The sequence below is a fragment of the Nipponia nippon genome, unplaced genomic scaffold, assembly GCF_047370975.1.
Source record: "Nipponia nippon isolate SJK-2023a ecotype South Korea unplaced genomic scaffold, ASM4737097v1 scaffold_4, whole genome shotgun sequence".
Classification (NCBI taxonomy): Eukaryota; Metazoa; Chordata; class Aves; order Pelecaniformes; family Threskiornithidae; genus Nipponia; species Nipponia nippon.
Window position 1 is genome coordinate 27,628,166 of NW_028262358.1, and position 144,179 is coordinate 27,772,344.

Below are 144,179 nucleotides of genomic sequence, written 5' to 3' on the forward strand. Positions count from 1 at the left end.
TGATAATCAAGTCATGGAAAATTGATTTTATTTTCTTTTCTGGTAACCAAGGCAGAATTTACACTATGGGAAGCCAGCTTCTGATCTTAGTATTTGAGTGTCAGACTGGAGTGATCCCATGACTTCAAAGCCTTGCTTCTCTTTTTTCTGCCAGTGCTCCATCTGTTCACCTCTGCTCTCACTTTATTATTCTGTCTTCTGCTTCATACCTCAGTGCCTCTTTTGATATATGTCCTGTGCTTGGACCAGCCTTTCATTTTGTATGTCAAGCACGTAAACTACATTATTGAAAATGCTTCTCAAAACCTATTTCTTATACCTTGGTTTTCATCTCATACTTCTATTTCATAAATTAAATTCTGACTTCATTGAAGATAATTGAAAAACTCCTATTGGCTTCCTAAGAGGCAGGTTTAATTTTCTGCATCTGGATTTGTCAAATAAAGATTGAAAAGTATTTGGGGCAGAGACAATTGGATAGTTTTCCAGTTCCTATGGTGGTACACTGGCCAGATTTTTAATTTTGTAGAGTGCTTAGCTCATCTAGAAAGGTTTTTCCACTCCCATTAAATGAAAGCTGAGTCCCTCTGAGATTGGAACTTCAGAGGTAATAACATTTACACTCTTATTCACCCTACCTACTACCAGCAATTTAGCTAAGGTTTCTGTATCAAGAATTGAGTCATGCTAGATTTCCTCTGTAATCAGTAGATGGAGAGAAGCAGTCTAAGGAGACTTCTCTACGATATGTATCACCCTCTGGATGTGCTGCTCCCTCTCTCTGGTGACTACAGTGGTGTTTGTGCTGACTAGACTCCAAGTCTGGGCAACTCAGATTTCATCTGAAACCTTAACATCCCAGAAAATCAAACAAAGCATTAGCTGAATACATACAAAATGAAGTGAAGCCAATTGAAAACTCTGAGGCCACTTGACTTGCCCAAAATTTTGCCTGCTGGAAAAAGACTATAAATGTTAACCAAGGATTCCTTCATGCTCCTCTTTCTTGAAATGCTGGGCCATGATGCCTTGTTGTATCCAAATCACACATGTATCCATGATGCCGTATTGTATCCAAAACCCGAAAGCACCCTTTTAATTTAGTAAAGAAAAATTAGGAGTAACAGAAGGATGCAAACACAATTCTGAAGTAGTTCTACTGTCATAAAATTAATGCTTTGAGAGGCTGCAGTCTTTGTTCTACATTTCTTGCTGAACTCTCATTTTCATCTGTTACAGGACTCTCTCTAAACAGGTGTAGCTTTTTTTTCTTTTTTGCATCTGTTTATGAACCCTGGATTTTAAAAGCAATACATACCTTTTCAGGAACATTGTTTAGGTATGTAAAGGCAACTGAAGCATGGAGTAAGGTGACTGCAATACCAACAGTTTTTGTAATGCTTGCCACAGTGCTAATCAGACCAAACAGAGGAGCAGGAAAGAAGCAGGTGATAGATATAACAGTGAGCAAAGAACAATGCCTGCTGGCACTTTATAGATCTTTGGAATGTGTTCCTTTTAGCCAGCTGCTTCGGTCTGAAAATAATGCAGAAAATACTGAAGAAAATGCCTAAAAAGCAGAAAAGAAATCAAGAACGAATTGAAGTTTTATGCCATACAACTGCTCTTTGTATCTTACTGGTCAGGTATGTAATTTTGACAAGATTTGTCATGGTGAAAAGCTTTCATGACAATGACATGGACGTTCAGCAGCACAGCAGTAATCCAGACTGTAACTGCAACTGCTATTTTTATAGCACAAAGTATTGATATTTTATTCAACTGGTGGTACAGATGAACCACTTTAAATAACCAATCTAATGTGATGACAGCGAGAAATACAATACTCCCTGTCCTGTTCAGTGGCAACATGAATAGATTAAAACTGCAGAGTAGTTCTTTGGAAATCCAATATTCTCTTTTCAGGTTGTACTGCATATGAAATGACAGACTAATGATCAGTAAGAAATCAGCAACAATTATGCTGAATAGATATATGGTGCTTGGTCTCCAGCTATTCTTATAAAAGCTCAAAAGATGCTCAAAGCGATTCCACTGCCAAGCACAGGGTCAAGAATTATCAAAACTGTGTAATGTCCACTTGTCATTTTAATCATTGCTGCTGCAGTTCTGGAACTTTTCCTGGCTTCATCATCATCATCGTTGTTGTTGCTTAAAGCCTACAGCCCACAGTCAGTTGGTAAATTGAGCTGTTTTCTAGCCAAGAGTCTGTGAAGTGTGCTGCAGAGGAAGTACAGTGAAGTTTCAAGGTATATTTATATGCAAATTATGAGTCATAGTGAGTATGATGGACTTTCAAACTGTTGAGAGAGGTGACCAGTGAAATATTTGCTCAGATAAAGCATTGCCATAGCATGCAAAACCTGGCTGTACTGTTTTTAGGTCTCCAGCAAAACCACATGTAGACTAAAACCATTAATTTTGTTCTTGCTTTCGTTCAGTCTCATTCAGTGAGAACTGGTCCAACACCAACAAGTGGTTTCCTTTATTCAGGATACTAAATCTGTAGATCAGTGTTCATTAGTCAACAGGTACAGTGTAATCATCGGAGTCACATTTGTCAAAGTGTTTAGGCATCAAGCTTACTTTTCAAGTACATTAATGTCCATTAGTCTTTGTATGTGACTGTTCAGTATTTTCTTTCCAAATGTGCCATGATCAGCTGTATCACAAGGAAGGAACTCTGTAGCAAAGCCAGGCAAGAGAGAGAGACTCCTTGTACTCTCTCTCATCAGATGTACCAGACTGTTCCCTGAAACAAAATGTCTGAAGTTGTAATATCTTTTTAAATTTTAAATTGTCACTAATTAAACTTTTTTTTTCTTCTGTCCATTAAAATATTAGACTCCCAGGGAATCTTTTTAAGCTGTTCACTTTATTCTGTTTGTTCTGTTGGGTAGCAGACACCGTTTGCCTGGATGTGGTCTTATGTCTAAATGGTTCAGTTTAAGTATGAACTAGGGCATGGACTTAAGGTTTATAGGAAATCTAGATATAGCTGAAGGTATCTAGCAGAAATGTGTTTTATGGGCATGTCTGTACCTTGTAAAATAATGTACTTTTACGCACTCATTTCAGGTATGTTGTCTTCTGGAATACCTCCTTGTTCTTGAGTTGTCAGAGGAAATAAATAAGAAAAGGATTCTTTATTTTCAAAGTATTTATCACAGTACTACTTATTCATTTCATCTGTAATGTGAAGAATTACATTTTTATAATTATATCACAGCTGTCAGAAAACCAGAAGAAATTCTTAAATAAAAACAAATAATTTTGAAATAGAAAAGAAAACTGACATGTTGATTTGCGTCATATAATGTGAATTAAGACCTTTGTTTTGAAGAAGAGAATAAGAAAATTATTATTTGACCTTTTCAAAACCTTTTTACAGTTCTCTAGGGTATCTGGAACCCCCAAAGCCTGTTAGTTTGGTGGCTTAACAGCTGTGAAAAGCCAGGGACAGAGGTTCCTGGGCTTCTCCATCATGGGGAGTACCCCATGCTTTACCCTCCCTACTGCCCATTCTGGGAGCCCTGAGGGCCTGTATTGACAAAGACCCATGAAGCTGCACATTAGATGAGCAAGCAACATTCAGGCTATTGGTCAGATGTAAACAGCACTACATCCATGTCACTTGGATCTTGACCTCCAGATCAACCTTCATGTGGGAAAGCAGCATTTGGAGGACAACAATTTGCCTGCCCTTTCTTCCTAGAGGAGCGTTCTTATTTGTGCTCTGGTCCATTTCATTTTGCATCTTTCACTCTAGTCAACTAATTAAAAATCATGACACGGTTTTGTGAGGATCTTTCATTGGAACCTTTATAAATTACAGTCTTTTTCCAGTGTCTTGCCTATGATGCTTTGAAGGTGGGAATTTGCTCTCTGTTATCTTTGTTATGCAATGTTATGTGTGCAATCAGGGTCCATGCTGTGTCCCTAAGGCAGGTGGAGCTCAGTGCTTCTGTAGGGATTTAATTCTCGAGATGTTTTTGAGATTCATCAAAAGGAAATTGCTCTGTAAATTTGAGTTAACAGTAGTATATTTGACATAACAGCAACAGAAAGATTAGACTGAATGGTTTCTTAGCATAACCCATGCCTAGAATGTACAGCAGCATTTGTCTTTCATGACACATTTCAGAACTGTTACAGAAGTTGTTTGCTAGTAGAAAAGTTTGCAGCATCCGGCAAAGGTTTATCAAGTTTAACAGGGCGGTTTCACGTACAGCGGTTCTGACCTTCTTTGAATTATTGTTATCTCATTATATTTTAGACATAAAATACTACGGTAATTCTTGATACAGCTTCCACACATGCAAGAAAGTTACAGCTTACACAAGATTTCTCAAACATGTCAAATAAAAATACTTCCACTTACTCACAGCTATCTTTGCATAACATCAGGCCAAATGAAGAACAATTACAATTCAACTGAAATGTGTGATTGGCAAGCCATGATCCTGGATGTAGAAATGCAACCATAACTTCAGAACTCGGTTCAGCATACATTTATTTTTACTGCTCAACCATTTAAAATTAATCTTGGGAAAAGTATAAAAGCAAAATGAAATTCTTATGGGTTTTTCGCAGTCATTGCAGAATCCTGCACGTGTCTGTTTATAGAATATATAAAAAAAAAATCTATGGGATGGCACCCAGAACATTTTGCAACATTGGTGCCCTACTATATTCTTAATATTCTTCTTTCTTTCCAATATTGCTGACTTAGAAGTAGTTGTGAAGAAATATATTACTCTGGGGCGTTAGGAAGAGCAAGTGTTAAGATGTGTAAAAAACAGCTAATATTTCTATTCCCCTTCTTCCAGCATTGACAATAAAAGTGTGACCCTAATTAACACAGGAAGTTACAGAAGGGCCTGCATGGCACCAATCAATAAGATTAATTTTGTGCACATAAATCCCAATGAAAGTTTTTGAATGTCAAATTGTCCTCCTAATTGAAATGTGTTTGGTTATGAGAGAGAGATGGGGTGACAGTGACCCAAGTGACTTCTGTTGGATTAAGTTTCATCACATGCGCTGCATAGTTGCAATGCATAAGGAAATTAAATTATAAAAATATAAATAACGTAGAAAGCACATGATAATCCACTGGGTTTGGGCTCTTTCTTAGGCTTTTTTTTCTTCTTCTTAGTAAGTGCCTGGATACGGAGGAGGACAGAGAGACAATCGTTTCTTTCCTGCCCTGGGAACCCTCTGAAGCAGTAAGCACCATTTTTGCGCTACACTAAGGCTGCCTCCCACGGGCCCTACCTAATCTGTTGTGGCTTCCTGGGCTCTGGAAAGGGCGCCAATGCTGAGCAGTATGAAATTCACCCTGATGTTCTGGAGACTTTACCTGCAGAACTGCTAGTAGAGATGCTGGGGAGACTTTGCCTCATGAGCCTGTTTGGCCTCTAAATTAGCAAAATGAGTTTAAGCTCCAATTTGATTGATGTAGTTATGAATCCTATGAGAGATACTGTAACTCTGTTTTTTGAGTTAAAGGAGCTAGTGAATAGGGGCAGAAGCCATAGTGAGAAGTAAAAATAATATTCATGTCTTGCACTTTTATGGCATGGCTGATTTCTTGCTGTGTTTTCTATTGAATTCTTTATTTTGGGCAACACAGAAATTGAGCAATGCTGTTCCCAGTCATGTGAGCTTTATGATTTGATACCCTTTTAATGACAAGATTGCTTTTTATCCTTCAACCATACTAACATAAGCCCATGTAAACTTAACTCCAAACCACATTGAGGGCTGTGAACACAAAGAACATTGTCTCCGTTTTGTTTTATTTTTGCGTTTTAATTGCTTCTCTGCCTTGAATTAATTTGTTTAGATGATGAATTTGAAAGATAAAGGCATCTTTTTTTTAGACAATTATGCTTTGCAACCAACAGCTAATACTTATATTTAAAAAAAAAATAATTATGGATAGCTTGAAATCTTCACAGATTTTACTTCTAGAAACCTCTCGCACTGTTCTGGACACCTTCTACTGCTGGACCATGCAGTGTGAGAGATGTCTGACATGTTAGCTGGGTTGTGTCTGGTACATTCCTCTTCCTGTGCTAATGCCCAGACTAAAGCTGGGTTAGGTTTCAATTGATTTGTTGCATGTACTTTGTGAAGAGAGACCAAAGAGGAGCTTATGTTTTCCTTGGAGCTTTAGGGAGTGAGGTTTTTTTTTATCCTGAGTTCTTTAGTCTTGTGACATAGTTTCCTCTGGGATGTTTATGTCTCCCCTGATGTCCTATTTCAGAGCTCTATCTGCAAGAGACCACAAAAGAAGAGGTCGTTGCAGGAAGATCTGTCTCAGCTGAATGTCTCTAGAGAAGGAGAGAAATTCAGCAATGTGAATGAATGTACAGAGGCAATGCCTGCTGCTCCTGTTCAGGGCCTGCCAGAAAAGGCTGGGCCCTTGCTGCAGTCTAAGACATTTGTACCTACCTGCTGCCAAAACGCACTGAATACTTGTGGCAGCTAGGTATTGTGAGAGTATAAGGACACAACTGTGTTCAGCTGCATTTCAACTGCAATTGCCTCAGAGTGAAAGGTGGCTTTTTGTTCATATGTGTGTCTTTGGACTGCGGGTTTGGAGCCCGTGCTCTCCAAATGCAGTGACCGAGCACTCGAACGTCCTGTCTCGCCTTGCTGCACATTGAGCCCTTCCTGTCCAGGCAGATGCTCTGAGTACTTTGTTGTTTTTATTAGGTTTTTGCTTGAGAAAGGAAACAGGGTTATTGGACTGTGGCTTGGCTGTATGTAACCACTGTTTAGTTTTTGTTCCATTATTACAACTGTTTACATTAATTGGATTTTTAATAAAAGCCCAAGCAATTCACACAGCAGGTGTTCTCTGAGGCTAGTCACAGTCTGAGGTCATCATGGCTTTCACAGGCAATTTTGCATCTTTTTTATTTGTTCCCTGCTGTTCTGGTTTGCTTTGTTTTCTATAGGTGCCCAAGAGAGAAATAATTGTGTGTTTTCTTCCTCATTTACTTTGCGGAGCGATTGTACACCCTTCTGATCATTTCAGTACCCCCTCGGGGAGTCCCTCCTCAGATCATTGTGGTGAAAGTAGTATAATGTGCTATTCTAACTGCTGGCTCGCTGATTCCTTGTTGTAGTCTATTTTCTGTTTTCTGCTATTCATTCCACCCATAATTCCATTGATTTTTCTAGCTCCCCTTTCCAAATTAGACTTTGGCTAATGCAGACTTCTCAAGCCTCTTTTCTTCTGCCCTGTGAGACTGAGCACTAATCAGTGTAAAAGACTTGACAGGTTCTTACTTGAGTGCTGCTTCCTACCGGAGCAACATACAAAAGCCATTAGACAAAATGCCATATTCCTTTTTTTTCCCCATTTTGGGGGGAGAAACAAGAGTAAGGCACGGTGAGTATCTGAAATTTCCAGAATGCAAAGTGGTCCCTAGGGCACAGGACCCTAGCCAGCATTTGGCTCTGTGAGTTTGCACCCTGCTGAGCAATGAGCACTGTGCACATCTCAGGGCTGCGGCTCATACACTCTAACGTCCGTTTCTCTGCACAGAAACTCCCAGAGGATCTCTGGAAGTTCACCTCGATTCTTCCAAGGCCTTCAGCTGGTCTGGATCTGTCTGTGAGCTTCCTGGCCTTGTATATCACAGCAAACTGTAGGGTGCCCCTGAGTTTGCTTTCCCATTATTTATTAGATGGTTAGTTTTTAGTTACCTGTATGTCAGTTTCAGAAAGCTCAGTGTTACTACTTCAGTTTCCCTAAATATTTATATATTTAGCTGTGCTATGTTGTCTCTCTAGATACCAGCAGACTCCAAATCACCTGCTTCAGCATTTAAGCTGCCAAATACTGATAGATGGTATGCAGGAAAATATTAAAGCACAATCTTGTAACGGTCCTTCTGATATTGACGGTATATAACCACTTAGTGAAAATAATTTTCTTCCTGTAATAGTATCTTCACATATCAGTGAAGATGGCTTTCTCAAAGATGAGCGTGACTTTTAGGTCCAAGATCTTCATGCAGATGCGTTTACTTCGATTTATTTTTCTAAAAAAAAAAAAAAAAAAAAAAGTTAAATAGCAACTGATGAGACTTCATAAGTACCATAGACTGAAGGTTTGGTCTGCACACAGTTTTTTTCCTGGCACAAAAGTTTTTCCCAGGTATGACTTTTTTTTAATCTTCTCTTCCAAGTCAGTTATTCCTGGTGAAGCATTATTTGAATGAAATTGCACTGGTATAATTTAATTTACTTCTCATATTGTAATTAGTCTACAATAGTGCTGTGATTGCATCAATACTAATGGATGTGAATAAAGCAATTTTTCTATGCACAGGCAAGCCCTAAAATATATATTTCCCCTAACATTTAATATCATTGAAGATCCTGCTAGTGTTTTGAGAGCATTAAAGGAAGCTATATTAACTATTTTATCTTAAAAATAGTGCTACTGTCTTTCCTTGTGTGCTATGAAAAAGGCCAGCTGATGTTAATAAAATCCTTCTATCTCAGCTTTTGAAATTACTTTTTTTTTCACTTTAAGTCCTGGCTGTGTGAAAAACTTTTAGCCAAAACCAAATTCCAATTAATTCCACTCTAAAGGAGTTGAGCTTCTTCAGTACTATAAAATAAAAAAGAATATTATAGAGGTAGAACTGAGTGAAATAATCTGAATTTTACAACTCCCTATTTTCTGGTAATTTTTTTTTTTTTAGTCATGTCTTTATTTAGTGGGCTGTATGCAGACAGAAGGGCTCATTAGAAATACATTTTCTGCACATCAAGGTTATGCCTGAACTACCTTTTCTGCATTCAGGGAGAATTTAAAAGCTGAGATTGCCTGAATTGTAACCTAACCTTGGTGTAATACTTTGACAACAGCAGTTTTTTAACATAGAATCATAGACTTATAGAATCGTTTAGGTTGGAATAGACCTTTAAGATCATCGAGTCCAACCGTTAACCTATCACTGCCAAGTCCACCACTAAACCATGTCCCTAAGCACCACATCTACCCGTCTTTTAAATACCTCCAGGGATGGGGACTCAACCACTTCCCTGGGCAGCCTGTTCCAATGCTTGACAACCCTTTCAGTGAAGAAATTTTTCCTAATATCCAATCTAAACCTCTAAACAGAACTGACCATGGACTTCATTTATTCTTTTTTAAAGAATAATTCAGACCTTTGGCTCTTGACTCTTTTTGAACCAGCTAATTTGCATTCCTATCTCTTCTCCCAGGATTTATGCCTCACAGGGCTCTTGCTTAATGGATACCCAATATTGTCTTCACAGTGTGAAGTGTGAGAGTGGGTACTCTTTAGTAGCTGACAAGACTGGGTAATGTTTAGCAGGTCACAAGATGTCTGTACTGAAGATAGGAGCAGTGGGCTCTTCTAATCTCTCTGAACATCATATTCTTGCTCATAAGAACCTTCTGTCCAAGGCACACTGGCATCTGCGATATGGTTTAGCATGTTTGGATGTTCAATACAATACTAGACATTTGAATATTAGTATTTTGTATAACCATCCTGATAGCAAATCTGTGCAGAGTTTTGAAATAAATATATTCTAATATACCACAGAGTAAGCAAGTAGATAAGTTTGGTGGAAGGTCCTCATAGTTTCATGCAGATTCTTCCAAATGTTTTCTTACATTGATTTATAATGATATGGAGCCTGTATTTTCTTTGTTTCTAATGTATGATTGATAGTGGTATGGTTTCAGCTGCTGCTTGAGGCAGCATATAAATCTGTAGGTCTTACAAGCCTAAATGCAGCTTTGCTTTCCATTTCTGTTGAATCAAGCACTCTAATGGACCCGTGGTTGAGAAAAACAGCGCGTAGCCAAAAAAGAACTGTAGTGTAGGCTGGTCTTTTTTTGTTTCATTACTTTGTTCTTTCTTTTTCAAATGCGGCTTTGGGTCATGTGCCTAATCTCTGTCCTGATGTTGCACCTTGTGAGCTGAAAACTCACCCCTGCAACCTTTCCCCTCCCACATAGCTTTGCACTCCGGTTCCTCCATTGCTCCATCTGGCAATATTCCCTGTAATAAAAATTGGTCACTATCTAACACAAATGAGAAGGGAAAGATATCTTGCAGTGAAGATGGGCTATTGAATGTATAATGGTGTCATGAACTTTAAGTCTTTGATGTTGGATTTTTGTGCCATATGGGAAAAGCAGCATAGCAACATAACTGCTACTCCTAATTATATAACATAAATGCCAAGCTTGTTCAAAATTCAAGGATGACACACTGCCAGAAGACACACACACTGTAGACTGAAGCTTTTTGGCAACAGGGTCTGAAGGAAGAAGCACTTATTGTCTGTGATCTCATCAACCTATTTCTTAAACAGCAAGGAGATGGAAAGAAAAAGGCATTTGTACAATGTCTCTGCCAAGGGACAAGGTAATTTCTTGCTTTCAGCTCTGAAAAACTTCCAAGATACATAAAATTTCAAGTATACACAAATCTTCATATTAAGATTAGAAAAGTTAACAAATATTGACTGGATGTTTAAGCATTAACAATGTTATTAAGCACATTCATGGAAAACTCACAGATGGGTAGAACCAGCTGACGTTTTGGTTGCAGCAATGTAAAAAAAGACTTACAGATTATTAGCTGAGCATTTAGCAAATGATTATAAATTATTGCTGAGAAGATCTAATAGGTATTATTTTTATAATTTTACTATAGTTCCTACTGGAAGTAATAAGAAATACTATACAATGCCTATAATAAAAAGCTATCGGTATCCAAGGATCTTATGAGCTTAAAAGCACGCAAAAGAGTGTGTTAGAAAGGAAATAGTCTTATCTCTATCGCACAGCAGAGAACTGAAAGTGAGGTTTATGCCAATGTTATAAGGAAAATCTTTGGCAAAGCTGATCACTTGTTAAGTGGGGTCTTGGAGAACTTCAGAACTGCTTCTTGTAGAATAGATCATACATGGAAAGCCAGGTGGGTGTTTGCCTTGATTCATATTGATTCTGAACAGCTTTTAAGTTATTCATAACCAACTTAATAACTTCCAGAATGATTGTTTCATAAATAGTGACAAATCATCTGGATGTGTTAAGAAATCTTTTTTTTTTTAAATGAAACTGCAGATGAAAGCAGTACAAGATAAGTTATTTTAAAAGGCTATTTCATACAGTTATGCATAATAAAATCACCTGCAAATACGCTTTACAGAAAAAGTGACTTAAATGACATTTTTTCTTTATATATAAATGGTTAAGGAAATTCCTACAAGACCTTTTTATTTATTACTTAATAGGGCTTGATTTAAAGCCAGAAAAGCATATAAGTCAAATTTCTGATTTAACCGAGTGGCAGGGAACACACATATGATGTATTTAGAATTGGCAAAGGCTCATCTTGGTGAAGAGTGCTGTAAATTACTTTTGAATAAAAAAATCAGCAGAGGAAGTGAAAAATCATTACTACCAGAACAAGAACAATAAAACATTAATGCTGTGTGTAAAGATTGATGGGCAGTTGAGAAGTTGATTTTTAAAAGTCACCAGTACCACAGGGCATGAGCTTATTAAGAGTATGAAAGAAGCAGAGTAAAAAATGAGCTCATACTTTAATCAACAGAAATGGAAAATAAACAGCTCAATATCTGTAGGCTTCTTTCAATGGAATTTTAGTTTGAGAGTAACTGCCTCCACAAAAACCTCCAAAGACTTTGACCACTTGAAAACCAATCTCCCCCCACCCCGATTTGTCCAGGGAGCTGAAGACAGATAATAATGGGCAGAGAGGCAGATGGGGAAGATTGACACTTCCTCTTCTTTCTGATAATTAAAATATATAAGGAAATGCATGGAGAAATCTGTGCTTTTTCTGATTCCCTTTCTTTTTCTATATGTGAGTTGTCATTGTCATATCCTTATGTGTGTTGTATGTAGTACCTTACGCAAATAAATAAATCACCGACTCCAGAGTGGGATGAGCTATGACTCATGCAAACACAGAGAGGAGAATTGGGGCCCTAGATTTGGAAGCTGTTGGTGGCTGGGATCATGCCCTCACGTCTATTTCTACACAGGCACCTTGCTACCTTACTGAGGGTCCTGACCACTCCTGTGTTAGGCAAACTGATAACAGCCTTCTCTGCTCAGGAAAGAAGTAACAACAGGCCTGACAACTAAAGTGAAAAGGATTGGCTAAAAGTTAGCCATCAGTTGATCAGATCTTCATGGTCTCAGAAACAGCCATCATACGTTTGACACTAATTGTATTTGGCATCCTAGCTGAAAATTCAGAGGAGAAAGTCCGAAGATCTCACAGGCGTAAAATATCTTCTGTTTTGGAGATGAGTCACACAGATAAGAAAGTACAGAGATGCTGGTGACTACATGTATTTCTGTGTACCACTTCCACTGTTGATCTAGAATAGGAAACTTTCTTGATAAAAGTCCATGTACAAAATTATACTCTTGGAAGCTGCCAAACCGACAGTCTTCCTACCACTGGCAGAGGTAACGTGTTTCTTATTCTATCTAGCCAGTATGCCTATATTTAACTCTGATCTAAAAGTACTGAAATACAGTATAAGGAAGATATTTTATCCTCTTGCTCATTTATGGTTTACTGCAAGATGCCGAGCTTTTCTGGGAGCTGGTGGGAGTCTTTAACTCCCACTAGTTTTGCTGAAAATTTGGCGTAAATATTTCACAAGAATGCCTGCCATTTTGTGGAGACAAACTGAGTCCTTCACCTCTGCTCTGAGGTTTTATGAAACACTTCACTACAAGCTGATCAAATACTTTGATATAATTATCAAACAGAGGCTGTCAGGTATCTAATTGTTTGGTTACCTTCCCTCACAGTAAGCTTATTTCTCTGCCTTTGTCTTTGTGTGATTGGATTTCGTCTAGGAGTAGGGCTAAATCTAAAAAAGACTTTCAGTGCCTGATAGGGAAAAAAAAAATCACTTTTAGTCTTGGAAAATCCTCAGATTCAGAAGCCAGTTCCCTCTTTGGCCTGAGAACAAGTAGAAATGATCACTCTTTTCTAAGAATCCCTGACATGACTCTCTCTGCCTGTCATATCTACGATAATTATATATGACTACTTCAGTCCATACTTCAATACCATTTACAGTTCTTATTAGTGGGGTTTTATGTGTTTATGTTGAGGAGTATTCATTATTGTAATTTACCTTCCAAGAGCCTTTATATTCAGTATACATTAGGCTTTTACAGCTTGTGGATTATATGCCTCTCTTTCTAAAAAGTTAAGTATTTTAAAAATGTAAATGTGTGGTAAATGTCTCAACTTGAAGAATAATGTAATAATCATGTTTATTACACAGCAAAGCAAATAAAATGACACTTGGGGAAGAAGAGGTACAGCATTTTCCTAAAGAAGGTTGCTCTTATGGGCTCTAGACTGTAGAAAGATTAGGAACAAATTAGTGGTAGCAAAGAACAAATTAGTGGTGTTATCTCTCCAGAAATTAGCTTTCTCTGTGTTTAGTAATTGAAACTTTGGTACCATGGAGAAAACAACTACCACATGAGTATAAAGTTTTAAAACCCTTTAAACAGTAGTGGAGATCTATAAGGAGTTAATCTGGTTCAATACAGTGTTCTTGTGTAATCTCAATATTAATGCACAACCCTTTTTTGTTGCTTATAACAGTAGCTGTAAGATAGAGATAGTTACATTGCTGTTGTAAACATGACTGAAGATCCAGGAGAAACAAAGCTTGCAGGGAAGGTGGTATCTCTTCTTGGACCTGTACAACAGGTGGACAGGCAACAAAAATATGTAAGGACCAAGACTGTTCTAGTTATACACTGGTATATTGCCGAATTAAATAAACCAATGTGAATTGCATATGGGATTAATAATTTGTTCTTGACAGCTTTGCTCACCAGACTTGCAGTTGCAACACAATGGGGATTCCTGTAACTTGCTTGATGGTTCCTCATTCTTCAGCTCCCACCATGCTTGGTTCCAGCCACAATTTTTACTGGGATTTTGCTTCCAATTTACAATATTAATAACACTCAATTGACAGTTTTTAAATGTTCTTCTCATGGAAGGACCTAAGTCAAACTGGTTTCTGTCTACTTTTAACTTTTTTTTTCCCCAAAAAATCCCGCATCTGTAATGCCTTACTCCTCCTTTGCTGTGGTATCACTTGTGCCTTTGTATCCCATCCATAGCAATCAGAGATCTGACTAAATATTTATGCCTTTTTTATTGATGTAGCAGGGGTAGGTAAGAAAGAGAGAGAGAGAATGTCGTACATCATCTGTTCTTTTAAACAAATGGCGTTACTTCGGTGTTACCAACAGCTGTAAGTTGCTATTTCCTTACAGGACCAGTGCATATCACTGCAAAAAGAGATGATGATGGGTATATCTACACTGTCGTATAACACAGCTTCCTGACCTGGTTCCTGGTTCCCTGATTATACAAACTTGTGGATATGTTAGTTCACTCCCCAGCTCTCTTCTGAAAGGAACTAATTAGTTCCCTTGGGCTCTCTCTACATTTGTAATTCAGCACACAGGAGTGGAAGAGTAGATCAAAATGGATGGTGCTGAGGATCCTCATCTCTCTCTTATTTGTGTGCTACCAGCGTTGTGAAGGATGTCACGGGCTGCCGCCCTCCTGTGATCAGCTACCTGGGATTCCTGCTGACATGCAGGTTTGCCTATCTTTCATCTTGCGCGGGGTTATGTTATGGTGTGCTCTGCCTCTGGTGTCCCATTAGAAGCAATGACATGCCAGCATGGCCTCCACTGCTGCCCCCAATAAAATGATGTTCTAAGGTCACAGGCATATGACATGGGCCGCAGGCAAGAGGTGTGCCTGGCACACCTGGTAGTTTATGAGCACGACTAGCCAGATATAGAGGGAGAGGAATGTGGACAGAAGGAACTGAGAGAAGGACCCTACATTTAGTCTGAGGACGGGAAATCACTACCTTGAGTGGGAGACTTTGAAGAGCAAGCAGAGTTTATATGTGTTGCTCTAATAAAAGATATGCTCTCTTCCTATAAACTTTACTGCTCATTGAAAGGAAGGACATCTTTTATGGAATACTGTAAAAATCTCATGTATTGTAGGTAAGTCTGAAGATTTATTTTTGAAGTCCTATTCTCAAGGCCCCTGGGTTTTTCCGAAATCTGGCTGTTTAAGCAGTCAGTCTTTTGCAAGTTTGGGAATCTTATCTGTGGTGTACTCTTATCTCCTCTCAGCTGGTTTTACTCACTAAGGAGGGAACTCTTTCTGCCCACTCAGGAAGTACAGAGTGCCTTTACAGGACAGTATAGGAAATCCACTGCAGCAAGTTGTATGCAAGTTAAAGTCCATTGGCAGTAATTCTTGCTGAAGGAACAGCTACTGTTTGCTTGGAATCCAGAACAGTAACTTCCAACACTTACAAAATATGCTCCACACGCTGAGATAACTTACAGTCTGTGACACTGAGGGGAAAAGGAGTGTGATGGTAAAATTATTAATATTTAAGATTGAGAGGTCTGGCTAAGAAGTTACCTTTACTGAAAGAACATTCGTTTTGACTAAAAGCTAACAGTCTGTGATTGTTTCCAACTCCCCACTTCTAAGTTAACATAATAGGGCGTGTGCTGCTCCTATAGGCTCCACCAAGAGCCATCTCTCCATATTGTCATGTTATTTACTGTTTGATTCCTTATGAGTGTGACAGCTATCAAGCCACTTAAGGAGTTCATCCCTCCCAGGGATGGATACCTGACTTTGTTAATATTGAAACAATTGTTTTTCCTCACCTTCTTCATTTTTTTCTGAAACATTATATAGATTGGGTCTCTGCAAACACTTGGCAGTGAAACAGGGAGCAGAGCGAGAGATGCCATCCCAGCGTTCATAGTTAATAAAGCATCTGTCTGACCTGTCCTTAAATTGTACCTCCATTATTATGCACTTGGAGTCCCCAGATTCTCTGACAGGAGGTAACTGTCACCTTCTGAGACGGCAAAATTTGAGTCAGATAGGTTGACTAAGATATAAGGTAGGGACTATACACATACACTTTTATGCAGGCACATTCTAATGAGTGCTGCAAACATACAGTGTTTTCAGGAAGAAGCATTTTCAGAAATGATGTGGCCTAATATCCAGAACATTAATTTCTTTTTGACATTAGCAGAAAGAAAAAGGCTGGAAGGATCTCAGGAAAGGAACTCAGAGCAGAGAGAGATTCTTTCAGGAGCATGCTTTTTTCCAAGCAGACACTTTGACATTACAGATGTCCTGGTATACCCACTATTCCCTGGACATTAGCAATAATGAATGTCTTGCTATGAAAGCCATGTCAGGTAGGACAATAGTACAAAATGTGAGCCTATCTTGTCTGTGTGATTAATGGAACAAGTCCCTTCCAGAAAACAAATGGAGTTAAGGAGACCTTTGCAGAGCTTTGGAATGTGTCCGGTTTAGTGTTACACAGAGATGCACAAAGGGTAAGAATTCATGTAGCTCTTGATGTTACCTGGGAAATATCAATAGAAAGTGCTGGGTGATTCAACAGGAGATCTGATTCATGCACCTTTTTCATGAACAGAGCTAAAAGCCACAGAATACACTAAGTCTAGCTTTGTCGAATTCTTTGTAGAGCAATGAGAGGGAAAAAAATAAGTGGTAAACTATGTGATAAAGTTTTCCCTATAAAGTGTGAATCACTCAGTTTGCCATTAGCTGATTTAATTACACAGAGTAAAAAAAAAAAAAAAAAGAACAAACTTGCCTGGTCATCCATGAGGAAGCAGATAAGTAATTTTGTACACATCATTGTCTCAAATATTTAGAAATTAATTGTACTCTGAAGAGTACAAGACGCTGCTCCACAAACCCCATTTTCTGCCATGACAGTCCAACAACAGCTTACCCTAAAAACTGTTCCCACTTACAAATATGGGAAAATTCTTGATCTGTTTTAATCTGATCTTTGTTCAATGATACTGAGATTCTTTCCCCAAAGACCTCCATGGGAATGAAGTACCTAGCTTTTTTTGGCCCTTTTCAAAAACTGTTGTTGGTTTGTTATGATGATAGAGACCACCACCAAGATGAAATCAGTGAGTTGTGTCCAATGACAATATTGATAGACCTCGTATCTGAAGCTCTCTTTTAGACTGTAGCCCACATACTCTGGAGGCAAAGCATGCCCATCCCATCCTCCTCCAGGCTGAACCACAAGTTCTCTTGCTTTACCATTCTTTGCTGAACACAAAACACGTTATCAAAACCAAAAAGTCTTTCATCACCCAAATCTGTGATCCTGAGCCACAGGTGAAATGCTGAATTTATTAGCATGTTTCTCTGGCACATGATGTTGAACAACTGTTTCTATGGCTTTAAGGAGACTCTTTAGTCTTAGACTATTTTAAAATAGCAGATACATTTGGCTGCATTTTGGTATCATGTTGTCATCTCAGTTTCTGAAGCTTCCCTAGAACACTGTAGAGGAAGTGTGTTCTCTATGACGCTGTTAATTTGGTGACATGCTGAATGTGGCTTCCAAAATAGCACTGTCACTTACCTGCTAGGATGCCACTAGGGCATCCCACGCTAGTATCTATGGCTTGGAAACTTACGTTTCTCTTAAACATTTAGCTGCACTTTTCAAGTTACTGGAAAGGGAACATCTATTCATAGTTATGGCAGTACAATATTCTTCCATATTTACCAGCAATAATTGCTCTCTTCAGCGTTACACCTTTCAACTCTGTAGGAACCAGTAGAAAAGCCTCTTCTGATAGCCACTGTTACGGAGATTTCATTATTTTCAGTGGGTTTTCTTTGTCCCTCCTTCTTCATCACTGTTACCTTTTTTTATTCCCTTCTTCACACATTATCTTCAGTCTGTGCTGCTTCTTTTTCTTCTATTCAACCTTGAGTATCATGAACTATTCCCACTGAAAATGTTTCTGGTTACCTTTCACAAATGAGTGACAAGCATGAACACAGGACTGTTGGGTGTACCTCAGTGTCTTCCGCAGTCCTGTGAAAGGCAAGACTTGTGTCATGGGTGAGTGGTTAGGTTGCTTAAAGAATTACAGCCAAAGATATTTGCAAAAAGTTATTTTAATAGAAATTTATAAAAGTGTGATTTTAAAAAGTTCAATGGCAAGGTTCACTCTATTACTTGTTAAGCACATGGAATATGTATATAAGGGGGAAAAAAATCAAGGTAGAAGCGAATTAGAATGATTTATAGAGAGACTGAAAATACAAGGGGGGTAAAGAAGGCCCTCCCGTTGAGTCACAAGGTTCAGAATGGACCACCTTGCTTTCTAAACTCCTTCTCAGAGAGGAGCCTAGGTGCGGCTGGATCCAGACTTCACCTTAGACTTTATCAACGGTTCATGTCTAAGGATTATATATGTCTAGCAGCAGTTTAAGGTTTATTCACAGTTAAAGAGAGAATCACAGGAATTTAGCAGCAATTAATCACTGGTTAATTTAGCATTTACAAAGCAATTAAATAGGATTTACTACAATATTGGAATCGATTCACACACACACACAATATGCATATAAACGTACCTGCTAAAAATTCCCCTTGAGCTAAGTGACATACTCACTTCAAATGGTTGTCTCAATGGGCAAAGGTCAAGCCTCAAGGAGTGAGGGGAGGCCCCGGAGTTCAGCCCAGGTCCTGTCGTCAGGCCTCTGAACTTTGCAAACTTAAGAGTTCACAAACTCTGAGAGGCGTCCCACTCAGAGGGAGATACTGGGCACAGCCCACTGCGGTCCAGGAGAGCTCAAAGGGTCTCACTTGGTACCACTGTTTACAGGGTTGGGAGATGATTGACTTTAGGCATCAGTAAATGTCCATCCTGGCCATAATCCAGGTGGGTAATTACTGGAGTTCTCAAAAATTCCAGGAATGCTGGTACTGATCCGCCCGAGTTACAATCCACAGTGATATGTTCCAAGGCTGTCGGGGGATGACTGATCATTCCCGCTCTTGTTCCCCACCTTGGCCAGGCAACCAGAGTTCCTGGTAGGATCAGTGCTCCTCCCACCTTAGCCATGCAAGAGTTCCTGGTACGGTCAAGGGACGCTTAACTGCCAAACTCATTACACAAAGGCCAGGTCTTGATGGGAATTCCTGAGATCGTAAAGCGGTCCAGGAGACGGGGGTGGGAAATGTACCACCACAACCTGTCTCACACTGATCTCTTCTGCTCTTCTGCCTGAGACTGAAGAGTGTTTGTGTAACTTGAAGAAACAGGTCTGTTGAGAGAAGGCACTTATTGTATTTAATTGGGGGAGGGGAAGAGTTTTGCCTTTAACATAAACTTAGAGTTGTTTTCAGTTTCTTGCCTGGTTACAAATTTCCTATGTATGTTCTTCCTTCAGAGAGTCATGGATGAGTGGTTAGGGTGCTTAAAGAATCACCGTCAAAGATATTTGCAAAGAGTGATTTCAATAGAAATCTATAAAAGTGTGATTTAACAAAGTTTGATGGCAAGGTTCCCCATATTACTTATTAAATTAATGGAATATATATATGTATATGAAAAGGGAAGGAAAGAGAAGATTAAAGTAGAAGAAAACACAAGGGGGGTAAAGGAGGGCCTCCTGTTGAGTCATGAGGTTCAGAATGGACCCCCTTACTTTCTGAACTTGTTCTCAGAGAGAAGCTGAGGTGTGGCTGGATCCGATCCTAGTCTCAGACTTGGTCAACAGTTTATGTCTAAGAATTATACATGTCTAGCAGCAGTTTAAGGTTTGTTCACAGTTAAGAGAGAATCACAAGAATTTAGCAATAACTAATCATTGGTTAATTTAGCATCTACAAGGTGATTAAATAGGGTTTACTACAATATTTTTATCGATACACACAATAGGCCTAGTAATTTGTCACAAATTTAGTGAAATACTCACAATATGCATATATAAAGGTACCTAGTAAAAATTCTCTTTGAGTTCAGCGAAATACTCACATCAAATGATTATCTCAGCCGGTGAAGGTGGAGTCTCAAGGAGCAAAAGGCGCCGGAGATCAGCCCAGGTCCTGTCATCAGGCCTCTGTATGCAAACTTAGAAGTTCACAGCGCTGAGAACCGTCCCACTCAGAGGGAGACGCTGGCGCAGCCTGCTGTGGTCCATGAGAGCTCAAAGGGTCTCACTTGGTACCGCTGTTTATAGGGTTGTGAGATGACTGACTTTAATCATCAGTAAATTTTCATCCTATTGTCACAATCAGGGTTGGTGATTACTAAAGTTCTCAAATATTCCAGTGACAGATCCTCCTGAGTTACAACCCAGATAAGAAACGCTCCAAGGCTGTCGGGCCCGACTGATTATTCTGGGTACAGACGTAAAATATGTTCCAAGGTTGTCAGGGGGCGACTGGTTCCCTGGTACAGTCAGCGCTACTCCCACCTTAGCCATGTAAGAGTTTCTAATATGGTTCAGGGATGCTTAACTGCCAAACTTGTTACACAAAGGCCAAGTCTTGATGGGAGTTACTGAGATTGTAAAACGGTCCAGGAAGGGGGGGGTGGGAATGCACCCCCAGACAGACACTGCAGTCTTTTCCTGCCTGAAAAGAAAAGCTAATTTGTGAAAGACAGGAGTAAAGTTGGAAAGCCTAACTCATCAGTGACATAAAAAATGCTTTAAGATCTGGACAGCAGGGCTGGATATCTGTTGTTTCTGTGACAGTTCATCATGACAGTACAAGAATTTTGGTCCAGCCTTGAAGGATGCCTAGTCACTATTATGCTGTCTTTTATCAATAGAGACTGTAGTAACAAAAATATTATATGGTTACAAATTTTTTTTTGAATGAGAGAGGAAAAAATTCTCCCTCTAGAAATCCTGCAGAAGGCCTATGTCATTTTGATGTCTTTTAAGCTTTGGTTTGAAAACTTCTGGCCCTCTACACACTAATTACTTCCATTGAGAAAGTGCACACATTCTGCTACTCAGGCTAATTACTGATAAGGAAAAGGCAGGAGAGCTCAATGATGAAACATGTTTCATGCACTTGTCTGTCTGTTACTAAGCCCAGTTCTGCAAAGCTGGCAGCAGTTACAAAGAGTGCCTTCTGTAATCATCCCCCCCCACTGCAATTAAAAATTCCATCAAAAATAACAATGTAGTCACTCATGTCTTGTCAAAATGAGCTTCACATGCTATGTGTACTGAGTGGCAGACAGGTAGTTAGGCAAGAGGCCATGCAGATGAGTAAAAAAAGGGGAAATTGCCTCATTTCTTCAACTTTGCTACTCACTATAAAGATTGAGGGAACACATGCTGTTGTAAACATGAGGAAAGGGAAGAAGCAACAGCTTGGCTGGATTACGGTCTTGGACCCTAGACACCCAATTTGTCATCTTAATTCTGATAACCAGGATTGCCCCCTCTTCTTCAGTGATATAATACTTGGCAGTGAGACAGTGAGCGAGTGAGGGAGGGATAAATCCCAGCATATTTCCTGCTTCCTAGATGTCTCTAGCTCTTGAGGTAATGCTGTAAAGTTTGTAAATGAGATGAGTTAAACCTTAAAGTAGATGGGTAAAAATTAAAATCTTAAATACTTTTTTATTTCTACAAAATATGATTTTTAAATCAGTTTTGTGATTAGGATTTTTTTAATATCTGAAAGTAGCAATATTGATTGTTAAGGGGTAAACTCTTACATTTTTGCCAAAAGCAACTGGTTCCATCTGAGATAATAGACATTGTACTAGATACAACAAAACATTTGTAAATGTGTTCTTTGTTTCTGTATTGTGATACAACTTCCTGCTATTGAAATCAGCACCAATTCCCCTTACTTTACTTGGTATTAGTTTAGATTTACTTTAATAAAAAGTTGGGCCAAATAGTGAGGCCAAAATTAGACAATTACATCTTGCGGTATGTCAAAACAGCAGGCCTAAAAATATTTTAAAATCTAGGCATCGTTAATATTTACAGAGCAGTAGCCAAATGTGAATAATCTTGTTTGGAGTTCACAGGATTTTAGAATTCCTTTAAAAAGAAGGCTAAATTGCCCTCTGAGGAATGAAACAGTAATTTATGTCCTCTTGAGCTGCAATGCCAGAAGTAGAAAACTTTTACTGAGATGTGATTATAATCCAGCATTGACATTGGCTGTCCTTTGGCCACTTTGAGCTCATTTTCATTTAAGATTCTTGAGTTTTGCTTGGTAATATTGGGTAGAAAGAGCTCTCTTCTTGTCTGTTATGACTTCCTTGGTATCTGTATCGTGGGATGAATAGGTTAAGTCTTTCTAATTTGAAGTCTCCATTTGAAGAATGACAAAAAGAATAAGCACCTCATACAGAGACACTGCTTTATTGATCTCAGCCTTTCAGATTTTATCAGCCATACTTAAAATCAACATTCATGTGCAGAATTAGCCTGTGTCTAATTAATTATTTTTTTCCCCTCCAAAACTGATACAGACAAGTTTTTAAAACCTGAAAATACAATTTTAGGTTTTTAAAAAAGCATAAGATATTTTGGGAATCTTTGAAAGGTGCTTTGCTTTGAGAAGTCTAACACATAAACTTTATATGAAGACTCATGAACAAGTCTCTCTTCCATCTCAGTGGAGAAAGTATTCAGATGTTGCATGTTAATCAGAAAACTTAGACTTCGACTTCTTTGCAGGGTGGTTGTTGGGGGGGGGAGTGTAACTATGTATTGCCTACCTCACTCCTTAAATGTGGTACTCACAACTGGAAGCAAGACTTTACCTGCAGCCTTGTGAGTCACCTATAGACCGGAAGGACTTCCTTCAGGAGTTTGTGCATCTCAGTGCAGTCTGTTCTTTCATTTCCAGGGCCCTGCTGCTGATTCATTTTCATCTTCTGATCCACAGTAACCTCAAAATGTTTTCCAGGAGAACATTCACAAGTTCACAAGAACATTCAAGTTGTTGCCCATGGTTTTATGCAGTTGATTTGTTTGCGCTTATGTGCGTTACAGTTGTCCCCCCTGAATTTCACTCTATTGTTTTTAGAACTTTCTACAAATATATCAAGAAAGTTTTGAATTCTAAGCCTGCCCTCTAGGATACTGCAATTCGACCTGGTTTGGGATTGTACGTGTTTTAAATTCATATGCTGTCTATTGCATCATCCAGATTGCTGTGACTATGCAGCATTGAATGCAAGACCACTTAGCTAGTCAACTGCTAGCAATTCTCTGCAGTATTTTATTCAGCTAGTTTTAAGTACCACTTGAAGTTCAACTGAAGGTATTTTCACCTAGACAATACTTTCTTGATTTGCTTCTCTTCTATGTCAGCCACTGTCTAGGGCCTTAGTGGTATCAAAATGTGAAAGGTACTGTTTCTCCTTTATTTGCCTTGTTTCTAGAAGGAAATTAGATTGGCTCAACCCAATGTTAGTTGTTGTTAACACATTCAAGCAACTGTAGACTTATACACAATATGTGTTTTTGTAGAAAAATTACTGTTTTGGTACACTCTTCTATGCTGAGTATTGAGAAGACTAATAAGATATAAAAAGATTCTTTAAGAAAAACAGAGATTTCCATATACCGTACATAGCATCAGTAAAACCCAAAGATCAAACAAGGTGGACTGTTCTTGGTCAAACTAGAGGGAAGTCAAAGATATTTATAAAAATTATAAGCTACCTGGATCGTTTTCTTTGCTTCTATTGAAATATTCTTTAGAATAGTTAATGAGCTCTAACAAGAATTGGAAAGAAGATATGTTCAGGAAGCTCAATGGAGGTTTTTCAAAATCACATAATATCTGGAAGTTGCAAATTTAAATTGTGGTAAAACAATTCCTTATTTATTTAAGTGGATTCAGTAGCCAAGATTGGACTATAGAAGTGTTTTGATATAGTGTGATGTGAGAGGGGGAGCGCTCTAGACGCATATGTTCTGATTCTAATACGTTTTATTAATTCTAGGAAAAAATAATAAAGTACAGCTGAACAGATGCACAGAAAAAAAGTGGGACAGCCAGTTATCCCTGGAGAAGACAGTAAGGTAAAATGATGTGATAGTGCAACTGCAGTACTTTACCCTAAAAAAACCTTCAGTATCAACAGGTTTTCAAAAAGACTTTATAGTATAGCCATTTCTGTCAGATCTCAAAACAGCTAGTGTTTTTCTGAATTCCAGCAGAAAAAAACTGCTTAAAGAAATCAAAACTTTTATTAAGGGGGGTGGGGGTGGGGGGAGGGAGAGTACTCTAGTCCTTGTCATTGTTGAGAAAAATGAAATGTAACCTTACTTCAGAGTAAGGCCTGAGAACTCAGGATAATAAAATGAAACTAAGAAACTGGCGTAAAAATCAAGATGGTGCTTGACTTATTAGTCTTTGAGTGTATATGGAGTTACAATACTGAAATGTATTGCTAAACCTAAACATATCATGTTAGGTTGGCAGTGCAAAGAAAAGACCAGACCACAGAGAGCCATATAGCAAACAGATGATATGTACAGAACGATTAAAGAGAAGGTAATGTGGTATTGATCACTAGAAAGGTTGTCCAATAAATGTAACTCAATCTCTCTTAAAGGTATAAATATTAAGGGGAATAAAAATCTAGTGTATACGGGTAACAGATCAAGAAGCAATAAGCAGCATGAACTGATGATGGAGGAAAGATCATGTCAGATAAACTTGATTAATATCTTGGAGATTGAATTACAGATGGCTGCAATGGAACAGATGTAATTTGTATGGCTGTCAGATCCTGCTCCTATTTATACAGATGAAAATCCTGACTGACTCTGTTGATATCAACTGAGTTTTTGCTGATTGAACTCAGAGAACAGGGAACACATCCCTAACGTTCACTGAAACAACATTTTCATTGTAAATATTCATTCAAATGTGGCTATGTGTATTAGCATAGTCAGGTAAATTTATACGTCATAGAAAGAGGATAAATGTATAGATTTGAGGTTCTGGGGGGAAGTAGGAAATGAGCTGTGGATAATAATAATGCAAGGAAAACAAGACGGTCTAAATGAGAAGTTCCTAAAAGATAGTGTGTTTACTGAGAGGACATGGTGCACTTAAGGAGCTTGTGCCACATGTCTTATGGTCTGGGATGTGGTATGAGAGTATGCCAGGAGTGATGGAGAATGCAAACCATGGTGAGGTAATGCCAGAGGATTGCAAAGGCTGGAGGGAGACAAGCCTGTAACCTCATTGATCCTGCAAGGAGTGGTCCTTAGGAGTGCTCTTCCCTCAAAGTACTCCCCAATTTTGAAGGGGACTAGCTGGAATGCCCCAGAACAGAGCTGCAGGATGAGACTGGGAACAGCTCTCAGTCTTGCTTCCAGCACTTGCCTGTTCAGCAACAGAGATGTATCCTGAATCACAGGGTAATCCAAGACAACTTACTGAATGAACTCGTGCCATGCTCACAGTTCCAAAATGTGAGTAGTTTCCTTTTTGCAATGGGAATTAAGATCCCCTAGACAATGTCTAAACTGCTGATAAAGTATGTACTCAGATTATGAAGGATATTAAGGTGTGAGGTAGTGAAATGAAACTGATCTGATTAAAGCAAAAATATCGGTAAAAAAATTACATAAAAGTTATTTTTTAATGCTAAGAAATATTAGCCTTATTTTGAAACTGGTTTGGATAATGCTGGATTTCAAATTCCCTATAGCGGATTCCAGTGGAATGTGTGAGAGAGCCATCAGTGTATAAACACAGGTCTTGAAGTAACATTTTGGCTCACTGACTCCCATGTTACTGCCACCAGCCATGGCATACAGTTCTCTCTATAAAATGGAACCACAAGTGCTGATAAGCTTCAAAGTTATGAAGTTAGTACAAAGGGATAGAATAATTGGAATTTAATAGTCTCTACAGCACAGGGATATTTTTAAGTATACTCAATGCGCAGTGTGCCAAATACTGAGGAAAAGACAGTAGGACAGGAGAGCACATAGTTGTTGCTATATAGCTGGAAGGAATTATTTGATTGCAATATTACGGCTCACACTAAGAATATTGCTAATTTGATGTTTACACATCAAGAGGTAATATCTTGGTACAAAAGCAATTAAAGTGGCAGAAATCTTTTTCTTAGTCATCTCTGTTCTACTCTAGATGTCTTTTTCTCAGTCGGGGACACCTGAATTTTCACAACATGGAGTGATTAGAGAGGCAAAGTTTTAACACAATAACTCTTTAACTCAGAGGACTATGCAGTCTTTGTTTCACACTGCTGGATACTTAGGATAAGTACTGAGCATACGACCTTTGGAAACGCCGCCTCCGAGAAGAAACAAACATATGCTGTGGGTGAAGGAAATGGAGGGCTAATGAGGCTTTTGTCAGATGCCTTTCTCTGCTTGTTGTGTAGCTCCCTTTCTCTAGCTTACTGTTTAGCCTATAAGCCTCAGGGAAACAGATTGTCTCAATCTAAGTTTTTACAGTGCCTTGCTGAGCATGGGAGCCTTACATTATAGAATATTTAGTTGCTTTATTGATCACTCAAATATAGCGGGATTTGTCTTCTGTGCATCTTTTCTTTTCCTTCCTGGTCTGTTGCAATAGCACAGGCCTAAGCAGAGAGAGGGTTAGCTTTCTCCCAGGGACAGGGAGTCCTAAAGAAAAACTTCTCTGAGCATGCAGCAATAGCGATGTCTATCCAAGCCACATGGGACCACGCTGTGTCTTATCCACGTGGTTGGTAGCTGTATGTGGTAGTGAATGCAGTAAAAAATCTACACATAGCATGTTCAGGAACTCAAAATCTTCATCCCTGGTGAAGAAAAGCACTTAATCAACTCAGTGGGAACAAATAAAGACAAGGAGGATATGCCATTCTCCAGTGCTCAGGTTGAGAGGCAGTGACATTAGCTGCAGGAGGCAGCAAGAATAAATATCCCCTCCCCACTCAGCTCTGTCAATGGAGTTCTTTCTGTGCCCAGTCCCTGCTTTCAGGACACTAGCTGATGAGCAGGTATCGGAATTTGCGCATTAACTCTGCCTTTGTTCTTCTCTAGCTCAGCTCATCCTTTCCTTCATCCTGCTTGAAGGGCACCCACAGCAAAGGCTCTGCTGCCTGTCACTGCAGTCCCAGGAAAAGTCCCTTTAAACCTTGCCATCTTACTTCTTCCCAGGAGAGTAAAAGTTAAAGTATTTTTCAGTGCTAAAAATAGGCAGAGTAGAATTGTTCAGGGAGTTCATGTGCAGCCTGGATATATGTGGCTTCCTCCAGCTGACGTGGCTGCCGACAGTCTGACTCATTGCTCTTCCTTGATACATTTCTCCACCACTATTATGTCTTTCATGAATGAGTCCTTAAATGTCCTTTAAAATGAACAATACAGTTTTGTCATTGTTTGACCAGTCAGAGGATAAGAAGATGAGATGATATATCACAGAGAACAGTTATTTCCAGGCACTTTTACTGCAAGAAACTGCCTCTGTGAGCATAGCTCTGAATAATATCCCTTATAGGAAAAAAAGGACATCTGTTAAGGCCTTCCATGAAGTGACAGTAATATCAACTTAATAGAGAAAACTTCCAACAGGAGACTATTAAGCTTTCCTGAATAAATTAATGTTATGCAGTTTTAATGGAGGTCTGAAATAGATGCGACAATTAAAGAGAATATAAAAACTACGTACTCTGTGGAGCTTTACTTGAGTTGATATAAAATTCTTTCAGATGATTGCATAAAAGTAAACTATATTTTTCAAGCTGGCTTTAATGATCTATATCAACTGCACTATATTGCAGAAGGAGAGCTTTTAAAGTATGACTTCAGCTGATGAGTAAAGGTATCAGTCATCAGCTCTGTGAGATGAATACATTCAGCTGGATCAAGCAATCACCATGAAGACCAGGGCTGAGAAGAGTTATTTGGGGCCAGGTGGTTTTAGGACTTGCTCCCTATCAGCCCCATCGCGTTATAAATTAACCTTGGATTGTGCCTATGCTGGCTGGTTGTGATCTCTAAAGAGTCTGTAGGTTGGGATTGGCAGAGTGTGCTTAATTCCTGTCCCTAACTCATACCTGGTAAAATCAAGACTGCACCTGGAGGGAAAGGAAACAGGTATAGAGGATCTGGCTGCTCCAGTTTTGTGTTTGCTAAGGCAGGTATTAGACTGGTTTTTTTCTTCACTCTGGAGCAATGCTTTTTTATTTAAGTTCCCCTTTTGACTGCTATATCATGCCAGTACTTCGATTTGTTGTAGAAGCTTCAATATACTGGTGAGTACTTATTTTTTAAGTATTTTAATGACCATTGAGCAGTTGTCATCTCTTTGGAATCTCTTTGCAAGTGAATCTCAATAGACTTGGAAATGTTCCACAAAAATCTGTTTTTGTGCCTCTTTGAGTTGACCCTGACACAATCTTCTTCATGTAGATTTTCTATAGGCTACCTGATGTACTGTATACTAGGTAATTTAAGGAACTCATTACTTTAGCTGTATGTGTGTATGTAAATGCATTGTTGTTTCTTGTAAAAGATTTGATAGAAAACATAAGGTTTTTTTAACTTACTGAATGATTCTGAAGCTGGTTCCCATAGAGGAAAAGGAAAGTTAGTTTACTTGGCCCTGAACAAAAGATCTCTGTTTAGGTGACTTATGCGGTATTAGTATTGCAGCTAATCATGTCCCTGGGCTCTCAATTTCAAAAATGTCACTTTAAGTAGTTGCCATGGAAATCCTCACAGCATGAACCTCTTCAGTGAAGACCTTATGGTAGATAACTTAAATTATGTCTATTATTTCCCTAAACACATCAGGCACTAGAGTGAAAGGGTGCCTTTAAAACACATGCACAAAAACTACTACTTGCTTGGTCTAGCATGTTTCCTAACCTTACTTCTTCAAATCAGATAAATTAATGTCAGATGCTAATATCGTGCATTTATTTGAGAAAGCAATACAATGAATTGAAGAAACCTCTTTTAGCTCCTAGCCCCCTAAAAATATTTTCAGATGAACATCTTTGGTTTTTTTAAAAGACTTCTGTATGGTGAGCTTTTAGGAATACAAATATGGGAGACATTACTGGTATTTGAATTCTTTCCGTTGCTCCACTGTAGAGTCCGCTCTGAGCAGGTGTAATCTTTGCTAGGGCAGGGTCCAAAAAATGAAAATCTAAAAAATGGAAAATATTAATTGTCTTTCAGTTTCAATTTACAACTCTTTTTTGTTTGGACGACAAGCTAATTTTAGAGTTTGCTTTGGACTACACTTGATTTTTAGTTGAATTCCAATTTAATAAGAAGTTAGTTAACTGATTTTTTTTTTTTTGAGATGTTCTTATTGCTCTCCAGTGCTGTCTTCTGCAGGTATCTAGATGTTAACATCGACATCTGGAAGCTGTTCATTTTCAACAGAATGCAGCTAATAATGTCTGTTTTTCTAGCATTTCTGTAAAGACTAACTCAGCTGTAATAAGGACGTTAAAGCACCAAATGTTTTGTTCTTTTATCTTGAATAAGGTACGCTATTAGAGGGAAGTTATAACTTGCAGATTAGAAATGTCATAATGGAGTGTGCCTTGTGTTAAGCAGCCTTCATCTGCTGATGCAGTTCCATCACTGTGTTCGGCTTTAGCTATAATCCCTATGTAGACAGAGAGCCAAATTGTCCTCTGTTGTAGTGCTGTGAGATCAGGGTACTTCCATTAGCTACATATTTACACAAATAGAGCTGAGAATAGCATTTGTCCCAATATAGACACATGAGGAAATTAATAAAATGGGTTGAATGTAAAATGTTAAGAAATAATTATGGAAGATAACAGTTTAATGACAAAATACAGAGGGTGTACGAAATAATCAGTAACATAGGTTTTCAAAGTATTTTCCTACTGTCTGTGTCTTGTTTTTAAGCAAGACACAGATTGGTACCTTTCACAAAGAGTATTTTTTAGTCCTGCAGGGCAAGGAACTTGAAGATGACTGTACATGTGATCATACAAACTGTATTCATCTCTGTCCAGCTCTGACTGCACTGATGTTGCTGTCATGGAAATAGCATCTGTGACTAACTTGGTGCCAGCTCCAGCAAACGCCAGTCTCAAATATGAGTGGAGATGGCACTAATGGTGGGTTAAAGCACACAGATGAGCAAGAATAGAAAAGAAGTTTGCTTTGCTACTTAACAGCTCCCCCCCATAGTAGATAAAAGGAGTACTTCATTCTCCTGAGCTTTCAGTCTGTCTCTCCATTCACTATACTCCCTTTTAAAATTGAGTCTGTTTAGCTTCCCCTGCCAGACACTCTGGCACAGTTCCTCAGGCACTTAAATATCATTGTGGATTTGGGCTTCCGAGACTACATCTTATTTCCCTCTGAGGGGGAGGAAGCTTTGCAAGTAGAGTTAATTTTGCTAGAGGAAATAAATGCCATGAAACCTTTCTATTAGATTAAAACTGATAATAAAAAACAACCTTCGGCTCTCCATGAGAAATGTCTGTAAGCTGCACAGCCCCACTGCCTGGGATGCTGTGAAAATGCTGGGTTACGTGGAGCGTTCAGTGTAGTTGGCTTCCAGTGAAGCCCAGGATAGCTCTTCCCTCTTGTACGATCTGCTTTTTCTGTCCTCCAGCAGTATGTATGGAGTGGATCCAACCCACAGAGAGCACAGATGTAGCTGCTCCATAAAAGCTTCTGAAACATCCTGTGTCTGACATAAATAAAAATGACCTTCAGTATCAATCTCTATCTCTCTGACTGCCAATAATGGGCTAGTCGTGTTACAAAATGCCAAGCACACACAGTATGCTTGGCACAAATTTCACCAGTATGGGTAAGATACAACTAATTACTGCATAAAAATACTCAGAAGGCATATATAGGTGTGTTTGTGTGTATATATATGTGTGTATGTATAATGTGTGTGTGTATATATAATATAAATAAACTCTATGCAACTATGCAATGGTATTTTGGGGGATGCAGAACACAGCAAAGCAACATTTGCATTATTGTGGTGAGCAGCCTGATTCTGTTAACATGCTGGCATAAATCAGGGCAGCTGCATCTAAAATGGCAAAGAAGTAACTAGTGGCAAATTGCTTTCAGTGAAGAACTGGGTGTAAATTGTCTAGCTTATATCCAAAAGATGGAAGAAATAGCTTTAGACAACTGAACATTTGTCATCCATACTGGAAATGGAAGCCAGAGTTGGTTATTTTCACTGTAAACTCTGTCTGATGGGATAAGGTAATCTGATTCCAGTGCTGGCATACAGTTTCCTATCTTGGTTTGAAAGTAAAGCTAATCTAGTTGGTTTTGGTGGATAAAAAAATGAAATGAATTCTTGTCATTCTGTGAAGCTTTTACTCAGTTTCATTCAGTGTTTACCATTCTCCTCCTGAAAACGATAACAAGATAGTGTCTGATGAGGGGACCTGCACATTGAATGTTTATTTGCCACTCAGTAATAAAGCATATAGGGTTTGAACCACGTGGGTTGTTAGTCACCAATATTGGGAAGCAATCAGTAATGGTTAACGTTTTTCTCAGGTTGTCATAAACAAAGCTGATCTATTTGAGGTTTGACAATCTGCTGACGATTTTTTCCTAAATCAAGGTTGTTCACCTTCATTTTGTAATGTATGCAAGATGCTGTAGACAGCTCAGATCACAGATGTGTTCAGGCAAATAATTGCCACTGGAACAATGGCTTTGTAATGATACAGGCTTCCTGTCAGTACTTGCTTTTGTGTTATAGAGTAATGTTTTCTGCAACTCCATTTGAGGAGTAGGAATTTTCTAGCTCACTAGCAACACTGTGGTGCTTCCTGCATGCCTCAGTTGATCTTGCCGCAATACTGCGGAGCTGTACCGAGATGGGGGGGAAATGCCCCTAACAGCAGAGCCTGTGACTGGGATGTTCCTGCAGTACAGCAAAGATTTGAGTTTGGTTTCCTTTTCCTGTGCAGAGATGGGTGCTGTTCCCAGGGCTTCCGCTTCTTGTGAGACTGCTCTTTTCCCGGGACTATTGGGTAAAATGAGGTTATAGACCTCTGGCTCTGACTTGCAAGAAGAGAACGAGCTTTGCTTGGCTCTTGGAAAAGGTAAAGCACAGGCCCCTGTGGCTCCTCAGTGGAGGTGGCTCTCTGCAGCACCCTGAGAGCAGAGCGTAGCAGGGTGGCATTTAAATGACCCTCCAGGCATTTCCTTGTGGTTCAGCCGTGGGCAGCTGTGTGTTGTGTGTGCAGTTCTTTGCTCAGCACGGTGGTTATTGTGGAGCCTGTTTGGAGGTGCCCAAATCTGCCTTCTGCATGGAGTCCAGACACTGCCCTGGGGTTTTTGGAGGAAGGGAGAGATACCAAAAAGCTACGTAAGGTGCAATGACTGTCTTTCAGGATCAAACCCCCGTAGTGTTTGGAAATTGTATGCTGAAGCTTTCAAGCTTCAGTTCCACATATTGGCACATTTAGTTCCTTTACTCAATTGGATTGTCAAATCATAAAGCATACAGTTTGAGCTTATGGGCAACTTATATAGAAGAGTTTGTCTGCTATGAGTGAAGTACAAGCTTCATCATCTACATGCTTTAGTATTGCCTTGTAAGCAAACTAGTTTCCTTCAAGGAGAAAAACATTGAAACATCTTTAAATAATATTTTTTGCTATAGTTGTACAGCACTGCAGAAATCCTATTTTCTCTGACATAATAAAGCTGTACACAGATTCCTCACTGAAGCTCCAAATGTGCTTAGGCATAGTTTACTTTGTCATAGCTATGAAATCTTTCTCAGTGGCTTATAAGATTATATAATGTAGTGCTTTTAGAACCCAACTTCAGCGTAATTTATCTCCCAAACCAGGAACATAATTTTTTTTATTTAGCTGTGTAATGGCCAGGTACATACACCTATTTAGTAACTCTAAAAATACAAAGCAGTGTTCAAATCTTCCAGCGTGTGGTTCTCATGCAACTTATAATGAATTACCGGGCCAAAGATCTTGGAGATGTATTTAACCTCGAACAACAGCAATTTAGAAAGAATTGTTCTATGATTTGCAGACCCCAAACTGGAGAGCTGTTTGCAGAAGAGAATTTAACATTTGCATTGGGATTGATTTGCCTAATGACTTTACCATCTCAGGGCTTGTTTCTGGAAAGGTGCTGAATACAAACTGTCTGACTTCGTATATGTGTGTGTATATATTACCCTAGCTTTCAAGCTTCAATCAAAATTCCAGTAACGTAAAAGGGAGAGTTTTTATGCACTTCCACACTTTCTGGACAATCACTGAAACCGTTGCCGACTGGATCCAGCATAAGATCTTTCTGTACCAGATAGTGGTAGGACCTGTAGGTCAGGTATTTACTCTGAGCTGCAGGGCAGATACTAACTTTGCCTTCTTCATTATTACTTTAAAATGAACAGTTTTACTTTGGGTCCAACCAGCTATTATTCTGCATACTTTGATGTTGAAGAGTAGCTATACAAGTACTTGTGTATTCAATCAGAAACAGACCAGGAGGTGATGACCTTCATCAGCCTGAAGCGTTCATTCAAGTGCACTCTGGATTATTAACTGAAAATAAAATAAATAAAAAGAAACCTCAAAGCCCTGAAATGTCTGCATTATGAACACTAGCTGTTTTTGTAGGAATTTGTTAAATAGCTTGAGTAATTTTTCTTCCTTTACTTACATGCAATGATGGTGGGAGGGTTGTTTTCTGTGCATCTGTTCTATAAAATAAATGCGGCTGGAGAGCTGAAATTAGGACTACAATGAATGTTTTTAACAACAGAATGAAAGCATTTATTATCTTCATGCAACAAGATAAGATTGGTTTACAGGTGAGAGTAAATGCTGTGTGGGTTTGAGGAAAGAGTTTACTACAATTTACCTGATTTTACCAGTTTACTGATCCACCTAGTCTAGTTTTCTGCCTCTGGTAGGGTTTGTTACTTCAAAGAAATAAGCAAGAGCTAAAAATAAAGCAAGCATGGAGGAAGAAGAGTTCCTCTCTTGACTTTTACAAGCTGTCAATTTATGCATTGCAAGATGAAATGTAGTTAGCATTAGATCATTATCCTGCCTTAACTGTTCTGTTATTCAAAAAAAACAAAAGGACAATCTTGAGCTCTGCTGTGGATCTGTGATATGTTTACTACATGATCTGTGAGGGTCGTTGCTTTCCTCTTGTAGCTCTCTCAGAACCACAAACATACGTGTTTTGCATAAAGTTGCTTTTTATAGGTCTTATTTCAATATTATAGAAACAGCTGGTGAAGACTTATGCTTTATTTACTGTACCAGGATTATTTCTTTGTTTAAGTATTATGATTACTTCAAGCAATACTAGTGGGTCTGAACTGGTTCTGATGTATAATGTAACCTTGCTAATCAGTATATTTTTGTTATTGTCTCATATTTCAACACTTAATAAGGAGGAATATAATGAGACACTGTCAATTTATTTCCATAATTCATGTAAGTCAGCATAGCTCAAAATAAGAACATAAGTACCACATCAGGTCAGACCTGTCTAGCCTAGTGGCAACAGGAGACACTAATTACTTTAAATATTTTTAATCTGTATCGCTAATTCACATGAACTGAAAGACTGAGATGTAAGTTACTTTCTCAATTTGAAGTACCATAATAATGCTTATATCACTCATAGTGTTTAAATGCTATAATAATAGAAATCAAAATATATCAGTATCTAAAAAGGAGTGTTTTATCTTTCTCTTCACAAAACTTACCAGTTTTCTTGTTGGGATTAAACATTTTAAAGGCACTGAACAACCACAGCCTCTCTCTAATACTTTACTCAACATCTGGCAGGATTGGGCCACATCACCTTTTCCCATTTGAAGTGAAGGGGAATGCTCCTGCTGACTTCCAGGATAGGTGAGATTCAGGCTTGGAATAACTCTCGGGATGCTTAAAGGTAGACTCAAACTCCTTTATGTGTGTTTCTAAGCTTTCGAGTCAGCTCCAGCTTGTGATTCTAGACAATCCTGCATGTGCTTAAGGCAATAATTAATTTATGAAGCATGTGCAGGTAAGGCTTCTGGTCTGTGTAGGCTTTATTGTAATACTGCTTAGAATATGTATTTGTGTAAAGGCTTTGCTTTTGAGTCTCAAAGAAACAGCGAGCAACAGATGGACTGTCTATGCAAGACTGTAATAGTGAGGTTAGCACAATCCTGGTAAAATGTATTAAGTTTATTAAGTATGCAGTGACACAATTTGTATGATTCAGATGGAAAAATGGGTGTCCAAATCAGGGTGCAGGTGCACCTTGTATAGAAAGAGCTGTAAAGAAAGTCATGTATATGCATAGAACATGGTTTAGTGCTAGTGTGTTGTCACGGACATGCATGTCAACAGGAACGCATTAGGGCATCTGGCAGGCAACATGCCTAACTAAGCCTTTGCCACTGACCTGAGCCTGAAATCCTTCTTTACAAGGCAAGATTAGCATCGGAGTCCCCGGACTATGATCCCAACAACTCTGGTGCCAAAGCATCTACTGAGCTGACCACACGTACACAGAAACAGTGCCTAACAACTAAATGGACTCCAGGAACCAACCCTGCATCTGGCCGACTTCCTCATAGGCAGAGGAGCATGGGTGCTTCTAATTATAACAGTACCATTGTTGGGACAGTTTACAATATATAATATGGAGGAAGAATAAAGCACCTGAAAAAGATTTGCTGACTGATCAGGAGCCCCCTGGAACTATTTGAAGACTTGGAAAAAGAAGTTGCAGGTTTCTAAATCACGGTGGTTAAGCTCCTTGGAAAGAGTAAAGGACAAGTTCTCCCTGTGCTCTCATTTGTGCACTGGCTACCAAATAATCACTGTAGGCTGGGGGGGGGAGGGGGGGGGCGGGGCAGAACAGAACAACTGAAACGATTCTCAAAAGAGACACTAGAACATGAAAATCTCTTCTCCCAGTACTTTGTATCTAGGTCTTTTTATAAATGTTCTCATACTGGTTTGATCCTGATCCTTAGGCATACTTACAGGACTGGACACCTCTTACCTAATTTTTAGATGACAGCAGCTCCTCAAAAGAAGTTAACTGATGATCTGCTCAGCCCTGGTTTCTGAGCATGGGCAGTGGCAGAACCACAGGTGACTGAGGTCTGGTTTTTGCTCTGATTTGAGACACCTAGCACAGGACTTTGGTAGAATTCAGGTGTTCAAGCACAAATTGTCATAATAGGACTTCATCATAAATATAGTTTGAGTGGAGCCTTTATTTTAAATCCTTAAGTCTCTAAAGCTGGGATGTATCTAATCCAGAGGTGCGTTAATTTTTATTCTGAAATTTCCATGGCTCACAGTACCTCTGGATGGATGAAGAGCTGTTGGTTATTCTGGACATTGTTCTATGTGTTGCTATGCTTTATCCACTTATCATTCAGTGCGAAATATAGAAACATTTCTGTGATATGAAGTAAATACCTAGGTAGCACTGCAGTGGTTACCCTTGAACTGGCAGACTAAAAATATAACACTTTGGTACCCTAGATCCTTCAACCATAGATGTTCACTCAGGGAGCAGGCAATTCTGCAGACACACAGACACACCAATACCAGTGATAATCAGATAAATGTCTGCCTTGTTCAAAGGGAGTGTTATAGCTCCTTTTCATGTGTGATAACCCACACCCATAATAGCCTTAGGGACTGGGCTCAATTTCTCAAATTATGTCCTCTGTTATTAGGAGGATGTAGCAAAGTTCTATTGTATGCTTTACTAGAAAAACTAGTGAACTTAAGTATATGTTATAGATTAAAGCCAAGCCATCAGAAGAATGAACGCTTGAATGAAAGACATATGACATCTCAGTTTAATGAGCTTTGTAGGTGATAGATATATTAAAGAAATATTTTCTGAACTTAATTAGAATTACAAAAAAATCAAGAAATGGTAACTTTTTGCTTTCTCAAACATGTAATTGATAATACCTGCAAACATTCAAGCAACCTGTTTTCTGATGCTAATAATGTGAAGGACAATATGTGTTTAAAAAAAAAAAAAACAAAAAAACAACCAAAACCAAAAAAACCAACAAAAAAACCCTAAACCAAAAGAACACACCCCCCTCGCCAAACACCCAACCAAAAAACCAAACCAAACAAAAACCCCTCTGGAGAGTTCCTGGAATAAAAGCAGGAAAAGATAATTTGACATTTGTTATTTCTGTAAGAAATCTCATTGTTCAAAAAGAAGCAGCATTTAGTAGAAACTGATTATAATAATTTTTCTGCTACCTTGTCCCCCAACATGCTTCTTAGGCTACTTTGACTTGAGATTTCTGCTGCACAGGAACATGCATGACCTGGATGCTCCTGCGTTAGTCGTATTGCTGTGCTATTTTCTTGATAGTGTAGTGCATCAATAGCATCCAGCATGGTACGTATGGCACGTTACTGATAACTGTGATTGATACTGCATTGTCAGATTTGGTAAACTGATAATAAGTTACCTGAAGCAAGTACAGTGGTGATCTAGGTAATCCTTGATGTTGTTGCAGGTACTGCTTCCTCCTTTAGTAACGCACCTTCCTCTCTTTCACAAGGCACCGAGATCCTTGAGCAGTGTCGCAGTTGTTTTGTTTTTTAAAGGGCGTTTTAGCCAAAGATCTCAGAAGATCTGTGAGCTACTGCCAATTAAAGCTCCCCTACTGTGGGCTGGGTAACTAACATTATGCCCAATTTATTAAAAATGACAAAACTGAGACAAAGAAATGAAGACTGTTACCTAAGTAGGCATAACAGTATCTGTCCTATCTCCTTTTCTACATCTTGCAGCAGAGACTTGCATTTGAAAAGCCTTTAACTTATTCTAGATAGTATCATGTATATTATTATATAAGTAATCCTCCTACTTGGATCTGTTTTCCTTGCAGATAAGAACTATTGTTCTGTTTGTTTTTTTTTAAAAATTACTGATTGTAGATTTTGCTGAAACTTTAACTGCTTGGGGAAAAAAGTTTTAAGTGGGCACAGCACTTGACTCCGCTTAATTCAGTGTAATCATCATGTTAGACTATTCACATTTCCAGGCATTCTGACTAAAAGATCATTAAGAGAAGTAGGTTAAGTCTTAGTTATCATCAATGTCAACTGGCACAGGATCTAGGTATAAGGCTGCTTGCGTTTTGGATCCTGAGCAATGCAGAGAGCAACACATTCTTCCGCTCTCTTCCAATGGTACCTGGAAAAATAGAAAGAGATGATCCAATGTGTATGGGAGGGGAACCACACACTCAAGCCAACAACTAAAATATTGATGTAGGGGAAAACAAACAGGTTCTGTTCTGAGTATGCTTGTTCTCTTTCCATATTGGTATATCTTGTGATATTTCAGGAATTACTGTTCACTATCACTAGTATAAGCCAAACTTATGACATGGTGGGGAAGAATGTATATCTACTTATGGATGAACCAAGGGGGAAGGCATCTATTCTGATCTCTGTGACATGAGGATTTGAACAGAATTACCTCAGTACAGATATTATTTCAAGGAAATAAGTATCTCTGAATTCAGTAGTATTTTTCTTGTGGTCATCACTTTTTTATTAGCTATTTCTGTGCCAGTTGCAGAGATCACAGAATCATAGAATGGTTTGGGTTGGAAGGGACCTTAAAGATCATCTAGTTCCAAGCCCCCTGCCATGGGCAGGGACACTTTCCACTACACCAAGTTGCTCAAACCCCCAGCCAACCTGACCTTGAACACTTCCTGGGATGGGGCACCCACGGCTTCTCTGAGTAATCTGTTCCAGTGCCTCACCACCCTCAGAGTGAAAAATTTCTTCCTTGTATCTATCTAATCTAAATCTACCCTCTTTCAGTTTAAAGCAGTTACCCCTTGTCCTATCGCTACATGCCCTTGTAAAAAGTCCCTCTCCAGCTTTCTTGTAGGCCCCCTTCAGGTACTGGAAGGCTGCTGTAAGGTCTCCCCGGAGCCTCCTCTTCTCCGGGCTGAACAACCCCAACTCTCTCAGCCTGTCTTCACAGGAGAGGTGCTCCAGCCCTCTGATCATCTTCCTGGTCCTCCTCTGGACTTGCTCCAACAGGTCCATGTCCTTCTTATGTTGGTGGTCCCAGAGCGGAACGCAGTACTCCAGCTGGGGCCTCATGAGAGTGGAGTAGAAGGGGAGAATCACCTTCCTCGACCTGCTGGTGACACTTCTTTTGATGCAGCCCAGGATACGGTTGGCTTTCTGGGCTGCAAGCGCACACTGCAGGGCCATGTTGAACTTCTCATTGGCCACCACCGCCAAGTCCTTCTCCTCAGGGCTGCTCTCAATCCATTCTCTGTTCAGCCTGTATTTGTGCTTGGGATTGCCCCGACCTGCGTGCAGGACCTTGCACTTGGCCTTGTTGAACTTCATGAGGTTCACATGGGCTCACCTCTCAAGCCTGTCAAGGTCCCTTTGGATGGCATCCCTTCCCTCCAGTGTGTCGACTGCACCACACAGCTTGGTGTTGTCGGCAAACTTGCTGAGGGTGCGCTCAATCCCACTGTCTATGTTGCCAGCAAAGGTGTTAAACAGCACCAATCCCAATACCAACCCCTGAGGAATGCCACTTGTCACTGGTCTCCACTTGGACATCAAGCTGTTGACCGCAACTCTTTTGAGTGCGACCATCCAGCCAATTCCTTATTCACCAAGTGGTTCATCCATCAAATTCATGCCTCTCCAATTTAGAAACAAGGATGTCATGTGAGACAGTGTCAAATGCTTTGCACAAGTCCAGGTAGATGATGTCACTTGCTCTTCCGTTATCCACCAAATGGATGGCCAGAAATCAGTGTGCAACAGTGATGCATACAATAAAAGGTGCCTGCTGTAGAGATCTGATAAATGTCTTAATCCATTATGAACTCTGCTGGCAGATCTCTGCACATGAATTGTGCCATGATTTTGAAAACACATGCTCATTGACTGGACTGCAGGATTGGGAATTAATACAACTGATTTCACAGAAGTGGTGGAAGTAATGGTTAAAGGAGGAGGTGGCTATGTGTTGGAATCACAGGTGCAGAGAACGTTTCTGTGCACAGCTGGATGGTTTCAGCTCTTTCAGCAAGTGTTTTCAGTGCTGTACAAAAGGTGCAAATGTCAGCACTATTACTTATTAGATTTTTCCTGTAGGAAACAAGGCCATTTTTATCATCTGCCTATAATCTGCTGCATTGCATTACCAGTGAGTATAAATCATCCTTCATCTTCTTCATGGTGGGCACTTTATCAGCTTATGACATTCTTCACAAGAGTTGGCAAGTACTTCCCCTTTCCATTCTCTCTGGAAACTATTTTCACTGGGTTTTCCTTTACGTATATCACGTGTGTCACAATTATGAAGCGGCCATATGCATCCTACTCCAGGAAGAGCACTGGGTTCTTAGTCTGAACCCAAATTCTTGCTGCGTTGATGTTGATTAAGCCTGGTCTGAAGCTTAGAGTATCTGCTGTGATTGCTGATTGGTGTATTCATGCTGTCTACCTTTATGCATGGTGTTTTGCATGCTGCTTGTTCTTGGTAGTGCTTATCTTTTTTTATTTTGCCCACCTTTAACCGTAAGAGGTGAACTAGAATGAATGTCTGGCTTTGTTTCCTCCTGAATACACCTCTGCCCTGAGGAATAATGGAGGCTATTGCAAATCCTGCATTCACAGACGCTTGGTGTTTCCACACCAGCTGATGCCCAGCCTGGTGTGGACTAAATACACAGAATTTTTGTTGGTGGAAGCTGGGAAATCACGCATTGAACCACTGTTCTTCTCTACTCACATAGACTGGGCGTGGACAAGCAGGCTGTCACCAGCAGATAGAGTCAGGGTTTTACCATCCATGGTAACAGTAGATGTGCCCTCCTGAAGGGAAAGCACAGATAACCAGCTTTTAATTTTCCACGTGCTGTCACTAGCAGAAAGAAAATGTGGCAGGTAAGTATGGAAATCTTTCCCACTGCAAGAGCACTTCAAACCTGCTCTGTTTCATGAGGCCTAGCTAAATATTCAGCTGATCTTCCCTGCCTGACACCATTAGCATGAATAAGAACATGTTTCATGGTTCATTCTTCTCCATCATAAAGCAGCAACCCATTGCCTCACTCTTGGGGGTACACTGCTACCCTGCTACCAATCTAACCTAGCAGCCTGCAAGTTGGTACAGCTCTGGAAATTACAGAGATAACCTCCTGGAGTACTTCAAGCTCCTCTTCTACTTTTCTGATTCCTAACATCTTTTCAAGTCTTGAAAAGCAGTTCACAAGTCAGCAGGGAGCTGACAGAAGTTACTAATAGGAGTCCCTCCACACTGGAATGGACTCGTCATTATCTTGTCAAGCATAGGAGCCAGGTTCGTGCCAGCAAACAAGGGCTTGATTGCATAGGCTGTTGTAAGCTGCAGTGTAAACAAATGTCTTTCAAGATTATTATGTCTTCAATTAGTATTTGACAGTCCCTGTGAATTTCAACAGAACAGGAACTAATAGAAATATCTGCCTCCCAAGCTAGGTGACTTGTGTAAATGAAAACTAGCTTTTCTCTGTTTTTTCCTTTGGTCTGCAAATGTTTCCTAGAAGCCAGTTGAATGAAGGGCATCTGGATCACCTACTTTAGTATAAACAAGTTCTTTAGTGCTTTAGTATAAACAAGTTCTCAGTTTTTTATTAGTTTAGTCTACCTGATTCCAGTTTGACTTCAGTATGAGGACAAATGCTTCACAGCAGAAGTAATAGCTGATGCTTTTTTATCACTCAGAGGCATTCTGATATATTTACAGGATTGTACCCTAGGTAGGGGTGTATTAAAATCCCCGCGAAGACCTGATGAAGGATGCCAGTATCTCTGTCCTCAACATACAGATAAGACTACTTTTAGGGTGGCAGTAGTTTACAGTTATTTTTCATCATAGTTTAAAGCTGAAGGGTGGTGCCTGTTGATGATCTCTTCTATGAGAAGGAAGGTAATTGTTTTAATTTCTGTTGCTGGTGCTAGAAGGCTTTACTGCTGTTCGGTCTGCTCTGAACTGAAACATGAACTCATCAATTAACAAGTGTGAATCGTCACATACCAGCTGCCATATCCAGATATCTGAACTCTTTTTACTTTTCTCAGTAGTTCCTGGTCCATAAGCTATAACCTTTAAAAACAAAACAAAAAAAGAAACAGGGAAGAAAAGTAACGGATTCATCCTAGTGACCAAAGTGTACATATTCATCTTCCTACAGCATTTAAAACATTCTATTTTTACAGAAAAATGTTCATAGAAGATGACATTATTTTTAAAGACATTAAAATTCACATTACATTTGGTATTCTCATATTGATTCCTGCTGATAAAAAGGGAACTGATCACACCTGCCACTCCTTATGCTCCTCTGCATCCTCACTTATCTATTCCTTCTGCCTCCTCCCACTCTCAGCTTTGCATCTATATCCTTCCTGCTTCTGTTCTTGGAACAGGCACTTCCTCCTCATGAACTCTGGGCCCTGTCAAGAGCCTGTTGAAGTAGAAAAGATTGTTCCATTAACATTAAAAAAGCTGCAGACTGGACCTTATTTTTCTCATTAACTGCCCTTTCTCTGTTCTTCCTGACAGTCCCACACTCTCTGTCACTTTGCTGTCAAATGTATTGGATTCTTCAGAGTGTGATTCCACGTAACCCAGGGAAAGAATGTGTTTTGTAAACTATCGTGCATACAGCACAGATATCAAATGGTGACAGCTTCATTTACACCCAAACTAGACTGTGTTTGACTAAACCGAGAAGTGCAATACTTTACCACAGCCCAGGCCTTCTAGTGCTGTCCAGTTTTCCTTGTTTCCACTTTATGTAGATTGAGGGTGAGGAAAAAACCAGTGTATTTACACACCCAGATTAGAATTGGCACCAAGAATGCTGTTCAAACATAAAGGGAAGCCGAATGCGCTTGTGATTAGTATTTGCATCACGCTGGTGTTTCCGATTTGGAAAATATGGGAGGGTGGGGGGGTGGAGAGAGTGAGCTGTTTTAATCCCAAAGGAAATGAATGGAAATAAGGTTCAGGTTGATGCCCTGAATGGAAGTATCTGAGCTAGGAAGCCCCTACTCTAAGCTAGTCAAATCAGTGGACAAAGACAGGTACTTCCAAAGGGCAGGGCAGGCTAAGGCTAAGTTGTTCTGTAGGGGTGCGTAACTTTCTCTGCTGACTACGTATTGTTCCCGGGCCTGGATTCACTCAGTCTGAACAGTAGGCATCTATTATCTGTGCTCTTAAAAATATCCCTCTCTTTCAGAGAAGTTAGACCTCCCTACCTCTGTTTCAAAGTTGTCTCCAAACATATTCAAGGATTTCTTCTGTTTTATTTCACCACGATGATCATTTAACCAGCCTTGGAAGGAAAATGGCTCCATAACGGAAGCGGAGTTTAGTGGGAAAGGTGTTTCTTTCAGGAGTTCATCTGTAAGCAAGGCAGAGGGCTATCAGTGACACTTGCTTCCCTTGATCTTTGCAAACATTTCACTATCGTTTACAGCTTGAAGGGTTCAATTTACAGATATTATCTAGTCAAAAGTCAGTTGTAACAGCAAACAATGCTATGGTCATTATCAGGACTTCCTACCTAAGGTTGTAAGATGCATGTATTGTTTATGTATCTTTATGGAGCTGCTTCTCTGAAGCTGTTGTCAGAACTGTTGTGCATCCATGCTTGTTAAAAATGCATTCAAACAGTATACAGTAGACTACCCAGTTCTTGCTGGCATATTCTTCATTCTCTTTCAGGCCAGCTTTTGCACTGGTAAAATCTGATGTATCAACTCTGAGCCTTTGCTGAGTTACTGCTTACATATCCCCATGTAAGTGGAATTAGGCCCTTAGAACCAGCTTACTCTACATCTTTCACGTAGTTAGTACTGGCTTTTGTTTCTTCTCCTTTATGTGTTTTTAAATACATTGACCACAGTGGAACAAACAGGTTATCACAACCCTAAATATAATAAAATGCCTTTTTTGTGGTGTTCCTGGAGTTGTAGCTGGATTTAATTTCACGTAATTCTCCTTCATAACTGATTTGATTTAAAATAGCTGGAGGACCAAATGCAGTTTCAGTGTAGCTAGTGAAATTCAAGATTTGTTCTGTGTGTTGCTGGTATATGAAATTAGCTTTAGTTATTTACTAGCTCACAGTGCAGAGACAGTGCAATTTCCTTGGTGACCCTACATAGTTTGTTCTGAGATGCCATGGGGGAACACCCATAGAGTAATTTCAAGTAATAATGCCAACTAGATGCAGGAAAAAATCACTAGATGGCTGTCTCCCAAATGCATTGAGGTAATAAACTCACAGCCAAATCTTAGTCTCAGTACTAGTAATAGAGTAGGTCTTTTTAAAGTATTATTGTATTCATTATGCAATGTTCTTCTCTAAAGCTGTATTTCACTGCTCTGCAGTATTTTGAATGTATCATTTCAGTTTTTTGTGGAAGGCCATTTTGTATGCAGTCTTTGAACAGTATGCGAGAAGGTCAGTGCATCCAAGGGATAGCAGTGCACTGAATAAGCTACTGCTGTTTAATGGATCATAATAAGCACTGAGTATCTACATCCATCTTCAGACAGTCTGGATGGGTTGCTAACCCTTTTATTGTAGAAACAGGTTTTGCCATTCAAATTTCTTCTCTATCATATTAAATTAAATGGAAGAAGTCAACATGTTTTCTGCAAATGATTTGTGTCAGCAGTGCCTCTTTCAGGAAATACTGAAAACAATCTGAAGAAATCTGCAGCAAAAGAAGGAATTTTTTGTTTGAAAGCTTTTTGCCTTCGAGCTTTTTAAAAAAAAAAAAATCCTCCTTTTACATTATTTAACTCAAATACTTAACACACTTTTATTGAAAAGCAAAATCCTCCAGAGAAATTAAGAAGCACCAAAAGGAAAAAGAAAATCTTTACATTAGATTTATTTTAATCTGGGCCTGGAAACATTAAGAAGATCTAGTCTGAACATGCTATATTTTATTGCTTGATAGCACTAAAAAGTAGTGTTAAGGTCATTGGTGATTTATTTTCACACTGCAATATGTCTGATTTCCCCCCCCTCCCCCCTTAATTTTCACAGGTTCATCAAACTTGCTTTGAAGGTAATTAGGAATACTTATACACTTTGTCCTTACATTATGGGTATGCTCAACTACAGCTGTATTGGAAAGTCCTTTTTTGGCTAGGGCAAGATACCAAATAAAGGTCTAAAATATTATGGTATATATTCACACACAGCAGAGAAGACGACATTTTATCAGAAGGTACTCAGTGCAATTAGCATTCCAATAGATTTTAAAATATTTTGTTTCATTAATAGTAGCAACCTTTACCTTCTGAAGTAATATGAAGATGATAGAGTTTTTTTCTGTTATCAGAATAAAACGGGTCACTCTTGAATTTAGAAAAGCCTTTTGGAATACAAGTTAGTTACTCATTGGTAGGGCTTTCTACTAAAATGCATGTCCTAGTTGAGATAGTTTAAAAAACAAACAAACAAAAACAGGGTATATAGCACCTGGTAGGGTAAGAGAGATATACCGAGGAGCCACGGGTGTCCTGCTCAGCTTGAGGGGATACACCTTCTCCACAGGTTAAGAATTCCACCATCAAGCTAACAGTAAGTTCAGACTTCGTATGCTGGAGAATGGATAGCAAAAAGCTGACTCCCGAGGGTGGGCACTGTGGTGATTTAGGCAAGCAGAACTATGAATGCTCCCCATGAGTTGCAAGGAATTCGGGGTACAAAAAAGCCAAAGTACTTGTTTGTGTTCTGACCAAGAAGCAACACAAATCTAACAATGAAAAGTAACTATAAACTTCTAAGTTAGTAGCTTAACTTCTGTCACTTATTCCCCATAAACATAATTTTGTTAGTTTTCCTCTTTCTAGTGATCTCTGACTCCAGCTGTCCTGATCAACAGGCACAACACGCACAGGACAACAGTAAACAATGACCTATGCATACTTAGGGCCAATGTAAAGTGTAATACATCCTACACCTACTATGGAGCACTGTCCTTTCGTGCTTGTGATGTACAGGCACTTTCTAACACTTTCATTTACTTCCAAGTAAAGGTAGACTTTTTTTTTTTTTATTTAGACTGTAAGTTCTTTGGGACAAGAGCTGGCTTTTGATATTTGTCTTGTCAGCGGGCCCTGGTCTGTGATGGGGTTTTAGCTTATTACTGATTTTGATGTTAATGACACTGGCCCAATGATAGCATAATGGCCTTTGAAAACTGAGTCTGCATGAAATGAACCTTTAGTGTGGTCCAGTACAATGACTTGATTACCTGTTACTGCAGAACAAATAAGAGAGCTCTGTGATGAAGCACCTGACATATGTCTGACATTATTGATAGCCTACTTGACTGAGTCCTCATTTAACCCTGATACTTATCCCTTGCATGATGCTGAAAGCTGCAGGTGCCCTAGCACTTGTGAACTTGAGCTAACGAGCTACAATGAGGAGGGGATCCAATATTTTGTGATGCCATACATGTGAGAGTTGAAGCCTGGTGCTTCCAAAGGAACTGAGTGTTTATCAGGCTAATGGCTTATATTTAGGTCTTGTTGCATATATTTCTGTTTAGCCTGTATGTTAGCTTTCAACAATATCTCAGGAAGTGTGAGTTGGTGTGTTTCCGGAGTTCTTATGTTCTAGTAATATTGTGAGACAAGGAGACAACAAGTTTAATGATGGTAAAGGTAAAAATATGCCAGCAAAATGCAAGAAGATGGCAATTCTAAGCTAGTCAGCTAAAAGTGTTGTGTATGTATCTCCAAGTAATATATCACTAAGTGGAACATCAAATCTAATATTTTCTTACATGTTGGAGATCCATTTAAATAGTTCAATAGTAAAGTCCATTTTTGTAGATAATTACTATTAAATATTCATATCACAGCAATGTGTTCTTTGGGTTTTATAGCTCTTTTCAGCTTTAAATTAGAATGTGATGATATCATGTTAAGCTGAAAAATACATCATGTTTACTGAATGAGTTTGTAAATATTTAAAAAAGGAAATCACAGGGTTTAGAAGAAGTTGATTTCAGTTAAACAATAGAGACTGTACTGAGCCTAAGAATATAAAGCTGTGCAAAAACAGAGAGAACAGCTTGCAAGAAAACAGCCAGTGAACGTCCAGGTAGTTACAGCCTCAACAGAGACCGTCTAAGGAAGAGTTTGAACTTGCTGGGAGGACTGTACTTCTGATAGCAGTAAAGAGGACAGGTAAAAGAGGACTGCCACTGGCCTACCAGGTATATGTGGGTGTATTTGCTTAGCCCAAATTCGCTGTTACATGGAAGCTCTCCCTTCCCTACCCCAGTGACGTGCCTAAGCTTTCTCATCAAGAAATCAGACCATCTCATTCTCCCAAAGTGTTTCTTGAGCCCTGCTATCCCCAAGCTCTTCCCATAGCTCTCTTGCAAACCTTGTTTTGTGGAGATTTGTTGCAAAGGAAAAGAGCAATAAAGCACATGAAATGCAATATATTGAAATAGTGTCACCTATCAAACTGATTACATGTTGGCTTTATGAGAAACTGTTTTTCAGTAACATGCCATCCTTCACTTCTAGGCAGCACATTCTAGATGTAACATCTTCAAATCTTTAAATTGCCTTATATGTTCTTATTAATTATGAAAGCCCCTCCATCCTAAGTCACTGTGCTGCTTCAGAAACAGTCTGTTCCTGCATGCTGTGGCCTCATCTCCATGCAAGGACATGAGAAAGTCCCTTACAAATGGTGTCTCCCCCTGTAAAAGCAGAAGACATCCTTATCTAAAGTGGAGCAGTTAGATCCTCTTTGTTTTGTTATCTTTTAGCTGAGCATAAAATGGTCCAGACTAGGGATAAGGAGCTCGCAAGTTATTTTAGAATTGTGTATTCATTTATTTCTGTCCACTTTCTAATCACCCCTTCCATTTCTTAAAGAATTCTATATCACAATGAATAGTTCTGATGTGACAGTTTTGCAGCATTTTGCGTTTAATTGCCAATGCCAGCAATAATACATACCCTGAGATGTTTTTCCCATATGTTGCCTACCTAATTCCTATGAAAAGTCTGGTTTATTCTCAATGTTAACAGAAACGTCAATGAGACTAGTAGGAGTTTAATACCTCTGCAAATAAAACCTGTGGACTGAGGGACGTAATTTCAGGCATCTTGGTTTGAAAAAACAAGTAGTCAGCTCATTCCATATAAAAACTGATGGTGGCTGATTACTTTGGGGGTAGTTGGCTCATTTCACTGTTCTTGAGTATAGATGCAGAAACATTTAGCTGAAAATACAGCACTCACTTGGTGTAATCATACATTTCCCTGTGTAACTGTATTTGTTTTCGTAGCATGCCCTGAGAATTGGCATCACTGCTAATTTATGACTTGTCCCTGTAATTATTTCCAGGCACCTTTTTCTTTGTGTTATTAAATCTATGCTGGAAACTAAACAACAATTTTTTTTTTTTGCCTCATTGAAACAAGGAAGTTTGAGGAAAGCTTTGAAAAATATTTTGATAATAAAGAAATACAGCCTCTTCAAAAGGAGGTATCACCAGCCAGAAGGAAGGGAATAAACTAGAATGACAAAATTGCGAGATTTAGGCCATAATTCTGTTTAAAGGCTCTTCATGATATAGCTAGGTCATTGTAATAAAGAATGATAAATTGTATTGAGAAATACTGACCACTCTTCCAATCCTAAAATTAGGAATCTTAATTTTTGTTTCTGAATCTGCCTTTTATATTACTGGGCATTTCATTAATCGTCTTTGTGTGTAACTTCTGCTTCCATAGATGAGGAATAGGACATTTCATTATAACAAGTGTTGAGGCCTCACTACATTTGTGAGACAAGGATTTGCACAGCATATGTGAGCTATTACTACTAAATAGCCTTAGAAACACTAGTGAAAATGTCAGACTGATTCCATTAGTAAGTTTTTGGTTTCAGATGTTGCTGTCTGGGGAGCATTTAGGAGTGTAAGGAAGAAAGAAGCTACATTATTAGAGAAGACATACCTGCTATGAAACTGCTCTGAGCTTTACGGGTCTTAAAAATATTCAATTTTTTTTTTTTTTACTAAAGTCTGAACAGAAAGGAAAACAACTTTATAGGGCATTTATTCCAATTTTGCTGATAGGTTTATTATATAATTATATACTAAAGGTCAGTAGTGGCTTGGTTCCCATGGTGAAGCATTAGGAGAGCTCTTGGAGATTAGAGCTTATGTTCTGCCTCTCTTTGAGTAAACTCAGCTGAGAATATTGTGGGAGAAGCACACTTCTTTCTGGAGACTCTTCTTGGTTTTTGTTTGGTGACTGTTGTCATTAGCAGTTCTGGGCTCTGAGAGCCTGATGAACTTCCCGGAGTCTTCCTGGCTCCAGAGAATGTGCAGCCTGCAGTCCTGGGTTTTGGATGGTACATTGTCATTTGGGACTAAAAAGTTTAGCAGAAGTTTTCATATGGCACATTATAGCAGCCATACTCCAGATGATGTAATTCTGCTTTATTTGTGTTTTAAAGGTTGCTGACTTAGGTTGGTTCGTCTGAGCTCTTCGTCTCCAGTACTGGCTATATACTCATTGGGGACTGGTGTGGCATGGAAAGTTGTTAAATATGAAAGGAGGGGAAATGGATGAAGCCAGTGAGAGGTTGCATGGTTATATAGGATTGGAGGTGATGATGATTAGATGATAGAATAGATGATGCTATTCCCTTCTTCCACCTATGTACCCTTTGCAGTTTGGGTGGGCTTCAGAAGGGAGATGAACGTGACTTTGAAGTTACTTAAATTATTTAGGTATGATGGGATAAAGATGAACAGTGTATTTATGTGGGCCTCTTTGCCAAAATAGAGACAATGAGGATGATATGAAAAAGGAGTAGATTCAAGCTGTTGATAAAAGTTGTAGAGACAGTGTCTCAGAGAACTGTACAATTATGGTGGGTCTAGACAGTTTAAAATGATTGACTCTCTGTATCAGTTTGAATACTGTTCAGTTCTGGAGACCTCACAGTGGCTCTTTGCAAAATAAATTCCCTAGAGGAGGACTCCTTAATATCTAAATGTTCATATGCTGTTTCTTTTAATACAAGTACTCAAAGCAGAAAGAAGTAACGTATTTTAGAAGAGAAGGAGCAAGCTACCTAGATATGTTGGAAATCCTTAAAAGATGAGAGAAAAAAGAATCAAATATTCAGTTTTCTAAACAGCTTCATAGAAAATAAAACTTATTTCCAAAATCATCATTCTTATTTTAAAATAACCCACAGTGATAGTATCTTTAGAATTATTTCAACATACCTACAACAGAAAGACACAAATATTTACACAGCTATTTTAAGTTCAAAAGAATGGCCCTATATTTGCTCTAGTGTAAGTGAAGACAGAATTTCTTCCTCTCCTTGTTTTTATTTTTCTGAGGTAGTTTTAATTGAATTAATATTGCCCACTAGCCAGTTATCATTATTCTTTAGCCTTTTCTTATTTTCAGTTATTAACACTCTTCTCTTTTGATCTGCTTGTTTTTATACACGAGCGAAACAAGACTTAACAGCAAATACTGTCTACAGAGGTTGCACTGGATTAGGTACAGAGGATGACAGTACAGAAGCTGATTTTTATAGAGCTGAGCTCACCCTTATAACTTGTTTAATAGCACTACTGAAACCAGAAAACATTTGTTTATAGACCATGCCCTAAGCTGTATGGTACTCCTACTCCAACAGACTGAAGAAAGCACTCAATTTTTCATACTCATTCAGATCCTAAGGTTTTGTCTGCTCTGAGTCATAAGCATGGAACCATGCTGTATTCTAACAATACTAACCATTTTTCAAGTCCAGACTGTAAATTACCCTAGATATATCTAGAATCAATTCAAGTTTTGCTAGCGAAGTTACTACAGGAATGGTTTTTGTATTATATATTGTATGTCCACTGCCAATAAAACTTTTATGGGAACTAAAATTTCATTGATAATTAGAAGTGAATTAATTAATTTGGACAAACAAACCCCTGACATTCTACCTACACCATTAATGTTCTTAAAGATCATTTTTAAACAAGCCTAACTTGGGAAAAGTCTTTTTTTTTTTTTGCACTTTTTCCCATCAAATTTCACATAAAAGAAGCCTGGAATATTTCAGTGAGCATGGCAGGATAAACTTTTGAACTTCTGGATACTCTTGCGAACAATATTCAGCCATCACTGTTTTTTACAGCTGGGGTTTTTCTGTCTGAACTGTCTCTTGTCCTCTTGACTATAAAATCAGGATGAAATAAAAACCTTGAGAGAATTTTGTTTCTAGTCTAGTTCAACTGAAAGTAGCAAGAGTTGTTTTGATAACTGTGATTCCTCATGTCAAAAATTGTGTAAAGTAAAGAAAACCAACCTATTTTGAGTGTTGCATATTTAGGCTATATCCTAAATATATTCACCCTTATTGATAAAAGGAGGGGAGTTTTCTCAGGCTTTATTTCTACATGTGGTAACAAAAGATGGTATTTGAGTCCCTCTTCTGAAAATGTATTTTTTTTAATAGCTGCTGCTGTCTCTTCATATATTCTGAGTACCCTGCTTTCAGAGGGATTTGCCCTACTGTTGGCTGAGCCAGAAACCATAAATAAATCAAGAAAAAGTCTGGACTTAAGTATTTTTTTTTTTTTGGGTGTGGTGCTTTTTTTTTTAAAGCAATTGGAGCTTGATTGATTCCATTTATAGCTTTCCTCTATGAGTGAGCTGCAATCAAGGGTTTCTTTCAAGATGTTTTTCTTCAATTTTATTCCACTTCTCTCTAAAAAGGGGAGGCACTTTTAAACTGAGGGGATTCTGGATTTTCAGAAGAGAAACTGAAAGAATAGGCTGAAACCCAGCCCTCTGCATAGGCCAGCTTAAATCTTGTTAAAATATGTTACAAGTGTCATGCTGATTGTTGAATTCTACTTCTTGAGGAAAAAAAAAAAAAAAGAGCTGCTGAGGGAATAATTCCAAAGCATTATTTCTCTATAAGTTGGGTATGCCCCCAGAAGGAACATATTACCAGCTTACTCATATCTCAGTCAAAGTTTGTTTGATTTTTCTTTTTTTTTCTTTTTTTTTTTTTAAAGAAAAAACCCACAAATCTCATTGACAGTTACAGAAGCTGCTAGCTAAAACTTCTGTAACTAAAAATCTGGGGTATCTTCCTCATGTATAAGACATTGCTGAGACTTTGAGCTTCTTATTGTTCATGAGAGCTGAAAATTGGAAAAATGGAGCTGTTCCCCAGGCTGAAAGCCTGCCATGTAACTTTGTTGACTGCTTTTTGCTTATAGCAAGAGTTAAGCCAAGAGCATTTCAAATATTTGTTGTCTTGACTTAGCGGCTAATCCAAGAGGAAAATCCATTCAAGGAAAAAGATGTAATGAGGTCTGAGCAAAATAACTACATTTACTTGCTTTACTTTTTTTGTCTTGAAAAAAATTTTTTTCAGCTTTAATGGAAGACTTTCATGCCTTTTGGCCTTTTTACAGCTTTTGAATAAATTACAAGGAACAAGCTTCTGTACTGGATTTATCAATAACAATTTCTCAGAGTTCTGTGTTTAAAAAAAAAAAGTGTCAAGATGTATCATATTCTGATTGATTGTCAGGTTTGTTCTTCAGCTCCAATCTGCAAAAATATTAACAATATAAATCTTTAATTTTTTTCTTTTTTTTTTTTTTGCACTGATATAAGTAATTTGTCACTGACATACAAGCTCTTAGCTCCGACTGGTGAGGGATGCTTATTGGAAATCACTGAACAAGGATAGTATGTGTGAGATGATATTTTTTTTATTACAGCAGCATCTAGAGGCTTCATCTGAAATTATATTTCCTCTGCTAGACACTGTATGAACACAGAGTGAGAGACAGTACCTGCCCTACCTATCCCCTCCCCTCCAAAAAAAAGAACAAAACCAAAAAAACAAAAAAACCCAAACAAACCAACCCCCCCCCCCCCAAAAAAAAAACAAACTACCAGCACCCAAACATGCCACACAGGTGACATGCTCAAATTAAAATAAACACATTTTGATGGTGCATATAAAGAAAAGTAAGATCTTGGAGATGACAATATTTTGTTTGTAAGAAACACAGAGCCTTTTTCTGAGAAGCACATTTCCTAGTCAGTCAAAAAGCCAATGCCAAAAGCTGGTTCAGCTGCAAAGTCTTTCAGGCAGGGTTTCTGAACTGGCTTACCGTTTCCAAACTGCAAGGGCTTGTAAGGTTGCTATCCCATACATAGGACTCTTCTGTGAACGTTTCGTTTTGGTGACAATGATTTAGTCAACTATTTTTAAGAATGGCGACGTTCATGCAAAAAACATCTTTCCCCGATTTTAGGATTTGAGTAAGAAAGAACTTTGTTCCATTATGAAGACAGCAGGTAGTGACATTCTTATGGTGACTATCAAGCTGAGAAATGGGATAGATGTGGAAATAATGTTTCACTAGAACTTTTGTCTTTATTACACTAATTCATTAAAATCATCTTACTTAAGACATTTGGGAATGAATATGGAGATTAAGGACAACTGGTTCCAAAAACTTCTTAGAGAGGGGAACTAAAATTTATCTTTAACTTGTGGCAAGAGCTATGGAATTTGTTATGGGTGTGACCGAAGGATGACATTCAAGTTTGTCATGTAGTTGTAAGAGTAGCATAGTTGGGTATTATGGCTGCGCATGTGTGCACATGCAGTGCACGTGAGCCATAGATTTCCTGGTTGGTGCAGGACATAACCCAGTCAGTCATCTGCATAGATGAGACAACAGACTGACTTGAAACAACAAACCTAGTTGAGCAATGGGATTGACTGAACTGGTGGCCCTCACAACAGCATTTGGCTAACTGGTGCAGGAACTTTCCAGGTGGGAATCTCGGGCTGTCCTGGAGATTCCACAGGCAGCTCCTGCTTTGCTTATGTTGACTTGTACTTTTCCATGTGTCAATTAGGAACCTGGCAATGTCATGGAGACTCTCCAGGTAGTTCCTGCAGCAGAACTGACCAGGTTGCACCTAACTAAAACACTTGCAAATAGTCCATAGAAACTGGTCCTGAAGGTGCAGAAATGGTCACACAGTGTAGTCTTTTGTACATAGTTGAGACAGGTGGGTGGTATTTTGCACATAGTTTACGGTAATCAATACCAATGGATCATGCACAGGCTGGATGTTCATGTAGAGCTGTGGGCCAACAGGATTGTAAGATTTCAGCAAAACAAGTTTCCCACTGAAGTGCTGTTGCAAGTATCCTTGCAATAGAGACTTAAGTTGCCATACAGAAAGCAAGCAACCATCATATTTGAGAGATCTGATTCCTAAAGATACTAATAAATTAGTTTTCTTTAACAGTCACTTTCCCTGTGTCCTATGTCTCTGTCCAACAGACTCGAGAGTGGAGTTAGGACTGGAGTATCTACTCCAGTGTGGAAGTTGCAATCACTATCCACAAACACAGGCAAAATAAAAAATAGGGCAAGACAGCATGGAAATAAAATGTTAAATGGATCAGACCCTATATGAACTAAAAGTATCTGTCTTTTTCCAGGTGTCCTTATTTCCCAAGAGCAGATCACAGTGTATAGTTATAGTTAAAGGAGTACAAGTAGGTACAGAGTGTGTAGATTCAACTCACAAAAATCTCATTCTCCACAATCAGAAATGAAATTTTGTTAGTATAAGACTTGAATGGCACGCAAGGATAGATACGCTGAGATTTCGCACTGTACAATTACCTGATAGGTCATTATGATGGCATCACACGAACAATCAAGATGCCATTGGTAATCATGTATATGTATTCTATTTGTGGTTGGGATAATGAAAGGAATTACTTCCCAAAGTAACTTTAATTTACATAATCAGGAAGAAAAACAGAAACTTAGTCATTTTATGTGGAAAGAATCATTGCTGTTCAATCAGATAGAATAATTGTTCCAATTCTGAAATTAATTTGCATTACCTGGATTTGGTTTTCCAGTTTGATACTGTCTTGAATTGAAAAACCTGGAATAATAAACATTTAAACACCAGTAAAAAGTCATGTTCATGTTCCGTAGGTTAACAAAGACTAGGCACTAATACTGGCCATTAAGGTTTGTGCTGAGAATGGATGTGTCAGATCCTCAGCTACTATCACATGTATTCCACAGGGATATACCTATTTTATTGAGAGGTGGTTTATCTGAAAGTCCTCCAAAATTCATGTCACTAAACAAGTTCCTTGTTCACCTTTAGCACTGTTTAACAAATTGATTAGTTAACTGATGACATTCACACATTTCCTAGAAAGCAGCTCTCTACCAAATTTGCCAGTCCTGATTATTCATGAACAAGACAGATTAAAAGTACTTAGATTAAAGCAAGAGTGAAAGAAGCCCTAAGGGAATTCAGTGTTTTACCTAGTTAACCTAGCATCAATTCAGTGTTAATTTTTCATTCAATTCTTTTTGCACTTAGCAGCAGTGTGCTTTTTACTTGTTCAAGAAGTATGTTCCAGATAGATGTGAGGAACACTTGATTTTCATATTTTTTACAATCTGATTTAATGAGTTTGGGGTATACAAGATATAGTTAAAAATTTGTCGAGCAGCAATTAACTTTTAACAAGTCTATGTAAAATGCAGCATAAATAGAAAATTAACTGTGTAAGTCACAGACTCATGAAGATGTATTAGATCATTTTAACTGTTCATTTAAAATTTACACAGAAAAAAGCTTACTCTTGAATTATTGGTATAAGTTGAGTGCCGAGATCTTCACAGTGAAACCATTTTTCAAAGAGGACATTAGTTGATTCTCCAACATAGTATCTGACAAAGTAAAAACATTAGTCAATCCTTTTATTAACTAACTGATCAGACAGTTGCAGTCTTTTCAAGAAAATAGCCACTTGATGTTGTGTAAAAGCATGTTATTCTCAAGCACGGTGTAATTTGTTCTGAAGAATGGTTATTTAGGGAAGCTTTCCGTTTCCCTGGTTAGCCGACTTGGTGGATGGGATGCTCAGACTTCTATGGAGGGCCTTGTAGTTCTGCTGATCAACCACAGATAAGTCACCAAATTCCTTTAGAAAACTTTCCAGATTGAATCCTGGAAATGACTGATGCCATAGTCCCTTGGGACCAATAATTCTCACTTTGGATGTCTTAACTGCAAAAATAACTGTTTCCAGTAACTGTAACACAAAATAACCATTTCCAGTAACTGTTTCCATGCAGACATGAGATAAATGCTCGTATTTAAGAGAGTCCACTTGCTTATTGCACATGCATGGACTGATAAGAAAACAAGGTGGCTTATGGGTTTGTCTGCAAAAAATAGATGATTGTCAGCTGCGTAAATTTGGGACGTGGTTAGGTCACCCCTCTGAAGAGTAACTTAGTGCTGCACTTGCATTATTTGATGTCTTAACAAATAAATAAATTGTGCCGAGATCAACAGGTCAAGGTTGCTGTAATCTTTGGAACGGCAAATATAGAATTTACCTACAGATTTAAAAAAGACTGCATGGACTGGCAAGGGAGTGATGCTCCAGTGCAGTCACTCATATTGCAACTGATTGTAAATAGGTCCTATGTGTCCTTTGGGTTAAAGTCACTGGAATGTGTGTTTGAAGGGCAAAACAAGGCTTATCTAATTATACTGTGCATATTTGTGTATTCATGTCTGTCTTATGTATCTATACACATATTGTCCGGAAACCTTCTAAGAGCTCCCCGGCTTCACAAGTTTTGCAAAAACAGGGTACTTGGAAGAGAGTAACATTATTAATGTCTCCAACATGGAAAAAAGCTGTGCTAGGAGCACAAATTTTGAACACAGAGAATCTACGGAGAAGAGAGATGTTACAAATGTCTCGGTTGGGAAAAGGCTTTGCACCTGGGAAGGACTTTGCACCTTACTAGGTGTTAAAGAATCCAGCCACACAACTAGCATCAAACTTAGTTTTTTCTGTACTTTTTTGCCACAGGATTAAGATTAGCTAGTGCGTTTTTCTTATAGTACAAAGCATGTAATCATTACTTAGGCTGGGGCAGGCTACTTATTCTTCGCTTGTATGCTAATTGGCATGCTGGGGCTCTGATTTATGACTGAGGCTTGTAGGCATGATAAATAATGGAACAGTAACATAATATTAGACCCTGAGTCAGCATACTTCAAAGTCTATTATGACTTCCTCTTGTACACTCTTTGCTGCAGGTTGCTGGGACTGAAAAAAGTTTGAGAAGATTAGAGGTTCTGGTTGTAAATCCCCATCTCTCCCAGGAGCACACAGAGAGACAGTGTAGGTTCAAAAGTATGACATGATTGTTCACTTCCAAAGCTTCAGGTGTCTTTGTTCATCATGTGAAAACAAGGGCACTAAGAACCTAAGTGATTTATTTTCAGGCACCTGATTAATATTTGTAATTAAGAGTGTGCTCTGTTAAGCCAATTATTTTTTTCCACCTGCAAACCATATGGTAGCTTTTAGTTTCATTTCTCCACAAGAGCATGACTATTGAGTGTGAATCTCTAGATCTACCTGGGATCCCTAAAAAGGCATTCAGCATCTCTCTAACTCATACCATTCACAGACTTGATGTACAAGGTAGGTTATTTACTTAAAGTTACCTAAAGCTACTTACATTCCTTTATCAAAAATAAACATTGTTATCTGAATCACTGGCCAATTGTTTCTAGCTCAAAATAGCTTTTTAATAATATAAGTGCTCACAATCCACAGACCTGCAATGAAAGGAAAAAAAGGGACAAGTGCATAGATGAACAATGTTTTAAGTGAACTGGATTTGTCTTTAGCTTGGAATCCAATCAGGTGGTTTTTTGAATGGTCCCTTTCTTAGTTGTTTATTTCTTTCTTTAGCCTTTTTTTGTTTGAATGAAAAAGTATATCTTTCTAGCTCCGCATATTCGCAGTCTTCCTGCTGTGACGCTGCCTATGCAACAGTCAAAATTGTAGGCAAAATGACAGAAACAGTACATTACAGATACTACCGCAGCTTTAAATCTTTATAAATTACATGAATACCTGTAAATTCTCTTTGGTCAGTTGTATCTGTTAATAGCAAAACAGCTTTTCCAATTTAGCTAATGTTACTGCTGTGACTTGCCTTCTTAGACTTATGAATTCTCTGTGACCACAGGACAATGCTTAGTCCTGCTCCCACTAGAATACAAAGTAAACCTCTCATTTCTTTGAAGATGTTGTTCTCATAAGGCAATAAAAGCTAGGCAGAGGTGTGTACCATGTAGAGGGGTTCGTGTTAAGAAAATTGACTTTTGTTTCCAGCTTCCCACACACTTGCCAAGAAAGCTGCTCTTCATCTTTTTGCTTCCAGTGCTTACAAAGGAATTAATGTTCTGCTTGCCAGAGTTGATATTAAAAAAAATCTTTTTTGATTTGTGTTGTTACAGAGCTCTGATATTTTAAAACTTAAGGTAATAGTTGTAGGCAATACATAAGTAGATAGCTATAACCACAACATGCATTTAAGACATTTCAACATGTTTCTTGTTTAACTAAATCAAATGCTAAATGAAATCTCTGTTTACGTGTGTGTAGATAAATAGATGTGTGGATAAAATTAGTACAAAATTGCCAGGGTGAATCTGATAATTTATGAGGAAAGTAAAATACAGTATTGTATTGACATGAGAAATTAGCTCATATTATGAATCCTAACAGATCAGCCAACAGTTTATACTTCACCTGAGCCCATCAATTTCTGTCTTTAATCTTTCCCTCTCAATCACAAGACCCACAGTGTTTGCGTATCTCTGAGGAGAATGAGGTATCCTAGCAGGTAGGAGGAACATCTGTTCAAAGAAATAGGAAAGCATCAGTGTCAAGAAGTTTTTGTTTTTTGTGTTGTCCTTCCCCTGCCCCCCAACCTGCAAAATCCTCTGCTCCTTGCCCCACTTTTTCCCTACTCTTTTTTGATCCTGTCTTGCTCCTTTGCAGCTGCACCCACTTTGGTACCAACAGCCGGGCAGATACTGTTTCTTGCTTTCTCAGTGAATGATGACCATTGACTCTGCAATCAGCACTGCCTTTAGGGCAGTCAGGTGCTCTCCTCCTGGTTTGATCATCATTGCCAGACACAATTGAAATGAAAATCTCACCAGTTACTCATCTGGAATTTATAAATTTACTGCAATTTCTGAGTAGCAGAAATGGAAATAAAAAGCAAGTTTGTTGTCAGCTCAAGAAAATATCTAAACTAATCAACCACGTGTATCCCTCCAACACAGTGAGCACCTGTGATTGCATGACATGGAGTGTTATTCTCTCCAGAAGTAATTAACAAATATGAGAGGCTACTTACTCATGCAAGTGACAAAGTGAATAGGCAACATTTGGTTGGGAGAAGTCTATTACTGAAGTTTGAGAATAAACCTTATTCCAGCAGCTGTCTGACTACATAGGAAGGTCGTAAGCCTGTACTGTACCGTTCTTCAGGCTTCTTACCCAAGTTTGGGCAAGTCATTACAATTTCACTGTCTGCAAAGCAGAGCTAATGATAGTCCCTCACCAGGACTAGTGTCAGTCTTCCCACTAAGGACATTGTGTGCTCCTTTTCATTAATGCTTCTGCTACATGCCAAGATCTCAGCTGGATGTACTTCTCCAGTGTGAAGTGTATTACCAGAATCTCACTGTCTATAGGTTTGAAAATGTAGATCTGTTTCTTCATTGAAAATGTCATAATACTTTTAATGACATCAAGCTATGGGGTCTAATATATGTCTTCCATTTTAAAGGCTGGCCCCACTAGATCTAATAATACTTTCAAAGACTGAGTGCGGTTCAAGCTTGTGACAATAATAATGAGTGGCAGTTGTAGCACATCTAATAACTTGTACTAACACCAAGTAAAATATCTAGTCATGCTCTCATTAAGAGCACTGCAATCTATGCTTTAGCAAGGCCACTACTATAAAGAAGAACAACTGAGTGCAGCTGGATACATTTTTATCCATAAATTGCTCTTTTAAAACTGTTCCCGTATTGTCATGGTTGCGAAGGCTAGCTGTGAGGACTAAAGAAGACTGAAAACAGCTGAATCTCTTAACTTTCTAAGTTCTAGGCAGTTCGCTTAATGGCGTACTTGGGTGGGTGGGCAGTACGTACCTGACAATGTGTAAATAAAAGACTGACCCGCTTGAATTCACATGGCAGATTCCATGCCATGCAGGGGAATAAGAACTCCTCTCAGTATATTCCTGACTATCTGAATGGGTATCCCAAATGCCCAGAGAGATTTTTATCTGTTATTGAAATCATGAAATGTTGAACACAGTGTATTGTAGTTTGCTGTTAATTACATGGAATTTGCTATACTGCATTCATTCTTTTTTTTTTTTTTTTTATTCTGATGCCACGTCTTGTGCAGCAGGGATAAATTGATTTTTAAATACTTCATAAAAATATTCATTTAACATACCTATGTACAACAATAACAGAAAAACAACCCTGTCTTACCTCTCCTTCTCGGATGACAATGTCTTTTTGTTTCCCCTTTTCAATTATCTTCAAACACATATCTCCTTTAACCTGGTAAAAAAGCTGAAAGAATAGGAAAATAACATTAAGGCAACTACTCCAAAACATTCTGTACTTCATAGTCTGTATATAAAGGGTACATTTACAAATACATTCAATCTGTAATTGCAAATATTTACAGATTTTTTTCTAACAATAAATAACAGACTTCCAAGCTTTGTTGCTTTTGAAAATGTTACTAAACGTGTATTTCCATTATCTTACATACATTTGACAATCTATCTAAGAGGTCTGTAACTGCTTATAGAGCTATTTTGTGAACCCGGTGGAATTCCATTGCACTGTCTTTACTCCTGGGAATTCCTCTTTTTAGGGCTGGGACGTTATGGTTCAGACATCCGTCAATTACACTGTGTATAAAGCTTCATTTCAGATGTAGCAGCGTCTTCAGTATTACATTCAGTCAAATTAAATGTCACTTTTCCAAATAAGCTCCAAATATGCATGCACAGGTTTTTTGGGTGTGGGTTTTTTTTTCATTTTTAATGGAGATTTCTCATATGGGAATAATTGCCCATTTGGAAGCTGTTCTGCTTTATTTCTGTGGATACCCTCAAAGCCCAGCAACAGCTGCTCCTCTTCCTACTGTGTATGTAAAAGGATTACATTCGTAGCATGTAGAAGGACAGAACCACTGAACCCATAATTCTGTCTTCAGTGACCTTTCCACAGCTCTGTTTTCCGAGTAGCTTTGTGCGGCTCTGAGGTGTTTAGACCTAGCCTCATGTTTCATGGCAGAACTGTGCTATGATCTGTACGCAGATCTCTCTTTGACCTGGAATAATAGGCACATTTTTCCTTGTTTTATATAATACAGAGCAATAATACTTCAAAAAGACAACTTTAATGTTCTGCCACTCTCTGCCAAGCTTCTATATGCTTTCCATGTTCTGTTTGCCATATCTAGAAACCAATCAGATTAATTCATATAATTGCTAGTGCAGCTGAAATTGTCTGAAACCTGATTGAAAGTTAGAACTATAATGAAAATAACTTTATTTATAGTAATTCACTACAATTTTTGCAAAATGGAAAATAAATAGGGGAAATAAGAAACCACCAAAGTATATAAAAACCCCGAACTAAACCTTTTCCAACATTAGAAAAGTTTAATCAATTTTTTTAATCAGGATTATTTCCAAAACAGTTTTGAAATACTAATACATGCCCCTGAGAATTCAAGAAACATAAGAAAGAATAAATATGCTGCCAAGGGAATGACACAGAGAGAACGGAAGATGTACTGGGAAAACGAGCTCATGCTGAGAGCTCTTACACAAGTGAAAAGTTCACCTTGTGCCAGGGACATCACCATGGATAAATTATAACTCTTGTCTAGATGGCCACAGTGCCAGGCTACTTATCCTCCTTGCACTCCATTTCCCCATGTTCTTTTCCTGTCATTTTCTTTGGTGTTACTGAATGACCATATAAAACGCTATAGTAGCCCTCATTACAGAGTACATCGGGCAAGGCTAACTGCTCATTGTGCAACATAAAGTGATTTGAGTGGGGAAATGATCTCTCCTTCATTTCAAAAAAAGACTTATCTAAGACCTTAAGATCTTGATGGATTATCACACAGGCCATTAGTAATATGGCACTGGTAATGCTGAAATTGAAAGATCCTTTTTGAAACGTTGAGCTTTGGAGTGTTATCTTCCCTGTAACTACTGAGGGAGCTATTACTGAACACATGTACAGGACATGCAGAAGAGAGAAAGGACAACAGAGGCAGAGGCTGCTTCTGCTTGTGACCATGAATCCCATGGCTAAGCAACTTTCTGGTAATGAGAGACTGGGGAGGGGAAAGGGGCCATCCAGTTCAATAGCCGAGCATCGCAATCATAAGGAAAGATTCTGAACACTGAATTTTGAAATAAAAGAACAGTTTTGCAATGGGAAAGGAGGAATGAGGTGGGTTACACATTGTCAACAAAAGTCTTTTTCTGACTGAATTTCAGTAGTACCTTTCACTATAAATTATGGTCTATTCTTCAAAACTTTTTTGAAAAATGTGTGAGTGCTTCCGTCATCTATAAATCATCCAATGTAACTGTGATTAATACAAATGGCAGTAATTATTGATTCTACTGCTGTGCTTATATTACACCCTGAACTTTTTTCAAGACGACTGTCAGCTGTTTCCTCAGTGAGTTACAGTCCATGCCCATTTCACAGGACAGGTTGGCAATACAGTATTGTACCGTCTTTTTGCTGGAATGTTATTTTTTCTAAATGCTGACTGAGCTTTGCATTCTGGGCAAATCTAACCTCTTCCTAAGTATCTCCTGGAGAAATCAAGGCCTGAGTAAGGAAGTACTGGGGTGTGTGTGGGTGTGCACACAAGTGTATGTATATGTATGTGTATACACAAATACGTATGCATATATAGATGGAGAGGAAGTCAGTAGAGTTCATGCTACCTGAAAATACAAGCATTCCTCGTTGGTCTGTTTTTACTGGGATAATCTGGTACCCGTTCTCCACAGTAATATTTTCACTCTTTTAGCATCTTATTAATGACGAGGTCTCTTACACGTAAAAAAAATATATATATCCTTGCAAAAAAGCCTAGATTTGTACATTGCTACTGCATAATGGGTTAAAATCAGACATGGATTTGTCTTTCTGGGTGAAGAATGTGGCTCAAGGAAGAAACACAGAGTGTTTACCATTCTTTTTATCCCTCTTATTACTAAATATGCTTATTTGGGGGTTTTTATTTTATTATTTTTATACCTCTTCCTTTTCCTCCTTTCATTCCTCCAGACTTTTGCCTTTCATTTAGCTTTCCTGCTTACTATGTGGCACCTTCTCATTACAATTACACTAAATTATTAATTCTCACTTTACCTCTAGAAGTTGAGCCACCTAGAAGTCATTCTTTGCCCTAAGCATAACATTTTTTGATAAAATCGCTCAATATGATCATTAAAACTGCAGTTATACCTATGAAAACTAAACTGAAAGCCCTTTCAGGTTAAGAGTTTATTTTTTGACTCATTTAATTTTCTGTATGTTCTCTTTACTGTAGAATTACACCCTGCTACCTTAGTCTGCTTCACCCTTTTTGATCACGCTTCAAACCTGATAGCATTGTGTTAAGCTGCAGTGAAAGGCAGTGTGACCAGTGCTGAATCATTGTCAAGTCTGTAAAGCGGCATTTCACTCAATTATGCAGACTCATAAAATACATTATGCAGGCATTTCTGGAAAAAAATAGGTGGAGATGCAGAGAGGCGGGAGTTCGCTGTTGCTGTCAGTGGAAGCATGACTGAAGCTACTTGACTTGGTAGGAATTCATTTCAACAGGGCAGCAGAAAGTGTGGATACTACCTTAAAAAGAGCACTATCATCCCCACTATATTACTGTGGTGAGAATTGTATTGCTCCTTCATCCAGGTATGTGTGTCCTAGCACAGTAAAGAAGGAAGCATGTAGTAGGGGAAGAACGCAGTATTTCTAATTGGTTTGCATAGGCCAATTAAAAAACAAGTCTATTTTATGTACAGCAATGTATGTAATTTAATTTAGATCCACCTTTGATACCAAACTCTGCCTAGACGTAGGAGCCCAAAGCTCTGTGAAGGCTTTTGTAGCTGAGAGCTTATTCACAGACCTCTAAAGATACCTGCAATTTGCAGTGTACTTTGAGTACTGACTGCTTCTGAAAGTGGAATTTGGGATTGCTCAACCACTTCTGGGATTGGGCTCTGACTTGGCATATCCCGGCTTGTATTGCTTGTCAGATTGCTAAGTACTAAATTAATTTGCAGAGCAAATCAAATTCTGATGTGGGAGTAGAGCCTGGGTGTTCTCCAGACTTCAGTGGTGATTGATTTATTTGAGCACAGAAAAACAATTTTCTCCCTCTCTCATCACAAGGTTTTTCAGCCATCAGAAGTCTGGGAGGCAAACAGATGAGGAAGGTAGAGAAAACTATTTTGTGGGTTTGTGTTTTTTGTTATTTTTTTTTTCCCCTCTGCTCATTTACATGTCATCTGTGAAACCTGAATACTAGCCAAGATTCATCCCAATGATTTTATGCAGCAATCTTATTTCTGAAGACACAATCTCTTTCTGATGCAAAAGGATCATCACTCTTATTACTTTGGAATAGGAGTTTTCTTTCCTATTAAAATATTCAAAGAGTTTTCACCAGATAAATGTGTGGGTTTTTTAAATATAAAGAAGCAAGAAGGTTTCTCTTTCTTTGCTGCAACTCATGTTCTGTTTTATTTGGGAGATAAGCACCACAATACCACCCACTGGAATGCTCACCTAGCCTCTCTTTCCCCTCCTTACGCATCCAGTATCCCCGTACAATGCAAAGGGAGAATTGAGCTGCTTGGGAAGAGTTTCTCAAAAGCATGCTGCCTAGAGAGCAGCACATGCTAGCAGGAGGGGTCAGGCTTCGTTTAAGCAGATAACTTGAAACTGGAGCCAAGTCTTACTTGTGGTGTGTGTGTGAGGGGGAGAAAAAGAGAAATCGAAACTCAGGTTAGAAAACTCAGGTGAGCTGTGGCAGATGTCACCTCAAATCTGTACCACGTTTCAGAGCAAGACGTTAGTATATCTCAATCAGACTGTGTAAATATGCTAGAAGAAGCTGAAGAGATTGGCCAACATGATCAAAGGAGAGGGAATTTCTGTTCTGAGAGTCCTCTTTACGGCTGCAGCATAAGGGCTCTGGTCTGTGGGGCTGCATCAGTACTTAGGTGGCTGTACCCATATGAAACAACTCGGATGTTAAGTGCAGAAACTTAGGGTAAAATATGCCACAGTGAGAAGAGGGCTTTTAAAACCAAGCAGAATACTGTGCCAATGCAAATGTGTTGCAGGTGGTAGATGAAAGGCTGATTTGAATTTCTCTGCATGGAACTACACTGTTTTATGTAGACTCAACATCAGAATATTAATTGTTAAGAAATCAAAGTCAGCTAGTTGAGATTCATTGTGTTTAAGTGGTAGACTGAAGTGAGTAAAGAGACAGGAGCCTACCTACTTTTGTGATCCTAGATTTAGCTGTTAGCATCTCACTTTCCCTCAAAGCAGCTCACACAATGCAGTAAATAAAATCCGAAGTTGGTTTTACTATAGCTAAGCTTTGTTATGATCATGGTTTTTATCTGCCATTAACTTCCTCCAAAACATATAGTCCCCTTCAGTTTTCAGTTACCTTATTTGATGAAAGTTATATGGTGAATTTATACGATAAGACTAGAGGTGTCCCCCCGCCCCCAGGCTTTGCAATGCCAAAACTCACAAATGCTACTGTGTGATGGAAAGTTCAAGAAACAAAGGTACGTCCAGGACTGCTTCCTGGTACCTGGAATGCAGCTGTTACCCCACAGCCATGAGGAGCTGAGCATCATGTCAGGGCCACCACAGAAGCTTTCAGTGGTCTCATCAAGTTGACTACACAAGAATTGTAGTCACTAGTCCATGTAATCCAAAGCTGTCTTGACACGTGAGGTACATTGGAATAATGATTCCCGTGAAAACTCACAAAACTAGCTATATAGCACAAACACTTTGTTTTTAGTGCATATTAAGAAAGTTTTGCCTATATAGCTCTATAGGTGCATTCTTACAGCAGGTTTTTTGCCATGTTTCAACAGAAGATGTGTTTCCCAAAGCAATTCAGTTTCATTTTGAGAATGCATCTGATTTAGAGGCAGAGAATGTCCGAGTCGATGTTTGCTGACTCTGTTCTGATGGACAAGGGAGCAAGGGGGAACTTAACATTTACAAAGAGGAAAAAGAATAAATATGGTATAGTGGTAAAGTCAAGCCAAAGAATGCGAATGGTTTATCTCTTGTAAGGTATAGCTTGATTTGGCTTCTTATAAAACCTGTTCAATGGAAAACAATGTCTCGGGTACGAGGCAGCACTTCTGTGCAGAAGGATGGCAAATAAGTAGTGCACAGAAAATTAAGAAGGAGGCGAAGCAGTACAGAGAACTAAGAAGGAAGAAAATGTTGAGTTACATATTTAGGCAACTCCTGCTTGCCAAGAGAAGGAAAAAAATTGTGCGAGACAAGCTGCTGTTTTAGCCTAAATAAATGTTCAGGAGACAATCCTAAAAGGCTTTGAAGAGAGTCCAAATCAAGCCTCCAGTTTTTCTCATAATTAGCCAGTCGCAACTCATCTTCCCAACAGACCTGCACATTAACAGCACCAGCAGAGACCAGCTCGGCAGCAGGAGGATGCTCCGAAGCCCTCACCTCTGCATGTCAACCCCTTGCTGCTGTGAACTGCAGGCTGACAAGCACAAGTTGTGCCACAGGACACACTATAAGCTGTGTGTCCTATACACTAACAGGTATAAAATAACGAGTGAACAGATATAAACAATCCTAAATTTAAATTTCTTTTCTAAACCGACACTTCTTTGCTATCAGAATAATACTAGTAGAGTAGCATCAGCTAAATCTGCGTAAAAGATTTGTGGGTTTTCGCATTCATGATTTGGCCTGTTAACAGTATGCCTATATAGTTTGTCTTTCAAATTACCACTTAGAACTATAAATGACCTTTTACCTGCCAAAATAATGAGCTGAACATGGTTTTGAATGTTTTATTAAATCCCAAATCTAATTTAGGAGTATGCCTTTTTAGTAGGATACTCTCTGCCTCACAATTCTTCTCTAATGAAAAACATGGATCTAAGGGCTTAATTAGATCACAGGAAAGTACAAATGTGTCTGATAAAAAGCTATGGTAAAATGCAACATATGAGTATACTGTAGCTCCATAAAAGCAGACAAAATTGGCCCATATGTTAAACTGATATGTAACTGATACCGCTTCTGATGTGTATATTGCTAATTTTCCTATCTGATAGGAATTTTATGTTTCCATTTTTGGTTGCTGAGTAATTGTGGGAAATTTGCTATGTAAATGAGCATGTATTGATACCTAAAAAATGTTTTATCCAGTTGAATTAGCAATAATTTACCATACTGTTGCATACTGATTTAAATTATGCCTTTATAGATACAGCTAACTTTTTACACCATTGGAAAGTCATATAATGGGTTTAGGCTTATTAAAGGTAGGCCAAATTCTTTTCAAACACAAGAATATCTTGCAAAATAATAATAATAAAAAAGGTAAATTATATTAATCTAACTTTCATTTTAAGGGAAGGGGAGGAGGAGATAAATTAAAAAAAAAAAAAACGAAACAGCACAGGAATGGGTTGGGGACCCAGGATAATCCAGTATGAACTGGGAGATGCAGGAAGAGAGAAGATCATAAAGAAAAGAAAAAAAAAAACAACAATATATTTAATATTGTAGTGCAGGCTATTGCACTAGTTAAACTTCAGCTTGTTTTTGTGTGTTCCTCTCTTAGTGTACAGCTCTAATGTATTTTTCAGAGCAAGAAAGTAAATTAATTGTATAAAACCAAAAAGGTTAAGTTACAGAAAAAATTATTTGGAATCATTGACTTCCATATGTACATTCACATACCTTCATTTTATGTTTTGCCAAACCTCGATATTGTTGACGTTGATAACAAAATTCACTCATTCTTTTGTAATCTAGCATATAATACTTAACAATATGCCATAACAGCAGTGTACAGATAAGATATTCTTCTCAGTGCTTTCTCAGCAGTCATAGCACAGATGTGATTGCTCCTTTCCCAGGGACATAATCATGTTGACGAAACCACATTTTGTTTTCCCCAGCTAAGTATCTCTGGAATTTCCTTGTAAATGTATGATGGATGCTAAATTCCTCTGGTGAGCAACAATCGCTTCACATGCGCTGCCCTGAGACCTGGCTTGCCTCCTTCCCAGCCCAAGCAACCTGCCGGCGTGGTCCCGGGTGTTGCCGGAGCTCCCCCGGCGCAGCCGATGAGAAGAGACATAACTGAGCGTGTTGGGTAACCTGGTACCTGACCAGAGGTGCCTGTGCCCACAGCCGCGGGTGGGCTGTGAGACCGTGGTGGCAATGCAAAGCAGGCAGGAGTCTGACAGTGATAAGGTAGCAACCGCTCTTTCAGAGCGGTACGGTTATAATGACTATAAACATCTGCATGGCACAATTATAACAGAAAATTAACGATGGCTGTTGTGAAATGCTTGGGTTGGTTTTGTGAGAAATGATTCAATGACAAGTAAACACAAATTTTTGTTTCGTTTTAAAAGGATTTATCGAACTTGACTCACTTCTGCCTTGAACTATGTAGATGCTTAGGCTTGGGTTTCCAAAGGTACTCAAAATTAGGTGGCCAAATTTTATCGGAATGATGTGAAATTAAATTACTCTGCTGGGAAGCAAGGCAAATTGTCTCCCATCCCGAAATCCTTACTGCCAGGCCTCTAGCGTCCCCTTTCCCTCAGGGTTCCTCCAGAGCCAGCTGTGATACTTCTGACTCAGAGGAGTCCTTAGGCCAAGCACACAATTCCATGAAAAAGGCAGTAAACAAAGTAGATGTAAATTGTTACAATGTTGATAGGCACTCTTTCTTCCTATATTCTGCATTTGGCACAATGGCTACTCAAAACTCAAAGCAGTGGGACGGCTTTCCTTTGATACAGAAGATGTGCAGCAAAGGGGACTGATTTGAAAAATATTTAGAGACTCTATTCTTTAATCTTTCAAACCTGAATGAAAGCCAAAAATGCTGATATTTTTCACAAAGTCCAAAAAATGTAATTTCAAGCCAATCAAAATATTTAATTTTGATTTCTGAATTTCAAAGTTACTTTCGAAATATAGATTGATCTTCTGCAACAAAATATCACTTTAAAAATATCGTTACCTTTCCAAAGCTTTGTTCCAAAATGTTGAAATGAGACATTTTGATGTGTCAGAACACTTTCTCTAGTTTCCTGTAGGAAATAAATTATAGCAAAACAGATCTGATCTCATGTGCTTGTTTCAAAGGAAATGCACAGATGGTGCATGGTTCTGGTGAATGATTCTGTTTAAGTCTTTGAATAGATCTAATAAATACAACATCAGTGAGCCTGGCATTGCTATTCTGTAGCTGTAGCTTCAAAAGTAGCTACATTTTAATCATTATAGATCAATTAAGACAGCAAAATATAAACAACCTATATAGGTTACCTCTTCTCCTTCTTCAATATGATAATCCTTCCTTTCATTTGGCCCTCCAACAAACATCACATTCAATTGATAGCGATGCCTAGAAAAGAAAGTGACATTTTAAAGCTACCTCCACTCACAGCATTCTTTATTTCATTTTTTTTTTTTTAATTCTTTGAGGACAGTGAGTCAATGAAACAATACTGAGTGACAAGCAACATCCAGAATGAGAACTCAAACGACCCTGGATGCATCTCTTCCCTCTGCCACTGTCCTGCTGGGTGACCAGCTACCTCCCTCCTGCTGTTTCAGTGCCTCCAGCTATGAAAAGGGGACAAGGACAGTTACCAGCTGTGGAAAGAGCTTTGAACTGTAAAGATTGCTACATAAGAGACACGAACACAGGAAAATGTCTTTTCAACGTGAGCTGATTACATCAGGATTCTGTAAAGGTAACACACTTTTTAAGGTTAAAGGTAAAAACATACTTTTTTCCCCATTGGTAGAATTTACTAGAGATACTGATGGTAGGAATTATCAGCTAATTTCTCTTCTATTTATACTGGTTTTGCTAAGGTGGAACAACATAACAACGGTTTCGTCGTGGTTGTGGTTGATTCAGAAAAGAAGATTCAGGCCCTTTATCTTAACTCTGCCCCTTTTAAAGAGCCCCAATGAGCACTTCTCTCAGCTGGCACAAAGAATAGATATCATCCCAATTATCTATCAGTCCACTTACACTAACAAAGAGGTAAGGCAGCCGGTTTTCATTTGCTAAAAAAACCCTGTAAATCAGGCCTGTTAGCAGTGATTCAAAATTTGTCCTTAAGCTCTTTTTGACATGTGAACTGGGGGGTGTTAAATCTCAGTGAGGAGATTCTGGGCAATACTTGGGCTAACGGGAGATTGTAGTAACACAGAACCAGCAGAGCCGCACTCCCCTGCAACACGGGGAAGAATGATGTGCCTCTGTGTCAGCGCCTTGTAAGCCTTAACTGAGAGAAGCTATTCTGAACTGCTGAACACATACATTTGATCTGCTACTATTGCCATGTTTACTTTGAAAAGTATTTAAATGATAATGAACAACACAGTAGGGATTAATAAAGCAGAAATAACCAGTAACAGCAACAAATTCTTTGGTCAAATTAAAGTCTAAAGAATAAAATTAGATTCCAATTCTTAAATTGACTATTTTCACCATAGGAAGCTGTATACATTATAGCACTTGGCTTCATGCCTGTATCCTAAAATAAGGAACTGAAATCAGAACTGTTTGTACCATGCAGATTTAATATTTGTTTTCAAGAACACACTGTAATGCTTCTGCATTAATGAACCCTTCTACTAAAGAAGGGCAGGAAGACCAAAACAGTAAGAACACAGCTAATAATTAGTGAAATAAATTAAAATCAACCCTGGAGAATAAAATAAGAGAATATGGGTACCTTGTAGCCTACGTTTAAGGTGAGTTAATTTTTTACAGAAACCCATGCAGTTTCATTATTAGTTCAATAACTAAAAGTGAAAATATTGCTCTAAAAATCACTGTTGCTTAACTTTTTGTTTGGCAAATCTATCATGAATTCTGTTACCTTATGGATTTAGCTGGGTTTTAAATAATAAACAGGCAATCATGGGATAATCATTCCTATCATTAACAATTATATAATGACACCATCAAAAAATTCCAGCTATCAAATACAGACAGGAACTCCAATAGGCTTGTTTGTCCATACTGCTAAATAAGCAGACTAAACTGTCTGGTTAATATAGTTGCATTAAGTTAAGAAGAAAAATCATAAGGAAGGAAAGCAGTTTCAGTTAAGGCTGCCAAAATGCAGTTGAGAGTATCATAAAGGTTTCAGGGGTGTGAAAATTACTTGACTGCACTATTTTTAGAATGAGGTGCTAATCAATGACCTATTAAGTTTTACATACTCTTATAGTTCTCTTCTTAATCACATGAAGAAAATTGTACCAGCAGGCAACCTTTTAAAAAGTCTCAAGACCATGAAGAATCAGATAGTCCATAACCACAGTTAGGTGTCCTTATGGTAAGCATCATATTCTGAGCTCAAAGAAGAGCTTTAACTACCCTGTGAAAATCAGTTATGTCAAGGGTTCTGATTTGGCAAAAATTGCTCATTATTGAGGTTTAAAAGCATTTAAATTTGCAAGATAGTGTCATTAAAATACATCTAATTAATTGCAGCTCTTACATTGTATCCTTTTATTGACTCTGGTAAAACTCTAAACAGGTGGTGATTCAGGAATTGAGGTTTTGTTTTGAAATCCCAAAGCGGTATTTAAAACTTTTGATCCTCTCAAGTGTATGGAACATAATTGAATAAAAGCTTGAATGACATAATAAATTTAGACACCAAAAGTCCTACTGATCTGCTGTAAGACCTAGATTTTAACCGTTAATTCTCTTTTGAAACAGAGGATCATAAGTTACTTAAACGTTTTGAGGTGGTTGCCTTCCAGTGATGTAGAAGGCAGTGAGAAAATTGCCTTATACATCTCTACTCAGCACATAAAGGATCAAAGCCTTTTGAAAAATGTTGGAAATCTATTAGTTACTTCTTGGAAAATCGCCTAAAACCTTTTTGGAAAATCCTGAAAACATTTAGATAGCACCAGGAGCAGGTGGTGAGAGACTCAGAATCCATATAGTAGATGTCTTTCCTCTCCTTCTTCACAGGCTGAAGCTATGTTGGAAAATGGATTATATTTTTTAATCTATGCAATTTTTATCACAAAAAATGTTCCTTGTTTCATCATGGCTTCTTGCAATGTTTATGGGGAAGACTTGTCGACGCCGAGTATTTAGGGATGTATGTGACTGTCTGACGTCTGATAATGTCACGCTCCAGAGTTACTTCAGGATAACACAGAACTGCTGGTAGGACAAAAAGGTTCATCTTACAGATGAAGAAAGAAAACCTTGAATATTCCATATACTGTAAAATACTAAAATTTTACCACCATCATTGGTAAGCTTTAGAAATGGCTATGCTTTACAAAATGCTTCCTAAATCCATTTTGAAAATGAAAGAAAAGAAAACACTCATAAGGAGAAGACACTTTCCTCATTCTCTCCCACTATGAAACTATTGTCGTGATTCAAGCTTCATAATTTCTCAGTTAAATGTACAACTGTAGTTTCAACACAGTCATCTCAGCAAGGATGTGCCCTTGACCTTGTTTTTGTCTTGCAACCATTACTTTGAAAGTAACCCTTGAACCTGCGAATAGAAATTAGTATCACTGCTACAGTACTGCCCATTCAGCTTTTGATTAGTGGTAGCACTTCAGGGTAGGGCAAAGGCACATTCTTTGGTGCTTTTTTAATGATTAAAGTTGCAAAGCAAGATTTAAAAAAAAAAAAAAAAGGCAAGAAAAATGCTTTTTATTTTCTATATAAAACTTGGGTCTATATCACTCTTTACAGAGAATTCCTTCTTATGAAAGCCTTCTGGATATAGAATTTTGGACAAAACATATTGTCCTCAACTTCACTGACAAAAGAAATCCTTGCTAATGTTGTGACTAGCAGGTGCCACATGCTAGACCATTTACACTGGAATTTGCTCCTAAGTTTTGACACTGAGAATATGCATGCTACGCAACTGCATAATGCCCACGCTTTTTTCTTATATCAGCTGTCTCATTCAGAATATGGTTCGTAGCTCTAAGGTGCCAGTCAGTGCTCTGAAACACTGCTTCTTCAGCCTCCTGCTGAACAGAGGGTTCTACCCTGACTTGACAGCTCTGGCAATGTCCTGGAAACCTGCTCCTCCAGTGCCCCTGCCCTTCCTTTCTCCTTATCTTTTGGTGCTACGTCCCACTGTTTTTGACTGCTCCTGCAGCTTTGGCTCCTCTGCAATGTTGGACTGACTCTCAGCAGCTCTAGCAGCTGTTTCAGGTTGTAATTTGACAGCACTGATCTGTTAGCTAGATCTTATCATTTGTGGATGTGATGCCATCTCCTATGATTTTTATGAGTTTATTGTCACAGGGCCTGACACAAATTCCCTTAACTCAGTCTAACCGCCTACAAGAGACCTGGAGTTGAGGCAAATATCTTGTATTCAAGTTGATCTTTACAGCTTCTGCAGACTTACTTACAGTCACTTTCTGTTCTTCAAAACAGCACTCTGACTGCAGTCTGAAAGAAACTACAGTTCCTTACTAATCTTTACCATGTATGCATTTTAGCAGCTTCCTCTTATAGCTAAGAATACTTATATATCTAAGAACTGAGTAAAAAAAAAATAAATCTTCATTTACTTACATAAGCTTATTGCACACAGGTGGCAAAAAGGCAGCTTTATTTTCTTCTATCCATTTTCTTACATTTACAAGAAGCTCCATGGTCTACCAGCTATGAAACTTTTGACAGAGATATTAGAGTTTTGCAGAGGGCTCTTTCTGTGAGCAAACTGCAGGTGACTCCATCCCCAGAGCTCAGGGGATTGGTTGGTAGAAGAGGTGTCTTCAGGCTTGAGTGTCAAAGGGGACAGGTCCATCAGCCAAAGGTTACTTCTGCTGCTCCAGCAGCTTAGCTAATAATTGACAAGTGTTTTTAAAATACATATTTTCATCGGAGTCTCAGTCTGCCCACAGGAGGTTTCTTAATTCTCTTTACTGCATCAACTGGAGTGTGTATGTTACCTCTCTACAGAAATTGCCTTGTTACATAGACAAGCTGAGAGTTAGGAAAATGGGCAAGACTTGGGCATACATACCCTTCAAGTCTAATATAGAAACAGGTTTCAAAGCTAAATGCAAGTTGAGAGCAGTTGCTCAAATTTTAGTTACATATACATAAAAAGCTTTTTTATACATGCATAACTACACATAGGTGTTTCAGGCTTGGTAATAGAGCCCCATTTCCTTTTCCTACCTCCTCTCAGCCTTGTTAGGCTGAATGTTTGGGGGGGGGTGTTTGAAAATATTGGGATCTTCTTCTGCTAGACAATAAAAATAAAGATGTCTCTTGCATTTGTAAGACCAAAAGCAGCTGTCCTGAGATGCTCATTTTAATTTGATCCACCCTTTGCCAATGTTATAGCAGGGCTTGTTGGAGAGCTGAACGTGGTTCTGTGATGCCCTTTGGGAAAGCGCAGCATATTGCCATCACATTATCAGGCAAACAAGAAACTGAGAACTGCCAGGCATTCCAAATCTGTATTAGTCTTTATTCCCTCACTAGTTACTGTTCAACATTTACATAGTTCCTACAGGATTGCTCGCTCTGTTCCCTGCCACCCCCATTTTTTAATAAGAAAATGTATAAACATTTATTTTCAGACTTGAAATACATGAAATGGGTGGTAAACAAAAAACCCTAAGACATTACAAAATTTCAGCATTTTTCAATTGCTCTTGACATAGCTTAGTCTTCTCATTATATCTACACTGTGCTTAGTGAGTGCATGTGTTTGGGTATAAGGTTATAATACAAGTCGTTTAAAAGTGAGTGGTACATCCTCATGGCTTGCACATATGAGCAGTGCAGCTGCTGGACTGAAGAGTCAGTATGCTGGGACAGTACAAATTCGGGAGCTCTTTAGCTTATACCATTATAATTTTGCAATGGAAAAAAGCAATGCAGTGTGAGTCTGAACTGATACCGTGTTCTTATTCCAGTATGTGTAAAGATGACTCTGTTTTGCCTTCATCTCTATCACTTCTTTGCAGTTTAGTTTAAACTAATTACATACTTGATCAAAAAAAAATCCATTTATTTTGGGACAAAGAGATCCACATGTAGATTACAGTTCCGCTATACTAGTACAATCACAATGGGACTGACAATAATTTCCTCTGAAATAAGCCCAAAGTAGTTATTATTTCACTCAATGTAGGGTTTTTTTAGGGTTTGTTTTTTTTTTTTAATAGTTATTTAGTACATGAAATTTCTACCATTAGAATGGCTGTGGTGAGACACCAGTGCGTAGCAAAGCCATTAGGCCTGTTTTTGGACCTACAGACAGGAACATTTTGGTGCTTTTTGTACTGTAGGCTGCTGGCACACTATTTAGCCACAAAGGAAAGGGATCATCTGCTTAAAATGCACTTTCACTTACGAGATGGTGACCCCCTGGTGAGACCAGGAGAACTGAAGACACTCTATTTTAATGCCCACGGTTTTGTAAAGCTCCATGTCGTCATTACTACCATGTATTGCAGAGCATGAAAACCCAGAGATTGTACAAAGCCACAGTAGGAAAAAACACAGATCCTGGAACTGATAGAGCCAAGCCTTGCTCATCACAATATTAATGTGCCAGTTTTAACTGCAGGGCTATTGTCCGCAACCCCTACTCTAATCCCTAGTCTCCACTTTTTTCTGCCAGGCAGAATACAAGGTACTATTACCTGCAGAGAAAACTCTCTCAGTTGCAGGCTGATAAATCCATTTTGTGGCTAGAGTGAGGTATGAAAACCTGATAGCTAGACCTACTCAGGGAGGAAACAAATGAAGTTCATTTATAAAATTCACCATTAGTATGAAGCTGAGGTTACTATCACAGGGTAACATTTTCTGCAACCTTCTGAAATCAAGAGGTTTTGAAAAACGCAGCTAATGGCCTCTCAACGTGTGTAATAGGTATAAGGGAACATTGCTGGGTTTTTTGGGGTTTTTTTTTGTTTTGTTTTTTTTTTTTTGAGGAGGGCTAAGAAATGGTCTGCATGGCCTGGAAGTGCTGGGCCATGAAACCCTATTTCTGTGAAGTGTATTGCAGAGGCAAAGAAAAGAGCCAGCACTGCATTCTCTGTGAGACTCAAGTAAATGCGCATGCCTCGTGACCCGACTGGGGCCTGGATTTTGCTTGCTAGTCTACTTCACAATGACTCTGCGTCCATCAAAGCCTGTTCCAGCAGCTGGGGTTTCTGCTTTCACTTTCGGCTCAGATACTTCCCTTTATGCAAAGGTGCGGCCGCAATTTCTCAGCTTTTGCTGCCAGAGAAGCACAAGACTACTGAAGCACAAAACTGCTACACAAAAATAATCAATCTTTTGCATTGAGGGTGCAGGAAAAAAGTGGTAGTGGAAAAAAATGAGTTTAGGACAGCACCTACTCTATTTTTCTACTTTCCTCAACCACCAGACCTATTAGAGACTTAAATTTACTAGCTGGTGTCCAGCAAGCAGCACATGTTAACAAAAAGCACATAAGCTAAATCTTGTGTTTCTAATTAGAAGAGGCATTCAGGTTCGTTGGCCAGGATTTTCATCTGTATGAAAGTGATATTTGGTCATTTTTCCATTACTCCCTATATTAATTTTTTTTCACCTAAAGAACTGTTGATAAAGACTTAGAATGGTTTAGAGCCCCTGGGAAGGGGAGAGGAAAACAGAATAAAGCCAGCAAGCATGGATGCTGCCTGCTCCGCTCTGCCCATTCTGCTCTTGAAAGCAAACAGCGTTTAGAAAATTGGCCCTTAAGCCTTGGTTTTTTTCGTACTTAGTGCTAAGAAGTATTCTGAAAAATCTTCACTGGGAGAGGTTTGCATTCACCAGCAATTTGAGGACAAAATCCTTTTAGTATCATTTCAACTTTGCCTTTCTGCCCCTGTGCAATACAGAGACTGATTTATCTACTTTGGTGTTAAAATAATGGAGCTACACTGAAGGGATAATCTGGAGACTCTGCAAGCAGCAGGAAGCAAGTAACTTTCTGCAGCATTAGGACAGCTTTAACTTCTGCTTTTCTCTGTTTTTTTTTTTTTTTAATATTGTGAAGAAATGAAAAAAGGAAGACATATATGACTAAATAATACATTTCACCTGGTTGAACATGCTTCCTATTTTTGGTCAATTCTGTGCCTTTTCTGTTTGTTCTTTGAGAACAAATACAAATGAAGTACTTTGTTTAAAAAATGAAAAATTGTTTATATTAGAAACCCCTACACAGTTGCTGAAAACAAAAATTCAAATCAGTAAAAAACCTACTACTTGAACTCAAGTGCAGTTATATTCCCACAAATGAATTCATGTGGCCAAATCTCACTGCTATATTCATAAACATACTATCAAGGGCCTCAGTCTCTGTGGTGACAAACATAAAGAAATGAATCACACAGCACAACAGAAGAGTTAAAGATCCCACAAAAACTACTAGAATCTTCCCCATTATCACTGTTACTTTTATGGGAAGGCTCATTAAAATACAACAAGCAGTGATTATCATCTATATAAACACCAAAATTAGACTCACTGAGTCCTCCCTCTTGCCTGAGTCTAAGGTTAAATCTGCAATAAACAGCTTGTCTGTACGTTCACAGCTTCAGCTTTGATTCTTCCCGACATTCTTCTATTTGCCAAAAAATGTTTGGATGAAATTATGTTCACAGCAATCTTTGCGTGGTATAGAATATTTTATTTTCTAGTGTAATGAAGGCAGCTGCTGTTTTCTGGTATGCCAACTAAAGCTATGTGATGATGGAAAATTTCACTATGAAATGAACTGTCAGTTTTCTGTTTTTCTCCATGCCAGCCACCTTCATCAATGGTCAGATACAGCAATTGCATGTTACTTCACCTGTCAATGGTGTACACCACTGAAACGCATTCTAAGTAATGCCCACAGTAATAGTACCAACAGCAGAACTTTCTTGACAAGTGAGAAGCACCTCGTCTCCATTCAAAACAGTCTCAGAAGGTTTCAGCTCATTTACGGATCGGAGGAAGTAATGAAGTCACACATAACCGCCACTCAATCTGCCAAAAGTAGCTGGGAGATCAGTGCTATTTACTTAAAACTGGCTGAGTGCCTGTCACCTGCTGCTGGGCCACCAACAGTTCATTTTTAGAGGCCATGGAAACCCAAGCGCTGTGTAGCACGCCCTGCAACCATCCACTCTGTAGTGAAATGCCCAGAGCTTGTTGCTTTGCACACAGTAAATTAGCTGTAGAAGGGAAAATGCTTTCTAGTACTTATGTCAGTAACCCAACAGAGCTGTCTAGGAAAGTAAATATGCTGACAATGCCTGACCACGGGTGGAAAAAAAAAGAAAGAGTATGTCTCTGTCTCAACTGTGTAACAGTGTTGGAGCATTGCTTGGGTTTAAGTATCTACTGATGCCAATTATGTTTACCATCTTCCTGCCACATAAAGGTACGACAGATCTGACTGCAGAATAAATCATGTTAGAAGTATACTTTAACAATAAACATGTGTGTAAGGCTGCGTGTTTTCTTCTAATAACTATTTCTAAGCATGTAGTACATCATATATACACCGCGTTGTTTCTGTGTATAAGTAATGTCAGCCTTTTAGATCTGTTCAGCATTTTCATATCAGAGCACCTGATTCCACTCTTGGATTTAAGGAAACAGCAAGACAAAACCTTCAGGTATTGAAACAAGCAGTTTAGACCCTGTATATGTGATGTCTTTATATCACGGATGCTCTGTAAAGTACTTGTAGCACAGTGAAGTAAGATAGAAGTCCATCCTGAGGTAAAGTAAGCCCTCAGTGAATCATCCATATGAGATAAACCCCAATATTTTTGGCTATTTCTTTTAAGCATCATTCAAAAATAATTTTGTATGATTCCTTTTAACCTGTACTATTTGTTTTGAAGGTGCCGGGGCACCCCTCGTGTTGCACACAACAGCGGCGGTGCAGCCAGTGGACTGCAAGGCCCAGGGGCGTGCAGCTAGCGATACAGGGATCATAATTTGATTAGCACGTAGCTGCTTTTCTCTCTGGCTTGGGCCCGAGCGCGACAGACGGGAGCGTTATTCCCCCACCACGGACTGCCGTGATGATGACCTTCGTTCGCCTAGAGGCCAGTGCCTTTTACCAGAGGCCGCCAGGAGGCTTGGTCCTGCACGACCCGAGGCCAGGGCCGGGCCCCGTCTGCCTCCCCTCCGGAGTACGGCGCTGTGGGGCCGCCGCTGCCGGCAGCCATGCCTGGGGGCGGCAGGAGGCCCGCCCGCCACCTGCACCGGCCCTGCCCGCCCCGCCGCGGCCGCCCCCGCCGGCTGAGACCGGAGGGTACGCAGGGGCGGTGCGGAGCCCAGCCGGCTTCGCGCCCCGCCCCGGCCGGCCCGGCCCGGCAGGCCCCGCCCGCACGGCGGAGGGGGCCGGGCTCTCCCCGCTGCGGCCGCCGCGGCCCGCCGTGCCTGCCGCCGCCCGTCCGGCGTGGAGGCAGGGGGCGGGACGGCTTTGTCCCGGGCACGGCAGCCGCCCGCCCCGAGGGGCGCAGCGCCCACCCCTTCTCCCCGCCCCCCACGCCGCTGATAACGGGCGTTAGCGAGGAGAGCGCAGCCCGGGCAGGGAACCGGAGCGGCCGCGGGCCGCTGCCCAGCGCGGGGCGCAGGCGGGCGTCCCGCGCCCTTCCCCCGGCGGGGCCGGGCGAGCCCTTGATAAACCGTTCGGGAGGAGTTGGTGTCAGGGCTCCAGTGGCGCAATCGGTTAGCGCGCGGTACTTATACAGCAGTACTAAAGCCGAGCAATGCCGAGGTTGTGAGTTCGAGCCTCACCTGGAGCACACAGCTTTTTGGGAGGTAAAAGCGGCTTTTTTGGGACTCGGCCGCGCTCCGGAGGAAGAAAGAAAAAAGTTCACGGAAAAATTATGCAGCCGTGGCGGCAGCGTGGGCCCGCGCGCCTGCAGCCTCCCGCGCCCAGGGGCCTCTGCCTGCCGGGCCCCGCTGCGTGGGTGTTTGGTGTGCGGGAGAGGGGGGGCAGGCCTCCCCGCAACGCGGGGCCGGTGGCCCTCACGGCAGGGCACCCACGGGGGGCCTTTTTAGTGTCAAAGTTTGCACGTATGCGTTTGGTTATAGGGCTCACGTACCAACAAGGTTGGTGTGTTCAGAGCAGCCTGTCAGCGTGGAAAAACGACCCCGTTCCTGGTGAGAGCTGCTTGTGTGAACTTGCAGGAAATAAAGGTTATTTTATACTGTGTTGTTTAATGCAACAAGTATTGCACAAGTGGAAGTAAATATTGACTGGTGCGGTCGCTGCAACTGAAGGGTAACAAAGTCTCCCCCCTTACTTTGCCTCCTTTGGCAGTGACAGTCTTTGTAACTGCTCATTACCGCGGTAATGCTTTACAAATGTGTGAGCCGTAGCAGGAAGGAAAATAGTTCAAATAATTTCAGATTTCTTTGAACAAGTTGAGAGGCGGCAGGGCCACAGGAAAACTGCAGCTTCCTGAAAAAGAAAGCTGGGGGACGCTGCCTGAATGTCGAGGCCTGGATCTTGTGAAGGCACCTCCATGCTAACATCTCGTCTACTACTTTCACAGTGCAATTTATATCAAAAAGTTCCATGAGACCCTCAAGATAATGAAGCCAGAGGCACCGTTATTGCTCAAATCAGCCCATTAGTGTCTGTACTGCAGGTGTTAACTCCCCGAAGTGCCACTTTAAGGGTTTTAATTACCACTTCTTCCCTATTCTAGTTACTGCTTTGTCCCCTCTGAATTTTGCATTAACTTTCCCATTGATTTCAGTGACAGTGCGGCCATGCCTGAAGCGCGCGCCATATTAGTATAAGAAAGTCTAAATCAACCAGAAAGATCTGTAATATATTGAAGGGTAAATAAAATTCATCCTTTGCTTGCAGTGAGTTTAGCGTTTTCTCCTTCATGCAGGAGTGCCATGTCCCAGTGCTGAGGAGTACTGACAGTACAGAGGAGTATTTGCAGAGGTACTGGAAATACTAAAAAATTAAAATGCTGTTTTTGCATAACTAGAAAAAAAACCCAAAAACTAGCAGAGGGAGCAGGATTCCATTCCCTGGACAGAGACCATTTTTTTCAGAAATGGAGTGGGCACAGTGCTGTTCCCTCTTCCCTCTGCCCCTTCCCCTTCCCTGTGCCCCTGCGTGCCGCCAGGAACAGACGCTGGCCCCTCAGCTCCCTCACCAGGGAGGACCCGCTGGTTTGCATTTGGGTCCTCGCTTGGGAGTGCTGGGTTGGTGATTGTGCAATTTTTGCCAAATTCGAGGTGCACGAAACAGATGCTGTTCGTTGCATTCACAGCTTTTTTGCGACGCCTCTGCGGTGCCAGAGAGCAGCTGGGACAAGCAGCGAGAGCTGCACGGCGCCGTGGCCTTCTCCACAAGACCTCCTTCATCCCCTTGGTCCTACCTTGGCTTTTACTCTGGCTCCAAGATGATTTTTGTCTTGCCTCTGGGAAAAAAAAACAAGGACCAAAATCACTATGTGAGGCGACTTGTTGGCATTCCCGCAGCAGAGGCCTTACCTCCTGACTGACTCCTATGCCTGACACCTGAGGGAAACGTGTTCCGAGTTGGGGATTTCACACTGAAAATCGTGCTAAATCAGGACAATTTATGGGGATTTACTAGAAATCCCTGTACAATGAAAGAATGTTATTTATCTAATGGGTATTTACAAAATAAAGTGAAGCACTGCTAAAGCGTGAGGCAGGGCTGTGAAATAAGATGGAATAAACCCCCGCAGAGCGGTGCAGCTCATTGTGGCCTGGCCGTGGGCACCTGGGCAGGGGCTGGGGCGGCCTCGCGGAGCCTGAGGAGGCCTGGGGAAGGGGATGAGGTCTGGGTCTCGGGGCGGCTTCTCGAGGGCCTGTGAGGAGCCGGTCCTCAGGCAGCCTCAGGTGGGGCAGCCATGGTGCCGCCGTCGTGGCCTCGCCAGCTCTGATGGGGTGACGTGTGGAGTGACCTGGGCTGCCGCTTGCGTTTACAACCTTGTCCTGAAAATTAGGTCTCTCGCAGGCATATGAAAAGAAAGTATATGTTTTTATTTACACTAAGGTGTTTTGTTGTTGAGTGTTTTGGTCCTGAGTTGTTGGTTAATGCTCTAATGCTAGTTGGCAGTGGCTTATAAATAAATATACATGTTTTTATATATACGTATGTCGGTATATGTATGTGTAAAGATACCTTTACACCATTATGGGAGAGCTCCCAATGTCTGTGTGAGTGCTATCGTATTTTCTAAATCTTTAATGTATGCAGATGATGTATTTAGAAAACACCTGTGTGCGAGGGATGCAAAGTGCCAGCTGTACTAATGTGATCTAGAGAGAGGTAATCCCTCCTTCCCCCTCCCACCCATTCCCCAAGTAATAATGTGGTTCACCTGTGCCTCGTTTTCCCTTTGAAAACCAACTGCCAGACCTCCTTCTCTCCCCTCTGAGCCCCTGCCCAGCGTCTATCACTGTCCTTGCAGGCAGTGGCCAGAGGAGCCCTGGCCTCAGCCTCAGGGCTGCTGTCAGCTGGCAAAGGGCTTGGACAGGCCATAGGTGCTCCTGGAAGTGACCTCGGGAGGAAAGGTTTCCCCATGGTGAGTCTTCCACGTTGCCTGGTTTATCTGGGGGCCTGCCTCTTCTAACCTATGCTGTGCTCTTTATTTCTGTTAGTTTGCCTGGTGGCACGTGGCAGGATGGCATGCCTGCAGGCCAGCATCTCCTCAGCTCTTCTGAAATCCTTCCAGGGTCCCTTTTGAAAAAAGGTCTCTCTTCTCTAAAATTTATTTTGCTCTTCATTTACCGTTGAGTGTGGACTATGCATACTCTACAGGCTTGTTCTGACTGCTCTGAGTTCCCACTGACTGTGGAAAGAAAAAAGGGCTCACTTACAGATGCAGATAAACTTTATATGCCTGTTGCTTATTGCTGGAGGGAGAATTTACACAGATCTAGCTATTGCCTGTTTCTGGAGAATTAATAGCAATTTGGGTTAGGGAGCAGGCTTTGTGTTTATCCCTATATGATCTTGCTCAAACAGGGAGTCCCACTGGAACGGGAGATGCAGGATCTAGGAGCAGGAAAGGCAGGCTCACGCAGGATAGCCCTTCTGACGTTTATTTCTAAAAGTGGCAACTTTTGTTTCTGGTATGTTAGTACAGTTTTGGTGTTTGTGAGGCTTTTAAGGGTTTGCTTAACTTAAATTTCTTTGGATGTATCAGTCAGGAACTTTCCATAATATTCAGGCTTGCATATCCTGACAAATGCCTATAAAAGCCTACGACAAAGACTTGGCCCATCTAATTGTTTTTGAAACCAAAGTAATAAATATTTTTAGTCTCAACTTTTACAAATAGTCAACAGCGAATGAGAGTGTGCTCTTCATAACTTTTCCAATAGATGGCACTGTGGTCCCACAAAGTGAAAAAGAAAAACCAAAGCAAAACATTCCCAGACATTCTAAAAATAGCAATCACTTGCCAAATGCTCCGTTGTGCACAGCAGAGAACAATAGGCAAAAATTCCAAGGGTTGCTTAGAAAACAAAGTCCACTGGAGGTATAGATGCGTTTGGGTTTTGTTTTGGGTCTGTGTCATGTGTCCCCCCTCTGTATGTAACACCTTGAGGACCTTTCTGAAAGTAAAATGTATTGATTGGTTGTGTTTGGAGTAACAGAGGTGGTTGGGGTGTATTATGTTTTTTAAGTGTATATGAATTCAGTACTATGTCAAGGTGCCAGCATAGCAGGTCTGGCTTAGATTCTTTTGAACAATTTTTTTAAAGAATAGCTGGTGTTAGAGGCTTTCATGCAGTGCTGCTTAAAGTCCAGGCAGCTGCTTCCCACTGAAGGTGCCCATGCTATGGAGGTATTAAGCTTGGAAGCAGCAGCTGGGAGGAGAGGAACAAAATATAGGTGCTTGCAAACCATGGGGAAGGACTCTTTTAAACCAAATAGAAATTATGTTGCTTTTGCGAGGGGAAAGATAACGGGGGGTAGAAGTCAGATGGTTACATGGAAGCTACCTTGATGAAGAGAAGGGCTGAAAGATGAGGGGGATAGTTGGGCTCATACAGGCTGACAGAAGGACGAGAAGTGAGAAGAACTTGTAAGATTGGTAGAAAAGCAAGCTCAGAGAGAGAATTTGTGCATTGCTCTCTGAAACCAGGAAAGTGGATGTTACGAGGAGAGAACAAGAGCAAAAGAGAAAGGGGAGGGAGGCAAAGAAAGAAAAGGAGGAGGGAACAGAGGGAACAAGTAGAAGAACATAGGTAAGGAAGCTTTTTTTTTTTTTTCTTTAAAAAAAGAAAGAAAATTGAGTTACCTGGCTATAGCTATATGAATGTGCTGCCTAGGGCAGTGAAAAACAAATGAGTGTTAGCCAGTCAAGCCAACCTAAGATGGAGTTGCTGTAGAAAGCAAATTTGCCTGTACATTTTGTTTGAGCAAAGAGTGATCTCAAGAGGCAGCTTTTTCTTCTCTGTGTGTTTTGAGTGGTTACTTTAGTGTGGCAATATAAGAGACCCCTTGGTCTCTCTAGGGATTGAAGCCAGTGTTGGGATGGCTAAAGAGCTCAGCTTTCTGGTTTGGAAAAGGAAGGAAATGGACAATCAGTACTGGATTTTGTGCCCATTTAATTTTCTTGCTTATGCTGAGTTTGCTGTGTTAGGCTCTGCTTTTAAGGTGGAAAAAGACTCTTGGTTTCTTCAAATAGTTTTGGTGCAGCCTAAATATTTGAAACCTTGGAAAAGTCTCAAAATACAGCAAAACAAACTAAACCAGACCCAGAGAAAGAACAAGCTGGGGAAGTGGCTGAAATGGCAGGGGATAGTCAGAGAGTCTGTAATTAAAAATTTTGGAGGAGGGATGCTCCTTTGAAGGAGGCAATTGAGCCTGTACTGCCTGCTTTAGTTAAGAAATCTTTTTACATGGGATAGCAGATTTATGGTAGTGCTAAGAAATACTTCTAGAAATTTTACTATGAAGTTATACATATGAAAATTTTGGGGGAGGATAAAGCAACAATTTTTAAACATTTGTCTTCTGAAAAGACTGTATAAAATTCTTAACAGGCCATTGTGCTGCAGGTCTCATGGCTATAAGATGTAACTTAGATGGTTTTTTGGTTTTGTGAGGAGAGGTTGTCAAATTAATCATAAATATGAACATCCAAAATTATTTGCAAGGTCTCAGAGTCAGTTAACTTCACTGCTTGCATTTATTTTCCTTGTATCCTACCCATTGAAATGGGGATGAGAGTTGTTTAACTATACATCTTAATTTTAAGCACTATTTACATGCTGTTTAAAGGAAGAGTTTAAAGAAGGATATATATCTATTGTTAAGGAAAGTCACATCGGACTTGGGCCAGCATGTATGAAGGCCATTTAATATTAAAAAGCTGTTAATAATGCAAATTTATGTAGCTCTGTCAGTGAGCTGCATCCTGGAAAATGGCTCTGTCACTTTTGCAAAAAACTCATACATTGTTGCAGCAATCTGAAAATGTCTTAGAAGTAAAAATATGCCTGTCTCACTTAGGGGAGTTTTGTAGGAAACTGATGCTGGATTTGAGGGTCCTCTCAGCCCAGGTGAGTGAGGGGTGTCTATAGTAAGTGCCCAGATGCAGGGTTGGGGAGTTACTCTTTTGCATGCTCTGGGCCGCTCTGCCTCTCTCTCCACTGACCTTGCTTCTGCCCCACCTTCCCCCTCCTGGAGGGGCTCGGCCTCAATAGATAGAGGGTTGCCTTGAAACTGGCACCATTTTAGGGAAGGCAGGAAGTACCCATGCAGATGCTTCCCTCCCCACCCGCATTTCCCCATACTCCCAACTGCCTTCTGAGGGGCTCAACTTCTCTCCCACTTTGGTCACGTGCCCTAAGAGTTTGACACTGCAAGGTGAGGTCCACGCTGGTTGCCTTGGCTCAGTGCAGCTGCAAATGCGTTCCTGTAAATCCCTGTGGAGTGGCAGCAGGTGCTGCGCTTCCCGGGGTGGCTCAGGAGGGGCTGCCTGGACGTCGGTGGCTGTAGGGTGGTAGCAGCTTGGGCCAACTTGGTGGCCAAGTCCTTTGTTGGATCCAGCCCTAATGCCTCAGGAGTACTTGTTCCTTCTTGAGACTTGCAAAGTCAATTAAGCTTGGTGGCTGTGTCCCGTTGAAATCAATGGCAGTAAAAAATGCCTATGTTCAGATCTCTTGAGATTTATAGGTGCTTGCATATGTATTTAAGACCCGAATAGCTTTGAAAATTTGACTGCTAATAGTGAACTGTTTGCAAGGCCTATAGTAGCCTACATCTGTTTAAAATACTGCTGTGACTGATGGGTGTATCTGATTGTGTCTGTCATTCTCATTTAGCTAGTCTGTGCCTGCAGTGTAACCTAGCCAAAAAAATACTTATCACTATTTATTATGATAAAGGAAATGTTTGGTGTGGCTCTGCTGTTTCTTAAGTTCTTAACATATAATATATTTGAAAATCCAATTTTTTCTGGAGTTAGAGACTGTGTTTCATTGGGGGTACTAGGAGTGCTATGGTGTGTCTTTGTGTTTGAAGGCAAATTTTTTAGTAGAGAATTAGGGCACTTGCCCCATTGTCTTTAGGTTCCTAATAACCTTAGCCCTTTGACAGGATTCTTACACTTGGACAAATTTTCAGAGCTGTTTAGGGATGCCTGCCTGATGTTGATGTTTGTCTGCCTGCTTCTAAGCGTCTCAATGTTGTAAAGGACATCTAGCAAACAGACCTCTTATTGCAAATGTAATGTATTTGAAGTATTCTTGCGGGAGTAGCCTCTGTCATCTCAATAGCTCTGAAAGTAAAAGCCAGACTGTCAAGGAATCAAGATTGAGGTGACTGGTTTTGAAAAGTAGTATTAATGTATAATACAAATGGGTGCATTTTCACCAATGTCAGTGAATTTGCTTCGTGTTCTGTAAGAGGATAAAGATTGGCCCAAAGTAATGGGAAGCTTATGTCTGGCTGCAAGGCAACCAGGAAATTCATGGGGCTTTAAAGTATGACCCACTGCAATATTCAGTATGTGTGATTTTTGGCATGATTCAGCAGTAAATACTAGTTGAAAACAGAAGCACAAATTATAGGGTAAATAATTCAGGCCAAAGAGAGGCCTCCTGCTTATGCATACATAGTAAAGGAAATGGAAGTAGAACCACAAAATACAATTGCTGGGAAGAACAGCAGCAGTTTTGGAACATTCACTGCTAAAACTGTGGAAACGATCCTCCTGGATGACACCTGAAATCAGAAAAGGGCATAATCATCTCCTTTGTATGTATTTGTGTGCACCAACCAGTAAATCGTGTGAAGACTGCTGCGCTTGGCAGGCATCATTTTGGAGGGGACTTTCTGTTCTGCGGCTGCTGGGTTGGAGGATATAATCAGCATAATGCTCTTTTGGTAGATGATCTAATAAACGTCTGTGACTTGACTTTTAAAACCTTTTTCTTTTTTTTTTTTGGTCATTGGGCTAGATGCATCATGCACCGGAAGAAGAGAACTTTATACTAAATTGTTTTGTCTTGTCTTTCACTTTGCATTTTATTTAGTATTTAAATAGATAACTTTGGTTGCTGACATAAGGCAGTGCTTGCTTCTACTCTATACGTAGAGAGCCACCTAAGCAATGATCTTACATGTCATTTGATATGATAATGTTTTTACCTTCTGGCAAAAAACAGAGCCAAGGTAGTCCCAACAGATGTGTTTGGCTAGCACTGTGGCTGAGTGATCTGGCTTCCATTTGCTTCATTTGGGATGAGGAGGATCTTCAGAAATCAACAGGTCCCTGCCACAAGTGAGGTGCAAATTAAGGCAAATAGCAGAATGAACTGTTAGCACAGAAAATTCTCTAGCTTGGGCATCTTTTAGTTGCTCGTGGAGCTTAGATTGCCTGGTGTAATGTGTATAAGGCTTTTCACAACAGGGAGGGGTATTAACTGGTGTGTGACCTCTGTCAAGCCACGAGTTGAGGAAGACAGCTAGTGGCGTTGATCAGGTGTGACCCATGGTGAGCTGTTGCTTCAAGATTGCTTCCTTGTGCAGTGTGATAATTGGAAAACTACAATTCCTTCATGTCTCCAGTGAATGCTGGTTTGAAAGACAAATTGGACTATTTAATTTTTATATGGAATATTTCTACTTATTAATTTGCTTGTTTTCTCTGGAAGCTAATCCATGGGATAATGGGGTGAAAATTCCTGTAGCTTACTCTATTAAATGACTGCTGGACAATACAAGAAAGTAGGGTTTAAGGGACAATTTGGAAGCTAACTTAGACCAGAAGTTTCCAATAACAATTGTGGTTTGGATACAGTTGAAATAAGAACAACACATCTAAATTCAATTGTACTTGCATTGGCTAAGTAATAATCTTAGAGTAGATGTGAACAATATGCGTTGGAGACTAACAAGCCATATCCTGAAAGAAAATTATAACTGATACAAACTGGGGAAAAAAAAAATGGTAGTGATTACAAGCTATGAAAGTGCTGGTCTTAGCTGTCCCACTCAATAAATAACCCTGAAGGGGTATTAGCAGCATTACTAGTAGCAGCGTTTAGCCATCTGGCTTGGCTTCTGTGGGAGGCTTTAAAAAAAAAAAAAAAACCACAAAAAATACCCCAAAACCCAAACCATTCTTAGTGGAACTGCATCCATCGAAATTGTAGGAGAACTTGGCCCTGCCTTTTAATGTTTGTTCCTTGTGTGCTGTACATCCTGCACTTGGATCTCATGTGATCATTTGATTTGATAGGGCAGATGTTTTCTTGATGTTCACGGACTACCAGCGGTCCATGAAGTCGTAGTTAGTGATCAGTTCAAGTTATCATGCATCAGTCTAACCATGCTGGTGGTCTGCAAGAAACCTTGAGGTGACTTCAAACCTACGAACCTTTGTCTTGTAGCATTGGTGGCTGCAACTTCAAGCTTGTGTTGCCCATTGCACTGTGGACAAAACAAAACAAAAAAAACCCAAGCTGTTTCTGTCTGTTGTGTAATCAAATCTGCTGTCTTTACTGTTTCCTTGGCTTGAAATTGTAAACATGAGTGTTGATCTGGCAAAAATGCTTCTTGCTCATTCTTTACTGAGTGGGTATTTATGAGCTACTCTGAGTAAATGAGTCTTTGCTGTAGCTTAGTGTCGCTGTGACTGCGTTTCCCACGCGTTGTTTGTGTCTTGTTTTACTGATAAACTCTTTTCATCTTGTGTCTGTGTTAAACAATGTAACGTTCACAAATTATCAACCTAAATGTAAGATGTCAGCTTATTACCTCTAATTTTTTTTGACTGACATCTGATTTTTTTCTTAAAATTTGACTTTCTTCATCCTAGAAGAAAATGAAGCTAAGGATGAATGTTTTAATCTCTGAGCAAAGGCTTTTTTGCCTTTTCTTTGTGCTACTGCTAGAACTGAAACTGCCTTGAAATATGTAGTTGATAGTATTTCTTGGCATGTGATTCATACCGTAATCAAAGTGACAGACATCAATGGAGCACTTAGGAGTTTATGCTTGGAATTAAGTCCAGTAAAATGTTTCTCAAATCTCCTGGTAATTTCCTTTTATCAATGTAAGTGATGCAGCATGAATCCATCATAATTACTGTGGAGCTGCACCAAATTATATGATATGATTGAGGCTGAATTTTTCCAATGGATTTCTTGAAGAAATGAGAGATGGTAACACAGGGGCAGGCTGTGTAACATTCATCATTTGATGAGTTTGTTTGTCCTCCTGTATGTAGGAGACCTATTTCTTCTGTTCAGTGTTCCCCATTAGATTGCTTACAATCTCTTCAAAGCGATTATCAACTACTATGCTAATACAGTAGTGGTATATTATAATTCTATTTTTGTTTCCTTCAGTGCAAGGCATAGACAAATTGGGCTTGTGCTGTTAAGCTTCTGTATCTGGTAAAGCCATGCGTGACTAAACTTGGTACAGTGGCTCACATCCTTGGTTTGTTTACACTGATAGAAATTGAGGTCCATGTTCACTCAGCTAAGCCGAGTTATTTCAGATTTATACTGGTGAAATGGGAACAAAAATATCTGGCATCTGCTTGAAGTGTTGTACTAGGATAAACTCTTTAGTCTCATTTATCTGAGAAGTGCCAATCAAACAGTAGAGGACAAAGCATGAATGTCAGACTGCTTCATGGGTAACAGTTGTGCAAGACAGACCATACTACGTGAGAACTCTGTATGTGTACCTAAATTTAGTTACCACAGCTAATCTAGAGCACAGTGAAAATGATGTTGTGGTACTTTCATGCGAGTTCCTTTTTTTTTTTTTTTTTTTTTTTGCCTTTAGCAGCTTTTGCTAGGTGAACGGCTTTGGTTTGGCCCACAGATGAAAAATATTGTCTCTTGGCAAATTGGATATGAATTTTGGCAGTTACAGCAGGCCATATCCATCACTTGAAGAGGACAACTTGTTATTCCATGACTAGATATGGGGAAATAAAAATCAATTAAAAATAGACTCTTAAGTCTACCACCCTTGGGTGCAGCCGTGGTAACTGGAACACCAGCCCAAGCTGCTGGAGGGGATGGTGTCCACACTGATGTGCAGCTTTCCTTTGTGCATAGCCAGAGGAACCTGCAGGCTTGGATGTCCTATTCCAGAGCTGTCACTATGCATGAAACATTACTTTTGAGGCCTGCTGCTGACAGGGGGAACCTTCTGCAAGGCTATGGTGCTGCATTGTACGCAATACATGGAAACGTGGGTTGTTACCAAGTAATGGATGGCCATCCCATTAGAAATAAGTAGAGCTACTGTACTTGACTACAGTTGACCTTGTATCTGTATGCACAAATGCTTGATCCAAAAATATTTGTTATTCTTCCTCAAATTGATCAAGTTAAATAGCTCTAAATAGCTTTGAATATTCAAAAGTCTGTAACTGAATCTTTAGAAATAGTAATTAGAGCATTAAGACAACCAATTTTCAGCAGGTGGCAGCATTGCACTCTGTAACTTCATTTTTCTGGCAGTGGTTTTGCAACGCTTTACTACTTAGGCTGGTAGGAGGCTGCCAGCTAAGAAGTAATCCAAAACCACTTCTAAAATGTTTTGAAATACAGGTCTTAGTAGATTATGATAATTGGGTATTGTTTCAGACTCGGGGCTTTCATATGGAAAATACCACTGTGCTGCATAAGAAAATATTATACTAAAAAGCAATACTATACACCTAAATCTTTTATGTTAACTCTTTAAGTAGTTGCTTTGAGACAGAGGAAGGCTGTTTGATAAAAGTGTTCTTATTTGTAAAAATATTAGCAAATCACTTAAAGATGCAAGAGTTCAAACTGGAATCATGTGTGTAGAGCTGTAAGTGACTTCCTGCGTATTATGTCTTTAAGACTACAACACTCCCTCATTCCTCCTTTAGAAAAAAACATGCTGACTTTCCTAGTCCTTTTGTACTGTACCTTTTAAACAACATGCAGCCTGATCATCAGGGTCCATACCTAGGCAGATGTACGAGTGGACATACACTTGTTAAAAGTTATCAACTGTTTGATAGTGTTCAAAGGTTCAGATGCAATAACTTTTGTCTGTGAGAGCTCAACTAAGAATATTGCACTGTATACAAAGCACATGATTGTACGTTCAGTCTGGTCAATTTATAGCAATTATGGCAAAATTGGAGAGGTTCTCCCCCCTGCCCCACCTCTCCCACTGATTCATGGGAGTTCCAGTAAGACAGTGGAAGAATTGAAAGCTGTTCCTGCTACTAAAGGAAAGGGCTGACTTCAGAGACCTCTTCAGAAAAAACCTTCTAGTTCCAGATGGACATCTGTCTGTGATGTAGTACCATATACATAATCCTAAACTGCATAAGGGATTTCATTTTTGTGTATTCTCTTAGGGAGAATATAAGGCTGCTATTAGGTTTGGCACAAGATGCACTTTGAGAGTACTGCATTACAACCAGCTAGCACTGATGTAAATGGCAACACAAAACACAAGGCAATAATAAATGGAAAGTAGGTCAACCATTGCAGCCATTCAGAAAGAGGTTAAAAACCATACTTCCCTTGCAGATTATGCCCCTGCAACTGTTGGGTAGAAACAAGTATATTGATATCAATTAGATTAGCAGTCTCTTTAGGAAGCTTTATGCACCTGCTTCAGAGTGAACTGAAGAAACCTTCATCATTTCCCTCTCCTTTCTTTTTCTTTTCCTGCAGGACAAAATAATAGTATAAGTAAAACCAAAGTTCAGGCTGAATCATTTGGGTTACACTCTGGTACAAGGCTGCCTTTTGTCACACAAGTGAACCACAATGAAAATTTTGCATTATTCTGGTTTTTGCAGTCAAAGTATAATACTGCAGGTGTCAGACTGTTTTGCCGAGATGAATGGACAGTTCTTCAGCTATATGCTGTCAGGTTGTGACCATGTCAGTATTCTGGAACAAATTAAGCATATGCAAATTTCACTTGAATGGGAGAATTTCAGTAATATCAGCAGCATGGGAATTGGTATTTTGAATTGAGAGGGCTCCTCATACTAGTCACATCCTTGGAACATGGTCTGGTGGTCAGAGCAGTCTAATGCATGCTTTTTTTTTTTTTTTTGCTTAAACTGCATAAAGGCATTAGTGAACAAAAGTTGTGTGTTATGTAGTAGAAATCTGTGGCAAGGGACTTCTTGGCCTACCTGGACTTCTGTTGCAACTTGAGCAGAGTAATAAGAATTGGAATTTATTTCCTGTCTTCATCAACAGTTAAATGGATCTTGCATAAGCCTGTTTAAAACAAAAAGCAAAAACAAAACAAAACAAAGCTTGGTTAAGGTTGCAGGAGGAAGTGCTTTGAAAAGATTAGCAAACTTAATATTTTATCCTTTAAAGGTGCATTGAGAAACTGGGATTCACTGCCCTGTGTGCATATAATGTGAAAGGGTATTATTAATTATCTTTCATCTTGGTTACATGTTAAACCTTTGGCATGAAGATTTTGGATACTTTGAGTAGAGCCATCCTTTACTTTCTGCTCTCTACAGTTAAAGACATAGTATTGTTATATTCTCATGCAAGGGAGTGATGTGTGCTTTGTAAAAAGCAGCCAGTATTGTTTCTCTTCTGTGGTAACATCCCCCTCCCTCAAAGGAGGGGGGGGGGGCGGGGGGAGGGAGAGAAGCTCTCAACTATATCTGCCCTTCCAAAGATCTTGCAGAAAGCCAAATAAACGTCAGGAGTTTTTTTGGTCTTGGAATTAACTCAGGCAATCCATCTCCTATGTCTCTTTGGGTATTAAGTTTGTGAGATAAGTCCCTCTTTCTAAAACAGCATTCACAGATCATTTCAGAGTGTTGCACAAAATATTTTTTTTTAAAAATAAGACACAAAAACTCTAAAAAACCCCCCACAAAACCCCCAAACAATAAAAAAAAAAAAAAAAAAAAACCAGCTGCAGGAGTCAGGTCTCACTTTGAGAGACTTGTCCTTCCAGCTCTGTGGACTCTCTTACTTTGCAGTGTTAGAGTGAGCAGTTGTGGGGAGGGCAGCTACTTTGGGTAGCTTCTGCTGCTGGAATTTTGTCTGGAAGAATGTCTTTGACTGTATATTGCTCTGGTTTTGCAACGCTATTTTATATCAAGGAAAGGTGCACCACAGTAACAAGAGGCCTGATGGTGCATTAATTCCTGGTGTCACTTTAGTAACGCTATAGAGTGTACCCTGAATTTGAGATAAAATCTTAAAGATGAAAATAATCTTCCTCATCTGTAATAGGCACTTATCTGTGCTTTTTCAGGATTGAATTTGCTTCTGATCTGCTTCAATGACCATGTTTTCATATTTTAATGAAACACTGGATTTTGTGACTCTGGTCTTCCAGAGGATATTATAAACTGCTTAAATAATCTGGTTTGTCTTTGAGATACTGAGCATGGCTTAATATGTGAAAATGAGTGGAATGTGTGGATATCTGTCAGTTTCCCAAGTCCCCGTTGCAGTTGACATGGTTGAGGTAGTAATTAAGGACTGATCCAGATGACTTTAGATGATACTCATCATACCGTGGGGGGAGTTCTGGGTGTGTAACCGAATGTGAAACGTCGGTAGTTCAGTATTTAGGGGTTATGTACTCTCAGTATGACAGGAGATGCCATCAGTTTCCTCTTTAATACTCCTAATGAATTAATTTTTAGGTTTTTTTATAGCAAATAAGCCTGCAATTTTGAAGGCAATGAGTTTGATCTTTGTTTGCTAAATACCTTCTTTCTTAGCCGATTATATGTCATTGTTGCCTACATTTCCTGAATACAAAGTAAGTGTTCTTCATTTACATGTTCAAGAAAAGAGAATAAAAGATGTTTTTTCATGTGTTACAGCTCTGTAATAGTTATCTGCATATTGTATACATTTTAGAAGGAATCTATTCAAATAGCTATGTAAACCATTCAGAAAGACTCCCTTGGGCTCCGTTGTTTGCTTTTATAGGGTGGATAATTTAAGAATTGTTTCTTTTTAAAGGATTAACAGCTTTAAGAAAGTGCTTTCTAAAGAGTTGCTTTTGTTTTCAAAGTGGGACAGAGTCAGCTGGCAGACGGGCTTTCAAAGCATCTCAGTCCTGGTGTACTTTGGAACTTGCCTAAAGAAATTGTTTCCTGACCTGTATAGCCAACATTTCTTCTTCAGAATAAGACTTTTAAAAGCCTGCTAGGAAGACTTTCTCCAGTGTTTGGAAAAAGGAGAGATCCTTATAGCTGCTAAACCCATGAACTGGGCTGGTAATTTTACGTATGTTTAACATGCTGAAATTCGACAAATATATTCACAAAACTCAATCTGTTTTATCTTTCCAGAGAGAGTAAATCATAGCATTCTGGGATTTTTTGTTATGTGGCATGTTGTGTGTTTGGCAAAAACTGTTTAAGGACATGAGGAAGAAAGACAAGATTTGTAGACAGAGGTTATGTCTCAGTAGTTGGCCCGGTACAGCTGGTAACAGCAGCCAAGCTTTCAGGTACTCAAGGCCGGGCGCCTGCGTGTGTGTGGGAAGCGTTAGGCTTCAAAGCTAAATAGAAGGGGAAATGTGACTGATTAGATTACCTCTGTAAGAGGGGTCATGTCGTACCTCTGGAGCAGAGATGCCACTTGACAGAGGGGTGGTAATGAGGAGGTAGCTGTTTCGGTGTGGGAAAGGGTTCTGACACATGAAAAGGTGTACAATTTCTGTTTGGGAATAGGGGAGAGGCTGTATGCGGGAAAGCCGAGGAGACATGTCACGCCTTGATCGAGTGGGATGTGTAGTATCCAGTGCAGCTGTGACTTTCACTTTCCAGGATTACTGTTCAGTGTAATAGCATGAAGTCATGATGGAATATAATATATGAATCTATGTTATTTATCTATTATAGAATGAGGAAAACTAAAGGATTTTTAGAACATCTATATTTGACTCTTAAGTTTGGTGCAATCAAAGAAACGACTTATTCTGTTTCATCTGCATCAAGAAAACCGTTTCACTCTCAATGAGATGAAGTATAGGAGTGTTTCATCTTTCAAATGGGAAGAGGGATAACCACATGGACAGGATCAACTTTTAAGTGTTAGCTTTCAGCTAAAGCAGCAGGTCAGGCTTGTTTCTGTGGTCCTCTTGTCTTACCTGCAGACATTTTCTATGCATCAGCTCTGTTAGCTCACTGCTGTAACGTCCCACAAGTATTTAACAGATTTCTCTTATAGCATCCCTTCAAAATAAAGACATAATATTCCCTTCTTGCTGATAGGTGGAAAAAACCCAAAGAGATCTTTGCCTCTTTGGAGTCAGAAATTTAGCATATTAAACTTTTCTGGGCAAGAACAGAACAAGTGTTATAAAATATGGTATTTGATTCAATGCAGGATTTTTTTCTTATTGCAATTTTTAAATCTTTTGATTTTGTTATGGTGCGGCCTGCAGTTGTACATAAAAGTTGCAGTGGAAATAAGAATAACAAAAGGAATATTTATCACTCTAGGAACATAGGTTTTCAAAGTTGTACTTGGATGACTGCTTCTATCTTCTGAAACATCCCAGTTACCAGCAGGAAAGCATCTTTATGGCAAAGACTCAGCTTCTAAATGAGAAAATGGAACACGCTATCTCACTTGTGTAGCATGAAAGCAGGGAGCACACATTTAAAGTGAATTGCTGTGGAATTTGTTTAGCCCTGAGTTTTAATGTGGTGTTTTTAATATCTAGGCTATTTGTTTTAAAATCTTAATAAAGCCACGTGTCTCATATCTAAATTCAGGCAATCTGAAACTCTTATCATTAGGACTCTAGAAATATGAGGCTATGCTTACACTGTTATCCTTGCAGGATATGAGAACTGAAGAGCTTATCTTAACAGTGAAATTGTAAATTGGGATGGTGAATTTGTAATATCAGATACTACCCTGTGGCCAATTTTTCTTTTTTTTTTCTTTCTCTCTCTCTCTCCCCCCTCCCCTCCCCCCCCCCCCCCATATCCTGGAGTTGCATCAGAGTAAATTGTTGTATAGAGATCCATGTTAAAATTGTACTACTTTCAACCCTCATTGCAATTAATACCTGTGTTCCTTTTTCAAGTGCATGAAATTTTAAGCCATTGCCATCTGATAGCTGCTTGGGATAGCACCCATTTCACCTTTCCTGTTAATTGAAAACAACAACAACAAAACCCCTCTGTAAACCTTAACGAGCATGTTCCCTGACAAACAAACGAGCGTTATGCCACCCCCGTGGCAGTTTGATGTTTAGTTCTGACATTTAATTCAGAAATGGACAAGGGGAAGTGCTGCTATGGAAAGATATGCAGATCTGAAGCCCCAACAAATCTTGTGGCTGCACACATCTACAGAGCCAAGGGTTTCTCAGAAATAGGAGCAGGGACTCTCTTCTGCTTAGTGAAGCAGGCAGATCCAGCTGGCCTTCAGAGAAGCTGTGGAGTTTTTCTGTTACGAGTTTCACTCTTTTCCTGCAGTTAGAAATCAAAGTGAATGCAACAGTGATGTGTATGTAATTCCTTCATTTGCCACAGGCCTCTGCTGCAGATAGGGAAACATATAAGAGGGCTAACCAACTTTTTGTTTCTTTTTTTTTTTTACCATATAGCTTTAAGAGGAAAATTAGATCTTCTTATTTGACTGGCATTATTGTTACACTTTTTTTTTTCCCAACTGAATTACAGCAGCTTCCCAAGATTGTCATTCTATTGTTTCCAAGTCACATTTTTCCCTTCTTCTGGTAGAGAATCTTAAACAGCATACAGCCCTTTTTATACTCTCAATGCATGCTACTGTATTTGCTGATACATGTGCTCTGCAACCTGGTGCATGGTGGTCTTAAGCTATGTCTTTTCTGTGTGTTTGCTTTGTGGTTCTTTTTGTCAGCCAGTTCAGGTATACTGATATATAGTTTGAAATTCAGAAAAGGAAACACAGCTTTAACGATTCATAGAATCGTTACGGTTGGAAAAGACCCTTAAGATTGAGTCCAACCGATTAAAATTCTATCATACTGCTTAATTTTAGTCTAAATCAGTGAGGGTGTAATATATATATATATATAAATCCATATAGATTTTTGTGCATGTGTGTGCACCAGTCATCTTAACTTAGCAAGTAGAAGAATCCATCTGAAAAGTGGAGCCCGCTATTATACAAGTTTAGTATTCTAGGTAATCCATAATACAGCTTTGATAAATCTAATGCTCGCTCATCTGTTCTGTGGACAGTGGTACTCGTTGCAAGACTTATTACTCTAAAACATTTAGATTTATGTTGGGATTTCATCAATGTAAAATGCTCTTAAAAAGCTAATAAATCATGATTTGAGGTAATAGTCTGTCCAAAAGATTAGAAATGAAATTTGTAGATTTCTAGTCTCTCTGAGAACTGATAATCATTTTCTCAACACTATCTCATATGTACTAGAAGAAAATCTTTAAAAGGTCAGTTATCCTCTGGCAGAGGAGTTGGTAAGATATTAAAATAGGCTAACATAAGCCAGAGCTGGCAGTGATTTAGACTTGTGGTAGGTAATATTTATGAGAGTTCACAAATGTCTAAGCAGTCCTGCCAACTTATTACTTACCCTTTCAGTCCTTACAAAATTAAAGTTGTTTCTTCAATGTTCTGGCATTTATGGCCTATACAGAAATGTTTATTTCTGTTTATTTTTACAGAAAGCAATTTCTTCAGCTTCTATGAGAGAATGATCATGATGGGATTAGAGTTTCTTTTCCGAATTGTTTCCTTTCCAAAATCCTCTAGTTACAATTACAGAATGTTCTGGTTTTTAGTCTTTTTTTTTTTCCCCTTTTTTCCTTCCCTCATATGACTCCAAGCAAAACTTATTTTTGCATTTCTGTTTTATGGTAATACCAATACTGTACAGTCTTTCTGGCTAGTATCTTTTCAGTAATGAGCCTAGTGATGTCTAAAACCCAAATTCATGGAAAATTCTGCTGGAAAGCCTGAGAAAGGTCATGTTTCTGGTTTCTGCATCTACTGGAGGTATTCTGTGGAAAGCTCAACAGAGCATCTAACGAACTGCTTTACTGAGAAGAAGTAGAGGTAATACGATGTTGGCCTCGCTAATAACACTGTTTTCTTTATTACCCTAAGCTATTAATTTGAATTTATTTTATAAACTCTGCAAGGTAGTTAATGGTCCTGTGTTGAAGGCCTAAGGGTTGGCAAGGAACTGCCGCGTGGCTGTTCACACTGGCTTTGGGCTTCAATCCCTGGTCCTCCTACAGAGCTGATTCCCTTAGTATAACCTCTCTTAACAGCAGAATAAGCACAGTACACTGATGCTGTGCTGGTGGGTCAGTGAGCTACTAGTCAGATATCCTTAAGAGAGAGACCCAGCAGCATGGTTGAATGTATGTGGTTAATGTTCCCGGTGTCAGCTGGCTGCAAGTGTTGCTCCTTCAGTCTGCGTTCTCCCCATGTGTGCACCACGGTCCAAGAGCGGTGGCACCAATCCAAGTCACCTCCACAGATGTAAGATGGTAGTTCTTGTAATTGCAAGTGAAGGCTCATCTCAAATACAAGATCTCCTGAAATCTCAGAGTTTGTATAAGTTGAGGGTGCTCTGAGCAGTGGACAGCATCAACATTTGAAGTTTTTCAGTACCATTTGGAATCTCTGGCGCTTGTCTAGTAGTTGTCAATACTGGATATAGATAGGCAGGTGGCTTAAGAAAGAAAACATAAATGAAGCAAAAATGTGAAACTGTCTTTTGGAGTATGGTCTGATACTGTGTTTTGATGCAATAAAGTAGTAACATCTCTGTGTTTATTAAATATATATGTGTGTTTGTATATGTATAAAAACAAAGCCTGTAATGATATGGACAAGAAAGAGCTTTCTGACTTGCAGTGTTTCTAGTCATGTCAGCTGTGCATTGGGTTGTTTCCAGTACTACTGTACTGTATCTTTTTAGGGCTGGGAAGAAATGAAAGTGATGCTCGTTACAGACAACTTGGTCTAACCAAAGCAGAGCAAGCTGATTTAGCTTCAAATTTTACTTTTTTTATCTTCTTTCAGAGCATCATATTCTGAAATACTTTCTGTATTTGTGGAAAACTGGTGCTTCTCTTTCTCTGGCACAACCCCATTGACCATAATGCAGTTATCCCAGAGAAATTATGGACAATGCAGACTCTCTAACTCAGTCAGACTTGCTGCTAATCTCGATGGAAAACAGAGGGAAAGACAATAAGCCCTTTCTTAGCCTGTAATATTAATTTTCTTATGCATTTCAACATAAAAACAGCTTTTCACTGGAGTGATTGGCTTTGCTATGAGAGTCAGACAAAGTTGTAGTTGTATATCTGTTTTACTTTAAAAAGTGAAGTGTTGAAAATACAGTTTTGCATTAATTTATGCCACAAGCACCGTGGTAGTTTCTTTTGTAATATTTCTCTATATTGGATGCAGACGCCAAAAAAGGAAGCAAAATGAGGACCAAATATTGTATCAACTTGGATGTAGGATTGATGCAAGGAGGAGACTGGCTTAAGGTAGCTGGGGAAATTAAAAGAATTGAAGTGATGTCTGGTCAAAACTTGGTGCTCAGATAAACCCAGTGTCTGTTCTAATGAAACCTAAGGGAAATGAAATTATACAGGTGTTTCTCAATATCTTGGGCAAAGGGAGAAAAACCAGACTGTTATTGGATTCTTCATTTTCCGTGTGTACACACTTAAATGTCTCCTTAAATTTATTTCTATTATGCAGGAGAGTCATGAGTGGCACTTGAGCTGGACAGGAAATGATTTTCCCCTTTAATGAAATTTTGAATCTGTAAATATTTAAATGTCTTGGTCTACTTCACTTATTCCCAAGGCCTTCTGTTTCATTTAGTGATTTTTATTCTTATCACTTACTACAATGTTTAAACTTAGAAGTCATGTAAATAAGGATTCGTTTGAAAATGACTAATTGATTGTCATGACTTTTTTCCCTATTTGATTAAGTCAGACTCTTCACATGCAGACTCTCTTGATGAAAACTATTTTATCCTGGTTTGCAGTAAATCAGCAGTTTGGGGAAGCAGAGAAAGACTCTTGTATTCACCTTAAACTATTAAATCTAGTTTGGATACCAGAGAACAGTATTTAACAGATCTATGAATTACAGGTTTATTCAGTTCCTTTTTTTTCTTTCTTCCTCCTCGGCTGTAAAGTCATAATGACAAACAGTGTTATTTCCCTTCTTGGCATATGCCACATGCTGCTGGAAAATATGCAACAAAATGTAACATTAACATTTCCCTGACACTTCTAAAATTAAACAAAACCTTCAGGGGAAGGAAGCTTCATGTTAATTTATGTATTCCTCAGCTTTCAGGCTAGGGACTGAGGGTGGACACCACCCATAGCAACTGCTTAAGCCAAAGTTATTTCTAGTTTAATACAAGTACAAAGTCAAACCTGATGAGCAGGAGGCTTGAATGGTGATTTTTAAAACGTGGTAAATATGCATTTGTCTCCATGTATTGACTATGTTCTCAAGTATTCTGTACTTTTAATATAATGAGCCTCTGGAATTAATATTTTAAACACTGGTAGTCTGTGGATTATGAAACACAAATCTCATTTGTGTTTCTTAGTAGGAGTAACTGCCAGTGACTCTCTGGATATTCCTCAGATAGCTAGGCAACTCAAAGACTGTAATTTTCCTTATTTGATCAGGGTGACTGGTTTGTATTTCCTCAGCCTAGGAGGGTGCGCTTCGAGGTTTGCTGGCAGTAGAGCAAGACATATAGTGGGTCACCTTGAAAGGGAGGTAGCCAGGAGAAAGTCTCAGAGCATATTGGTTAGTGGTGTGTTTTTGGTTGTTTTTTGGGGGAGGAGGGTGAGGGTGTGTGTGTGTGTGTGTCCAATTTATTAGCTCTCATGTCTGCTGGAGTAGGTCTGTCCAGAAAGCGATCTGCAGTTCATCTTGTACTTGGACCTTATTACATGTCTGGACTGAAGACACCAGAGAGCTGAAGCTCCGTTTTAAAGATACTAGATAGGTGGAAAAAGTAGTCATTCTACATAATAAATTTATGATTTGGCTAATACGATAAACCCTGGGCTATTATGTTTCACTCTGAGAAATATTGTGCTGTCTTGCTCCTTTGTACCAACCTCTACTGGCATGCATTTGTTTAATGTGAAATTTTATATTTTAGTGTCTTTTACATTTGCTGAAGATAGACCCCTGCGTGAGCAAAGGCACCTGGCTGTGTCAGAAGGCTGTCAATGAAGGTTCCTTCGTGATCTCTTCAGTTGTGGCCCACTCCTTCTTGTGGTCTCAAACAGTGACTTAATGGAGGTTGTAAGGTTTTCTGAAGAAGTCATACTTCTCACTAGAACAGAACAGATGTATCATCTTCCATTCCCCCCTTAATAGCATGTATCAGCAAGAAACTAGGCTGTCTTGAGGGTGGAGGGGGTATTCCCTGGAAATACAAGCCAGTCACCATGGCAGAATAAGGGAAGTTACAGAATTTGAGCAACCCAGTGATTTGAAGCACATCCAGATTTCACTCCTGTGAAGTCTCCTGTTAACATAAATGTTCTGTATAAGGAAGAAACTCGAAGCTGCGTACATTTTGTTGAGAGCCTGGCACAAAATTCCTCTTTGTGGATTTTACCGCTATGTACAGTAACATGACATCCATGCTCCCACACTCTGACTTCTAATCCCCTTTCCCATGATTTTTCTGTTTTTTTTTTTTTTTTTTTTTTTTTTTTTTGTTGGGGTAGTCTTTAAATGTACACTACATGAAGGTAAGGTCTAAAGTATTGTATCTTGCTCCTCCTGGCCAAACACATTCATAAGGACGATGTTGAACTTCAAGTTTGTTCAAGTCTGCAGAGACATACAAGGTACTTTGTGTCACAGCTACTATTCATGTTTCATCTTTTCCTCCAGAATAAATTTGGTTTAGGCTGCACGTGTGTCTAGCATACTTTCCTTTAGGCATTGATTTCTTTGAAGGTATTATCACAAGGTTTTGGATAGTGAGCCTACTCTTTGTGTAGAGATCACACCTTGTTGATTAGACACTAAAATCTTCGCTGTTCTTCATAGTGCATGAAGGGAACTTTTGCTTGCAAGGTGTGTAACCTAATGATATATTTTGTGTCCTACCTTAATTTTAGTCTCTTTAGGAAAACTCTTTTGTGAATTAATGCTATGAAACGGCCAAGAATCATAAATTACCTCAAAGGAATCGCAGAGCACCATGGTACATCAAACAAATTTTCAGTCAACTCTCTCTTTGTATAAGCAATAGTGGGTGTTTCCTCTCCAGCATACTTTTGTTCTAAATTTAGGGATATATGCTCTCATTGGTGTATGTGGAAATATTTCATATAATTTCTGTTAATATTAATGGTTGTCAGGTGGGGTCCAGTAATTCCATGGCACAGCTAAGAAAGAACAGATCCCTTTAGTTTCTTTACTTGAATGTTGAATTTTAGCAATAGTCATTGCATACTGTGTCAACCAATTTCAGTGCCAAAGGTTTTCAACCACAGAGGTAGCCTTGAAGATGACTTTCCTGAAGTTCAAAGCTCCTGAAATGTTAAAAATAACTTTCCAAGCAAATTATACAGTAATGGCAGCATTCCACTATCTCTCTTGTCATTTGCTAGTTACCCAAATGAAAGAGGAAGAGGGTGGTATGGAGACAACCACAGTCCCACAGCAGCACACAGTGTGTCTACCCGTAGCTTTCCCATTCAGAGTGGTATTGGTGCTCCTGAATTTGCAACGTGCTAACAGTATGCACTTCTGGTCTGGCATGCTTCGTGAAGGGATGTGGCAGAGTACCTCAGGGGAAGATGCCTTCTGCTGGAATTACATGTGCCTTATGGGCTGCCAGAGAAGCAACTTGTGAAAGCAAGCCTCTTGCAAATTGGTAGTGAGTCATGTAATGGCAGAATGCTCATGTGCTTTGTGATTCAAGTGTTTCAGGCAGACACAGTAAACATCTGCCTTGCTTGCTGAAATATGTTAGTGATATGTGACAGTCCAGGTACAGAGTTACTCACATTTGGGAAAATTGGCGTTTGTGATGAAATATATGTTTAATATATTCAGGCAATTACCTAACATAAACGTGCTGCTTTAAGCTGTTCCGTATGTCGGGAAGAGCAGTAGTGTCTGTGAATTTGCTCTGTATCCAGACCAGCAGTGCTGCTAACGCTCTGCGAGTTCACCAAGTGCCATCACTGTGGAATAAAAACACCAGGACTGAACGTACCCATGAAGAGAGACTTCCCTTTATTCTGTTTGTGAAAGTCAGGCCCCTGTCCTCCCTGTGCTGCATAAATATGAACCTTTGGAGGCAAGAATTAGGAAATGAATTCTAGAGAAGATCAGGGAGACAGTAGTCAATGACTGAATTAACGTGTGCCTCAGGGCTGCAAGAGATAGCGTATGGAAAATCTACCCATCAACTTTGTAAGAGCAAGTGTAATTAAAAGGAGAGTGTTTGGTACATTGCCCAAGCTTGATAGAAAATTTTGGAAGAGGTTGCTAGTGAATAGAGTGGATAGAGCAATTAAGTCTGTCCATAGTAATTACTTTATAACATGCAATTCTGCAACTTACAGTGTGTATTCAGTTAAAAGGGGAAGAAGACAGTAGAACCAAGTAAAGGGTAAGGGCTGTGAAACAACTTCTGCAAAATATTCAAATAGGTTAAAAAATGAAGCACACAATGGTGCTGAAACATCTTCAGAATGTAGCCAATGTATTTTTAAGTACTTTGGCATGCATACAAGATTTGTAACTGTAAATCTGCCTAAATTGTATCATTCTTTAAGTGTTTACAGGCTGTCTGTGGCTCTAATTATTAACCTCTGTGAAATTAGTTCGGTTTTAATGCTATATCATGGTCTAGACTGGGTCTCATATATCGGTACACTGCAAATACTGTGGAGATCTTGATAAAATGAACCATCAAAGTTACTCGGGTGTTGTAATATGCATTTATGGCTACAAATGAAAACTGAATTTGGGTTGTGCAAGATTTGCTGAAGGCTTGCATGTTGGCACTCACTCAGTACATTAACATAAATACGTTAGCTGCAGTATTTTCAGTTTAAGATCACGGTTGCATGAATTATTTACAGACTTCTCTGTCTCTTGAAGGGGGTGGGGGGAACCAGCAGTTGGCAGTTTCAGTGTTCTTGCTCACTAGGCTTCATGTCATCGAGAATATGATGTATCGAGAGTATATGGCTTCCACTGTAGCAATGTAGAATAAGATTAAAGACCTGCACAAAATATGCTCAAAATCATTATTTTCACTTGAGAAGTTATTTTCCATGAGCATGGTCATACTTGTATGCAAATTAATGACGAGGCTTCTGTTTTGTGTCTGTGAACTTCAGGAACTGCTTCGAATCTTAAAATGAGTTAAAATCTAAATTAAATATAGACAATGAAGGGAAGAATGACCTTTTTAAATATAACTTCACTGACTTCAGGTCAACCTCTTTAAGTCTGCTGTTCATGCTGAAGTCATTAGAATTTTGTTGGATGAATTTTTGTTTCATATTAACCTATCAATAACTCCCCTTGCTCACTCCACCTCCTGAAAACAAAACACAACTAAAACTGTAAGGCACACAATGAGCACCTGAAGATTTCTTTTATGAGTTGATTCCAGCTGTGCATTTCGGACTCCTTTTTTGCCAGTGTGCATGTGAGACTAGGACTCGACCAAAAAGTCATTCTACAATAGGAGACTTTCAATGAGAGTGTTTGCTGAAAGCTGCGTTATATTTATAGATATTGGTGAATAAGAAGGTGAGAAAAACCCTGAAAAAGTACTATGCCACTGTGAGAAAAATTTGGTGTGATAGAGAAATCTTAGAGGCAGTCTTTAGCATCTTCAATTGGCAATAAGCACAATTCACCTATAGTAAACTAATCTGACGGGTCAGGAAACCTGAAGGCTTCTAATGCTCATAGCATAGACTTTTCCAATCTTAAGCTTTTTTCAGTTCTGTAGAAGAAGATTTCAAATGAGAACACAAAGAATATTTTGCTCTGAAGCATGGTTGGATTAGAGATTTCCATCTTGTAGATCTTTGTGTGGAGCTTTGAATGGCCATTGCTTTCCCAGCTTGTTTGATACTTCTGTCCTACTCTGAGAAGTTTTGTTCAGCTGAGGGATAGATTTGGGACAATTATAAAGTACCTTTCTTAAATGCAAGAAAGACTTGTTCTGTTTTCTATTCTCTGTATGGTTAAGTGGGATTTAATTTGGTTTTAGATACAAATGGCACCTGGATTGTAATGGGTGTGCGCTTATACTTAAGCATGACAGAAACCTGTTATTTACTTTTCTAAGAGTACTTTGTGTTCATAAGGGCATACTTACACACTAGAATTTTTTCATAGAAAGCGCATCAAGCACACAGATAATGCTAATGCTGAGGGGTGACCTGCAACGCTGTCCCCCACCTAACAATGAAAGGAGATGGATGTGAAGTGTATAAGGCATGCCATGTTTATAAGTAAGTTTAAGAGCGAACTCCATGAAAGCTGTGCAAGCACATAAATATATGCTACAATTAATTTGTTAAAAAAAATAAAAGGCAAGCAACTTGCTGCTGTGTATTTAAACCAAGGTTTAATAGGATTTCTAAAGGTATTTAGCACTTTAAAATCAGCAGTCTTTATATTTAGGCTCCTTAAACTTGTTTTATAAGTGTCTTAGAATGAAGTTGTTAATCGTTTTAGTTCATCTTTGGTAGCACTAAATCTTTTATGCTTGAAGTAATTCATCTTCTTACAGGAAAAGTAGAAGTTATCTTTTGTGAAGTGTCCAGCAAATCACTGCATTTTGAACTGCTGGAGAAAGATAAACTTCAGGGTTTGAATTCTGACTGGATTGTGTGCAACCTAAATCCCTGGGCATGGTTAGAATGGGAAGAGACCTCTAGCCTTATACCTCTTCTACTGGAAATGTTTACAAGAGATGCATTCTTTTGCTGAAAACTCATGGCAATTTAAAAGCAAAAAAGCCTACTTATCATAACAGTCTGACTCATGCAACACTTGCAGAGTATGTTGGTTAACACTGAAGACTTTTAAAAAGGGGAAAAAAAGGAGGACACCCCCCCCCACACACACCCCTTTCTTGGTCAGCTTCTGCAAAGATGCAGTACTTCATGTGTGATGCTATCCTTGTGCACCAGGAACTGTTATAAACCTTCTACTGATCACAGACCACTGTATCTAAGTTACTTTTTTGGTAATAAATTGTTTGCAGCTGTTTGCCTCATGCATGTCCATTTTTGAGAGCAGAAGCATTTTAAGGACTCCTTTAGTTGTGTTTCAGTTCAGATTTTGTGTTTCTAATATAACAAACCTTCAAATCTAAATACATAGGAAAAATTAAAATGGAAACAGACCCCTCTACCTTTATACATCTTCTGTTGAAAATATTTGAGGCACCTCCCTCTGCCCCCCCTTTCTTTTTTCTTTTTTTTTTCCTTTGGAATTACTTATGATAGTCGTTCCTCACTTTTTTCCAACTCTTGTAATATGGGAAATGTAGTACAAAAATAGTATAGTACAGTAGGGTATTGATATAATAAGTTTTTCTTTTTTAATGAAGCTTGGAAAAAGTATTCTTACTGATTCATTCTGTAAAAAAAATACTAACAGAGATATGATATACCTTGTTTTTGTTTCCCTCCCTATCCCAAACAAGTGTACTTTGTAGAGTTCCTTGTGTCACATTGTGAATGATTTGAAGGAAACGCTCATTTCTGTTTCTATTCCAAAGTTCATCTAATGGTTTCTTTCCTATATGGAAGCAAATAATCTGCTTTCAGCTTTGTTTCTTAAACAAAGTCCCAATATAGAGCATTGATTGAAGCAATAGGGGAAAGGCAAACGTACAGAGGAAGGAATACTGAATACATGCTGGTAAACTGTTCAGCAGGGAGTTACTTTGCTGTACAGTGTGACCCATGAGATGCACTACATGTGCCATCTAGACTTGGTTTGCACATTTACTGATGACCAGCACGCACAATGAAATCCGCAGTAAGCCTAACCTGAAGGATCGTGCGGTTGGGCACTCCCTGGCTGGCACCTTGCTTGTGATGTCTGTCTGGTTATGTGCTTCATTCTGAGGCAAGTGCTTTTGCTCTCTCTCTTCTTTCTTACAGTGGCACTGAGTCAGTTAATAATCGACTGAGGGAAAACAAACTAAGAAACTGAGATAAGAAAGTATTCCAAGGAGTACACTCTAGCAGATACCAAATACCCTTGTATAGACTTGTAAGTAGACTTTTAAACTATTTCTAGCCTTCTCCCAGTGGCCAGTGACTTGTTCTTGCCTTGTTTAAAGAACTTGTTAGCAAATCAGCTTCTGTCAAGATTTTTCTGAAACTTGTTAGAGGGGAAAATTACTCTGGCTGTCATTTCTTAAGGTGACAAAGGATGAATCAAAAATTGTTTGGAATCTGAAGATTAATTTAAGATTATACAGGAGGAGGGTGGCTTTCAGTTTTACAGTACAACAAAAACTGTACACGAATAATGGAAACTTATTACTATTTTATAGCTTCCTTGGAAAAAAGCACGTTGTCTATTATGTGTGCATTAACAGGCCTTTGATTGTGTGTAGCAGCAGGATGTTTTACAGTTGGGAGAGTAAGGAGTTATGCCCTGATTTTTAAAATCTGGTAATCATGGCAGAGAGAGCTGACTCAGTGGTAGGAAACGTATCTAAGATGACAAAACTCTTATAATAGATGAGAGAATTAAATGATTGCCAGGAAACTCCCATGCAAAAAATGAGCAAAACAGGAACAAAAAGATCCTCTTGGCATAATGAAACCTGTATTCTAAACACAGCTGAAACTAATTAAATAAAAACTGAGCTAAGCAAGATTGATCAAGTTGGTCTGGAAAAACTGTTACCTGTTTTATTAGGGGCAGCAATTCCCTAGTAGATCAAAATAGCCGTTAGTTTTGGGGTGATAGATGAATTTTGTTTTCACTTTCTATTGAAAAATTATTCAATTTTTAATTTTTTTAAGATTTGGAAATTACTAATTGTCTGTGTTCAATATAGTCCCCCACCCAACTCAATAATATCAAGAGATACCTTGAAAGCATATCTTTGCTTTTAAGTATGTTTTTAAAAAATCTTTATTTAAAAAGGAACAATTTGATAACATTCCAAACATAACTTGTAACTGGTATCGTACTTAAAGTAGGCCAGACTTCATATTTTTTAGAATTTCATATTTCTAGATACATCAAGAGTAACATCATAACTTCTAAAGTAACTTTCCAGATCATGAGCTTCCCCAATTTTATCTGTACACTACTGTATTAAAAAAAAAAAAAATCAATATTTGATTGTTGTGGAAAACCACCATCCCTTGAATTCATTATGGGGATGGGAGGTTGAACAGTGGAGAAACAAAAACCAATTACTTTTTGTGGGATGTACATATGCGGTTGCTAAGAAAGGGTTAGAAGAAGGAGGAACCCTTATTCTTGTATGAGCAACACAGATTCACTTGGCATGAGAGTGTTTATTGTTCAAATAAAACTATTACTTCAGACCAAGTCATATGGATATCTCCACCTGCTGTACAGCATCTTGATTCAGAATTCATGAATGATGCAAAATAAAGGGGCTCTGTTAGTGAGTCTGGCATTCTCATAGCATGAACACACTTATTTCTTAAGGTTTTGCTGATCTGTGACTTAATTGGGAACCCTCATAATTTTGATTTGCTGAAGGCTTTCAGGAAGGAAGCAATCAGTTCCCTAGCATGAAAACACTAATTTATCACAAAGTCTCTTCAGCCCCCTCACATTTGAAGCATGGAGTATATATACAGAATGACCTGTACTTTCTGGCATGCAGTAAGGACCCTGTAGGTGCTTTATCATCTCAGTAGATGAAGAGCAATACAACAGACCAACCTCCTGGTCATCTGTGATGATTTTTTTAAAAGCATGTTAAAGAACTGAAACAGTTTCAAAGATAACAACATTCACTTATAAATATATATTTGTCTGTGTCTTTATGCATGTTTGCTTCTCGTACAAGACTAAAGAATATGAGTGGGAATAGAGTTTGGATTGCAGAGTGTTTCAGGTATGTGTAAGATACATTCTTTTGGGGTGAAACCAAAACAGATCTTTTCTGGCTGCACACATTGGGCATACCTGGGTCCAAATCAATGCATGGGATCCAAATAAGTGAAAGTCTTGCAGCTTACTCTGAACATGTGTACAGATGCAAAGCTCGAGTTACTGATCTCAGGTGACAATCTGAGAAGGCTTCTGACACTGTTAAAGGAGCCAAATGACATGGGCACCATTATAGTTGCTATCTTCTAGCAGCAGCTCTGCTGTTCCTTCATGTCTGTAGTTCCACTTTTTTTTACACCCACCTTCCATTGCCCTTGCTAAGTCCTTTTCTGAACATTTTGTCTCACAATGGACCAGTTTTTGTTTTTGCCGTTTCTAAGTGTCCACTCAGGTTTTCAACACCTGGGCTTCCCAGAAAATCCACCTGGGGGCACTGAGGAAATTGTACTGCTGCTCGTCAGCTTGAGAAAGGAGAGAAGCTGGAGCTGCTCTGCCAGCAGGGTAATGCAGCAGCAGGATCAGGAGGCTGCTAACCTCATTGCTACTGTGGGGTATGAGGAGAGCAGCCAGCAGTGTCCATGACGTTCAAGATGATGAACAATGTCTCCTTGAAGACCCAGAAACTGGGGACCACTCAACAGCTGTGCCCTCTGTAAAGATCCTGAACAAAATCCTTGGACATCCATACTTAGGGCTCCAGAGCTGTGGCATGTAAGAGCTGGGAGGAGAGTGTAGGCTTAGCTCTGTTCCAGGATCCCCATTCCTGAAAAAAGATACTGAAAAGGGCACACTGACATCCAAGGATGCCAATATTCAATCTGAAAGAGTAAAGTGGAGAGCTAAGCACATTACGGGGATTCCTTCCCTTATGTTTTTCTTTTTCATGGCGGATAACTGAGCTCAGCATTGGAGTGACATTCGATGTGGTGTCAATACTTGATGTGATGATGCACAAGATGGTATCACTCCTGAGTGAACAGGAGCAGAAATACGTCTTGCTTCCGTGTGAGAGAGCAGTAATGCACTGCTGCTGTTTGCATGTGACAGCTGCCAGGATAGCATGACACTTTCTAGAGTGGTCTGCTGAGGTTCCTGCAAAGCAGGCAGCAAAGGCTTGTTGGATAGATTTCCTTCAGACAGCTTCAGACTGCAAATGCAGTCAGGACATTTGGTTCAAGGAATCAAAATAAATTGAAGTAGAAATCCAAGAAGAGTGTATGGTATAATATAGCTGGCAGAACCAGCTGCTCCAAGCTGCTGATCTACTTCAGGGTGGTACCAGGCCAAGATTGCTGTTCCTCTCTGAAAATGAATGTGCTGAATTTGTGCTTGAGCTGTGTACGAGGGCTGCTCTGCCACTTGAGGTTTCTCATTGGCTTCAACAGATTTTTTTTTTTGCAAGTAAAGCTGTTGTTTTTTCACAATAATAAACTCTGTGTGTGTTTGATATTCTAGTAATTAACTTCATAATCCATGACAAAAGGGATATGGGAACCTGAGGGCAGGGCTTCAACTGTAACAGATGGGCAAGGTTCTTTATCCTTACCTGACATTCCACCAAAGTGCTTGTATTGGAAATGATTTTACATGGAGGGAAGACTGGGCTCGTAAGGGCCTAGCCAAGACTGTACTTTTATAGTACAGTATAGTATAGTACCTTGTGATGTATAGATAGCTCATGACACTTCAAGGTATAGTGGCTGGCTAGTGGAAAATTGGGCAAGTGTCTGAGAAGATCCTTTACCCAAAACAACAGATAACTTTTACAGTTACCGAATGGTTGCACATAAGTGTCTGCTGCTGTAAGAGAAAAATTATTTAGCACAGCTGCTGGTTTCCAGAAATTCCAAAATACGCAGAGCTGGATCTTTAGGGCTGAGTATCTCCATCGTTTGCTTTTCTTTGTGTATGTCAGATATAATACTGGAGAAACATTTAAAGAAAATGAATAATGAAACCTTATAACCTGTTCAAGTGTTTTAGAGAATCTTGTAAACTGATGGTTTGTTTCATTGATTAAGTAAGAGTTGTGTATAAGAAAGACTTTGTAATGACAATTGAAACCATATACATAATTGCATAGTTTCCACTCTATAAAAAGTGATCTGCAAAGCTGGAAGATATCATTAGACTTGTGTTTATAACTCAGGATGGCCTCACTTCACCAGCTTTTCTTGCAAATTAGTTCCCAGATGTCGGAAATATTGTCTGGCTGCCAGCTATTGCATAAACTCCTGAAGGGTGAGATATGACTTACTGCTCTTGCACTGACCTCAACTGTCAACAGGAAAATAAATGATCATTAAATAGGTTGGATGAAGCAAGATTCAGAAAAGCAAACTTAATATCTAATTTTAAGTGGCATTTGAGTACGCAGCTATCACAGTTGTATCTGAGATACACAATTTTAACATTTCTCAACTATGTTAGTAAAAAGCCTGGTATTCTTGGATAACCAGAAAACCTTTGTACGGGTTGGCAGCCATGTTTAAATCTCTAGCTATCTGACTTCTAACAGCTTTTGTGTGTAATGTAGAAATGAAACCCAATACTTTTTATCTTGGGTGGGGGAAGTGGCTCCTATGCCTGTGACCCAGCTTGTTGATGTTGTCTTTCTAAGATCAGATGGTTCCAATTCATGCCCCATGCATTTTACTACAAAGTGTTGTAGAGTACAAGGTATCTAATATCACAAGTAGAATCTCTGCCCCATATCGTACATTGTGTGGCAGCGCAAGTGTCCAAAAGTGACCTCTTGGAAGGGTCACCTCCTCATTGCTGGACTTTCTTGGTGCCTTGGCTGGATTCAAGAAGATCAGGCGGCTGGATTCAAGAAGATCAGGCTGCTCTGTCTGTCTGGTACTAGTTTTGTGTTGGCCCCAGAGATGGGGATGTTGAAACGTAGCTCCTGTCGCATAGCGACCCCCTGCCTCATTCCCAGAGTAGCCCAGAAATCTCTTGGACAAGACCGTAGCTGGGGAAGGCCTTCATGTCCTGAGGAAGCAAGGAACTGGTGTATCCAATGTTGAGAGGGGTCAGATGTGCTGTAGCAGCTGAAATAGATTTTTGCTTAAAGTGTCAAAGTTTCCCTGCATCCTTTGCTTCATCCCGTTTTCCCCTATTGTTGTATTTTATAACCTAAAGCTTGACGCTTTGAGGAACGTGAACCAGGGCTGTAGTCTTGCATGAAAACACATTTTTATTTTTCTAGTGATTTGCTTGACTTCTTGTAGCAGAGGCACTGTTTTTTTTCATTTAATCCCAGTCCTGCAGAATCTGCCAGGGTTGCTATTGTTAATCATAGTACTCAAAAATCACTAGCTAGTTTTTAGAACAACTGGATTATTTTTTTTAAATAGGATTTTATTTACTTTCTATCTTATGAATTTTGGGAAAAACTATTCTCATGTCGGTAAGCTCTCTGCTTGAGCTGATCTTTAAAAACTTTCTAAGTGAGGTTCTCATAAAATCTCATGTTTCTAGAAACACAAATGCATAATATCATTACTTGCTGTGTAATAACTCCCTTGCTTATTCCATATGTTTGTAAATCTGATGGTTATTCATAGCTAGCTATAGTTGTCCTATAGTTAGATACCTGTGGTACCTACAGTTGTCCATACACATATGGATGAAGTTATGGGTGATTAAACAGCTGGTCAGATAAGCAACATGTTTATTAAAGACACAAAAAAAAGCACTCTGCACTAACTGGACTAGAAAAATAGTCAGGTGGACTCAGCCTTGTTCCCTTGGCTTTAACTTTGTTTTCAAATATCAAGCTCATTCTCCTCAATAAGAGTGCCTTGCTGTGTTACTCAGCAAAAATGTAAGGGAGTCGACTTGTAGCTTGCAACAGCATCGCCTTATTCCAAATTTGCAGACTAAAATGATTAATATCAGGCAGATGGCAGACAGTTTGCTGTAAATCATGCAGGGTTGTCAGCTCACCAGTCATTGAATCTCAGTTCTAAAAAGTGACACTGGGTTAACGATCTAATTTTGTGTAGAGAGAATTGCATTCACAAAGTAGTTTTTCACTCAAATAGGTTTGTAAAACGACTCCACTGTCCGCTTTCTTAGGCTATTGTTATTTCTCCATTTAACTTAATTTGTTGTCTATGTGCAGGCTCATTAGATGGCTTCATAATCAAATTGCAAGGTTGGCCATAATAATGCAGTCAAAAGTGGCTAATGGGTTCAATTCTAACTGTAAGTTCTAGCTGAAAGAGCTGGGAGAGGGTAATTCTGGAGAGTTTTTTAAAAGAAAATTAGCTTAAATTGACTTTTTTCAGTTCAAAACTAAAAAGATATGTGCTAATCAGAACTTATGTCACTGTGTTCCTTTTTAAAAACTGTAAATGTTACTAGAGATGTAATGCTAAAATGCTATATAGAAGCTACTTACTGTGTTTTTGTTTGCACAAAAATTCCAGATCTCAGTGCACCACATCTTGGTGGTTTTTTAACCCAGGTGCACAAATAAATCTCTTGGATAAAGAAACATCAGCTGGTAGTTTACACTGAAGCTATGTAAGGTTTGTGACATGGTGTCTTTTTGTGTGGTTCAGACTTATAGCTGATTTGGGGGGGAATTTTTTGTTTGTTTGTTTTCGCTGAACTTGTTAGCATACCTACCTGAAGTGCTTGTATTTCGCAAGAACGCCATGCTGATTTCCTTTCAAACTCTTGTAGAAAATGCCAATTGTGTAAGTTCCCTCTGCCAGTCAGTTGAAGAATAATAAATGTTTCCTATGGGCATAAGGAAGTCACTTTGGTTTGTTTGTTTAGAAAAATCAGGAGTTTTAATGAAGTCACAATTATTTTTTCTGCTTCATGTACTAGGATGGTGTTTAGAAAAAACACACTTAGACTTGAAATACTTTGGTTTCTATATGGCATGCTCTAGTGCATGAAATATCTTAACATCTGTTGTTGACATTTTGAATAATATATAAAATGCTTGCTTATTTTTTATCTATATGTAGGTGTTCATGTATACAGATAACTGTGAGAGTTTTGGAAATATCTGCTTCAAAACTTGATTTAAAAAAAAAAAAAAAGATGTTTTTTAAATACAGAAATGCTCCACTGGGAAAAGTTTCACTACTTCTAAAACACATTTTCTTCCTCACATCTAGGCAGTCACTTTCATAAACTGTAAGACAGAGGACCTGCAAAATTAAGCTTCACTTTCCAATATCTACAACTTACTAGGAGATTTCCTTCAATTTATAGGGAATTTCTTCTGTCCGCTGAATTATTGTTATATCTGGGACATCTGAGGTCATTCCTTGGCAAAACCTTACTTGCACTGATTTCTAGCTACAGTTAAAGTATTTTCTTAATGGTTAAGTTATTTTTTTCATGCAGTTACATTTTTACAGAGTAGATATGGTGATGAAGATGGGAAGGATGCTCAAAATGCAGTTCCCACCATCTGCATTTACATTCCAAAGCAGGCACAGAGATGGCCTCTTTCCCTTCTGTCTTTGTTAGTGTAACAGGCCCTGAAAAAGGGGAGACTTGCATTGGTTTTTGTTAACACCTACTACTCTCCTTCCCTGCTTCCCCTTAACTAGCAGCCATTTGAAGTGTGCCTGTGCTCTTTGGTCACTCTGCCTTTACCCTCCGTAGTCCAGGAGCAGTGGAAAATGCCTGCTGCAGTCTCTGGAGCTGGACTCTGGCGGCAGCCTCACAAACTCGTTGGTTTGCAGCAGGATGAGGTGAATAGCAACAAGGACAGCAGATCTTGAAGAAACTGAGCTACTTTACAGGGTTAGAGCCAAGGAAAAGTTATTTTAAGCAAGAGAATAGTCTTAATATTTCTGTGATAATACCTATGTGGCTAACTGGGCTTTGTCCTAGAGCAGGAATTTCCAAGACTGTGTGATAGGGAAGGTGAGGTGAGCCAGCTGGCTTAAAGAGCAGGGAGACTACAGGATGTTGACTCTGCCATAGTTTTCTGCAGGAATGTTTCATGAAACTGCTTAAAGGTTTAACGGATCTTCCTAATTTCACTTTTCCTATAAGCAGTTTGTGGGGCTATCATAACAATACTTGTGAATAATAGGAAAAGTACAATTATGTCTCTCGCAGTGTGCTCCCTGAACAGTAATGAGAGATTCTGTATAAACTGTTTTGAGGATCCTTGTCCAAAGGGGTTTGTTCTTTGGCAGTCAGATGCTTACCTGAGAAGATTTTAAGCATCTGTTGAAAATTGTTACGGAGTGAAACTGAACAAAAAGCTGTTACAGTAATCTAAGGACTTTCTAATATATTGGAGATTCCCATATAAAAAGAGATATATTGGAGATTCTGATATAGAGAGCTAAATTGGAAGACAAGTGTGAGGAACTATAAATGCAAGGTGACTCTGTCTACAGTTTAATGATCGTGTGATTTGATGCAGGAAAACTTCCCACATGTAAGTTTATGCCGAAACACTTCTGTGAGTGGTGGGGGCTTTGCTTTTTTTCCTTTGTCAGCCTCACCAATTACAGTTTTCAAGTTCTTTTTTAAAATCTCTGTCCATATGTGTCTTAAACTGTATCAAAGACATTTGATTTACTAAGAAAGTGATTGTAAGTCTATAGGAGTTCAGTGTCTGTTGTGCCCTCATGTTCTCTGAATAGTGTAGTTTTCTGGCAGAATTTATGGGCTTTGCTGGGCCTTTCTTTGTGTAAATCATTTAATACCATGTGTACATTTAATCTCTTCCTTCAACTTTAATAAAAAGCAATCCTAATAGAAAGATCCCTATTCTTAAGACACTGAACATCATCTGGGAAGTGTTGGATGTTCTCACAAAAAGTTCTTGGGAAGATGTCATTGTGGTCAAACTTTTAAACTGATTTTTCCCTCTCAGCTGTATTCTAAGTCTTCACCTAAAAAAAGTGCTTGTGGATGTGTGCCTTTCTCACACCTTTTTAAAATTAATTTTTAATTAGAATCTATGAAAAAAATCTGTTTGACTTAACTCTATTTGGATGGCCTAGTGGAGAGCTAGAGCTGCTTACTGTCATCATTGTAGCCTCAAAAATCGTCTCTATGCTCTCAGTACTTTTATACTTTTGATACAAGGCACGTGTATACATCGATATCCTTCTCTCAGATGTTAAGTTTTACTCCAATTTGTTTGAACTTCTGTGTAACATTTTCTAAAGCCACCTCCAAATGGGACATAAGTACACATTATGAAATGAGACTTGATAATTTATCTGTCTTCAAGAAGTCGATGTGGCATACAAAAAGACATCTTCCCTCCAGAAAATTTTCTGTTGTAAAATATCGAGAGTAAAACTTGAGAACCCTTCATTTGTCTTCAAGGTCTTTTAAGAATACTAGGAAACTTGTACTTTTGCATTAACATTTACCACTTAAAGAAATTTCAATGAGAAGAGACCATAAAATGCAATGACCAAGAGAAACTTCAACAGTAGACTCTGTCTAGTTCAGCGTAAAGACTAACTTCTATTCATGATGAAGTTTTAAAGCTACATTTATAGTGGAATACCACTTCCTATGTATCATTTATCCTGCACTGTCATATTCTACCACCCCCACCCTGGTTTCTAGACGCTTAGTTTTTTTGGAAAGAATGTGTTTTTCTGTTCCTCTGTAAAAGACGATGGGCAAACAAGATGAAGGACGTTGCCAAAAACATCAGACACTTGGGCTCAGAGGCTAATAGTTAACCCTCGGGAGTGTATATTTGAACAGTAATATGTTCGTACTGTCTGTAGGCTGCTACATGATCACAGGAGTGCTGTGAAGAGAGTAAAATTGAATCTTACGGATTCCTGTGTATTTTGCCAAGAAAGACTAAAAAATGTAACCTGCTGTTGCGAGGCCCAATGTGACATTTAAAAGGTTTTTGAAGTGTGGTGTTGCATATGCAATAATACCTCATGGAATAGATGCACGTACATCATGCATACCCATGCAAGGCACGTTTCATAGTTTGAACACCTGCGTTATGTTAACAACTACAAGGCATTGTGACTTGCTTGTTCTGGGAGTCAAAAAGTTGGTTCCTTGAAGTGCCTAAAATCCTAGGGCCGCTGATGGGATTACCCTAAACTGCTGCATGGATATGCAGAACGGAGGAATGGTGCAAGAGGAATAGGGGAAAATAGCCAATATTTTAACTATAAAGCAATATCCTGTCCTATACAGACACTAAGGCCTCTCCTAGTGATTTTTTTTGTTTTGCACTGTTAGAATTGGCTTTCAGCATAAATGGCTAAATTTTCAATTAGAGAACTCAGTAATGCTAAGCAGTTCTGCATGAATTGACCTCTAAATCCATATTGTTAATGCTGCTGTTAGCTCCTGTAATCCAAGTGGTTGGTGAATTGCTTGTGTCCACGCTAGGCAGCTACTCAGCACCACGAGCACTGGGTTAACTGCTGGCTGGACGGATCGAGTTGTTTGTGACTTCTCAGAAAGGGATGGTTGAAGAAATTATCCCTATTCAATAGTACCTTGCTATTAAAATATCACAATTCCACTTAAGGGAACTGTGTAGTTATTCAGCACAACTGATCTCAAACTGGTCAAGCTAAGGATGCCCCACTAAGGTCATATTCTAAAAACTTTATCCATGCTGCTGGTTAATATAATTATAGGCTTCAAACTAAATTTATTTCAGCTGTAACTTTACCAGATATAGTAGAACTACAATGTAAGTTACTTTCTTGATTTATTATACGTTCTTGAAGGGTTTCTTTGTTTATATATGTGTCTCTGTCCAGTATTGTTTTTACCTCTTGTAAAACCTAACTGCCTCGGAGACTTTACTCGTATTTCAAAACTTTTAGTTTGTATATTTAAAAAAAAAATAAATCCATAAATATCTAAAACACAAAATCCATTTAAGTAACACTTGCTGACTCCACACAGACTGTAGTTAAATGTAAAACAAACTACATTTTGTTATTGCTTGTTACAGTCCAAATTTGATTGTAATTTTGCAATATGTAGCTGCAACAGGAAAAGAAATTTTTTTTTCTCAATAATAAATGTGCTCAAAAGGTAACAGATGTAAAGATCTCTGAAATCAGCTTTCTGCAACTGGGGTTACTCCCCTTCTTGTGACTGAGTCTGGATAATGCTAGCGTTGACTTTACATTACTTTTATACCTTGGTTTTTATCTATGTGTCGAAAAGTGACAGTAGTTGTGTGTTTTCAACTCCCTTCTTCTTTAGCAGGAGCTCAGTGATTTCTATCTTCTGCTCTTAATCTTACCGAATTTTGACCTGATTGTGCCTGCCAGAATTGAAACTGGTGCAGAAGACTTAATAATGGAGGAAGCTCACCGTGGTTGTGTCTAATGGGAAGAGAATTTTCTTCGTAAGGGTCCAGTTCAGACGGCGCAGTGTTAGTTAACTGGTGCCTTAAGTATCCACAGCTGTTTACTTTTATAGCATATTTTACAGTTGTTTAATTTTATAGTTTGCACTGCACTATTGTTTAGTTTTGAAAACACAGCTCTCTTTCCTCCTTAAATATTTGCATAGTGGGTCACAGCAGTTGCTCTAGCAGGCTTGCTCCTGCAGAGCATTTCTCTGAGCAGTGCCCTTTTCCATACCCCTGGTTCTTCAGCTGCTTCCTTGGTAGCATTGGTTTGACTGTTTGTTTACCTGGGAGCTGGAGGGGAGGAGATAGAGAGTCTAAGGCAAGAGGCTACAATTAAACTTTTAAGAAGCCCTTTTGAATAGTAGGCTAGTCATAAAAACAGTGCTTAGAAGTATCAGTTAAAACTGTGTGCTCATCTGGGCCAGAGGTTTATACATTTTTGCTGAGTAGTCCATTGTTTTTTGGCTTCATGGGGGTCTCTCTAGAAGGCAGACTCAGCAAATGTGACCTTGATACTCTGGTTTGTAAAGAGTAACTCATTTCTCTTAAATTTGCTGCGTCAAAGTGAATGTAGCTAATTGTGAGGTAAAACATTACACAGTGTAAGCTTATCCAGATTTAATTTATCAAAAGTAAGGCCCTCAGATGCTTCTGTATTTTCCCTGTTGAACAGAAAAGCCACTAGTTGGTGACTCACTGCCCTGTTACTGCAGGGTACCCGGGAGTGTGGACTGCAATGTGTAGTTGTAGCTCAGCCAGTAGCTGCTCAGAAACATCTCAGACTCTGCTGGAGTTGCTCAAAATCTTCCATTAATATTCTGAAAGGTAATTTCTGTGATAGAGGTGTTAACCCACAGAACACAGTATGCTTTATAACTCATTCAAGTGAGGAGAAGTTAAAAAAAAAAAAAGTGTCGTATGTCCAGTCAAAAGTGCAGTGTAAATACAATGCGTGTAAAATTGCCTCCCGTGAACTACAGAGCCAAGAACACAGTAGTAATCTTCCAGGATAATTATAATTCCTCTCACATTGATTTACTTTTTACAAGATGCTTGTGGTGTAATTTGAGAAGAGAAAAACACGTAGTTTGGTTGAACAAACCAACATCAATTTTCCTCCCCAAGCTGAGCATTCTACACGATTCCTTAGTTCATTTTCTTCCAAGTTTTGCATTTATCAATGGTGTTTGTCACCGAAAAAATTTCTTGTAGCTTCCTCATTCCAACTCCTCTTATTTCTTATTACATGTATTGTCCCCTCCATTTCTCTCCCCCAGCTCCAGAGTTATTTGTTTAAAAACGTGTATCATATTCTTTCCAAGCTCTTGGTACTCCCTTTCAGCATCTTAAACATTTCATGGCTAGATGAAGATAGGAGTTCAAATTCCAGATGCCCCCCAAATTTAAACCTCTTGGACTCAGGAGCTTGCTTTAATCCTAGCAAATATCTGAGGGGGAACAAGTTTTTGCTTACGTAAGTACTGGTGGGAGGAATGAAATTGTAGAAACCTCTTGTCACCTACATTTTACCTCTTGAATGTGGGTGAATATACATGGTTGCATCATGTGCACTCATCGTAGGTGCTGGGAAACTGAGGGAAGGCTGGGGTTGCTGGAGGTGTGATACTCTTGGAGAAGACTGGTCAGGACTGCTTTATCCCCATCACTTTGGACAAATACCTAGGTAAATTCAGACTTGGCAGCATGAAAAATCTGTTGTATGTGTCATCTCCCCACCTTACTTTTAGGTCTAATGTATTTAGGTCTAATGTTTTATGTAAAACTTGAAAGCCTGGGTTGTGCAAACTCTAGCCTTTTTGGAGTGATAACAATATCTTTGATGGAGACATCCCACTTCAGTATTTTATGCTTATGCTGGGACAATTCCTAGTGTATGTTCAATGAAACATGGATTTTGCAGCAGTAATAAAGACAAAATCTTTGTAAGGAAGCTGTTTGCTGTACAATCTTGAAAATAGAAATGGAAGGTAAATAACAGAAGTGAAACATTAAGATTTTGCAGCCTGTGCATGTTGGGTTGAGTAGCACTGGAACAGGGGAGCAACAATGAAACGGAAATCTTCACTAGATACCTTCTCTCTTACTCTGGTGCTAGGTACTGCTAGGTAAAGCGATTACAGACCACTGTGGAAATGGCAGAGTTTCAGTGATGATTACAAGATTTCTAGTAAGTTCTCTCATGTCTATTCTTTAGAATTTTTAAGGAAAAAGTTTACAGATGGAGGACTGAAGTCTCTTGTGACAGGAGCTGCCTCAACTGTGACTATAACATAGAAGGCAGCATTCCTATGTCTGTTTTCTGTGCTAAAAGTGTATTACACTCTCACTTATAGGGAATTCTTCCAGGGCAAGGACAGAAGAGAATAGGATGCTTTTACACATACCAGCTCCAACAGCAAGACTGTTTTCTCTTTGAGACAGCTATTTAATTGCTGATCACAATGAGACTGTAATCCCAACAGTGGTGTCTCAACACTGCTGCAATATATGCATATTTTTAATCTCGCTGTATTTTTCCACTATTCCCTGATTTCTGTTTGCCCAGCCCCTCAACAGTCATCAAAACCACCAGAAGTAAGCTTTATTGCTCAAATGAATATGTTTCTTTTCCCTTCCTGTGTTGGCATACAAAGTCTAGAAAGAGATTGTATTTCTTGAAGCAAATTTTTATCTTTAAGCTTCCCCAATATGAAACATAAAAGAAATATATACCATTAATCTTCTAACAGTTGCTCCTATAATTTGCAAATTACATGACCACATAGCCTTACTAAGCATATAGTCATGATATTTTTCTATAATGTATGCTTTCATATATGTTGGCATAGCATCTTGTGACTTGTCTGGCTGAAATTTTCTTCCAGCTTTTTATAGGGGATATTCGTTCCCCTCACCCCCTTCCTTTTTTTTTTTTTTTTTTTTGCTATCTATTTCCTTTCCATTGGTTTAGTATAGTTGAAGAGGCTCTAACATGCAAATGGTAGCAAAAGACTGCTGGTCAAACATGTTTTCTTAAGCTAGTATCTACTCATTCTGTGATCTCAAGTGTTCAACAGGAAGCTGCGTAAGAAATCTCAGTTGAAAAAAGAGAGAAATTCTTGTATGGGCCTTATTTTAACTGAAAACATTGAAATCAATAATGAAGTGTCCTTGCAAATTTCCACATTATGGGCTTGGAAGTGAACCATGCAATATATCTGACAGAAGGGGAACTGGAATCGGGATTTTGGTGTCCTCTTAATGTCAGTGGCAGTTGTAAAATAAATGAATATACCCACATACCTACCTCATAAGTGGTTTCACTTTTATTGATAACAGAAGGCACTTGATGCTCAGTGTGGTGCCACAGAATTGCTAAGGTGCTCTTCCCCTTGATCAGCCATGCAGCTTGATGCTTCTGCGCTAAGGGAGAAATTGGACTGCTAGTCCTCATAGAATGGGGGCCTTAGCAAAAAACCCTGTTTTTAATTTCTTTTATATTAGTCTGTGCAAATAAGACTATTTATGCATCTGTCTGACTTGCACCTAGTGTCTATGCTCAAACCATTAGAAATGGTTAGAACTTGCACAATTCAAATGTTAGCTTCGATAATACTTATACAACCTCACAAGACTCAAGTACCAAACAGACCCTTTCCAGCCTGGAGCCAGAGCAAGAGCAGAGCAGTCTGTCTGACACCCTTGAGCTGGAGCTCCTCGTGCCCTTACAAGCTGAAGCCTGGATGCTTTCAGTTTGCCAGTGTAGGAGCTTGGTAGGCTTTCTCCAGTTTCATCTAAACTGGCCATTTCTGATTCTGCTGTTATCGTCACTATCCACCACACCTCTGGTACAGTTGCACTGTCTGTCCAGTCTCTGCAGCAGAACTGCATAGTTGTCACCTCTGACTGCAAAAGGTCAGATCTGGAAATGAGTAGCAGCGATGTGCATGAATGCCCAGTGTAAGAAAACTGAATCCTATTAAAGTGCTTGTGATCTTCTAAATGTGCAAAAATTAACTACTGAATAACTCAGTGTCAAATCTCATCAGTATGTTGCCTGCAAGAATGGCCAAATAATTTTTTTTTTATATTTGCAACTGGTTTCTCATATTCAGATTCAGCTATGTTAATTGTAACACAACCCCACAATCCACCCTCTTGAAACAACTGAAGCACCAGGGGACAGCTGATTTTGCTGTTAGCTGTGGATGTAGTAGAGACAGGCATCTTACTCATATCATCATCTGTGATATGACAACTTTTAACTGCAGACTATGAGTTGCAAGTGATTTGGGAGCATGTGTAGCCTTGAAATGATCATCACTTCCAGCTGGAGCTAGGATTACTGGTTGTTCTTGTCCTCTTCCCCCATTCCCTTTTGTTAAAGAATAAAAGCTTGGGTTGCTGCAAATAGTGTCAATATTCAGTATGTTGAGGTCTTTCAGTAACTCACCTATCATATCATATAATTTCATTCATATCAAAGTAGGTGGTGAGCTGTTAACAATCCTGGTGGGTTGTACTGCACTTACAGACATCTAAATTGGATGCAGCGACAGCAGCAGCCGTGGCAGCAGAGCTGCATGTTGGATAACTTCCCTGAGCATTTTGTCCCAAGCTGCTCCCGACTCCTTGAGCCCAATAGTACAGGTTTCACATTAATACTCTGCTCCTCGCTTCTCAATAACAGCACTGGCGTTAGCATATGTGGATAATATAGGAATCCTTTGACAAAGATGTCCCATCCGTCATAAAACCAGGCAGACTTCTTGAAGTCTGCTCTCCCTTTCTCAGAAAGAATATGAACTCATATTAGCTATGTTTTGGGAGGGTGTGGTTCCCATCCTTTTCAGCATGCTGAGACTTGATGTTTTCAAGCTAAATTGTGTGAATTGATAACTTGAGTGATGTGATAAGCACCTGATTATTTCTTTTTCCTTTTCTGTTGAAAGTTGGGGTGGGGGAGATTAAGTCTTTGGATGTTCCTATTCCGTCTTTGCATTTTCACATTGTTGCCTCTTTAGTGTAGAGTGCATTCCAACTGCTGTCCTTTGAGCTCTCCTGAGCTTTGGGCACTTGTAGACATTTCACACATTTCTCAAACTCCTGTTCTCACAGTTGATTCTCCATTTCCCTCAGTCTGTCTAGCATACAGGCAGATAGGCAATGACTAAGGCTGAAGTTCAAAGTTTTCCCAGTCTTTAACGATTTGTTTTTGCATGTGATGCCTGAAGACAATGGCAAATATGTTCTAACAGATTCTTGAGGCTCTAATGGGTATCTGTATGTTTGCTTATGAGAAAATCGTTCCTTTTTATGGAGAGGACTCAAAATAAGGGAAATGCTGTACTTGACCATAGCCTACCTACAGTACCATGCCTGTTAATGTATCACATAGTTTTGAGATGGAGGGTGGTTTTTCACACTTGGGGTTCTACTTCTGAATTAATAATGTTCTGAGCTAATAAATATGCCAGTTCATAATATTGGTAAGGCAAGTCTTGCAGGGGTATCGTACCATCTTGAGCTTGACAAGCTTAACAAAACGTGGCATATTTTATGAAAGCTTAAGCTTTGCAGAAACGTGGAAGTTATTCTTCGGAGGGCCAAACCAATTTGGTATCCCCTTCAGATGAGCAGTGGAGCTAAAGAAGAGGTTGAGTGTCATGCTCCAAAATTAATCTCTTTGAAATCATTAATGATCATGTAAAAATTCATCTTCCACAACTGAACATGACTATAATGTCAGGGGTAGGTGATTTCCTTTGCTGATTGAGGAGTCTCTCCCGTGATATTGTGATTTGTTGTCCCTTCAGTTGTGCTGACACAGCTGTTGTGTGCTGTAGATTGCATCACCAAAGCCTCTTATTTTCAGGGTGATGGTTGTAAACAGCTCTGGGAGATCACTGGCATTTAAGTCCTTCTGTCTCCATGTCTTGCTGGATGTTTCAATAACTGACTACAACCAGTGAGCTGGAAGATGCCCATGCAACCATATCACTTCTGTGCCACAAACATGTGTGCTCTGTGAGCAGCAATGACTGGGGATATCCAGGAGTCCCCTTGGTGCTTCCTTTTAGATACCAGGAGGATTTCTAAATAATTGCAAACTTGTAATGCAGCTATGTGTGTATCTTAGGCCATACAACTGAATAATTAGCCTGGAAACAGTGGCCAGTTATGTAAAACCCTTTCGTATTAGATAAGCTTATATTCTAATGCGTATTAGAAAGTTTGCTGCTTTGTTGGCTCATGGAAACACTATACGTTTACTTTGATATCAGGATCAATTCTGTATGCAGTAATGGGCACGTGAAATCAAAACCTGGCTTTTGTGCTTAGGCTCATCTTGAGACTGCAAAATGCTCTAATATGTTCTCTTGTAATTGCAAAGGGATAGAGGGTTAGTGCTTAATTATTTCCTCTTTTCTAATTCTCTAAAGCATTTTTCTTGAAATCATGACAAGTTTGTCTTTGGCTTTGTTTACAAGTTGGCACATTTTTTTTTCTTTCCCTTTTTTTTTTTTTTTTTTTTTTTTACCCTTTAGACTATGAACTACTGACACTACTGTAGCACTGAGAGCGTCCTATGAAATTCTATCAATTTTTACTTCGTTGCGCTTTTAAAATTCAAGTCTGTTACTATTTATATTAAGCTTCTGCCAGGTCTTTTACTGCCTACTATGTGCTTGAAGTGGTGAGCTTTAACCAAGATAGCAAACAGAACTGCCAAGACAAACCGCTTATGAACTGTAAGCCATTATCTTTTCTTTAATTCATCTGAAATCCCTCAGTGAGTACACTGGCTTATGCTGTGTGTGCAACGTTTTCATTTTATAGATATTAGAAAAATAGCGTAGGAATAAGAGAGAATCTTTCCATTCAGAAGACAGAAGCCAACTAGGCAACTGGTGGTGCTTCGGAAGCTGCCGTGGTTTCAGGGCTGCTCTTGCTTTTTGCATCCTGTTTTGGTTGCCAGTTTCATGCTGGAGGTTCTGCCAGGTTTTTGTTTCTGCTCTTCCCTTGCTGTACTACTGCCTTTCTGAGGAACAGACTGGAATATAAGAAAAGAGCATGAATTGCAAATGTATGCTGTGGTTCAAAGTTGTATAACGTGATAGAACATTGCTGCACGCTTCATCCTTTTGAAGCCCATTTACTTAAGTTTTGTTTGATGTGAAACTGTCTTTTTAAACAGCATTTTAAAATTTAAATTTCTGTTTGAAGAAATGGGACCATCTCTGCAGGTTACTTAAGAGCTTTAAACTGGTAGCCTACTGTAAGGCAATAAAATTGCAGTGATTTTTAAAGCCAATTCAAGTATTTATTTTGTAATGTATCTCAGATGGATTGAAATCTCTGTTAATCCTAAGTAATTACGGCAACACTTTGCACAATTAGCTTTCAACTTTCAGGTCAACAGAATAATTACATAAAAAGATGAACCTGTTTCTCTTCCAACTCCCATTTAAGTGGAAGGATAAATTAGGCTAAACAGATGCCATAGATTTTATTTGGTTAACAGGAGATTTATGGCCTAATATTTTGTTGAATCACAATTTCATGTGCACCTGTTTTAAAAGAATGCAGAGGTTGATTTGTAGCTTTTTGTACCAACTTTGTGCTTCAGTAAACGATTACATTAAAAAAAAAAAAAAAAAAAAAAAGCGAGCCACTGGAAATCCAGAAAATATAAACTCCAATCTGTATGGCCAGGCAGAATGGTACTGAACTGGAAGACAGAAAGCTTTCTTCTCTTCTATAGAGTGAGATGTTTTATTAAATCAGGGTTGAGTTTATTCTGATTGGCTTTGGTGCAGATTTCCAATGTATACTTAGTTTAGAAATCAACGTGTATTTACAAATGTTGTCCTGTTGCTATTATAAGTAATGTGCCCAAACCAAAGCTTGATTTGGTCTCTGAGAGCAAACTCTGGTTTACTGTTTAGGCTTGTGTTTCTTTCAGAAGTGAAGATGTGTGGTGTCTTGTTTGTTTGTTAGTTTGGGTTTTTTTGTGGTGGTGGTTCTGATTGATTCCTTGGGATAAGGAAGAGAATTAGGATTTATTCCTTTGTTTTTCTTTTCTTCCCTTGAAGTATATTTGTATTGCAGAGGGAAGGGATATATTTTAAAATACACCTTTCTCCAGTGAGATAGAAATGACTGCATTTCAGATAGCATTGGGAAGTTTTAACTTGTCCACAGCTTTCATTTTAAGGAAGCTCATCAAGGAAAGAGCTACTGTTATGGAGGAGTAGATGTGAATGTTCATTTTGATTGTCTCTCTGATGTTTCCAATGTTGTTCCAGTAATTACTTCTAGATAAATTAGCAAGAAGTAAAGTATGTTAAATACTTCAGATCAAGTAAAGACAATATAAGGTATAATATTTTTTAATCCTGCTGTAAGTAGACTCATCTTTCTTCCACTATTCTTACTTTCCCTTACATGTAAGGTCCAATGTCACCTGACAAAGAAAAGACTCTAGAACTAACTTTAACATAACTTTATCCTGTCATAACAAATATTATAGTTCTTTCTAGGGCTCTACTCTTGAGTGGAGTTTTTTTTTGCTTTATAGTTTCATAATGGGCATTCTTTTAGGCAATGATGTTGCAGTAGATTAATTAAATAGTAAGGTGCACACATATCTTTTAAATCTGAATTGTGTATAGCGATTCAACATGAACGCTTGTGTTGTTGAAAAAGATGTTATCCTCAAGCAATCCATGAGCCTCAAGCTTTTGGAGTGAAAGAATCATAGAATCATTTAGGCTGGAAAAGACCTTTGAGATCATCAAGTCTAACTGTAAAAGGAAGGTCCAGTATTGCCCATTCTTTTGCTTTATTCTTATGCAGAAATTTTTCTTGACCCATTTTGTTGTATCCACCTTCACTAATTTCAACCTCCTTACGTTCCTTCAAGAAACAATGTGGAATTAAATTGTAGTTTTATGTTAACACATTGAGAATTGTTTCCTTCCAGTAGTTAGAATCTGCTCCTGGTTGTGCAGAGATAGCTAATGAATTTCTAATGGCACCAGTGTGTCACTGAGCTGCTGATACTGTGAGAAGAGCCATTTCTTGTTATTTTCTTGAATTGCATTCAGTATTGGAATTTAAAAAAAAAAAAAAAAAAAGAAAAATCACGTTCCTATGGAAAGATCCCTAAATCTTCCCAATGACTGCCACATATGAGCAGAACTAGACAAGGCCTAACCTTCATCCTCTTTGAAGTTTTGACGGAAATCTTTCAGGTTGCTTTCACAGACCTTTTTATTTGGTGGTTTGGTATATTTAAATGCCAGCTTTACACATTTTAAAATTAGGAAAAGCATCTGGTTTAGTACATGAAGTTGATTCAGCCTGGACACACCTTTGTTTGGTCAGGTGCTGGTACACTAATTCAATTAAAGCCTCTATTCATCTTGCCAACCTTGTCTGACATCGTTCAAGATGCCTGACATACTAGCTTTCACATCGCCTCTGGTAATCTAAAGGAGTAGAACTACGTATTTAAAAAGCTGTTACCAAATACAGTGCTTTGTAGTTTATTGTAATGGGATGCTGGTGCTTCCCTATAAAATCTCATCTTTGCAAATTGCCATTTTTTTGGGCAGTCAGTGCCAGGTGCAGTAACACTAAATATTTTCCAAATGCAGCTAACCAAAAGGCCTTTATGTCTGTTTTAGTGCTAGTAAATTCAGTTCTTCATTTATTTTCATAAGTATTTATAGGTGTTGCAAGACTCTTTGCTTAGTTATTTTTCCTGCCATAGAAAATCCTACATAGAGAACAAGAATAGTGTTTATATTGCATTTAGAGAAGAATTTCCTGCTTAAGTGGTTGCCTAAGATGTGCTAGCTAGCTGTTAATACACTAAAAAAATATTACTAATTCTACTACAGCACTTTTTTTTTTAAATGAATTTATCTAATCCTGATGAGATTTATCCAGAAAATTGGAAGTTCAAACGGACTTCTGGATTATTCCCGCGCCCCCTCCCCCCCGCCCCCTGGTAGCTCTAGTAGTTCAGTATTTTTCACTTGTAAAATCATTTTATCATTGTAAAATCATTGTGGTTTGCTACATGATGTGTCTGCTGCTGTGTTGATTCTTTCTTGCCTTAACGAGAACAACTGGAAGTTTGTGCTAGAGGTATGGAGGAAAAAATCAGCCCTAAGTACGCAATTAGAGTTCAGGTACAATTGATATGAAGACAATGCAGAATGTCTCCTCCTGTATTCTCAAATTCCTGTGCTGCCTGCAGATGTGAATTTAAGCAATCTGAACTATGAGTGCACTTAAAATTAAAAGCTTGCTTGTTTGTTTGTTTGACTTTTTAGTGTAAGCATTTCCATCCCAGGTTTTTGGCTTAGTTCATAATACAAATACTGTACTATACAAATAGTGTATTAGTTTGTACATATTTTCAAAATTACTTCATCTGGGAAGTGGCATGCTTTCTTTTCTCGAAAGGGCGTGATTTCCAAAATATGCTCAGTACCAGTGAGTTGAATCCCTGACAGCACCGATATTTCTGTCTTCTGTCTGTCCTCCTCCAGATGATTTGCTTCAGCCCCTGTCACTCTCTCAGTTCAGCTATTTCTGTGTCTGTGCCATAAAACTTGTTTGGGTTAAAAAGAAAGCAAAAGCAATGAGCCAGCAGGGCTGGGTCTTCCTGTGTCGGCTCTGATGCCAGTTCAAACATTTTGGGAACCGAGGATGTCAGATAATAGACCTCCAGGAGCCTCTCTTTACGAGTGCTGTTGGAGTGGGACTCCTTGAACAGCGGTAATTAATGGGCTGTTGCGAATGGGTCAGCTTTCACATTTTGAAGTGTGGAGCCACAAAGGTGGAAGCAGAGGAAGCGTGTGCTTGCTCTTAAGAAACCAAAACCCTTTCTGGCGATTAAGCAGAATAGGTTACCTTATGCTTCTGTTCCTCCTTTTCTCTGTTTGACGGACATCTCCTCTTCTTATTTTACTATAGATATTAATGCTGGGATTTTACTACTTGAGTATAAGTAATCAACTTTTTCTAAGGGAGCATATGGCTAGGATAGTTACTGAAGGGATTATTCTATGGTAGTGAGGGCAAACTGGTCAAGGAAACTGCATTTGACTATCTGAAGTGCAAACCTGAAAAAAGAAGAAATAAAATAAAAAAGCATCAAAGTGTTTCATTTGAAGCCCCACTGGTGTTTCTCATTGAAAAACTCTGCTTCATCATGTGCTTTTTTTATTTTACAGAAGAGAGACAAGAAAACCTTTCTTCACCTTTCTCATGCCCGTACCATTTGCAAGTTAACACTTGTGCCTTAATCCCAGGCAGTTTGGTTAGTCTGTAAATTGTGATCACGCCTCGCATGAGATCCTGCCCATGTCAAAAGCCAACAGAGCCGTCTTGGAAAGGGAAGCTCCTCGCCAAGCTGCAACTTGTACGACTGCAGCGATCACGTGGCATTGGAGCGAGCCAGCCTGCCAGGGCCTGGGAGTAGCACATTACAAGGGCTGACTTTATAGGAACAACAACACAGTTGCTAAGGAGCAGATAATTAAGCCAGTCTATTAATCTTGAAGTGCCTACAGCTAGATCTGTTCAAAGGCAGTAGCCTTTTGAAGCTGGTACTTCAAACTGCATTGCAAAGGTGGGGAATTGGAAGTCACATGTGACCAAAGCTCCTTTTGCCCCTTGTCTTGGGGCTGTTATTAGGCGCAGAAGGAGTTTGTCTCGTTGTCTAGGGTAAATGTGAAGGCTCATCCTTAAACCAAGGGCGAACAGGAAGATAGCAGAAACAGTGCTGTGCTAAACTTCAAACTATGTGATTCAGAATATATGTGAAAAGGAAGTTGAAATGCAATGGAAAGCAACAGCAAAAAAAAAAAAATCCCAACTTTTTTTTTTAATGGAAACTCTGTATCCTGGTTGTACTATCCGTATTTCTTATGCCCAAGTAGTAACGGAGCACCTAGCAGTATAGATTTGGTCTGACTGGGCTGGAGCATGCAATTAATTCTTGTCAAATTAGCCACAGCAAACAAAATAAGGTTTATATAAGTCTTACTGCCTTTTTTGTTAGTTATGGGAAGAAACATAATATCTAATCTCACTAACTTTTTGACATCAATAAGCTTTAGTCTCTCTCTTCATTACTGTGATGAGTTCATGGTGAACATGGTGTAGTTGGGATGACTTTTATTGGAATCCCTGCAGACCAACTTTATCATTAAACCATGGCTTTCCTGTGTTTTCTTGCTTCATATAACTTGTGGCAAAGAAACAGTCTTGTGGTGCTATCAACCTGGGTTTAAGGAGCTCATCAACATGCTGTGACAGTTGCTTAAGTCTGTGTGTTACAATAACGTGAGCCACAGGAGCTGATTTCATTAGCCTAGGGGCTAGCTACATAGTAGATCAGTGGGTGGAAGACTGATCACAATCTAACAAAGTTAACTGTGGGATGGTTTGATAATAGAAAATACAGGTTGTATTTAAAAAAAAAAAAAAAATTCCCTGGAAGCCATATGTAAGGAGAGTCTGTAAAGAAAACTAGATGTAGTAAAGTTTTTCTGGGCAATATGGTACTTTGATATTTAGTCAATTTGATAAGCTGATCCAGAGAATGCTTTACTATTAAGGAAAGTAAAGCAAAAAATTGTATAGACTGGGTTAAAAAAAATTCCACTTCTTGAAACCAGTCACACTACAAACTCCTTCTAGCCACCATGTCTCTGGAGAGACATGTCTTCAGTTTTGATTTTCTACTGGTGGAGTGCTTAGGAAAGTCTTAAGATAATTGTGAATCCTGAAGCAGCAGCAATTGCTTTGTCCTGCTTCAGCTAAGGAATAAAAAAAAGGTCTTCTCTTCCCTCTCCCCTGTGTGCAGAAGTTTAAGAGCGTGGGGCCAACACTGTGGGAACAGAGCACAGCGGTCTGGCAGCCTTCAGGAGGAGCTCAGCTGAGGAAAGGGTAGATTAGTTGAGTAAAGGAAATCTTCAAAGTTTGAGACCCAAATCCAGAAATAGTATATGTTATTGGTTTGTGTCATGTGCAGTCTTCCAAGATGAGGAAATGTACAAAGTAACCTTAACAGGACCCATATACTGAAAACCTGTACCTAATGAATAAATAAGCCTGTCCCTCTGCTGGAAGTGAAGGCCATGTCCAACAGTTTAGCAAAAAGAATGTTTGGATCAACTCAGTCAATTACCTCAACCAAATAAGTGAGGGAAAATTATATAGAGTGGATGGCATTTACCCTTCAAAGGTCATATTCAAAGCAGCAGATTCTCTTTTTTTTTTTTTTTTTTTTTTTTAAATTTTGCATGTATTTGTATTGGTCTTATTATTTATTCAGAATGATCACCATTGTCTGTCTTCCGCCTGCCCCATGAAGCACACACTTATTCCAAATACAGTTTAGTTAATTACTGTTGTTTCTGAATACCCAATAGGCTGTATTGGTAGATGTCTCATAGGTATGAACAAATGTGTCTGGAGGCCCTCAATATTTTTCAGATAAACACAAGGGAAGAAAGAGCACTACCCTGTGAAAATTTAAGTTGTAGCTTACATTTGTATATATTAATAAATGGGGTACTATAGCAAGCATGAAGTGAGAATTGCAGCTGGTTTCATGGAGGGTGTGAAAACAGCAATATTCTAATTGTTTATAATTATTAGTTGGAACTGCCACTCCAGTAATTTTTAGCTCTGCCTTACTATAGTGAGTGAACCTAGAAAACACAGAACAGACTTTTGTGTCATTTAGAAAAACTTCTAAAAAAATCAGTAATTGCATATGAATTGTTTTTCTTGTTGTCAATCCCAGCTCCTAGACAAGTAATGAAGCTCCAGCTACTCCTGTCAAACAAGATGCTGAGATCAATCCTTTCTTCTGTCACTTTGTGTATCTACATTTGGTCATTGTTTGTCACATGTCAGTTCTCTATGAAGATTCCTTACAACAGAAAATATTCAAATTCCAATAAAAAGTATTAATTAGAGTAGTGGCACAACTGAACAATTGTTCATTTAGAAATGGAAACAAAACCCTAGAATAAATACAGATCTAAAACTCTGCCCTTTTCTTGATTTATGCTTGAAATCAAACATTCAGACAGCTTTTATTTTCTAAGCATGATCAGACATATTCCCTGACATTTGTTCTCAGCTTGCTGCTGGCTAAGTGAAGACTGACTTATTAGCCAAGGAAGAAATACTTCACCAGGAAGAGTTCAGCCTAGGCTTTGGAAAAACTCTGTAGCTTGTTGGTCAAGACACTTGTCAAGTTCCATTTTTCTTTTGCATTAAAGAAGGTCCCAAGGCTGATCTCATCAAACAAGTGTCCAAACCCCTCATGACTGACACAGTAAGAGACAGCAACAGAAGACATGACTTTTTTTCAGTGGAAAAGGATGACTAATGTTGTTACTCGTTACAGGAAAAAAGTGGATTTGATTCCCTGATGAAAATCAATTCATTATGCCTTGTTTTTCTTTTGTTTTTATTTTTCAATATCATGAATACGAATGTTGCAGTTAAATAGCAATTAGGCAGATGACTTGTGAAGAAAACAAGAACGTAAATGAACTAGGCCATTCTCAAACAGGACTTTAGGAATGAACGTCACTAGTAATGCCCTGAACAGAAATGTGTTAAACATGTTAAAGTGTTCTTTCATTTACAAAAACTGTAATATCATTAGCAAGCAAAAAATTAATACTTAAATATGAATGCCCAGGTATCTTCTTTCTCCTCAGCAATGCTTATACAATATTTGTGATTATACAGTGAAAGAAAATCAGGGAACTGTTTTGGCTGTGAAAAAGCTTCCTTGTTTTTTAAAATTTTTCAGACAGATCGGTGTCGTGAGCTACCTTGTAGCAGGGCCTCACAGCTTTGCAGGAGAAAGTGAGGAAGGCAGAGCAAGCAACTTCACCAGAGGGGCAGAGGTGTCTTCATTACTGCTGCTGCTGGACGTTGAACCTTGCTCGGAGCTTCCTGTTTTTTTATACCAATACAGAGTGTGGTACTTCCCTTTGCTTAAGTGAGCCACGGGCTCATTCTAACATGCTTCTGCTGTGTCCTAATATTGAAACATCTGGTTTTGCATCTGGGTGACATTGGGTTTGAGTTGTGGCCATCCATCTTAAGCAAAAAAGGATTTTGCCTTTTTTACTTGGAAATGTAGTCTTCTAGCACATTCATGGTGCTTTAGGAATCAAGTGAAACATGAATGTGCTTCTGAGCTATAAGACTTAAAAAGAAATATATATGTAAGTTAAGAAACTTATTATATAAGACAAACCGAATGGAGAGAGACCGGTGTGTTGCAAAACTGACACTGGCAGTCACTAAAAATAAGCAGTGAAGGAAAAAAGATGAGGACAAATTTTACAGAAGGACAAAAACTGTAGTGTTAAAGGAAGCATAGATTTTTCCGTACGAGAAAATGTCTAGAGGCAGTTTATATACCTGAAAATCAAGTGGTAAATGGTTGTACTGGGACTAATATAAAGGTAGCCTCAGATGGTAATTTATTGTGCCATAGTACTACTTTTCACCGTTTGATTCATCTCTGAGTCTCCCTTAGGAAATTCATGGGAGGTAGGAGAATAATTTTAGTTCCTAGGAAAACATTAAACAAAACATCTCATGTTGTGCTCATTAGCAGAAGAAAAACAAAACAAACCAGCTATAACCCGTGCTGGGAATGGTTCAGATGTCTGGGATCTTTCTTCACAGTAATTTGAATTTCTTCCCACTAATTTGCTACTTAGTAATAACTGAATTAATATTGTTTTAATTTTTTCCTAGTCATTGCTGATTTAAATTTGTATGTATAAAATCAATGTGATCATGTTACTTGCAAAACCCAGTTGACTGCAGCTGATCTATGGGTGAACCTTCTTGTGTAATTCTGTGTCTGCTATAACACACCCCTACATGAAATTTCACCCATCACACAGTGCAAACCCTGTCCTGAAGATTTCTACAAAGCCAGGTTTAATTAATTTTACTTATAAAGATAAAAAGATATAACTTATAAAGATATCAAATTATTAAGATATCTTACTTACAAAGATATCAAATTTCATGCAGATCATGACAGTTATCTATGCTTTACAGATGAAAAATTTTGGTCAAGGACAAAAATTTGCCTGTGACTAAGAAATTAAGAAGTAGAGCTCAGACAGCAACTTAGCTCTCCCATGCCCAGCCTTTCTGTTAAGTCCTTTTGCCTGTGTGCTTTTATGTGTTGCTGTATTTAGAAAAAGGGAAGGGGTGGGCAGAAAACAAAAGACAGGATACTGTATTTGAGATTGAGAACTTGAAGAAGGATGACTGGTCTGCAAAACACAACCGGAATTGTAGATAGGCTGATGCTTTTTGTTATCGGATTCAGGAGGAGGTATGTTTCTTCACAAAGAGGCATTTTATTACTGATTCCGTGCCGCGCCCCCCCCCCCCCCCCCCAAGAGTGCCAAAGAATTATTGCAATGCACAAAGAGGAAAAGCCTGATCTCAGTTCATGATCTATTATGCGAAAAATTTGCTTCCCCTCCCTTTCACCATTTTCTCCATGAGCACAGTGTTACATCAGTGGTGGCCAGGTCAAATACATCAGGAGAAAATTGGACTGTCACATAAAGCAGTCTGTCTTGGACTTCATACTTTGGAAAGTGCAGTTCTATGCTTGTCTCTAGATAAGCTCTGTTTGGCTTATACTGAGATTACTAAGTCTTTGATAGACTTCTGTATTACAGTGAAATCACTTTAGCCATTGTTTTACTGTGGCTTTGGTTTGTTTTACTTCTGCAGAGCTTCTTCTAATACAAATAGGTACCCTAGGCCTAATTTTTCCAAAAAAAATGGTGTCCACCAGTTAGTTACAGAATCAAGTTCAGGAAGCAGACTTTATTTCTGCACCGTATCACCAAAGGAGATGGTAAATGGACAGGTGGATGAAATATGTACCGTTATGAACAGCAGCAGCAATCTGTAAGAGGCCTGAACAAGGCATTACTATGGAGGTGGAGTTGGGGGAATGCATGCAGGTTTGGATTTCAAAGATAACTCTGTCTCTTTAGGATGAACATGTGAGAAACGGAACTCCTAATGGTGGACCAGCCTACATCCATGACTACTAGGCTAATCCATCTGTTGTGGTGGCTAGGAGTTTTCAAGTTTTTGGAGTCTAGTTGAAGAGGAGCAGCAATGAGCAACAAGAGGTGGGATATGGATATGGGCTTAGGACCAGATACGGCATGCTCAGATTTTCATTTGGTTCATGTGCCTTATTTCAACCTAGACTAAAACATCTGTAGGAGTGCTCTGCACTATAGGACTATTTTTCAATAATGAACTCGGCTAAAGATTTCAGTTTTCGGAGGGCAGCTGTACATATTAGAAACGTTTAGGACATTTGGACACCGTGCACAGGATGAAAATGTTCTCAGTTTTCTCCCCGTTGTGGTTAAGTCCCCCAAAACAATTGGTTATTGCCAAGGGAACAGGGGCTGGTTTTTCCTGTCTCTTAAAGAATTGCTAGTGGAAATGTGAATGACACGCTGGTGAACTGCTCTAGAAAAGGTCAGTACAGAGCAAAGCAGGAGTGTGGATAAGGTCTGTTGGCTGTGTCTTGGACTATCTCGATGTTGATGTAACTTGCTTTCTAGATTGTTCAAGAGATTGAGTGAAGTTATGTTTGTGACAGCTCATCAGTCTGGCAGTGAGTGGTTTGTGGTGTTTTTGGGTTTTTTTTAAATTATTTTAAAATCTCATAATTCTATAAAACTATTTCTGTGCTGCAATTATTTATCACTTGCTGTTGGCCTCATTTGGGTACACAAGGGACTGTGCTAGGCCTGCAGTCATCCATACTGGCTTTCAAAGTTGTGCCTTTTTATTTCCTGAGTGCATTCAACTTCAGTTCTGACCTAAGAGAATCTAGTTTGGAGGTACCAAATCTGGCAGTTTTTTTAACAGTACTTTAGAGAACATGACGTGTTTTTTGAGCCAGGCCAGGGCTGAGAGGCTGAGGTCTCTGAATCCACAAACATGGCAGAAGGTCGAATAGGGAGTGCTGAGTTAAGCTGTAAGCTGTTGGTAAATCATTCTGCTGATTTTGAAATTGTCTCATCTGGAGGAGGTACTTCTTAGAATTGAAGAATAATGTTTGATGTGGGAACTCAAACTCATGCTACTCTTCTGTCTAGCTTAAAATAAACAATTATATTCAAAAGACAGGCCCGGTTCATCACCTATCTAGCTGTGATTGGCAAGTTACTGTTTTGGCTTTCTGAAAGTTGGCTCTAGAAGAAGCCTTTAACTGAAAAGTTGTTCAGGTATAAAGTGTGATTTTTATAAAGCCACTTTTAACCAAAAAACAAGTTGTTGTTTTTTGTTTTTTTGTTTGTTTTTTTTTTTAATCCCAAGTTCTTCTAAAGGTTGAGGTTTGACTTAGTTGTAGTTAGTGTCTTGATAAACCAATGATAACTTCATTTTCACCACTTAAATCTAAATTTTCTAAATGAGGAGGAAATGGAATGACTTAACTAAGAATAAAAAAATTCAGGAACTCTGACAGTGGTTCAAGTGCCTTGCCAAGTGACCTAGCTTGAAAAAAACACGTTTTTATTGCCAAGGAAAAAGCAGTTCGTTTATGAAGTTGAAATGAAAAGGTTTTAAAATGCCCAAGTATTAATATATGGGTGCCAAATGCAATTTTGGCCAGCATGTAAATAACACGCTGAAATCTGTTTTGAAACTAGTTTTTGGCTTTTGGTGCTGTCACTTGCTACCTTGATCATGAATTGTATGTTTTGGAATTTTTTTCCCTGCTTGTTCCATTCCCCTTCTTTCCTGTAACACTCTCACCCTCTTTTCCCCAGGAAAAATTATTTGTGTACATTTTTATTAATTTTGTGTGTATATTTCTGGATAGCCAAATTCACCTTATTACACCTGGAAGGTGGAAAACTAGGGATGAAAATATTGTACTCTGAATTTATTTGAATTATTCTGTAATTTCCTCTTTGATTAAGACTAATTTTAATATCTGGAGAGTATTTCTAACAGTTAGCAATAATGAGTATGAAATATAAGTAATTTTGGGGTCAAATTATTTACATAGCTTGCATTCTCACTTGGGTACCAAAACTTCACTCTTCCAATAGCAAAGCTGAAAAGCTAGTTTTGAAGGCTTCAGAAGCATGAATTGTAATAGTCCACACAAGTAAAGTTGTAAGGTGGAGCTTTTGTTGACTGAAGTTATCACAGGAATTTATCCAAAGAATATATATAGTGTGTGCATGTATCCTTGAGATTTAAATATGAACGTGCAAGCTTAGGTATTTGGACATAATGCTTTTGCTCAAAACTTGTCCAAAGTGTACTGGGGGAAAAAATATAATCTTTTCTTTAAAATGCTGTGTTTTAGCTCTAGTGGGACCACAGTGTAGCAGAGATGTAAATTCACTTGATGGCAAAATGGGGCACCGGTGCATCCATTATTGTGCCTAAAGAGTGTTTTTCTGAAGCCAAGCACTTCCATGTATTTGCATGTAGGATGAGATAAAAACTAATGATATATTAACATGTCTGTGTGTCTCAGGAGAAAAATCAATGCATGGTAATATAACAGTAGCATTTTTTTTTTTCAAAATGCTACAGATGATTAAATAAGAAATTGGTTTTTTAAAAAAAGTTTTCATCAAATTAGCTGATCATTTCGTCTTTTGCAAGACTCAGTCATTTGTTATTTGTTTTTCTTTTTGTATCATTGGACCGTAGAGAGACGATGTTTTATTTTGTCTATAATTCCTGTATGCAATGTAAAATATGAAATAGATTGACTATTTAAATAGTTATTGATGTAATTAAGTTGCTTATTAAGAAAATTAAGATTTCTGTTGCTGCCAAATTTTCTAGAACACTTTCAGAGGGAGAAATACCAACTAAGCATAGTTAAGCTTAGACAAGTCTAATTCAGTCTAAAACAAGTCTAATTCAGTAATTCTTGAGAAACATCCTTATGTCCATGCTTATTCTTTCTTTCTTTTTTTTTTTTTTTTTATGAATAGGTGACTTCATGTTTGAAATTGGCTTCTCTAAAATCACTCATTGCTTGATAAGGAATTTAAGAAATTTAAATAGGACTGAATTGTACTGAAGTCTGAAGATGTCAATATAAGTTATGTCTTCTATTCAGACCTTTTTCAATTGGGTTTTTAAGTAGTTCTTATAATGATTTTGGAGTCTGTAAAATCAACTGACCACAAACTGCTTTAACAAATGTGTTGGTTTTTTTTTTTTTACTGCCTAATGACTCAGTTAGAAAAATGTCAAGTTCTTTGAAATACAGCATTTGAGTTGTCCAGCAAGCATACAGCTGAAGTTATGGGTAATTCAGAAAACATAATGGAAAGCATGATTTTGCAAAGTAAGTAATAGGAAGCAAGCTGGTTTTATTCCCAGCCTTATAATGTAAGACTCTGATGCATCTAACTGATCCATCTGGCACAGCAATCTGCACTTGAGAAGGCAGGGCAAACAAGTGAGCCATGCACCGACAACAAAAGAGCTGCGTCATGGGGAGACATTTTGAAGTCCGGTGTCAGACCTGAGGGTCCTGGGTGCCTGTGGACCGGCTGCAAGCACGCGGCCTGAGGCAGCAGCCAGCCGTGCCGGAGTGGCCACAGCCAGGAGAGGGGCTTCCATCCTGCAGCTCCACAGCTACTGATGTGGCCTCGAGCTTGCCGGTGATCCCAGCGACTTCGGTACCTGTTTATATGGGAGCCTAACAGAATGGGAGACTGAAATCTTCAGTGTTGTTGCTTGCAGGCTTTGTGTCAAGGCACTTGGGTACTGATGTTTGGCTATGCCACAGCAGGCGGGTAGCTCCTGTGCTTTTTGTTGCTGTTCAGAGCTGCTGAAGAGCCCTCTTAAGTTGACCAAAAGTATCCAGCTGTTTTCTGGCCACTTGGGTTAGATGCTTGGTGCAGCAAACACTCACTGTGATGGTTTCTTACTAGAACAATAGACCTGATGTGTGTGTGCAACTTATTCTTCTCCAAAAGCTAGAGATTTGTTCTTGCAGTTTTTCTGTGCTTTATGATTTCCTTCTGGCCCAATTCCCCCTTGTGCTTAGGACCCAGGTAAATGGGAAGTTTGGAGAAAGTTGTACAAGAGCTTAACTGCTGTGAAATCCTCCCCCCGTCAGCAAGAGCAGGAGTTTGGAGTGTAAAGCATTTCGTGTATTAAAGATGTTTATGGAGCCCTAAGGTATGCTTGGTAAGTGGGTTTAAATCTGCACAAGTGCAACTGGCTTTATGAAGTTCTTTACCTTTACTGGGGACCCTTCCACCAGTGTCCTGGCAGCCTTCTGCCATCTTTGGAATGTCCTTCAGAAGGAATCCAGTCTTTGCCCGGTGTAATATACAGCGTAAAAAAGGGGACCCACTTTTCAGTAAAAGTGAGTCTAAGTGTACTCCATGACATTCTTCAAATCATATAAATATGTATGTTCAGTAACAGCTATGGACTTTTTTCAGGCATTTTGGTTCAGGTAAAAATTAATAAAGAAAAAGATATGGGGAGGAGGGAGAACATGTTTTCTAAACCTAAACTTTTTGAGAGCACTTAATCAAAATTACTTTAAAATGACTCTAGACAGATTTATTGTTACAGGCTTAAAGATGGCAGTTGCATGCATGAAAGTACAGGGCTAAAAGTGGTCAGCACTGTTGATATGTGCATTTATAGAAATTAATAACACACTTGTGAGCGTATCACGCATACGCATTTTCTTCCACCTCCCAGTATACCACTAATCGTTCCAGCTTTTGGCTTGTGGAACTTTTTATGAAGTCAGATTTTCCCCAGAGCAGCACAGCTTCTTTTACTCTCCCTGGTCTTAAAAAGACTGCTTTAAGCGCAGGGCAAGACCCAGACCGTTTGGGATGGTGATATCAGGTCTCCCTCATGCCTCCGTCTCTTGAATCCAAATGACATAGTCATTTGGCGACTAAACTTGAAGGATCAAAATGAGCCAGATGTTGAGTGGACGGACCTTTGTTTGCCAGCAATCAAGCCTCTGTTAAGCATGCCATTGCGGCTCAGATTTCCATGTCTGCTACCATTTATTTCATTTTGGCTCATTAAATTGACAGCTTTTAAAATGAGAAAAAATGGGGAAGGGGGGAAGAGCAAAAGTTAATATAGAAAGCTGTTGTATTGTCCACCCACATTTATTTTTAAAGTCCCAACTGTTGATTACATTTAAGGCCTGTTTCTTTCCAAAACTTTTGTTACTCTCAGTGTTATAAAATAGGTTACTTGTTACATTCTCTGAACATGCGTGTTTGTTTTATGACTGTTCCAGGTAGATTTATGTGCACATCGTGACGTCTCAGATTTTTGTGTGTAAAAACTGGACCCCTAGTGTGAAAATGAGGGAGTAAAAACCTACTGCTCTGGTGCTTTTTTGATAGTGCTGCTGTTTCGAAGTAATTATTTTGTTTAGTTACACTGCAAACCCCATAACTCTTCACAACTGGAGTTTCTATTTGTTTGTTTGCTATGCCCGATAGCCAAGAGAGAAACAATCCACAAATCATAATAGTTTTCTACATCTAGTGTGAACCAGTGGATCAAATCATGGTGTCCAAGTTGATGCTAACTGATCAGTTAAAAAGTGGTCTTTGATACCAACTTAAGCACGCTGTCACATATAGCGTGCTGTTCCTATTGCCTCACTTGATGTTACGCTGTCTTCAGACAGCTGGTGTTGAAATGCGGCATAATGTTTCTGCCTGACACGGTCTGGCACTACGTGTAGCTGTACTGACTGTAGCAAGGTTATGATGAGCCACAGCTCCCGGGAGGTACAACCTGAGAAGATGAAGGGATTCACAGTAGCCGGCTTTTGGTACTGTCTGGAATATGAGAGCATTCAGAAGGCCTCTGGGTACAAGATGTGGGCAAGCCCTGTTAAAATTCAGGGCCTTCAGCAAATCCTAAGTGGCTGAAGCAAGGGGCATGGGTGCCTAAGTAATTCTGTTCAGATGTAGATGAAGTCTTGATAATGCAGATCCTGTGTCTTTCTGTTGGAAACAATTATCTAGGGAGGAAAGTAAGGTCTGGGGCAGATGCTGTAGATGCCTGTGTACCATGGCTGTATCAATACATCTGACACACAAAAAAAATTATAAAATACGTGAAGTAATACGTATTTGCTGAGCAATGCTTGTGTCGTCTTCCTATCTTTGCTAGAATTCATGTTTTCACCTTGTCTATTCGTAATCAAGATGGAGACACTTTTCCATATGCTTTTCTACACTAAAAGTTTATGGATTGTGGTAATTTTCTGAAAAAAAAAAAGAAACTGAAAACAAAGGAAAAAAGGAAGGGTTTGTTCTTTTTTGGTTTTAGATGGTTTTATGTTGCAGGGAGCATTGCTAATAAAAGGAATTTGACTTGGTGGCATGGCTTGGTACACTCCAGTCTTTTGCTCTGATTTACGTGCAAAATTAAGAACTCTTTATTTAGAAAAGTTACACAAGCATAAAAAACAACGCAGGTGAAGTTTTAAACATCGTCGGCTTACCAGCAAACTCTAAAGGGGCATGCTCTAGTTGCTCTACATAACTAAAATCACAGGATTGTTTTCAAAAGTAGATAAATTGCACAATTTCCTGTTTTCACAGTCTTGTAAATGACTTCAGCCGTGTTGCTGTGGATGGAGTGAATTCCTCTGTTGAGTGAATTTTCCTCTCTGTTTCTGTTGGCTGACCAGGGTTCAGGTGTCGGGCTGTTCTTCTGAAGAGAATGCTGACTTGTCAATGGAAGCATTTTTTCAACATCCTCTGATACACAAGAGCATCCAGATGTAAATTAAGACAATAAATAGAGAAAACCATTAGAAAAGTGGGAGTGATTGATACCAATTGTTACTGGAAATGTGTTAAATATTTAAAAGATAAATATTTAAATATGGGGGGGGCTAGTGATGGATTAAAATGGTCTGCTACCACAGGCATGCTTTCTAGTGCTTTATAACTTTGTCAAAACTTTAGGAACAGTTTCTGTCTTCTGGTGGACACTTTCTGTGGTATGTGGAAAATGGGAGGGGGAAGAAGAAGGAAACAGGAAAGAGAACTTGGAAAAACTTGAGAGTTGCTCCTTGTAAGCTCAACATCCTGGGCGCGCATGTAGTCTGATACAGAAAATGATACATGTGGAGGAGTCCCACTTGTATGTAATAACAGTATGTAAACAAAGCTTGACACAAGCAATTGCTCTGTTCTTGAACTGTTCTTCTGTCTGAGGCCCTTTCCTCCAAAACCTACATTTTCTTAATTTTCTAAATCTAGGAACATAAGGTTTCTAAACTTCTGGCATTTTATAACATGGGTACAGACTAAGGAGCACGATGCTGTATCACTTTTTACAGTCTCCCTACTGTTTCTCACAGCAGTTATAAACTACTCTTGTTCAAAGGCAAGTTATGTTAAAAAAATCAGAGCTGTTCTGACACTACAATCCTCTCAACCATCACACCTTCATAACATGTCACCCAAATGCCTCATCTCAGTTTTGATGCTGTTTCTTTTAGGAAGGATGGACTCAGTGAATAACAGCAAGTGGAAAACAAAATAACAAAAGTAAAGCCTCTGTGGGAGAACACAGAATATACAAATTTGGGCTGAAATAGAATTTGAATAGTAGCTTT

General features: G+C 39.1%; 1 protein-coding gene, 1 long non-coding RNA gene and 1 other non-coding gene across 3 annotated transcripts; 1 reads left to right on the forward strand and 2 right to left on the reverse strand.

Annotated features, from left to right (window-relative positions):
- Nucleotides 1-4,440: 4,440 nt before the first annotated feature.
- On the reverse strand, nucleotides 4,441-19,271 carry LOC148053230 (uncharacterized). Its single transcript, XR_015708552.1, has 3 exons — nucleotides 18,644-19,271; nucleotides 17,746-18,060; nucleotides 4,441-8,081 (listed from the first exon to the last, which is right to left on the reverse strand). It is a non-coding gene; the product is annotated as an uncharacterized LOC148053230 (long non-coding RNA).
- Nucleotides 19,272-36,823: 17,552 nt separating this feature from the next.
- Nucleotides 36,824-74,221, reverse strand: HAAO (3-hydroxyanthranilate 3,4-dioxygenase). The gene is made up of 10 exons (XM_009472992.2): nucleotides 74,023-74,221; nucleotides 69,744-69,822; nucleotides 60,573-60,656; nucleotides 58,801-58,907; nucleotides 55,811-55,900; nucleotides 55,051-55,094; nucleotides 43,319-43,464; nucleotides 42,093-42,161; nucleotides 40,806-40,888; nucleotides 36,824-38,216 (listed from the first exon to the last, which is right to left on the reverse strand). The coding sequence occupies exons 1-10, from the start codon at nucleotides 74,100-74,102 to the stop codon at nucleotides 38,138-38,140; spliced, it is 861 nt and encodes a 286-aa protein (XP_009471267.1). The 5' UTR covers nucleotides 74,103-74,221; the 3' UTR covers nucleotides 36,824-38,137.
- Nucleotides 74,222-80,142: 5,921 nt separating this feature from the next.
- On the forward strand, nucleotides 80,143-80,237 carry TRNAI-UAU (transfer RNA isoleucine (anticodon UAU)). Its single transcript has 2 exons — nucleotides 80,143-80,180; nucleotides 80,202-80,237. It is a non-coding gene; the product is annotated as a tRNA-Ile (tRNA).
- The last annotated feature ends 63,942 nt before the right edge of the window (nucleotides 80,238-144,179 follow it).

What these genes read in the sequence shown, in the direction of transcription:
- HAAO (XM_009472992.2), bottom strand. Translation starts at nt 74,102, where the DNA reads ATGGAGCTTCTTGTAAATGTAAGAAAATGGATAGAAGAAAATAAAGCT. An exon ending in CTTATACCAATAATTCAAGA is followed by an intron (nt 55,095 to 55,810) that starts GTAAGCTTTTTT and finishes TTATTATTCCAG; the next exon opens with GTTTTTCAATTCAAGACAGT. An exon ending in CTTGTCCACGCCCAGTCTAT is followed by an intron (nt 38,217 to 40,805) that starts GTGAGTAGAGAA and finishes CTATTTTTCCAG; the next exon opens with GTACCATTGGAAGAGAGCGG.